This window comes from Lithobates pipiens, unplaced genomic scaffold (assembly GCF_037356315.1).
Source record: "Lithobates pipiens isolate NorthernLeopardFrog02 unplaced genomic scaffold, aLitPip1_a1.2 Scaffold_3, whole genome shotgun sequence".
Taxonomy (NCBI): Eukaryota; Metazoa; Chordata; class Amphibia; order Anura; family Ranidae; genus Lithobates; species Lithobates pipiens.
The window spans coordinates 104,935,800-105,079,978 of record NW_027507790.1 but is presented as its reverse complement, the minus strand read 5'-3'; the positions used below and the strand labels follow the sequence as shown (position 1 = coordinate 105,079,978).

General features: G+C 44.6%; 1 protein-coding gene across 6 annotated transcripts; it reads left to right on the top strand.

Moving 5' to 3' along the window:
- The first annotated feature begins 42,666 nt into the window (after nt 1–42,666).
- ISOC1 (isochorismatase domain containing 1) lies at nt 42,667–138,666 on the top strand. 6 transcript variants are annotated; one of them, XM_077462131.1, is made up of 6 exons: nt 42,667–42,945; nt 43,395–43,742; nt 93,153–93,272; nt 93,486–93,689; nt 99,110–99,226; nt 133,055–138,666. In XM_077462131.1, exons 1-6 carry the CDS (start codon nt 42,682–42,684, stop codon nt 133,199–133,201), a joined length of 1,200 nt encoding a protein of 399 aa, XP_077318257.1. In that variant the 5' UTR covers nt 42,667–42,681; the 3' UTR covers nt 133,202–138,666. The 6 variants fall into 6 exon arrangements, with proteins under 6 accessions (XP_077318257.1, XP_077318256.1, XP_077318258.1 ...); XM_077462130.1 differs by having other exon boundaries at nt 43,392–43,742; XM_077462132.1 differs by having other exon boundaries at nt 42,869–42,963; nt 43,392–43,742.
- Nucleotides 138,667–144,179: the final 5,513 nt, after the last annotated feature.

Here is a 144,179-nt window from a genome sequence, read left to right as displayed (position 1 = left end):
CATACAATTTACCAATGTAAATGGTTTGAAGAAGCACTGAGGTCAGTGTGAAACACATGCGTCACCTCCTGGGTTTGGACACTCTGTCTTTGTTGGCTGTCGTTTGCTATTTTTGGAATAAAATCGTTGGAACGTTCCTGTGGTGTGCAGCTGTTCTTTTCTTCCTATACAATTTACCAAACCAAGGAGGCAGAGACGTAAGCCATCGATCCATATTAGCTGCTTATGGAAGGAAGGATAATTCTTTTAGTAAATAGTTGACAGGGAAGGGGTCAGGTGGATGCCTAAATAGGGCAGAGAGTCAGATTGTCAGTTTTTCTACATAGTCTGGGATTTCGCATGATTCACCCTCAGTCCTTACACCACAGAGAATTGTGTTAAAAGAGCTTGCAGATTGGGAATAGTGACAATCTGTGAAGTTTTTAGCAGCACGATATTGTCAATCAGCTTCTATCTTTAATTTTTAAAGCTTAAACTGAACTAAACCCACTCATTTAACAGTTTCCCAACCTTTTCTACAAAATGTTAAATGCCCAGTTTAGACCCACCTAAAAGCAAAAGGAGGACACATCATATTCCTTAGGCTACTTTCACACTGAAGGTGTTTTTCAGGCATTTAAGCGCTGAAAATAGCGCCTATAAAGCGCCTGTAAACTGCCTCTCATGCCACCCCAATGTGAAAGCTTGAGTGCTTTCACATTGGGGCGGTGTGCTTGCTGGATGGGAAAAAAAGTCCTGCAAGCAGCATCTTTCGGGCGGTGTAGGAGTGCTGTATACAGCACTCCTACACCGTCCCTTTCCATTGGAATGCATGGGCAGCGCTTCCGAGTGCATTTCGATAGAGCCACAACACAGGCGGTTTTAACCCTTTCTTTGGACTCTAGTGGCGGTTATAAGTGCCCTGCTTGCGGCCGAAAAGTGCTGCTAAAGCAGTGGTAATGCGGCCCCAGTGTGGAAGTAGCCTTAGGCATGGCATCCCGTCCATGGTCAAATAATTGTATCTGAGGTATACAACCTCTCTGTGGAAATAAACCGTTAAGGGCCCCTCGTGCACACTGAAGTCACTCTGAGAAGCAAATTGAATGCATAGCTGGCAACAGTCCTGAATCACCCGGGACACTCACAAATTCTTAACAGCCATCATGATATTTCCTTATCCCAGGCTGAGTCCCAAATATTACCATCTGTTATGGACAGCTGTGAACTGTGCATTAAAATCATGAGGCAAAACGCAGGGCTGGCTGTACCGAGAACAAGGCTGAGATGATGCGGCACACACTAATGGGGACACAGATCGGATGCCTCCCCCAGCCCTACTTCCTCCCCCAGCACCAGAGTGGTTCAAGCGGCATGGTTATTCAGGACTCTCACTCACCAAAGTGAGCTCAGGTGGAGCTTGCTTCTCAGTGATTGGGTGGGACTCAGAGAGGGAGTGTGGCCAGCCCCAGAGAGGTGATGATGAATATGCAAGCCCGCCTTGAGCCCTGAAGTGCGACACATGTGTGAGGCTGGAGTGCCCCTGACCAGAGGTATGTTTAGTGCTGTAATTTGGACTCTCTCTGCATCTCCATCTCAGGGGAAGGGATGAGCTTGGTGTTCGAGTCGAACGCATGTTCGACTCAAACACAGGCTGTTCGCCCGTTCGGCGAAGCCAGAACTCTGTGGGCCATTCACGCCAAATTCATGTGGTGCTCACGGCCCACAATGCACTGCGCCATCGCAGTGCATTGCTGGCTCATGATTGGCCAAGTATGCACTGTGACCCCCCCATTCTTGGCCAATCACAGCGCCGGCAGCGAGGAGAGCCATAATTGGCCACAGGCAGGATGCCTGTGGCCAATTATAGCTCAGGCTGTTTAGTACACGCCCCACACTATATAAGACCGCCAGCGCGACAGCCTTGTGTAGTGTTCCGACGTCTGCAGAAGTTAGTGGGTGTTGTGTGCCTCCAGCACAGTATACACCTGTATCTACCCTTTATTGCTGTTCTCTAATTGAGCCATCTGCAGGAGTTAGTGGGTGTTGTGTGCCTCCAGTGCAGTATACACCTGTATCTACCCTTTATTGCTGGTGTTCTATAATAAAGGCATCTGCAGGAGTTAGTGGGTGTTTTGTGCCTCCAGCACAGCACAATATACACCTGTATCTACCCTTTATTGCTGGTGTTCTCTAATACAGCCATCTGCAGGAGTTAGTGGGTGTTGTGTGCCTCCAGCACAGCACAATATACACCTGTATCTACCCTTTATTGCTGGTGTTCTCTAATACAGCCATCTGCAGGAGTTAGTGGGTGTTGTGTGCCTCCAGCGCAGTATACACCTGTATCTACCCTTTATTGCTGTTCTCTAATAGAGCCATTTGCAGGAGTTAGTGGGTGTTGTGTGCTTCCAGCGCAGTATACACCTGTATTTACCCTTTATTGCTGTTCTCTAATAGAGCCATCTGCAGGATTTAGTGGGTGTTGTGTGCCTCCAGCACAGCACAGTATACACCTCTATCTACCCTTTATTGCTGGTGTCCTATAATAAAGGCATTTGCAGGAGTTAGTGGGTGTTGTGTGTCTGCAGCACAGCACAATATACACCTGTATCTACCCTTTATTGCTGTTCTCAATCAGAGCCATCTGCAGGAGTTAGTGGGTGTTGTGGGCCTCCAGCGCAGTATACACCTGTATATACCCTTTATTGCTGGTGTTCTATAATAAAGGCATCTGCAGGAGTTAGTGGGTGTTGTGTGCCTCCAGCACAGCACAATATACACCTGTATCTACCCTTTATTGCTGTTCTCAAATATAGCCATTTGCAGGAGTTAGTGGGTGTTGTGTGCCTCCGGCACAGCACAGTATACACCTGTATCTACCCTTTATTACTGGTGTTCTCTCATACAGGCATCTGCAGTAGTTAGTGGGTGTTGTGTGCCTCCAGCACAGTATACACCTGTTGTCACGTACCTTAAGGCAGAGCCCGGAGTGCAGGGAGTGGCTTCTCGTAGACCTCTGACTCGAGAGACCCTGGTAGTGATGACAGGGGCTCAGGAGCACAGAGGGGCACAAGTGCCTGACTGGATAGTAGGTGTAGGAAGCAGCAGACCGTTGATGGTGAAGGTGTATTGTAGTCCAGTATCGGAATGCAGGCAAAGGTGAGGTAGGGTTCAGCAGACAGCAGAAGGATTCCTGTAGTCCAGCAACGGGATGCAAGTGATCGCAGGGAACAGCGAACAACGGAGGGGTACTGTAGTCCGACAGCGGATGCAGGTGCAAACGGAATACTGTGGAAGTGGAAGAGTCCAGTAGTCTGCAGCAAGAGGTAGAAGGCTACAAACGCAGAGGGAGTAACAGCCGGGTATGGTGGAAGACTGGGAGGTGTCCTGTAGTACAACAGCGGTGAACAAGCAACTTACAGTTGACGGATGGTGTAACAGTCCAGGTCAGGCACAGGCGGGCAGATCAGGTACAGAAACGGAATCCAGAAGAGTAGTCGGGTACAAAGCCAAAGTCGGGGGGCAGGCAGCAAACAGCAGAGTCGGGAGCAAGCCGGGTTCAATACGGATCAGAATACGGATGCAGGTTCAGGTTCAGATACAGGTTACCAGGAAGCACGGGAACGCTGTTGATCAGGCAGCAAGGCAGTGAAGCATGGATCCAGTTTAAATAGCGCTATTGGTGCCAATTTGCGTCAAACAGCCGCACGCGCGCCGCTGAACGCGGTAATGCTCCTGAAACTGCGCAAAAGATCTCCTGCGACTTACGCCGCTCGGACGCCTGTGAGAAGGATCTTCCTGACATTGCCCCCCTCCAATGGGCAGCCTCCGGATGCCCAACTGGGACATCTTACCTGGGTGAGATCTTTTGAATGCCAGAACCAACCTCTTGGCGTGGATACCAGTCTCTGGTTCCCAGGAGTTCTCTTCTGGACCATACCCCTTCCACTTCACCAGATACTGGACCTGGTTGCGTCTCTTTCTGCAATCCAAAATTGCTTCTACTTCAAATTCCTCCTCACCATTAATAAGCACAGGTTCAGGAGGACCCACGTTCCGATCAGTGAAGGGATCCTGGATTGAAGGTTTTAAAAGGGACACATGAAACACTGGGTGAATATGCAGCGATTCTGGTAATTTTAGTTCATAAGCCACATTATTAATTTTCCTGGTGATTGGGAAGGGACCCACAAATTTTGGGCCCAGTTTTCTAGATGGACATGTTAATTTCAAATTCAGAGTAGATAACCAAACTAAATCTCCGGGTTTTAGATCGAGCTCCCCTCTCCTCTTTTTGTCAAAAAACGCTTTGTTGCGTTCTTGGGTCCTTGCCATCGTCTCTTGAAGCAACTTGTTATTAGTGCAGAAAAAGTTCAAAGTTTCTTGAGCTGTTGGAACTGTACATTCTGGGATGTTGGCTGATAAGAACTGAGGGTGAAAACCATAGTTCGCGAAGAAGGGAGACTGATTAGTTGCAGAATGAACAGAGTTATTGTAGGCGAACTCGGCAAGTGGTAAAAGGGATACCCAATCGTCTTGCGAAAAAGAAGAATAACAACGCAAATATTGCTCAAGGGTCTGGTTTGTTCGTTCGGTCTGGCCATTGGTCTGGGGATGGTAGGCAGAAGAGAACGAAAGATCAATTTTCAGGGACTTACACAAAGCTCTCCAAAATTTTGATGTAAATTGTACCCCACGATCGGAAACAATGTTCGCAGGTATACCGTGGAGCCCTACAATCTCCTTAATGAAGATCCTTGCGGTCTCAGGGGCAGAAGGTGCACCCTTCATGGGCAGAAAGTGAGCCATTTTGGAAAATCTGTCAACCACCACAAGGATAGTGGTAAAGCCTTCTGACGGTAGTAATTCTACAATAAAGTCTATGGAAATCATTCTCCAAGGTCTTTCCGGAATGGGGAGTGGCTTCAGCACCCCCAGGCTTTGGCCTTGCTACCCTTGTTCTGGGTACAGGTGATGCAAGATTCTACATAAAGTTTACAGTCTCTTAGCAGCTGAGGCCACCAGAAGGTGCGTTGGAGAAGTTCGGCGGTCTTGTGTACCCCAAAATGACCGGCCAGTTTGTGGTCGTGGCAAGAACAGCAACCCGTAGTTGTTGGGGCACGTAGATTTTATTTTCATGCCATAACAAATCATTGCTAGAGAGTAAGGTGATGTTTGATGGATGCGAAGCTGAAGATGAAGCTTGCTTGAGTTGGGATAAAAGATCTTCCTGGAGCATAAGGAAATTTCCGGGTGCAAGGATGGTATCTGTGGATTGAAAAACTTCGGGTTCGTTGAACATCCGAGATAGCGCGTCGGGTTTGGTGTTTTTCGATCCGGGCCTGTAGGTAATGTGGAAGGAAAATCTTGTAAAGAAAAGTGCCCATCTGGCTTGACGCGGCTTCAGCCTCTTAGCAGTCTTCAAATACTCTAAGTTCTTGTGGTCAGTGTATACCAGAATGGGATGAGCTGCTCCCTCCAGGAGATAGCGCCATTCCTCAAGTGCAGCTTTGATAGCGAGTAGCTCCCTGTCCCCGACATCATAATTCCTCTCCGCTTCAGACAACTTACGTGAGAAGAACGCCACCGGATGCAGTAAGGCCTTGGGGCCCTGTCTCTGAGAAAGGACTGCCCCCACTGCAATTTCGGATGAATCCACCTCGAGGATGTAGGGTAGCGCAGAATTAGGGTGCTTCAGGACAGATGCTGACACAAACTGTTCTTTAAGGGAAGAAAATGCAGCCTGTGCCTCCGGAGTCCACTGGAACTTGATACCTTGTCTAGTTAATCTGGTGATCGGGGCGATGATCGTAGAAAACCCCTTGATGAATTTTCGATAAAAATTCGCAAACCCCACAAAACGTTGAATTCCTCTCTTATCAGTAGGGGCTGGCCAGTCCAGGTTGGCCGAAACCTTTTGCGGGTCCATCTTGATTCCATCCACCGAAATAATCAGCCCCAAAAACTGAATGCTGCGACGTTCAAACTCGCACTTCTCAGGTTTCGCGTACAAGCCGCGTTGACGAAGCCGAGTGAGAACTTTTTTAACGTGTTCCCTGTGAGCGGGCAGAGAGGGGGAGAAAATCAAAATGTCGTCCAGGTACACTATGACAAACAGGTCGAGATAATCTCTAAAGATATCATTCACAAAATGCTGGAAAGTCACAGGAGCGTTGCATAGCCCAAAGGGCATTACGAGATATTCAAAGTGTCCGAAGCGGGTGCGGAAGGCAGTCTTCCATTCGTCCCCGCTTCGGATACGGACCAAATTATAGGCTCCGCGAAGATCCAGTTTTGTGAAGATAACGGCTGATCCAAGGCGCTGGAATAATTCGGGTACCTAAGGCAATGGGTACCGGTTTTTGATTGTAACCTAATTTAAGTCCCGATAGTCAACACAAGGGCGGAGAGAATGGTCCTTCTTTTCTACAAAAAAGATTCCTGCCCCTGCTGGGGAAGTAGAAGGACGTATGAACCCCTTTTTCAGATTGTCATCAATGTAAGTCCTGAGAGTCTCCAGTTCCACTTCCGTTAAGGGGAATATCCTCCCGAAAGGGATTTCGGCTCCGGGGAGGACCTCAATTGGGCAATCATAGGGTCTATGAGGGGGAAGTGTTTCTGCCCCCTTCTTGCTGAACACGTCCAAGAAGCCATGGTAGACCTCAGGAACGTACTGGCGAGTCTCAACATCGGTCTCCATACACATTAAATGGGGTGAGACCTTAATTGATTCTTGGAGGCAGTGCTGACGACAATAGGGAGAGAAAAAGCAAATGTTTCCGGTGGACCAGTCAATTTGCGGGTTGTGTGCCCGGAGCCAGGGCATACCCAGTATGATAGGAAAAAGGGGAGATTCAATAATGTCCAGGCAAAGTTGTTCCTGATGGTTACCGGAAATAGTGGCAGTCAAAGGAAGTGTCTCTTGTGTCACCGGCCCTGATTTGATAGCTGACCCATCGGCAAGGTATACAGACAATCCCTTCGCCCTGGGCCGTAAGGGCACTTGGAACTTTCGGGCAAACGATAAGTCCATAAATCCACTGCACGCTCTAGAATCAACTATCGCGGCGACTTGAATGTTCCCTCCGGGGAGCTGAAGAGAAACGGAAACAGCCAGGTGAGTAGCGTTACTAGGCACAACAGGTAGAACAGGAGAAGATACAGAAGAATGCTTACGGAATTTGGCAGGACAGGATCTCACGTAGTGTCCGGGTTCCCCACAATAAAGACACAGATTGTTGAGCTGCCGGCGTTGTCGTTCCTCGGTGGTGAGAGTTGGTCTAAGTAAGCCCAGTTGCATGGGTTCAGGAGTGTCAGCAGCAGGCTGTGCAGGGGGGTTTGGGACACGGGGTAACATCCAGACTGGTCGGGACGGCCCGGCAGTGCGTTCTGCTCTCCGTTCTCTCAGGCGTCTGTCTATCTGGATGGAGAGATTGATAAGGGCTTCAAGAGTTGCTGGGACACCAACCCGGGCCAGTTCATCCTTTAAAGGTTCAGAGAGTCCCATGCGAAACTGGTATCGCAGAGCGGCATCGTTCCAGGTAGTATCGGAACTCCAGCACCGGAATTCGGACGCATAGTCCTCTGCCGCTCTACGGCCTTGCTCAAGAGAATATAAGGCTGCTTCCGCAGTGGCCGCTTGTTGAGGATCCTCATAGAGCAAACCCATTGCTTGGAAAAAGGTATTCAGGTTGTTAAGGCATGTATCCTTTTGCTCCAAAAGACGGTGGGCCCATGCCTGGGGCTCACCCAGTAGGAGGGAGATGACAAAACCCACCTTAGTGGATTCAAGAGAGAAAGTTCTGGGTTGAAGTGCAAAAAATAGTTCACAGGCATTGCGAAAAGCTCTATACTTGCTGCGATTTCCCGAAAACCTCTCCGGAGTTGGGACCTTGGGTTCAGGGGGCATCATAACCACTGAGGGCGCAGAAGAAGTTCCCGGCACGGTAGGGCCTGTGGTAGATAAGACCTGGACACGCTCTTCCAAACGAGAATAGCCTTCTTGTAGAGATTTAACAGCCTGGGTAAGTCCAGCAAGATGACGGCATAAATCATCCATGGCCGAATCTCCCTGCGTGGGCTCAGACATGGCTGCCTGATACTGTCACGTACCTTAAGGCAGAGCCCGGAGTGCAGGGAGTGGCTTCTCGTAGACCTCTGACTCGAGAGACCCTGGTAGTGATGACAGGGGCTCAGGAGCACAGAGGGGCACAAGTGCCTGACTGGATAGTAGGTGTAAGAAGCAGCAGATCGTTGATGGTGGAGGTGTATTGTAGTCCAGTATCGGAATGCAGGCAAAGGTGAGGTAGGGTTCAGCAGACAGCAGAAGGATTCCTGTAGTCCAGCAACGGGATGCAAGTGATCACAGGGAACAGCGAACAACGGAGGGGTACTGTAGTCCGACAGCGGATGCAGGTGCAAACGGAATACTGTGGAAGTGGAAGAGTCCAGTAGTCTGCAGCAAGAGGTAGAAGGCTACAAACGCAGAGGGAGTAACAGCCGGGTATGGTGGAAGACTGGGAGGTGTCCTGTAGTACAACAGCGGTGAACAAGCAACTTACAGTTGACGGATGGTGTAACAGTCCAGTTCAGGCACAGGCGGGCAGATCAGGTACAGAAACGGAATCCAGAAGAGTAGTCGGGTACAAAGCCAAAGTCGGGGGGCAGGCAGCAAACAGCAGAGTCGGGAACAAGCCGGGTTCAATACGGATCAGGATACGGATGCAGGTTCAGGTTCAGATACAGGTTACCAGGAAGCACGGGAACGCTGTTGATCAGGCAGCAAGGCAGTGAAGCATGGATCCAGTTTAAATAGCGCTAGTGGCGCCAATTTGCATCAAACGGTCGCGCGCGCACCCGCGTGCACACGCACGCGCGCACCGCTGATCGCGGTAACGCTCCTGAAACTGCGCAAAAGATCTCCTGCAACTTACGCCGCTCGGACGCCTGTGAGAAGGATCTTCCTGACACCTGTTTCTACCCTTTATTGATGGTGTTCTATCATACAGGCATCTGCAGGAATTAGTGGGTGTTGTGTGCCTCCAGCACAATATACACTACTCAATTGCTGGTTTCCCCATTTCCCAGCAGGCCATTACCATGTCTGGAAGGCCAACAAGGAGAGGCAGACAGGCACTAGCCAATAAAAGAGGGCAAGCAGGCTCTGTGTCTAGACACAACAGTGCTGGTCGTGGACGCGGTGCATCGTCATCAGCACATGGCCATGGGACACGCTTGTCCTTCTTTTCAGCAGCTGGAGGCGTTGAGCTGAATCATGCCGAAGACTTGGTAGAGTGGATGACCAAGCCCTCTATATCCTCCTCATCCTCTCTCACCAGGGCTCAGGGTACTAGCAAAGCAGCTGTCAACTCATCCTCTTCCCTCGTCTCAATGTCATCATCAGTCACTCCTTCCCTAGACCCACCATGTCCTCCTGAGGAGTCCCCCAAAGTGTTGGGTACATGCTCCAGAAGGATGCCCAGTGTTTTGAAGGCTCTGATGATGATACTCAGCTAGAGGAAGGCAGTAGCGTGAGCGCAGAGAGAGGGGATGCTCAAGAAGGACAGTAATCTGTCAGTCATGTTCCACAAGCTGCAGCATACTGCCAGGTTTGCTCCAGTGATGAAGAGGGAGGGGATGATGAGGTCACTGACTCCATGTGGGTGCCTGGTAGGAGAGAGGAGGAGTAGAAGGAGGCAAATCTCCAACGAGGCAGGATGCCCTCCGGGGGTCAGCTTAGGGGAAGCACAGGGACTGAATCACACCGCAGAGCTCCGCCTGTGCAGGGCACTGCCTCTGCGCATTATTCCAAAAGTTCTTTGGTGTGGGCCTTTTTTGAGACGAGTGCATCAGATTGCACTGCTGCTATTTGCAACATATGTCTCAAGCGTATCTCGCGTGCCTAAAACATCAGCCGCTTGGGCACCACATGCTTGACCAGACATATGTTGATCTGCCATGCATCTCGTTGGCAAGCGTACCTTAAAGACCCACACCAAAGAACAAAGCGGACCTCTCCTTGCTCCTCATCAGCTGGGATCTCCAACCCCACTAGACCTTCACTCCTCTCTGAAACCTGCACTGAGAGGAATGAAGGTGTAGAATTAGGTGTGTCACAGCCAAGTGCTTGTGGGTACTCTGCTAGCAGTACACCCATGTCCGATTGTAGCAGGCAAATTTCCCTGCCCTAGCTGCTGGACCATAGAAAGAAGTTCACTCTCAGCCATCCACATGCCCAGCGGTTGAATGCTAGCTTGGCTAAACTGCTAGCACTTCAACTGCTGCCTTTTCAGTTGGTAGACTTGGCCCCCTTCCGTGAGTTTGTGCAATTCCTCAGTGGCATGTCCCCAAATGCCACTTTTTCTCATGGAAGGCGATTCCGGATCTCTACTGGCATGTGGAAGGCAATGTCCTTGCCTCGCTGGACAGGGCGGTCAGCGGTAAGGTGCATATTACCGCTGACTCATGGTCCAGCAGGCATGGACAGGGACGTTACCTGTCTTTCACGGCCCATTGGGTCACTCTTCTGCCAGCTGGGAAGGATGCAGGACAAGGTGCAGTAGTGTTGGAGGTTGTTCCGCCACCACGCCTCCAAAACGCTACTACTGATTGTGACACACCTCTCTCCTCCACACCCTCCTCTTCTTCTTCCTCCATGGCCTCTTCCAGTGCTCTATCCTCGGAACCAGCGGTGCTCCGTAGGCGTTCAAGGGGCTACGCAAGTACACAGGCAAAAAGAAGCCATGCCGTGCTTGTGCTGGTTTGTTTGGGGGATAGGAGCCACACTGGGTCAGATATTTTGTCAGCTCTGCAGGGGCAGGCCGAAAGGTGGTTGACGCCACGCCAGCTTAAGTCAGGAATGGTGGTTTGCGACAATGGCACCAACCTCCTCTCCACCCTCCAACAGGGACAACTGACCCATGTGCCCTGTGTGGCTCACGTCCTTAACCTGGTGGTGCACTGGTTCTTGGGCAGGTACCTGGGCTTACAGGATGTCCTGAAGCAGGCCAGCAAACTCTGTGTGCATTTCCACCGATCATTTAATGCTAGTGCTGGGCTGGCTGAGCTCCAAAAGGAGTTGAACTTGCCCAAGAACTGCCTTATATGTGACATGCCCACCAGGTGGAACTCAACATTGGCCATGCTGCAGCGGCTGCACACGCAGCAGTGGACTATCAATGAGTACCTGTGCGACTACGGCACTAGGACAAGGTCAGGGGAGCTCAGTTTTTTCTCACCACGCCAGTGGGGCATGATCAGGGATGCATGCACTGTTACCGTTTGAGGAGGACACAAGGATGGTGAGCAGTGACAGTGCATGCATCAGTGATACTGTACCTCTTGTCCACCTGTTGGAGCATACGCTGCGTGGAATAATAGACAGGGCACTTGAGGCAGAACAGAGGCAGGAAGAGGAGGACTTCCTTGCCTCTCAAGGTCCCCTTTATCCAGACAGTGTTCCTGCTGTCCCACCCATCACACAGGAAGAGGATGAGGAGGAGGAGGATTGTGTCAGCATGGAGGTGGAGCCTGGCACTCAGCATCAGCAGCAGCAGTCTTGTAGGGATGATTTACAGTCCCAAGAAACCCGTGGACTTCTATGTGGCTGGGAGGAGGTGGCTGCGGATCATGTTGTCCTTAGTGACCCAGAGGACTCCGGACCGAATGTCTCAGCTAACCTACGCTGCATGGCCTTCCTGATCCTGCAATTTTTTAGTCCGCAGCCCCAGGGTATGATCGGTTCCAACCATCAGCAACCATCGCCAGTCAGCAACCATCGCCAGCGTCTGATTTATATGGTGCAGGAATATCTAGGGGCAAGGTCAGACTTGGACACCTTTCCCACCGAAAATCCTCTGGCTCACTGTGTCTTGAGGATGGATCACTGGCCAGAGTTTGCACAGTATGCAATTGAGCAACTGGCCTGTCCTGCCTCCAGCGTACTTTTCGGAACACACCTTCATTGCTGCTGGTGGCTTTGTAACCGATCACAGGGTGCGCCTGTCCACCGACTCGGTTGATCGACTGACCTTCATCAAGATGAATCAGTCTTGGATCACCACCAGCTACCAAGCACCTGAAGCTGATTTAACCGAATAATTTTTTTTTGAAATATCACATCCCTTCAAGACTGCCTATGCTGATGCTGAGTGACTGTCCTGTTATGTTGACTGTCTATCTTCTTCCTCCTCTGATGATATCTGGGAAGAACATTTTTGGTTCTGGGTGATGCCACCAGCCGAATTTTTCAGCCCCTGTTAAACCAGTTACCGACCGGCGCACGCCGATGTACGTTGGCAGAATGGCACGGGCATGCACATTGGCGTACAGGTACGTCCATTTTTAAATGCCGCCCTACCATCGTGTACGCGCTGGCGGCGGCATGCTTGTGTGCCGGTTGGGACCCCCGTGAGTTCGGTCGCGGGTCCTGCGGACTAGATCGCCGCAGGGATGCCCGCGATCGTCTCACGGGGTTCTGCCTAGCAACAAGTGACGCTGATCTCTGCTCCATGTGATTGGAGCAGAGATCAGTGTTCACTAACACAAAACCCAGCCCCCCACAGTTAGTAACACGCCCCTAGGAACACTTAAACCCTACACTGCCACCCCCTGGTTAACCCCTTCACTGCCATTGTCATTTACACAGGAATCAATGCATTTGTATAGCATTGATTGCTGTATAAATGACAATGGTCCCAAAAATGTGTCAAAAATGTCCAATGTGTCCGCCACAATGTCGCAGTCACAATAAAAATCACTGATCGCCGCCATTACTAGTAAAAAAAAATGATTAATAAAAATGCCATAAAACTATCCCCTATTTTGTAAACGCTATAACTTTTGCGCAAACCAATAAATAATCGCTTATTGCGATTTTTTTACCAAAAATATGTATCGGCCTAAACTGAGGGAAAATTTATTTTTTTATATTTTTGGGGGATATATATTATAACAAAAAGTAAAAAATTATGAATTTTTTTCAAAATTGACGCTCTATTTTTGTTTATAGCGCAAAAAAGAAAAAACGCAAGGGTGATCAAATACCACCAAAAGAAAGCTCTATTTGTGGGAAAAAAAGTCGTCAATTTTGTTTCGGAGCCACGTCGCATGACCACGCAATTGTCAGTTAAAGCGACACAGTGCCGAATCTCAATAGGTGGTCTGGTCTTAAGCCAGCAAAATGGTCCGGTCTGAAAGTGGTTAACAGGGGCGTGTAATCATAATTTTTGATGCAATGCTTTGCAGCAGGGCTCATTCCTGCACTACAAATAGAGTATATGGGAGAGGTTGCAGTGTCGTGGCACCAGCACCAGTGCCTAAGGCCCAATTTTTCAGCCCCTGTTTAACAGGGGCATGTAATTACAATTTTTGATGCAATGCTTTGCAGCAGGCTCATTCCTGCACTACAAATAGAGTATATGGGAAAGGTTGCAGTGTCGTGGCACCCAGTGTCGTGGCACCAGCACCAGTGCCCAAGGCCCAATTTTTCAGCCCCTGTTTAACAGAGGAATGTAATTACAATTGTTGATGCAATGCTTTGCAGCAGGGCTCATTCCTGCACTACAAATAGAGTATATGGGAGAGGTTGCAGTGTCGTGGCACCAGCACCAGTGCCTAAGGCCCAATTTTTCAGCCCCTTTTAACAGGGGCATGTAATTAAAATTCTTGATATAATATTTCACAGCGGGGCCCGTTCCTGTGCCCACCAAGAGTAACTGTGAGGACTTATAGTGTTGTGGCACCAGCAGCACCACCACCACAACCACCAAAGGCAATTGTTTCTACCACTGTTCAACAATGGCATGTAATTACAATTCTTGATATAATCGTTCACAGCAGGGCGCGCCAGTGCCCACCAAGAGTCACTTTGAGGGCTTACAGTATTGTGGCAACACCAACACCTTAGGCCCAAATTTTTGCAGAGCATACAGGGCAGGCCCCTACTTTCAAACATCCAACTCTCAAACGTCTCATACTTGCAAACGGAAGGAGACAAGAGAAAGTGAGATGAAAAAAGACGGACGGCAAAAAAAAAACCCTTCCCTATGTTTTCCTAAAAGCTTAAAAATAGATTTTTTGACTGGAGCTACACTTTAAAAATGTACCAGTTCAAAATTACAAACAGATTCTACTTAACACAACAAACCAACACAGCCCCTGTCTTGTTTGCACCGCCTGTATACTCCTGTTCAGAGTATACAGGGCCCCGCGCTTTTCCTTTTTTTAAATATAAGTATGGGGTTCCCCTTAATATCCCTACAAGACCCAAAGGGGATGGTAATGGGCAGGGGGGGCTACCTATGCCATTTTGCAAGAAGTTTTAAATGACTTTTTTTCCGTTAAATGTAATTTTAATTTTGTGCAGGGACTGTTCTAAACACAGGAAACACATGCCACTTCACAGGCATACTATAGACACCCCCCAGGCACGATATTTAACCACTTGCCGACCGCCGCACGACGATATACGTCGGCAGAATGGCACGGGCAGGCATAAGGGCGTATATATAAGTCCCTGCCTTCCCGCGGGAGGGGGGCCCGATCGGGCCCCCCCCCCCCCCGGTGCCTGCGGCGGTCGGCATTCGTTCGGGAGCGATCCCGGACGAGGGGACGGCCATTCATTCATGGCCACCCCCTCGCGATCGCTCCCGACGAATGGAAATCCTTCGTGACATCACTTCCTCTCCTGTAATGTAAACACAGGAGAGGAAGTGATGTATTCTCTCCTCCGTGTCGGTATTTTTCGTTTCGGCACCGAGGAGAGAGCATTGGTGAGTTGCACCAACACACCACACATACAGTAGAACATGCCAGGCACACTCACACCCCCCCTTTACCCCCCGATCACCCCCCCAATTACCCCTGCCCCCCCAGTCACAGTGACACCAATTGCATTTTTTTTTTTTTGCATTGGTGTCATTTGTGACTGTAATAACTGTTAGGGCAGTTAGGGTTAGCCCCCTTTAGTTCTAATGTACCCCCCTAACCCCCCCAATAAAGGTTTAACCCCGTGATCACCCCCCGTCGCCAGTGTCACTAAGGCTGGGTTCACATTGCAGCGGTTTATGAGAACGGATGTGATTCGCACCGCACTGCAGTGCAAATCACATCCGATCTCTGTGCGATTCGAGTTCAGCCATACAGATAGTATGGCTGAATTCGCATCACACCCGCCGCAAATTCGCACGGGACCCTTTTTTTGGTCCGCAGCAGAATCGGATCGCATGGGTGTTCACACCATGCGATCCGAGTTTGCAGATTGCACTGCGATATGCGAACTGATCTGGGGGTGTCATTAACATTTCACTGACACTCCCAGCAGTTCGCATAGGGCAGTGTGAACTGCCGCCGGGAGGCATGCGATGCGGGAACCCGCCGCGGATTCGTGGCGTTCCCGCATCGCTCCAGTGTGAACCCAGCCTAATAAGCGGTCATTTTTCTGATCGCTGTATTAGTGTCACAGGTGACGCTAGTTAGGCAGGTAGGTATTTAGGTTCGCCGCAACTTTTTATAGCGCCAGGGACCCCCATATACTACTACCCCTGATTGCCCCCTAGTTAACCCTTTCACCAGTGATCACCATATAACTGTTACAGGTGACGCTGGTTGGTTAGTTATTTTTTTATAGTTTCAGGGCACCCGCCATTTATTACCTAATAAAGGTTTAACCCCCTGATCACCCGGCGGGTGTCATTTGTGACTGTAATAACTGTTAGGGCAGTTAGGGTTAGCCCCCTTTAGTTCTAAGGTACCCCCCTAACCCCCCCAATAAAGGTTTAACCCCGTGATCACCCCCCGTCGCCAGTGTCACTAAGGCTGGGTTCACATTGCAGCGGTTTGAGAACGGATGTGATTCGCACCGCACTGCAGTGCAAATCACATCCGATCTCTGTGCGATTCGAGTTCAGCCATACAGATAGTATGGCTGAATTCGTGTCGCACCCGCCGCACCCGCCTCAAACTCGCACGGGACCCTTTTTTTGGTCCGCAGCAGAATCGGATCGCATGGGTGTTCACAACATGCGATCCGAGTTTGCAGATCGCACTGCGATATGCGAACTGATCTGGGGGTGTCATTAACATTTCACTGACACTCCCAGCAGTTCGCATAGGGCAGTGTGAACTGCCGCCGGGAGGCATGCGATGCGGGAACCCGCCGCGGATTCGTGGCGTTCCTGCATCGCTCCAGTGTGAACCCAGCCTAATAAGCGATCATTTTTCTGATCGCTGTATTAGTGTCACAGGTGACGCTAGTTAGGCAGGTAGGTATTTAGGTTCGCCGCAGCTTTTTATAGCGCCAGGGACCCCCATATACTACCGCATAAAGCCCCCTGATTGCCCCCTAGTTAAACCTTTCACCAGTGATCACCATATAACGGTTACAGGTGACGCTGGTTGGTTAGTTATTTTTTTATAGTTTCAGGGCACCCGCCATTTATTACCTAGTCTCACTAGTGTACCCCTAAATTTAGGGGTGTCTACTTTCCAAAATGGGGTCATTTGGGGGGGGGTTTGTGCCATCTTGGCATTTTATGGCCTTCAAAACTGTAACGCCCTTAGAAAGCCTGAAGGCGGTGCTTGGTTTTCGGGGCCCCGTATGCGGCTAGGCTCCCAAAAAGTCCCACATATGTGGTATCCCCATACTCAGGAGAAGCATCAGAATTTATTTTGGGGTGTCATTTCACATATGCCCATGGCATGCGTGAGAAATATATCATTTAGTGACAACTTTGTGAAAAAAATAAATAAAAAAAAAAGTTTGTAATTTTCCCGCAACTTGTGGCAAAATATAAAATATTCCATGGACTCAACATGCCTCTCAGCAAATAGCTTGGGGTGTCTACTTTCTAAAATGGGGTCATTTGTGGGGGTTTTGTGCCATCTTGGCATTTTATGGCCTTCAAAACTGTAATAGGTAGTGAGGAGTGAAGTCAAATATTTACGCCCTTAGAAAACCTGAAGGCGGTTCTTGGCTTTCGGGGCCCCGTACGCGGCTAGGCTCCCAAAAAATCCCACACATGTGGTATCCCCGTACTCAGGAGAAGCAGCAGAATTTATTTTGGGGTGTCATTTCACATATGCCCATGGCATGTGTGAGCAATATATCATTTAGTGACAACTTTGTGAAAAAAAAATAAAAAAAAATTAAAGTTTGTAATTTTCCCGCAACTTGTGGCAAAATATAAAATATTCCATGGACTCAACATGCCTCTCAGCAAATAGCTTGGGGTGTCTACTTTCTAAAATGGGGTCATTTGTGGGGGTTTTGTGCCATCTTGGCATTTTATGGCCTTCAAAACTGTTATAGGTAGTGAGGAGTGAAGTCAAATATTTACGCCCTTAGAAAACCTGAAGGCGGTTCTTGGCTTTCGGGGCCCCGTACGCGGCTAGGCTCCCAAAAAATCCCACACGTGTGGTATCTCCGTACTCAGGAGAAGCAGCAGAATTTATTTTGGGGTGTCATTTCACATATGCCCATAGCATGTGTGAGCAATATATCATTTAGTGACAACTTTGTGTAAAAAAAAAAAAAAAATTTTTTTTTGTCATTATTCAATCGCTTGAGGCAAAAAAATAAAATATTCAATGGGCTCAACATGCCACTTATCAATTTCCTTAGGGGGTCTACTTTCCAAAATGGGGTCATTTGGGGGGGTTTTGTACTGCCCTGCCATTTTAGCACCTCAAGAAATGAGATAGGCAGTCGTAAACTAAAAGCTGCGTAAATTCCAGAAAACGTACCTTAGTTTGTAGATGTGACAACTTTTGCGCAAACCAATAAATATACAGTTATTGACTTTTTTTTTACCAAAGACATGTGGCTGAATACATTTTGGCCTAAATGTATGACTAAAATTGAGTTTATTGGATTTTTCTAATAACAAAAAGTAGAAAATATCATTTTTTTTCAAAATTTGCGGTCTTTTTCCATTTATATCGCAAAAAATAAAAATCGCAGAGGCAATCAAATACCATCAAAAGAAAGCTCTATTTGTGGGAAGAAAAGGACGCAAATTTTGTTTGGGTACAACATTGCATGACCGCGCAATTACCAGTTAAAGCAGCACAGTGTCAAATTGTAAAAAGACCTCTGGTCATTTACCAGCAAAATGGTCCAGTCTGAAAGTGGTTAAGGAATATTTCACTTTTTTTCCCACTTTAATCATTATTAAAATCAGTGCTCCCGAAAAATCTGCCATTTTTAAAAACATTTTAGGCACTGACCCATGTCCCCTGGGGCAGGAGCCAGGTCCCCAAAACCTTTTTAGGACAATATCTTGCATATTAGCCATTAAAATTAGCAGTTTTTATTTTGAATGTTCGAGTCCCATAGACTTCAATGGGGTTCTAAAGTTCGCGCAAATTTTCGGTCCGTTCGAAAGTTCTGGTGCGAACTGAACCAGGGGGTGTTAGGCTCATCCCTAATCAGGGGGAAGATCACAATGGCTGGGGCCTCTCTGTGTTTTTCTGGTGGGTGAAAGCGAGCAGATCCCACCCTACCAAACTCATGGGGATTGCTGTCAGTCTCATAGTGGGGATGGTTGTGCAATTTAAATTACACAGAGCTGCCAAAAACCTTCTTCTCAGGTCCCCGTGCTGGCACTCCTGACCCCTCCTTTCTGTGCAGTGCCTCCATGGGAAGCCGCTTTCCATGGGGGCACTCATGCATGCTCGCTCCCAAGTCCTGCTGTCTGTGTCTCTGGCTTTGATTGACAGCACTGGCAGCCAATGCCTCCCAGTAGTCCTGCAAAGACAGCGAGACCTGGATGTGGGGAGAAAAAAGAGCTGCAGACGTGTACAGCGTTGGATAAAATGAGGGCTTAGGTAAGTAAAAAGGTGGGAGGGGAGATGCTGATGCCTTAACATTTTTTACTTTACTACAAGGAATGCATTAAGGCAAAAAATGTTTAGGCTTTAGAACCACTTTAAAATGTTGTTTAAAAATGAATTGAATGCACGAGATAAGCCATTTGCAATGTTGCAATATTAAGTATTGCTCAATTCAGGGGCGGTTCCAACCAAATGCATTTCAGTGGGATTTTTTTCTGCATCAAAAACACATAGACTGTAGATTCTAAGGCCGCGTACACACGCGGGGACTGTTCGCTCAACTTTGTCCGTCAAACAGTTTCAGCGGACAGTCCGCTCAAAATTAGCATGGACGGACTTGCCCACACACGACGAACGAACAGTCCGCTGAAACCGTGCGCGATGACGTGAACGGCACGTACGACAGGACGAAAAATACGACGTCCTATACACTGCAATGCAAACTTCGGCGTGTAAATCCTTTCTGAGCAGGCGCGGAACTTAGTTTGACGAACAAGCCTACACACGAGGGGACTGTTCGCTGAAACAGAGTTTCAGCGGACAGTTTTTCGGAATTTCCGAAAAACTTTGTTCAGCAGACTGTCCGCTGAAACTGTCCGCTGAAAGCCCACACACGAGCGGACTGTCCGCCGAAACACTGTTCAGCGGACAAAGTTGAGCGAACAGTCCCCGCGTGTGTACGCGGCCTAAGGGTTCCAATGGCCTAGTTCACACCAGTGCAGTCAGTTCCAGTGCGTTAAAGTGCAGAAAAAAAGTAGAACATGCTGCATTTTTTCTGCACAGAACTGTACTGGAACAAAACGCATTAAAAAACGCCCCAGAACACATCAAAGCCGCACAACAGCAAAAAAATAAAAATAAAAGTCTTACATAAAAAAAAACAAAAAAAAAAAACAGGCCACTTTAGAAAAAAAAAACACATTGAAAATGTGCATTCGGACTGCGTTTCTATGGTGTGAACTAGCCCATAGCATAGGCTTAGCTAGTCAAACTTTACTAAGTGTTCAAAATACTAGGAAGATATTTGTGCACTGGGCTTTATCACTTGCGTCATTTTAAATTGAATCTACACGTGCAGAGTTTTCATCAGAAATAATAAAAGGACTACAATTGGTTGTTCTCCATAAGGCAGAATATTTGATTTTCTGATTAAATAATTCTGAATGGTTTGCACAGCTATTCTTCAATATTCTAGGACATTGCTGATTCATATGCTATGAAGGATTATAGAAACAAAATATAAAGAAGAATTATAGCAAATAGAAAGGATTACGTAACCTGAATGTAAAGAAGATTATATTAAAGAGACATGGGGGTTATTTACGAAAAGGCAGATCCACTTTGCACTGAAAGTGCACTTGGAAGTGCCGGGGTAGATCTGAAATGAGGGGAAGCTCTGCTGATTTTGATCAATCATGTGCAAGCTAAAATGCTGTTTTTTATTTTCCTTGCATGTCCCCCTCGGATCTACAGCGACTGCACTTCCAAGTGCACTTGCAGTGCAAAGTGGAGTTTCCTTTAGTAAATAATCCCCATAGAGTTTATGCAGTTGAAACCCTTAACCCCTTGAACTATGTGGTAGGGAAATAAATACCAAGAGGCACTGGGAACTAAAAGATCTGTTGGTCTCTCTAAACTCCTACTGGCTAGTGTACTACTAATTGTTGGAGCCCACAGTTGCGGCATTAGAGCACTCAGACTTGAGTAGATCCCACAATACCAGGCATGTTACCCAAGCTGTATTCTAAAAAGACACTGTCCCTTTTAAGAGATGCTTACAGGAAGCCCAATCATGGGTGGATGTCCATATATGCCCTCCCGGCAATGTGAGCCCACACTGTAGCCAGCTATAGTGTGGGCGGGAGGTGGTTACAGTGATTGTAAACTCTTACATGTAAACAGTGAAGTGACTGGCCCCATGTGATAAACAGAGATTAAACAAATCTTCCTTCATAACTTGCACTTGTTTATCTGCAGTTTTCACTTTACTACATCCATTGAAAGTCCTGAGATGGGAATGAGGGACACCTATCAGCAAAAGTATGCAGGCATATGACACACCCCTTGCCACACCCCCTTAAAGGGGAATTGTACAATAAACAAGATTGGTTAAACCCACAAGTGCTTTTTTTTACCACTACTATTCCTTTATATTGGCTTTTGGAATTTACAAATGCAGCAATTTAGAAATGAGATGAAAGGTTTAACACTGGAAAACCATTTTTTATAGATAACAAGTGCATTTTATATACTTCTATATAGATCAGAATAAAATGAGGGGCAAATGAGGAGGAATGAGGGACCGAGGGACATTGCTCCAAATCAGAGACAGTCCCTCAAAATCAGGGACAGTTGGGAGCTATGCACCCCCATTCACACAGCACACAGGAGCAGAGCTGAGGCTATCATTCTGCTGGAGATGCCTCCTCTGTCACCATTTTCCTCCTGGTCTCAGGAAAATTTGTCTGAAAAAAAAAAATGTAATTCATGCTGATAGCAGAGAAACAAAGCAGCAGATAGAAATTACTCTAATCCCGCGTACACACACGATCGGAATTCTCGTCGGAAAAAGCTCTGATGGTTTTCCCGATGAAATGCGGCTCAAGCTATCTTGCCTACACACGGTCACACCAAATTCCGATCGTTTATAATGCAGTGATGTACAACACATACAACGGGACTAGAAAAAGGAAGTTCAATAGCCAGTAGCCAATAGCTTCTGTCTCATAGTTGAATCTGAGCATGCGTGATTTTTGGCGTGTCGGAATTGCATACACACGATCGGAATTTCCGATAGAAAGTTTTTCCGTTGGGAAAATTGAGAACATGCTATCAATTTTTGGCTGGCAGAAATTCGGACAGCTAAATTCCGATGGAGCATACACATGGTCGCATTTTCCGATGAAAAGCTCTCATCGGTCTTTTTCTGGCCGGAATTCCGATCGTGTGTACACGGCATTAGAGCTCTGGATAGAGACAAATACACAGTATAGAGGGATGCTTTGTTCAAGATAGAGAGCACTGACACCACACCAGCACCAAGATAGAGAGCACTGACACCACACCAGCACCGAGATAGAGAGCACTGACACCACACCAGCACCGAGATAGAGGGCACTGAGACCACACCAGCACCGAGATAGAGAGCACTGACACCAGCACCGTGATAGAGAGAGCACTGACACCAGCACCGAGATAGAGAGCACTGACAGCAGCACTGATACCAGCAACTCGCTACGGGACCCAAAAATATGACACTGTTCAACCTCTTCAAACAGGAGGGCATATAGTACGGTGTGCTTTTTTTGTACAAAGAAGTGAGCCAAAAAAATCCTTTTCTCTGTAATTCACCGACCGACACAGCTCCTCTCTTAGCCATTGGGTTGTTATGCCCATTACGAGGAGAATACTAGGCATTAGTTGTAATTAGGGATGAGCCGAACACCCCCCGGTTCGGTTCGCACCAGAACTTGCGAACGACCCCCGCGTTCGGTACGAACGTTAGAACCCCATTGAAGTCTATGGGACTCGAACGTTCGAATTGGAAAGTGCTAATTTTAATGGCTAATATGCAAGATAGTGTCCTAAAAAGGGTTTGGCGACCTGCCTCCTGCCTCAGGGGACATGGGTCACTGCAAAAAAAAGTTTTAAAAACTACCGTTTTGGCGGGAGCACTGATTTTAATGACCATTAAAGTGAAAAAAAAAGTGAAATATTCCTTTAAATATGGTGCCTGCGGGGTGTCTGTAGTATGCCTGTGAAGTGCCACGTGTTTCCCGTGTTTAGAACAGTCCCTGCACAAAATGACATTAAGCGGAAATAACACCATTTAAAACTGCTTGCGGTTTTAATGTTATATCTGGTTCCTGCAATATGGTTGAAAATCATTGAGAAACATGGCATGGGTAGCCCTCCCTGCCCATTACCAGCCTATTTGGGTCTTGTACGCATATTAAGGGGAACCCCGTACCCATATTAAAAAAAGGAAATGCGTGTGGCCCCCAGGCCCTATATACTCAGAACAGCAGTATACAGGCGGTGCAAACAAGACAGGGACTGTGTAGGTTTGTTGTGTTAAGTTGAATCTGTTTGTCATTTTCAACCGGTACATTTTTAAAGTGTAGCTCCAGTCAAAAAAACTATCTTTAAGCTTTTTGGAAAACATAGGGAAGGGTTATCACCCCTGTATAATTTGTTTTGTCGTCCATCTTTTTTCATCTCACTTGCTGCTGTCTCCTTGCGTTTGCAAGTAGGAGATGTTTGTAAGTTGGATGTTTGAAAGTAGGGGCCTGCCCTATATTATAGCGGTATGTACTGGGTACAGAGCACGCAGACAGCACGCACTATCTCCTAACACTACTGACTGCAAGCTCTATTATTAACCACTTGTTAGCCCAATGTTTGCATAAAGTGAAAGATGAAGTTATGCTGAGTAAATAGATATCAAACATGTCACTCTTCAAAATTGCACATGCCCGTGGAATGGCGCCAAACGTCGCTACTTAAAAAATCCCCATAGGCGACGCTTTAAATATTTTTTTACTGGTTACATGTTTTGAGTTGCAGAGGAGGTCTAGGACTAGAATTATTGCTCTCGCTCTAACATTCTCGGCGATGCCTCACATGTGTGGCACATGCGAGCACATGGGGACATGGGCGCTTTAATTTTTATTTTATTTTTTTATTGTTCATTTTACTTTATTTATTTTAGTTTGACATTTTTTTTCCCAAAAATATATTTTTGATCACTTTTATTCCTATTACAAGAAATGTAAACATCCCTTGTAATAGGAATATGGGGTGACAGGTCCTCTTTACAGTGAAATCTGGGGGGTCAATATGACCCCACATCTCACCTCTAGGCTGGGAAGCCTGAAATAAAAAATAAAAAAAAGATTCTGGCTTTGATCGTACTGGCGAGTTGGTAGAAGCACCGGAGGGCGGTGAGGGGTGGGGGGCGTCTATGGCTGGGTATTTCAGGGTATCACCGAGTATGGCTGGGTATCTCTGAGTATAGCTGGGTATGGCAATTTATGGCAGGGTATTACAGAGTATTGGCGGGGTATTGGCGGGGTACTACAGAGTAATAGCAGGGTACTGCAGAGTATTGGGGGTACTGCAGAGTAATGGCGGGTACTGCAGAGTATTGGGGGGTACTGCAGAGTAATGGGGGTTACTGCAGAGTAATGGGGGGTACTGCAGAGTAATGGCAGGGTACTGCACTGCAGAGTAATGGCGGGGTACTGCACTGCAGAGTAATGGCGGGGTACTGCAGAGTAATGGCAGGGTACTGCAGAGTATGCACTGGTATTGCAGAGTATTGGCAGGGAATTGAGGGGTTAAATTCGGTGAGCAGCGATGTGGGCACTGCAGATGCAGCCCACATCGCTGCTGACACCGATCTCTTTCCCCTCCGCTGTACCGATCGGTACAGAAAGGGGAGGGAGGAACAGGCGTCATAACATGACGCCGGTTTGTTTCCAAGTGATCACTCCGTCATTTGACGGAGCAATCACGTGGTAAACGGCCGCTATGAGCTATGGACCTATCCTATGGACCCGGCGGTCACGGATGCTCTAGAGTGCGCACACCTCGGGGCACGCGAGAGCAGAATTCTGGGAGGCCGTTAATTAACGGCCTCTCTGAGTTAAACAACCGCCCTGAAGCCGTTAATCGGCAATGGGCAGTTGTTAAGTGGTTAAAGCTAGATCACTAGCTATATAGGTGAGGTGAATATAGTGGTGTATACTGCAGTCAGGGCACAGACAACAACCACTACACAGCAGCAAGATAGGAAATCAGCCAAAAACGATTGGTGTGTACTGTGTTGAAGGTACACAGAACACCCACTGCTTCAGATGCAAAGTAACACACTACAGGAGGCCGCCTTAAAGGCGGCCTTATATAGTGTGGGGCGTGCACTACACAGCCTGAGCTATGATTGGCCACAGGCAGGATGCCTGTGGCCAATCATGGCTCTCCTCGCTGCCGGCGCTGCGATTGGCCAAGCATGCGGGGTCACAGTGCATGCTTGGCCAATCATCGGGCAGCAATGCACTGCGCCAACGCAGTGCATTGTGGTCCGCGCGCGCGTCACTCGAATTTTGACGCGAACGGCCAAAACGTTCGGAATTCGCCGAACGCACGAACAGCCAATGTTCGAGTCGAACGTACGTTCGACTCGAACACGAAGCTCATCCCTAGTTGTAATACAACAGTCAGAACTCACCTGTTTTAGTTCTGCCCAGGGGGCGGTCCTTTGGGCAACAACCCTCCCGCCTGCCATGCAGTCATCAGTTTTATTTTAAGCGTTTTTTTATTAAGTCAACAAGCAGTATAACGTAAAGAGTAAAAGGAGGGGCGGGTGCTGTGTCGGTCGGTGAATTGCAGAGAAAAGGATTTTACGGTGAGTACAAAAATTCCTATTTTCTCTTATATTCACCGACCGACACAGTTCCTCTCTTAGCCATCGGGATGTCCCCAAGCAGTGCCAAACGAGGGGTGGGAAAACAACATAGAAACTTCATCCATCATGGCAAGTGGGAACTAGTGAAACTTTACCCACAAAAAACAAGAGTGCGTGGAGAAATCCACCACAAAACCAAGGTAACCTCAACAGGAGTGACTACCCACAACCGCACCAAAAACTGCGGAATGTAATGCAACAGCGTATTAACTTAATGGTACTGCGTTTTTATCGAAAAACCAGGAAAATAGAAAATATATTGCATATTCAATTGCAACTATATGGCCGCCTGCAAAACTTTGCAGCCAAAACAGGCATCAGCCAATGCACTGACGTCTACCCTGTAGAACTTGGTAAACGTGTGGACAGACGACCAGGTCGACGCTTTACACACCTGCGCGACAGACGATTGGTGTCGGAAAGTCCAAGACATTCCAATTGCCCTTGTGGAATGGGACGTGACCGGAAAGGGGGCACCTGCCCCTTCAAGGCGTAGGCTTGAACTACAATCTGTCTGATCCACCTGGAAATGGTGCCCGACGAGACCGCCATGCCTTTCTTTGGACCAGCCACTGAAATAAACAATGAGTCTGACTTCCGTAAGGGAGTAGCGGCAGACAAATACACCTTAAGGGCCCGAACCACGTCCAGAGCGTGAAGGGCTACCTCCTTAGGGTGTTTCTGCTTAGGACACAGAGATGGTAACACAATGCCCTCATTGATATGAAAAGCCAAGACCACTTTCGTCAGAAAAGACGGTTGCGGACGCAACACCACCTTATCCTTGTGGATAACCAGATAAGGCGACTTGCAGGACAAAGCTGCCAGTTCCGAGTCAACAGGGGAACCTCCCTGATATTTTCCAAGGGCGGTTTTTGAAGCGCCGATAACACCAGGTTCAAATCCCATGGGGGTAATGGTGGACGCACCCGAGGGACTACATGTCGCACCCCCTGAACAAAGGTACTCGCTAATGAGTGAGATGCCAGGGATCGCTGAAAAAAGACAGACAAGGCTGAAATTTGCCCCTTAATGGTGCTTAACTCCAATTTCTGGTCTACTCCTTGCTGAAGAAGCAGCAGGATCCTGTATATGGAAAAGGAGCGCGGATGCCATCTACTACTACTGAGCGAACTGATTCCATTCTGAACCTCTGCACTTTCACAAAGTGATTGAGGGCTTTTAGGTCCAAGATTGGACGCACCCCTTCCTTCTTGGGAACTACAAACAGATTTGAGTAGAATACCTGGAAACGTTCCGATTCTGGAACGGGTACAACCACCCCGCGACTCAGCAGGTCCCTTACTGCCCCCAAGAGGGCCTCCTGGCGAGCTGGGGATATGGGTATGCTGGAGGGGAAGAATCTGTTTGGCAGCCAAGAGAGAAACTCTATCTTGTAGCCGGAGGAAATCAGATCTCAGACCATTGGTCAGATAGCCGAGAGGACCACCAGGCTGCAAACTCCCGAAGGCGACTCCTCAACCGAGACATGGATGGGGGCAAACCTTCATGCAGTAGCACTTTTGTTCGCAGGCTTGCGGTTCCAGGGACGTTTTATTTTTTTTATTTTTTATTTATAGCAGGAAATGGGTCCACAAAGACCAACAGTTTACATACTTTCCACATGCCTTACAGATAAAGAGGCAGTACAGGTAATACAACATTAATTCCCTGCTAGCATGAACGTCAGGAATAATAAACAGCAGCATGTGGATTTAGAAATTCTCCCAGGGACGTTTTTGTCCTTCCGTGGTCGTCCTGTCGGGCTGGGGACATTTAGCCGAAGCTCCGGGCAGACGAAAAAGCCGTTTGTGAGCGGAAAAAGAGGGCCCTTGCCTACAGTGTAGCTCCTTAGCCTTCCTGGCCTGTGGGAGTAGGGTACTCTTACCACCAGTGGCATTTTTAATAATGTAATCCAAAGAGGCTCCAAAGAGCCGATCGCCAAGGAAGGGAAGATCCATCAGGGCTTTTTTTGGATTGCTGGTCTGCTGACCAGCATTTTAACCAAATCAGGCGCCTCAACACCACTGCTGACACTGAAGCCCTGGATAACAGAGGAAGAGTATCTAGGGCCGCATCACAAATGTACTTAAGGCCTTGCACTAGTTGGTCTGCTAGTTCCACGCAGACAGGAGAAGCCTGTTTCTCTCTCAATTCGTGGTGCAACAGCTTTGCCCCCTCAGTTAGTGTCTGCGACACAAGTGCGGATGCCAGTACTGGTCGCACGGCTGACCCCACAACCATAAACAAGGAACGAGCCACTGCCTCGGCCTTCCTGTCTGTGGGATCCTTAAATGCAGGAGTCCCCTCTACCGGGATCGTGGTTTCTTTATTTAAACTGGATACTAGGGGGTCCATGACCGGAGGAGCCGACCATTTCTTGAGAAGGCTTTCCTCAAAAGGGTAATGCACCACCATGGATTTGGGGGCCGAAACGTCCGTTGCGGGCGACCCCATTCCTTGTAAATGAACTTGTCAAAATAAGACAGATACGAGAACACCTTAGGTGACCCAATGGGGACCGCTACATTAGCAGAGGGATCTGCTGGCTCCTGAATCTTCAGGGTATCATGCACAGCTGTGATAAGTGCTCCAACAAGCGCTTTGTCGCACACGGACCCGGACGGGGACTCATCATCACTGTCCGAATGGTCCTGATCAGCGTCATCTGACAAGACAGAGCAGGGGTCCCCAGCCTCAGCAGGACCCGAGTCTGCAGCAGAGCTCTCCTCAAGAGGACGGGGGAGGGGGGGCAGGGGCCGATTTTTTTCACCCTCTGTCTTGGCAACAAACGAATTGAGGACCGCCGTCAGGGTGTCCATGGGCACTGCGCAGTCCGCAGACGACCCGGTTGCAATTGCCTGGATTTCGGGGGAAGAAACACTAGTTTCTGAAGCCATGCTGACCCTACCCTGTCTGCCCCCCAAAGGAGACTTAGGACAGTGACAGTCCCACCCTCCTTACTGCCGCTGGCTGAGGGGCTCTTTCCTGCTGGACTCAACACCTTGAGGAGTTCTGTACTATTCAGCAGGTAGTGCCTGTAGTCCCTGTTGGCTCCCAGGTGCAGAGAAAACAGTGCTGTGTCGGTGGAAGCAGCTATAAATGGTGCTAAAACCGCTCTGAAGTATGCTCAGGCTTCAAGAAAATGGCCGACCAGCATCCAGCACAAGGACATAAAACACAGGGAAATGGCTGTGAGAGCACAGGAGCACATGCTGCTGCTAGAGAACACTAAAAAACGTGTTCAGGCTTCAAGAAAATGGCCACCGGTGTCCTGTATAGGAAACACCAGGAAAATGGCTGCTGAAGCCCAGGAGAGCATGCTGCCCTTGCCCACACCGCCAAAAGCAGCTTCATGAGGTACAGGGAGAAATCAATGGCGGTGGGCACAGCGCTGCGTAGGACATCAGCATGGCCTTACAGACACCTTCCAGGGGCATGAAGAACAGGACCCAGGACACAGCTAGCCAGCCAACCCCCCCCCCCCCCCCAGGTGAGAGCCCCCCTAGAGAGCCCCTGCATAGACACACACATACCGCTCAGCAGCCACATGCAGCATCCCCCACAGGGAGAGGGAGGGAAGATAGGGACAGGGAGAGAAGAGAGGGAGGTGAGGGACCCCTGAATCAACCTCTCAGGGAATGCCCAGCTGCTCAGCCCCGCCGAGGCAGGGAGAGCTGAACTTACCAGTCCTGAAGAGCTGACCCACTCACTGATCAGTACAGGGTGGCTGTTGGCCCGGCATACTGAGACGCAGACATCAGTAGCTCGGTCATATGTATGCTCCGGAGCATAAAAGCTCACCGACCACCTCTGGAGCTGAGGTTTCGTCATGGCCTGCACATGCTCGATGGCCGGACTGGGGAGACTACAAGGATAAGAGTATCCAGCCTGTCACCCAGCCGTTGTTGATAGTAGATCACAGGATCAATCATCTTGTCACGCTTCTGTAGAAAAAAAAGCACGGACTGCCTTCACTAGGCAAAATAAAACTGATGACTGCATGGCAGGCTGGAGGGTTGTTGCCCAAGGGACCGCCCCCTGGGCAGAACTAAAAAGGTCTGAGTGTTGTATTACAACTAATGCCAAGTATTCTCCTGGTAATGGGCATAACAACCCAATGGCTAAGAGAGGAGCTGTGTCGGTCGGTGAATATAAGAGAAAAGTGGTCGCCACGGCGGAAGCGCAAGATCACTTTTATCGGGGGCAGGATAGGTGCCCCCCCCCCATCGCGCTCCGGTAGTCTCCGCCACTTACTGGACCTGCCGGTAGCTGACTGCTGTCTGAGGGGAAGATGGTCGCCGCTCAGCTCCATAGCATGGGAGGGCAGAAGCAACGCCAAACGTCCCTTCCGCCCATAGCTCTTAACCACTTCAATACAGGGCACTTTCACCCCCTTCCTTCCCAGCCCAATTTTCAGCTTTCAGCGCTCTAGCGCTTTCAGTGACAATTGCGCGGTCATGCTACACTGTACCCAAATGAAATTGTTATCATTTTGTTCGCACAAATAGAGCTTTATTTTGGTGTTATTTATTCACGACTCCGTTTTTTTTTTTTGCGATATAAGCGCAAAAAAAGCGGAAATTTGGGAAAAAAACAATATTTTCTTTTTTCTATTTGAAAAGAAATCCAATAAAATCAAATTTTGTCATAAATTTAAGCCAAAATGTATTCTGCTACATGTTTTTGGTAAAAAAAATTCCGTTAAGTGTATAATAATTGGTTTGTGTGATCACGGACATATGTACGCAAATGATCATGTACATATGTGTGCAGGTGATCACGTACATATGTGTGCAGATAATCATTGGGACATGTGATTTTAGTGGGACATATGTGGGGGACATGTTTTTATTATTAGGGACATGTGTTTTTATTATTTGGGGACATGTATGTTTTGGGGACATGTGTGTTTTGGGGACATATGTGGGGACTGTGTTTTCACTGTGTGGTGTGTTGTGTGTTTACACTACACTGATGATCAGTGAGTAAAAAGCTGTGAAAAGCAGCCCATACTCACTGATCATCAGCCGGCTGCAGCGTTCTGCTCTCCTCTTCTCAGCGGTGACTTCCGTGTGAGGAGAGGAGAGCCGATTGCCTAGCAACCGGCTGTTTGTTTACATCACATGACGGCCGTGATTGGACACGGCCGTCATGTGATCAGGAGGGCCAATCACAGAGCCCTCCTGCCGATCTGAGATGTGCCGTGTCCGGGTGACACGAGCACATCGGGATCGCGCCGCTGCGCGGGCGCGCGCGCGCGCGATCCCGCTGCTCCTGAATGACGTTCCTGAACGTCCTATCAGGAGCAGGCGGCTCCCACCCGGCCGTATATATACATTGGCCGGGTGGGAAGTGGTTAAAGGAGAATTTTTTTTTTTATTGCATTTCAGGGTAAATATGAGATCTGAGGTCTTTTTGAACCCAGATCTCATATTTAAGAGGTCCTGTCATGCTTTTTTTTCTATTACGAGGGATGTTCACATTCCTTGTAATAGGAATAAAAGTGACCCAAAATGTTTTTTTTTTTAAACTGTGTCAAAATAAAAAACTAAAAGTAAAATAGGAAAAAAATATATCATTTTTTTTTAAAGTGCCCCTGTCCTGACGAGCTCACGTGCAGAAGCGAACGCATATGTGAGTAGCACCTGCCTATGAAAATGGTGTTCAAGCCACACACGTGAGGTATCACCGTGATCGGTAGAGCGAGAACAATAATTCTAGCTCTGGACCCCTCTATTTTAACATCACCTTTGGAGATTTTTAAGGGGAAAAGTTTGTCGCCATTCCACGAGTGGGCACAATTTTGAAGCGTGACATGTCGGGTATCAATTTACTCGGCGTAACATTATCTTTCACAATATAAAAAAAATTGGGCTAACTTTACTGTTGTCTTATTTTTCAATTTAATGTAATTTTCTCGTAAGACTGTTGAGTAAATACTGTGTGACAGAAAGTATTGCAATGACCGCCATTTTAGTCTCTAAGGTGTTAGAAAAAAATAAAAATAAAAAATAAATAAATATATATATATATATATATAAATATATATATATAGATATGTTTGGGGGTTCTAAATAATTTTCTAGCAAAAAAAAATGGTTAACTTGTAAGCAAGTGTAAAAAAAGAGGCTCTGGGCTGAAGTGGTTAAACAAGACTTTATTATCACAATAGCTGCTTGCTGACCAGCCGCCGCAGTTATACTGCAGCAGAACGGGTCGGCTGCGTAAATCGCCATACCGATACCGGGGTCCCTTTAAAGACTATAGCAGGCACGCACATGCGACATGTTGCTGAAGCTGATGTGCGTGGCTGGTGGCTGTCTGCGATTGCTCCAGAGAGAGTCAGAACGGAATCTGTGTGTAATGTAACCAAACAGATTCCCATTCTGCCGGGGAAGTAGAAAGAGATCTGCTGTTCCTAGTGATCAGGAACAGCAATCTCTCTGTACTCCCAGTCAGTACACTGCCCCCACAGTTAGAAACACCTCCTCCCAGGGAACAAATTTAACCCTTTAATCGCCCCCTAGTGTTAACTCCTTTCTTGTCAGTGTCATTTATACAGTAATCAGTGACTATTTTTAGCACTGATCGCTGTATGTCAATGGGCCCAAAAAAGTGTCAAAAGTGTCCGATCTGTCCTCTGCAATGTCGTAGTCCTGCTAAAAATAGCTGATCAACGCCATTACTAGTAAAAAAAAAAAAATGTATAATAAAAATGCCATAAATATATCACCTAATTTTGTAGACGCTATAACTTTTGTGCAAACCAATCAATATACACTTACTGCAATTTTTTTTACCAAAAATATGTAGAATACATATTGGCCTAAACTGATGAAGACATTCGTTTTTTTTTATTTATTTATGTGCAAATTTATTATAGAAAAAAGTAAAATATATTGTTTTTTTTCAAAATTGACGCTTTTTTTTGTTGATAGCGCAAAAAATAAAGACTGCAGAGGCAATCAAATACCATCAAAAGAAAGCTATACTGGGCAGAAAAAATAGGATTTTTGTACTCACCGTAAAATCCTTTTCTCTGAAGTTCATTGACGGACACAGCAGCTCTTCTTGACCTTAGTGTTATATCGCCCCTTTAGAAGAGGACTAGGCAGAAATTGTTAAAAACAGCAACACTTGCAAAGTACCGCCCAGGGGACAGTCCTACTGGCTATAACCCCTCACACTATATCCAGCAGCTCAGTTCGTCAAAAGCAGTACAAACATAAATGGGAGGGGTGGATGCTGTGTCCGTCAATGAACTTCAGAGAAAAGGATTTTACGGTGAGTTCAAAAATCCTATTTTCTCTATCGTTCATTGAGGGACACAGCAGCACTTCTTGACCTTAGGGACGTCCCCAAGCAGTGTCAAAGAAACAAGGGGTGGGAACAGCAAACAACAATAACTCCACCTATAACAACCAGAGCTCCTCAACGGAGGAGTTGCAACCTTAAACAGCCACCTGCAAAACCTTGCGGCCGGAGCAAGCATCCGAAGATGCGGTCACATCAACCTTGTAAAATTTAGCAAAAGTGCGAATGGACGACCAGCTCGCCATCTTACCCACCTGTGAAACGGACGCTTGATGTCGGAAATCTCAAGAGGCACCAATTGTCCTGGTAGAATGCACTGTGACAGGAAAGGGAGGCGCCTGTCCCCTTATGGCCTAAGCCTAAGCCTGAACTACAATCTGTCTGATCCACCGAGAGATGGGGGCCGATGAGACCGTCAGTCCCTTCTTCGGACCAGCCACTGATACAAACAGCGAGTCCGACCTCCGAAAAGGAGCGGTAGCAGACAGATACACCCGCAGAGCCCGGACCACATCCAGGGAATGCAAAGCCACCTCTTTGGGGTGTGACGGCCGAGGACATAAGGACGGAAGCACAAGGTCCTCATTTAGATGAAAGGCCGAAACAACCTTTGGAACAAACGAAAGCTGCGGACGTAGCACCGCCTTATACTTGTGGAGGATCAAGTAGGTAGACGTGCAAGACAAGGCTGTCAACTCAGAAACCCTCCTGTCAGATGTAATGGCCACTAGAAAGACTACTTTCTGACAGAGTATCAATAAGGGAATCTCCCTAATGTTTTCAAACAGTGGTTTCTAAAGCACCGAGAGCACCAGATTCAAATCCCACAGAGGTAGCAGTGGTCGAACCAGAGGGGTCACATGTCGAACCCCCTGAACAAACGTACTCACCAATGAATGAGTCGCCAAGGGACGCTGAAAAAAGACAGCCAAAGCTAATATCTGCACTTTAATGGTGCTTAATGCAAGTTTCTGATCCACTCCTCGCTGCAAAAACAGCAGGATCCTGGAAACTGAACACATGCAGATGTAGGCCTTCCACGTACGATGATAAATCTTCCGAGAAGATGACTTCCGTGCCCTCAACATAGTGGATATTACAAAATCCGACAGTCCCTTAGCACCTGGCTTTCAACAGCCATGCCGTTAAAGCCAGTGACGGTAAAGCAGGATGAAGTATTGGACCTTGCGACAGAAGGTCCTTGCACATCGGCAGTCGCCAAGGAACATACGCCACCATTCACACTATGTCGGCGTACCAAGGACGTCGAGGCCAATCTGGGGCAATCATATTTACCGGAATCCCCTCGGCCTCCACTCTGCGAAGAAGTCTGAGTGGAAGGAAAGCATAAATAAGACGATAATGCCCCCTTGGAGCCACCAACACGTCTGCCGCATCCGCCCAGGGATCCTTTGACCTGGCCACAAATCTCTGTACCTTCTGATTGAGTCAAGAAGCCAGGAGATCCACAATTGGTGTGCCCCACCTTAGGCAAAGGAGCCGAAATACATCTGGATGTAGAAACCATACCCCTTGGTCCAGCATCTGAGGACTTAGGTAATCTGCTTGCCAGTTTTCTATGCCGGAATGTACACGGCCGACAGGGTCGGCACGAGCCGATCTGCCCACTGCAGGATGTGAGCGACCTCCAGTGCTGCAGCCAAGCTCCTTGTTCCTCCTTGATGGTTGACATATGCCACCGCCATGGCATTGTCCAACTAGATCCTGACCGGATGCCCCTGCAGCCTCTGTGACCATGTAGAGCGGCACCGCCTAATTGCCCGAAGTTCCAGCACGTTGATCGGCAGGTGGGATTCTTCCTGACTCTTGCCTCTGAGGAGTCCAGAAGCAGGCCCATGTACTCCAGGCGTTGAGTCGGCACCAACACCGCCTTCTGTAGGTTCAGTATCCAACCAAACTCCCTAAGCCCACGTACACACGGTCGGAGATTTTGCCAACCAAATCCGTCGGATTTTGCCCGTTGGATTTAGTCCGACGGATTGTGTCCGAAACTGTTGCATACACATGGTCGGGCCAAGTTGACGAAAAATCCGATCTTTCAGAACGTGATGACGTAATTTCGTTACGATGGGACTACATTCAGGCTAGTAGCCAATAGCTTTGATGTAGGAATTTGATCCGAGCATGCGTGGCACTTGGTCCGATGAAATTGCTCTACACATGATCGGATTAGGTCCGTCCGGCCCAGTTGGTCGGGAAATATTTCCAACATGTTGGAAAATTGGGTCGTCTGGAAATTCGGACGGAATCAGTCCGATGCATACCACACACAGTCGGATTATCTGACGACATGGTCCAATAAGACTCATTCCAACAGATTCTAAGACCGCGTGTACAAGGGCTAAGAGTTTGCACGGTGATTGCCACATCCTCCCTTTCTGAGGCGGAAGTTGCCTTCAGAAGGAGGTTGTCCAGGTAACCCACGGTTGTGATCCCTCGCTGCCTTAGCAAAGCCAAAATTGGGAATAGCACCTTGGTGAAGACCCTTGGTGCCGACGCCAGGCCAAAAGAGGAGCTACAAATTGGTGTTGCTCGTCCCCGACCGCAAATCGCAGAAACTTCTGATGCTTGATGCATATGGGGAGATGCAAGTATGCGTCCTTGATGTACAGGCATGCCAGAAAATCCCCCTGATGGAGTGCAGTGACCACTGAGCAAACTGATTCTTTCACTGTACTTTCACAAAACTGTTGAGGGCCTTGAGGTCCAGGACTGGACGGACCCCTTCCTTCTTTGGGACTACAAACATATTGGAGTAGAATCCCTGAAACCTTTCCGGCGTCGGTACAGGTACTATCACCCCATGCAGCAGCAGGTCCTGTACTGCCCAAAATAGGGCCTCCCGACGAGTAAGGATGAGTCAAACTCCTTCCCGGTTCGGTTCACACCAGAACCTGCGAACAGACCTAAACTTCGTGGGAACTTTAAAACCTTATTAAAGTCTATGGGACTCGAACGTTCAACATCAAAAATGCTAATTTTAAAGGCTTATATGCAAGTTATTGCCAGAAAAAGTGTTGGGGGACCTGGGTCCTGCCCCAGGGGACATGTCCCCCCCTCTTTTCCTGCAGCCTGCCAGGTTGCGTGCTCGGATAAAGGGTCTGGTATGGATTTTTGGGGAGAACTTCACGCCATTTTTTTTTAAAATTTGGCGTGGAGTTTCCCTTAAAATCCATACTAGACCTGAAGGGTCTGGTATGAATATTTGGGGGGGGGGGGGAACCCCACTCTTTTTTTTTATCAATGACTTTCAATGACTGTTATCTGTATTACGTTGAGTCGACAATTCATTATAGCCGCGAGTGCTTTTAAATTACTTTTTTTCCTGCAGAAATTACACTTTGTGCAGGGACAGTTCTAAGCATAGGAAACATGTGCCCCTTTACAGGCATACTATACACACCCCCCAGGTACAAAATTTAAAGGAATATTACACTTTTATTGTTTCACTTTAAGCATTGTAAAATCACTGCTCCCGAAAAAACTGACGTTTTTAAAACTTTTTTTTTGCATTGATACATGTCCCCTGGGGCAGGACCCAGGTCCCCCAACACTTTTTATGACAATAACTTGCATATAAGCCTTTAAAATTAGCACTTTAGATTTCTCCCATAGACTTGTACAGGGTGTTCCGCGGATTTTCGAATTTGCCGCAAACACCCCAAATTGTTCGCTGTTCGGTGAACAGGCAATGTTCAAGTCGAACATGAGTTTGAACTCGAAACTCATCCCTACCGACGAGCCAGAAGATGAAGGTTGAAGGGAAAAATCTTTTTGGCGGACAAGAAACAAACTCCATCTTGTACCCTGAGGAAACCAGTTTGCAGGCCCACTGGTCAGAAAATAGGGAGGTCCAATGGGGCTGCAAACTCCCGAAGATGACCCCCCCACCCGAGAGTCGGGCGGGGGCAAACCTTCATGCGGTAACAGATTTGTTTGCAGGCTTATTTGGCTTGCGAAACCAGGGACGCTTTTGTCCTTTAGTAGGCACCTTGTCGTACTGGGAACGATTATCTGCAGACCGGGCGGGCGAGAAATCAGCTTCTGAGCGGAAAAGGAGGGCCCTTGCCTATGGCGAGGTTGCTTCCCTTTTCTGGACTGTGGGAGTAATATATTCTTACCCCCAGTAACATTCTTAATAATGTCATCCAGCGAGGCTCCAAATAGCCTCTGTCACATACCTTACAGCGGAGTCCGAAATGACAAGGGCGGCCTCTTGCACGGTCCAGGTCCTAGCACCCCTGGAGGTGGAGACAGGAACTGCTGGGGCAGCGGAAGGGTGCAGGTGCCTGTAGGCAGGTAAATAGCAGGTCAAGAACAAGCAGGAGATGGCAACGGGCTGGCAGAGAAGTATACAAATGGCAGGCAGACTCGTGGTCGGGGACAGGCAGAGGTCAGCAACAGGCTAGGCAGCGAAGTACAAAATCAGAAGACAGAGCCGTAGCCAGTAGGTCAAGCCGGGGTCGGTGCAGGTAAACAGAGGCAGACAAGGTTGCAGGGGTAATCCAAGAGAGTTGTCAGGGAGAGCCGGGTGTTCAGGATCAGGAGAAATCAAACAAGGTAACAGCAGGTATACAGATATACAGAAACAAGCTGAGACAATCCAGCACTGACGCTAAGTGGCTCCTCGTTTAAATAGGGCGCCGTGCACCTTGATTCGTTGGCGTGCACACCAGTGCAAAGGATGTGCCTAGTGCGCATATCAGTTCCAACGGATGCGCTGATGTGCATATCTATTCCAATGGATGCGCCGATGTGCATATCTGTACAGGTGGATGCACTAGTGTGCGGATTGGATCCAGGACTCGCTTGCGACGGAGGGACGAAGGTTGGTGATTAGTACACGGGAACGGGCGTTTGCTGTGGAGGTTCCCTGACAGCCTCTCTCCCTGGAAGGGCAAGTCCGCCAGTGCTTTCTTAGATGCCTGGTCCGCAGACCAGCATTTCAGCCAAATCAGGTGACGTAGCACTACTGCTAATACTGAGGCTTTAGAGAGAAAGGGGGCCATATCTAAGGCTGCATCACAGACATACTTAAAGAGGAAGTAAACCCTGATGGGTTTACTTCCTCTTTCATTCCCTGCAAAGGCAAAGCATAATGGACTACTATGCATCGCATAGTAGCCCATTATGTGTCACTTACCTGACACAGGAGCCAGCGATGTCACCGCTGTCCCCTGTAGTCCGGCGCATCCATCTTTTCGGTGGGGTCTCGCAGCTCCGCCGCTGTCATTCGGCGGAGCCGCGATGACGTCACTCCCGCGCATGCGCACGGGAGCCGACACGCGCGGCAGCTCCGTTGTTGGAAATGCCGCGCTCAGTGCGCCTGCGCGCGGCTGTCTAATGCTCCGTTGTTGGAAATGCCGCGGCAGTGCGCCGTAGACAGCGGTGCCTGTCTTCGGGCAAATATATTCGGAGAAATATCTCCTAAACCGTATAGGTTTAGGAGATATTTCTTGGACCTACAGGTAAGCCTTAATCTAGGCTTACCTGTAGGTCAAAGTGGTTTGTAAGGGTTTACAACCACTTTAAGGCCCTGCACCAACTGGTCTGCCAGATCCACGCAGACCGGGGAAGTCTGTTGCTTCTCCAACTCACGGTGCAACAATTTAGCCCATTCAGTAAGCATCTGCGACACTACGGCCCTGGCTAACACTGGCTGCAATGCTGACCCCAAAATGGTAAACATGGACCGGGCAACCGCCTTGGCCCTTCTGTCGACAGGGTCCTTGAAAGCAGAAGTCCCTTCCATCGGAATCGTAGTTACCTTATTTAACCTGGATACCGGGGGGTCAACAATCAGAGGTGATGTACATTTTTTCAGGAGACTCTCCTCAAAGGGGTAACGCACCGCCATGCGTTTTGGGACTGAAAAGGCCCGCTGCGGTTTTCCCCACTCCTTGTAAATAAACTTTTCAAAATAAGTTGGGTAAGGAAACACCTTAGCCGTGCGGGCCGGCTTGTGGGACCTGAAGGGGACTGACACCTCTCTAGATGCCCCCGCCATAGCCTCAATTTTTAGGGTATCCCACACCGCTGTAATAAGTGTCTACAAGCGCCTTTTCCTGCGCTGACCCAGACATGGAATCATCCTCACTGTCCGAACAGTCCTGGTCCGCATCCTCTGATACATCAGAACAGGGGCCGACTGTCTGAATCAGAGCTTTCCCCTGAAGATGGTGGGGGGAGGGGGCATTTTTTACCCCCCTTGCACCCACACACCTCTTCCACCCTGGCAACAAAGGCTTCCAGGACTGCCGACAAAGCGTCCATAGGCACTGCAGGTGCAGGGAAACCAGTTGCAATAACAGGGATGTCTGGGGAAGAAGCGCCAGTTTCTGATGCCATGCTGATCCACACTCGCTTGTCACCACTTAGGGACCTAAGGCAAGTCACACAAAAAGTCCACCCTCCTAACTACCACAGACTGAGGGACCCCTCCACAGGACTCACCACCCTGACCCAGGTACTGCTCTGTACTGCTGCTGTCTGCTCTCCCGTGTGTCATCCACGAGGTGTCTGTGTGGAAAGTGCACTGTTCTAGAAGGAAACAAGCACCCAGCGCTAGAGGCAAAACTACCCAAGGGCGCCAAGAAAATGGCTGCCAAACTACTAGAAAATGGCTGAAAGGCAAAAAACTGGCTATGGCTACAAAAAAATGGCCGCGGCCCCAGGAAAATGGCCGCGGAGTGTGTGGCGGCCTCCTCACACAGCACAAACACCCCACCATGGCCCAGAAACAGGGAAGAAGACGAGCGAACCCCCAATGCAGCCCCCTGCCAGGACCCAGAGCCCCCCACGGCCAGGTACGTGCACTGCACCCCTATGTGCCCAGTCAAACAGTGGCCCATAGCATAGGAAGGAGGGAAGGGACAGGGAGAGAAGAAAGGGAGAGTGATAGACCCCCTAGTCCACCTCCCAGGGATTGCCCAGCTTCTCCATCCTGCCGAGACAGGTGGAACCATACTTACCCTTCCTGCAGGGACTGCTGGACGCATTCCACAGACAGAACCATCACCCGAGCAGTACGGGATGGCTGCCGGCCACGGCACACTGTGACACGGACAGCAGTAGCCTGGTCATATGTGTGCCCCGGAGCATATAGCTCACCGGCCGCCCCTGGATTAGACGGGGCATGTCGTGGTCGACCCAGCGTGTAGCTAGGGCCTGCTCAGGCTTGATGGCCAGGCTGGGGAGACTACAAGGATCTATATTATCCAGCCTGTCACCCAGCCCGGCTGTGATTGTAGATTACAGGAATCGAAAATGCAGAAAAAATAAGAAAATGGTCCCACCAGGAGCCATGTCCTTCTCCTACACTAGGCAGAAAAAAAACTGAGCTGCCCACCCAGGGATACCACCAGGAGCACCAAGCACGGCATTCCTGGTGGCCATGTGTGCCCACACAAGATGGCAATGTGTGTCCACACATAATGTCAATCAGTGCCCAAGTGCAATACCTGTCAGTGCCTCCTAATCAGTGATGCCCATCAGTGCCATCAATCAGCGTCACTCAGTGCTACCCATAAGTACCCATCGGTGCAGCCTTTCAGTGCCCATCTTTGCCGCCTATGAGTGCCCACCAGTGCTTCATATCTGTGCCACCTTATCAGTGCCCATCAGTGCATCATAAGTTTGTACTTATTTACAAAATTTTATAACAGAAACTAAGAAAAACTTTTTATTTTTCAAAATTTTCGCTTTTTTTATTTGTTTAGCAAAAAATAAAAAACACAAAGGTGTAGGGCTGAAACAACTAATCGATTAATCGACAACTAATCGATTATGAAATTAATCGATTACTATTTTCATAATCAATTAATCGGCCAGTAACATAATGGGGTTAAAAAAAAAACTAAAATGAGCCCTTTATAGTACAAAAATAGCAAATAATCGCTACTCTAAATACCACTTTCACAGTTCTACAGTTTAAAAAAATGAACCCCTTACAGTATTGATTATCTGCTTTTTGTTGTAGCATAAAGGGCTACTTTTAGTTTTTTTTTAACCCCATTATGTTACTAAACGTCTTAGACCTGGTTCACATCTATGTGTTTTTTGGTGCTTTTTGCAGAAACGCACTACAGTTAATTTCCATGGTTTCCTATGGGACACATTCATTCACATCTATGCTTTTTTTCAGCCGCTGTGTATTTGGAAACGGTCAGGGACTTTTTTTTTTTAACCACTTCCCACCCGGCCAATGCATATATACAGCTGGGTGGGAGCCGTCTACTTCTGATAGGACGTTCAGGAACATCCTTCAGAAGGAGCGGGATCGCACGTGCGCGTGCCCGCGCAGCTGCGCGATCCCGATGTGCTCGTGTCACCCGGACACGGCGCATCTCAGATCGGCAGGAGGGCTCTGTGATTGGCCCTCCTGATCACATGATGGCCGTGTCCAATCACGGCCATCATGTGATGTAAACAAACAGCCGGTTGCTAGGCAATCGGCTCTCCTCACACAGAAGTCATTGCTGAGGAGAGGTGAGCAGATCGCTGCAGCCGGCTGATGATCAGTGAGTATGAGCTGCTTTTTACAGCTTTTTACTCACTGATCACCAGTCTAGTGTAAACACACAACACACCACACAGTATAAACACAGTCCCCACATATGTCCCCAAAACATACATGTCCCCAAATAATAAAAACACATGTCCCTAATAATAAAAACATGTCCCCCACATATGTCCTACTAAAATCACATGTCCCAATGATTATCTGCACACATATGTGCATGATCATTTGCGTACATATGTCCGTGATCACACAAACCAATTATTATACACTTAACGGATTTTTTTTTTACCAAAAACATGTAGCAGAATACATTTTGGCTTAAATTTATGACAAAATTTGATTTTATTGGATTTCTTTTAAAATAGAAAAAAGAAAATATTGTTTTTTTTTCCAAATTTCCGCTTTTTTTGCGCTTATATCGGAAAAAATAAAAAACGGAGTCGTGAATAAATAACACCAAAATAAAGCTCTATTTGTGCGAACAAAATTATAAAAATTTCATTTGGGTACAGTGTAGCATGACCGCGCAATTGTCACTGAAAGCGCTAGAGCGATGAAAGCTGAAAATTGGGCTGGGAAGGAAGGGGGTGAAAGTGCCCTGTATTGAAGTGGTTAAAGCAAAACAATGCTTTTTTGGTTCAATGTACTTCAATGGACAAGTTGCAGAAAAGCATGTAATGGGTTTTGCAGCAAATTGTGTTTTTTAATCTGCCCAACAACTAATTGGCCAAAAAAATGCAAAAACTCAAATCACAGCAAAATCACGTGCGCAAAAATCAAAACGCACAGCAAAAAGCACTGCAGAAACAGATCAAAAGCAAACTGCATACCGAGCCTTATGCTGACCACACGGATCAATTTTCAGACGAAAAATCTTTGTACATTCGCTGAATCAAAGAATGTTGTTTTGAAATTTTCACTTGTTTTTAACATTGTTTTTAAAATGAATGTAACTTCTGAATGAAAACCACATACACAGTCTGAAAATTTCTTTCACCAAGACGTTTTCTATTTCCAAATTTTCCCATCACTCTGGTTAAAAATGAACATCGATTTGACCCCACTAACGATTAGAAAATCGAACAAACGTTCTTACATTTTTTTTTTTTTTGAGGGAAGATCACCTCTAATAGTATATACAGTATATCTCTTCTGTCTGTTGTTCTCAGAGTGGATTAGAGATTTTGCTCTCTAACCATATAGTTGGTTATTTATATTTACCACTGCACAGAGATATTTAAGAATAAATAGCTTTTTTTTTTTTTTAACGTTAAATATTAACTAAATTATACACCACTTTTTTTCTTTTCTTTTAAGGTCATTAACCGATTAATCGAAACAATAATCGGAAAACTAATCGATTATGAAAATAATCGTTAGTTGCAGCCCTACAAAGGTGATCAAATACCACCAAAATAACGCGCTATTTGTGGGAACAAAATGATAAAAATTCTGTTTGGGTACAGTGTTACGCAATTGTCATTTAAACAGCGACATCGCTGAAAATGGGCCTAGGCAGGAAGGGGGTAAAGTGCCCGGTACTGAAATGGTTAAGGGGACAAAACATTCCGGAGTTGAAGCGGTTAATGCCAAGGAGATACTTTTTCTAGCCACTGTATATCAGCACTTCCTCCAGCTATGTCCCCAAAGCTTCCTCTACATATATTTGCGTCCCCAACGTATCCTTCTCTCTCAACAACGAACTAGCTGTTGCGGCCACGCCCCCTCAGGAGACGCCGGGCCAGCTGACGTCAGCACGTGTTCGGTGTGTGTTTTTCTCCCAGAAGTGTGCGGTGGGGATTGGCGGGAGGTCAGTGAATAAGGTGAAGTAAGTTGCTGTGTGGTATTGCATAGTCTGCGCGGGGGGGTGTCATTGCTGGGACGTAGAGGTGCGCTCCAGCTGGGCAGCCACAGGTTGGTGGGATGTGGGCGCACACAGTGCAATGCACAGAGCTGGGTGTCAGTGTGAGGCAGCCTCCAATCACAGAGCGTTGCTCACTTCCTAATCACAGACACGCCGCCTCGTCCAATGTAGTGCAGGCACAGGAGGAGGAGGGGGTGGGTGAGGGAGGCGGGAAGGCAATCACAGAAGGAGGAAGGAGTGCGAGTGTCCATCACCTAGGCTGTCCCCTCCACCCACTGCCTGCACCCTCCCCTCTCCTCCTCCTCCCTCCTCTGGGTTGGCACTGTCACTTGGTGTGAGGGGCTGGCCAGAGCACTTGGTATAATCCCCTTTTTTTGTGTCTTTGTCCACAGCAGCAGGTGACCATGGCAGAGCAGCCAGTGTGTGCAGCACAGGTGAATAGCTGCCCCGGTATCCAGAACAACAGCTGCAGCGCTGCCCTGGGAGGTTGTGGTGGCAACAGCAGCAGCGTGCCCGTCCTCTTCTGCTTCTCAGTGTTCGCCCGGCCTTCTTCTGTGCCCCACGGCGTGGGTTATGAAGTCCTAATCCAGAAGTTCCTCAGTCTGTACGGGGATCAGATCGACATGCATCGGAAGTTTGTGGTGCAGCTCTTCGCTGAAGAATGGGGACAGTACATTGACCTACCTAAGGGCTTTGTGGTCAGTGACCGGTGTAAAGTCCGCCTGGTGCCCCTACAAATTCAGGTCAGTGCCAACATCATCCGTTCAACATTGGAAGCATGTGCAAATAGTTCTCATTCACCATAGTGGAAGAAATAGAATGCCGAATAGCCACACTTTTTTTGGAGCACGGCTATCCAGCGTTCTATTTCTTCCATTATCTCTGTTGCAAACATCGCCAGAACCCTGCCTGATTGCGGAGACAGCTGTTCTTAGGAGAGGTGATTACTTTGGAGCGTTGCACTCCCATGTCTCATCCATCATAGATATTGCTTTAGGATGGACTCACCGTCCATCTGAAACTGATATTTCAGTTATGGGTGGGTGCTGGTAGGTTCAATTGTCGGGAGACTTCAACAAGAAGATCCCCCTCACCGTCCCTGTTTCTACCTGCCTGCCATAAGGAGGGGGGTTTCATGCTCCCCTGTTTTTTTGGTTATGCTTGCTCTTTATATAATATGGTGACTATATAATATGGTGACTATAGTAGGGATGGTGAGAGGCCATCCACAGCAGCAGGATACATGGGAATCTGATGTCGGCAAGAGCACAATCATCAACTCCCATATGGACGTCTTCTTTTTTCCTCTGAAGATCTCAAGGGATGGAACTGAAGCAACAAGGTTATTCACTCCCCTGGGGTCCATCCATAGCTAACTCATCAGTGTTTGGTGGAAGGAATGACTACAAGGTAGCTCAGATCCCCAGAGTCCATTCATTACTAGCTCATCAGTTTTGGGTGGAATGAATGACTACAAGGTTATTTATTCCCCCAGGTCCGTCCATAACTAACTGCTCAGTTTTGGGTCGAATGAATGACTACAGGGCTATTTATTCCCCCTGGTCCATCCATAACAAGCTCATCAGTTTTGGGTGGAATGAATGACTACAGGGCTATTTATTCCCCCTGGTCCATCCATAACTAACTCATCGGTTTTGGGTGGAACGAATGACTACAAGGTTATTTATTCCCCCAGAGTCCATCCATTACTAACACTTTTTATTTTTTTTGGTAGAATGACTACAACGAGCAGCCTAAGTCATTCAATGTTTAGGCAGTTAATGTGCCAATATTCGCTTTCTTTAGCAGTGTTGTCATTGAGGTCTTTCATGTTTGGGACTAAAATACAGGATGCATCAATATAGTGTAAAAGTAGCCCAGCTTGTTTCCTTGGTAGCTAAGGCACCAATGATTAATGCTCTTTCAGAACTGCCTGCTTAAAAAAAAAATCTGGATGCTGCTGCCCTGAATAATTCTCAGTGGCTGTCTCCAGAAGGTAATAAGACAGAGCTGCTTCAATGATGGAATAGGTAGAAGGGATCATCAGGAAATGACTGTCTCAAATGATACTGTGGATCTGTACATGATTTACTGTAATTTAATAAATGGATTGTGCAGAGGAGTTCTGCAACCTGTGGTGTATTTAAAACCACAAAAGAGCTATTAAACCCTCTTTAACATTGCATGCATTAAGCTGTTGTTTTCCTTTTGGATGAGTTTATTAGGATGAGAGCTTTTCAAATAGTGAAAAATGAGCAGCAATCATTCAAAGAAATCTGGTTATGGGTTTTGGAACTTTTTAGCTTTTCTTCACTTCTACTTTTCTACACAAAACAGCACATTTCCCCCAATCTGTCAAATTTCTTCTGCTGATCACTTTGAAAGAACAAACTCCTTGGATGAAAGTGGAACATTTTTGCTTTGACATATTGCATAAAAAAAATAAAGAATAAAAAGATAATAGGATAGAACGAGTCCAGAGATGTGCAGCAAACATGGTAAAAGGTCTGAGGGATAAAACCCTGAAAAAACAGGAGAGACTTCAGGAACTTAATATGTACAGTCTGGAGGAAAGTAGGGAAGGGGGAGACACAATGCAAACTTTTTATATACATCAAGGTGGTGAATAAGGTTCAGGAGGGCAGTATTTTCAATATGAAATCTAGAACGCTGGGACAAGACTTCGAACTAGCAGGAAGAAAGTTCAAAAATTATCTTAAAGTATTTTACTGATGCTTGGAATAAACTTCAAGCAGAGGTAGGGAGTCAGTCAAAGGTAAGTGGATTCAAACATAGATCTAGACTCCAAAAAACATGAGATGGAGATAGATAGATATATTAATCCCCTTTTTTTTTTTTTTTTTTTTAACACTACTGTGCAAAAGTTTTTTTTTTTTAAGCAGGTATGAAAAGCTGTAAGTTAATAATGCAATAATGCTTTCAGAAATAGAAGTGTTAATAGTTTATTTTAATCAATTGACAAAATGGAAAGTAAATGAACAGAAGAGAAATCCAAATCAAATCGGTATTTGGTGTGGCTCTTTTGAAACTGCATCACTTTTTCTAGGTACATTTTGCACACAGCTTTTGAAGGAACTCTACAAGTAGGTTGTTTCAAACATCGTGGAGAACTAAGCAAAGATCTTCTGTGGATGTAGGCTGCCTCAAATCCTTCTGTCTCCATGTAATCACAGACAGACTCGATAAGGGGACCAAGACATCAATTCCAGGACTCCTTGTTCTTTACACTGAAGATAGTTCTTATTGACATTGGCTGTATGTTTGGGAGTCATTGTTCTGCAGGATAAATTTAGGGAAAATGACATGCCTCCTTGATGGTATGGCATGATGGATAAGTATCCACCTTTATTAGCATTGAGGACACAATTCACCCTGACCAAATCTCGTATGCCATTTGCAGAAATGCAGCCCCAAACTTGCAAGGAACCTCCAACATACTTCACTGTTGCCTGAGGGCACTTATTATTGTACCACTCAAACTGCCTCCTGCTACAGCCAAATATTTCAGATTTTGAGTCGTCAGTCCAGAGCACCTGCTACCATTTTTCTGCACCCCAGTTCCTATGTTTTTGTGCAGCTTAACCTTGTTGCTACATCCTGTGCATGATAATGTAATAACTGGGATGCAGAAAAATGGCAACTGGTGCTCTGGACAGAGTTAGGAGTTAATACCTTCAGAGTGCCCCCTTACATCCTCTTGTAGAATGCCCCCTTATGTTCTGCTCCTCTGGGGTGCCCTATTTAACTACTTGCCTACTGGGCACTTTTACCCTCTTCTTGCCCAGCTCAACTGTCAGCTTTCAGTGCTGTCACACTTTGACAATTGCGCGGTTATGCAAACAGTTAATTTTTCTACTTCACTGAGGCAGCAATGGTAGGTGGCACAGATAGACAGCACTGGTTGCTGCAGATTGCCAGCACTAGTGGTACTGATTATCAGTGTAGATGTCCTTTTTTACAGAACCTGGTTATCGGTCCTCTTCTCTCCTCACGCTGTCAACATGAGGAAAAAGCTGAAAACTGGGTTCTGTTTACATCATGATCAGCTGTGATTGGACTGCCCATTGACTCTTAACCTCAATCTGTGATTAGTAGTATCCGGAGGCTACTGTGATCACAGAGCCTGGTGGGTGCGATCATGGTAGGACGTCATATGATGGCCTCCCAGAACTGGCCATTCGCACTGTAGTTGTCATTTTGCTATAGTGCGGTTGGCAAGTGGTTTATTACCTCCTGGCCTGGTCACAACTCATGAGTAAGGATGAGCTCAGGCGTGTTTGCAATCCGCACAAGCAGAGCCTGCCAGAAAGTCATAACTGCACAGCACTAATTGGAAGCGGTGAGACATTTCTCGATCTCTACAACTGCTGATCAGGAAAATGTCTCACTGCCTGCAATTAGCGCTGTGCAGTGCCGACTTCCTGGCGGGCTCTGCACGTGAGTGTTGCGAACACAACTGAGCTCATCCTTACTTATTAGTGGCTGCTGATGAAACACTTTAGAAAAACAAAACAATCGATGTGGCTAGTGACATTCCGCATCTGGTGACAGGCAGCGTGGCAAGTGACTCTACACATCTGGTAGCAGGCGACATGGCAGGTAAAACACTCAGGGCTTCCAATGATTCTACATTATGGTGAGTGAGCTATTTAATTTATTACCACAATGTAATAATACAAAGAACGTGCTTCAATCCCGGTCCTTGGCACAATTCAATTTTCTTCCACGTAGCCGGTCCCCGGTGCCAAAAAGGTTGGTGACCACTGCTCTAAAGGACTGGCTCCAGACTGCACATGTACAGTTCAGAGTCACCGATTTTTTTTTCTAGTCTTTTACTTCCAGCAACCTGTGAGTTTTGGGCCGCCAAGGGAGTCGGATGTACCTGCCGATTGCTTCCCCTTTGTTTTGCCCGCAGAAATCGCAGGTGCAGGTAGCAGGGCCATAAATTGTTGACCCACTCCCAATGTGATTGGCTCTTGCTGTGGCCATGATGGCCGCCGGGACCTTCCGATCGTTCGGAGAGGTAGAGCGGTGGTCTATGTAAACAAGGCAGACCGTTGTTCTGTCAGAGTAAGAGGGGGATCTTGTGTGCCTGCTAATCATGAACACAGATTTCTCTCTTCCTCCAGTCGGTCCATCTCCCCCCGCCCCCCCACAGTTAGAAGTCACTCCCTAGGAGCACACTAAACTCTTTGAACACCCCTGGTTTTAACCCCTTCCCTGCCAGTGACATTTATACAGTGACATTGCATTCTTTTAGTACTGGTCACTGTATTGATGTCGGTGTCCAATTTGTCTGCCGCAATGTCTGTCCCACTAAAATCCCGCTAAAAATCAGATCGCCGCCATTACTAGTAAAGAAGAAATAATGCCATAAAGCTATCCCACAGTTTGTAGACAGGATAACTTTTGTGCAAACGAATCAATATAAGCTTATTATTTTTGGTAAAAAAACAAAATGTAGCTGAATACATATTGGCCTTAACTTGTTGGTCGTTTTTTGTTGATAGAGCAAATAATAAAAAAAGCAAAAGAAAGCGATTTGTGGGTAAAAAAAATGTATTCAGGTATGGCGTTGCATGACCGCACAATTGTCAGTTAAAGCAACACTGCTGTATCGCAAAAAATGGTCTGGTCATTAAGGGGGTGAAACCTTCAGGGCCTGAAGTGGTTAATGTGCCTCCTCCTATTGTAGTGTTTTGAGGGAGCTTAGGAAAATTCACAGCACAAGGCAAGCATAGAATGCAGGGCGCGAGGTTTACTGGCTGGAATACTGAGAAGGAGCCAGTGTAGTGACCTCTGTTATCAAGCCTGAGAAGAGGAGGAGGAGGAGGAGAGCACGGGCAGGATCAGAGAGGCACTGTGCAGTGGCTGGGAGACCAGAAGAGACAGTACCTGGACGGCGCGGACTTCACCTCCATCACCAAGCACAGGGAGAGGAGTGGGAGCATGGGAGGGATGACAGGCATCTGTGCTGCGGCTACAGGGCTAAAAGAGACGATGACAGACTGGATCACTGTGAGAGCAGGTGTACTCATGGTTTTACTACTTGTTCTGCCAAATTAGTGCTGGAGGGAGAGCAGTGTGCAGCTGCCTGGGAAACCTTCAGATTGGGTGTTATATGCTGACAAACAGCCAAGCTCTCACCTTGTGTCTGCTCTGGATGTTTGGCAACAGTCAGGGGCTGACATCCTACTGTCCCCGGGCCATCGGGCAGCGCCTGATATGCCCTTATGGTCATTTGTTAGGGCAGAGCAGAAAAGGCAAGTAAAGGCGAAAATAGATGTTGTGGGCATCAGATATCCTTACTGAAATGTATGGTATTTCACAATGCAAATTTCTATTTACTTTAAAAAGAAACAATTTGGTAATTTGAATCACCAATTGTTATAATGGGGCAGTCTTGCCTGCAAAGCTTGCTCTTAGTTTCATTTTACCAATATCAGGACAGCTGCTGCTTAAAGGTACATGCTTCACAGTTGTCTGCCTTATTCTTCCTCACTACTCGAAGTCATTGACCTAGCATGTGTGGACAAAAGTATTTCAAGTACAAGTTCACTTTTTAACTAAACATTTGAGTGAGGGTTTCCCAACAGCACTCTTATTATACCCATATACAGATCTCAGATGCAACATAAATCTTGTTTCTCACTCCCTGTACTTCCATTACACTGGTCAATATTATATCTATTTTCCCATTGGTCACCTGTGCTGCAGGCATGACAGCTAGTTCTGTAGAGATGAATGAGAAATCTGTCACAGCTCTCCCATTGATTTCTTTAGCACTTGTAGTGTCTGCAGCACAAGTGCCTGGTGAAAAAATAGAGGCTAACCTTGTTCTGCTTGAGGATTGGAAAGCTGGGAGGGGGGTCTGCCATAGATCTGCCTGTGATAGATAAAAGTGTGGGGAAATAAATGCAGGGTTTTTAGTTCAAAAGGAACACTGTCTAATTTTAAATGACGTATAACACGCACCCCAAGTTTAGGAGGGAATTTTAAGGAAAAAAACTTTTAGGAGGGAAATTTAAGGAAAAAAAACTTACATTTAAATGCCCATCAATGTAGCCTTCTTAGTGTCCATCTGCAGCCTTGTCAGTGTCATTTGCAGCCTGTCCGTCATTGCAGCCTTGTGCATCATTGTCTCCTCAGTGATGTCAGTTTTTATTTTTAAAAATAGCGCCGCCGAGATGTCCTGTGTATCTCGGCAGCGCCCGGTAGTTCTCGTCGGCTTTTGGCCGCCTTCGGCCGAACTCGGCGGCTTTCGGCCGCTCTCGGCCCTTCTTAGCGACCGTAAGCCGCCGAGAGGGGCCGAAGGTGGCTGAAAGCCGCCCAGAGCCCAGAAATCGCGGAGGATCAGCGTATAACATGCACCCTTGATTTTTCTCCTGATTTTAAGGGGAAAAGAGTGCGTGTTATATGCCGATATAAATACGGTAGGTTGGCAACAATGTTCCAGCCAGGTCAGTAACATATTCACTTGGAAAGGTAAACCATGGCAGCCTTGAAGTTTCTATTAAATAACTTTCAATTAGGTTACATGCCATAGGTTTCCTTCTCAAGGCAGTGCATTATAGGCTTAGTGTGTAGCTGTACATCCTCTATAGATCCTGCCTCTGTCCAGTGCTGAAGAAAGGCCTTCTCTCCAAGCTGCATAGAAGATTAAGCCTGACAGTTAAAGAGGATTTCTGCCCACCCCTGTAAACATGTAAAGGCCAGCAGCTACACATTCTGCAGCTGCTGAATTTTCATAGGACACTTACCTGTCCTGGAGTCCAGCTATGTCTGCACCGCAGTTGATGTTTCTATCAGCTGTTGGGTGCTCCCGCCGCCATTACGGGTAAGGGAACCTGGCAGTGTAGCATTACGGCTTCACACCGGGTCCCTACTGTGCATGCAAGAAGCATCGCTGCGCTCTCCTACTGGCTCGGTGGTGAGGGAAGGAGGAGGAGGGAGCCGAGCTGCTGGTGTAATTCGCTGGGGCCTGGACTCTCAGAAGTGGGGACAGGGTACCTGTAAAAGACAAGTAAGGGCTCCTTCACTCAATGTGCTTTGCTGTTTGTTCTCAGAATCCATGTGATAGTTTTTGAAAGCCTTCATTCGATTAACTTGCACCACATGGTAATCTGCCTTCTATTTCCACCACAGACAGGCACATAGCATTGTTAGAAGAAAACCATCAAATGGTAACCTACACTGCCTTACAAAAGTCTTTACCCCCCCCCCCCCCCCCCCCCCCTTGCCATTTTTCCTGTATTGCCTCACAACCTGGAATTAACATGGATTGTTTGAGGATTTTCATTATTTAATTTACAAAACATATCCACAACTTTGAAGATGATGAAGGTTTTTTATTTTTTATTTTTTATTGTGAAGCATAACTATTCACCCCCCTAAAGTCAATACTTTGTAGAGTCACCTTTTGTGGCTATCGCAGCTCCAAGTTGCTTTGGATAAGTCTCTATGAGCTTGCCACATCTTACCTCCTTTCAAAACTGCTCCATCTCCTTCAAGTTGGATGGTTTGGGTTGTGAACACTAATCTTTATTCTGACCACAGATTTTTCTATTGGATTGATGTCTGGATTTTGACTAAGCCATTCCAACAATTTTTTTATTTTTAATATGTTTCCCCTTAAACCACTCAAGTGTGACCCTCCATCCTAGCCTCAAATCGCACACACAGAGTGGTACAAGTTTTGCTCAAGAATATCCCTGTATTTAGCACCATCCTCCCCTCAACTCTGACCAGTTTCTCAGTCCGGACTGCTGAAAAATCCCCTCAGCATGTTGCCACCACCATGCTTAACTGTGGGGATGGTGTTCATTGGGTGATGTGTTGGGTTTGCGTTTTCTTTGTTGGCCAAAAAGTTAAATTTTAGTCTCATAAGACCAGAGCATCTTCCTCCCTACATTTTGGGAGTCTCCCACATGCTTTTTTGACAAACTCAAAACGTGCCATTTTGTGTTTTGCTGAAAGTAGTGGCTTTCTTCAGGCCATTCTGCCATAAAGTCCGATACTATGGAGCGTACGGCTTATTGTCATCCTATATACAGATACTCTAGGCTCTGCAGCTCCTCCAGGGTTACCTTAGGTCTCTGTGCTGCCTCTCTGATTAATGCCCTCCTTGCCCGGTCCGCGAGTTTTCGTGTGCGGCCGTCTCTTGGCAGGTTTGCTGTTGTGCCCTGTTCTTTTCATTTGGTTATGATAGATTTGATGGTGCTCCTAGGGATCATCAAAGATTTGTGTGTTTTTTATATATATATATATATATATATATATATATATATATATATATATATATATATATATATATATATATATATATATATATATATATATATATATATATATATATATATATATATATTTATTTTTTTGTTTATCACCTACACAGTGCCTTGCGAAAGTATTCGGCCCCCTTGAACTTTTCAACCTTTTGCCACATTTCAGGCTTCAAACGTAGATATCAAATTTTTATTTTTTGTGAAGAATCAACAAGTGGGACACAATTGTGAAGTGGAACGAAATCTATTGGATTTTTGAAACTTTTTTAACTAATAAAAAAATTAAAAGTGGGGCGTGCAAAATTATTCGGCCCCCTTGCGTTAATACTTTGTAGAGCCACCTTTTGCTGCGATTACAGCTGCAAGTCGCTTGGGGTATGTCTCTATCAGTTTTGCACATCGAGAGACTGAAATTCTTGCCCATTCTTCCTTGCAAAACAGCTCGAGCTCAGTGAGGTTGGATTGAGAGCGTTTGTGAACAGCAGTTTTCAGCTCTTTCCACAGATTCTCGATTGGATTCAGGTCTGGACTTTGACTTGGCCATTCTAACACCTGGATACGTTTATTTGTGTACCATTCCTTTGTAGATTGCTGCATGTTTGGGATCATTGCCTTGTTGGAAGATAAATCTCCGTCCCCAGTTTCAGGTTTTTTGCAGACTCCAACAGGTTTTCATCCAGAATGGTCCTGTATTTGGCTGCATCCATCTTCCCCTCAATTTTAACCATCTTCCCTGTCCCTGCTGAAGAAAAGCAGGCCCAAACCATGATGCTGCCACCACCATGTTTGACAGTGGGGATGGTGTGTTGAGGGTGATGAGCTGTGTTGATTTTACGCCAAACATATCGTTTTGCATTGTGGGCAAAAAGTTCGATTTTGGTTTCATCTGACCAGAGCACCTTCTTCCACATGTTTGGTGTGTCTCCCAGGTGGCTTGTGGCAAACTTTAGACGAGACTTTTTATGGATATCTTTGAGAAATGGCTTTCTTCTTGCCACTCTTCCATAAAGGCCAGATTTGTGCAGTGTACGACTGATTGTTGTCCTATGGACAGACTCTCCCACCTCAGCTGTAGTTCTCTGCAGTTCATCCAGAGTGATCATGGGCCTCTTAGCTGCATCTCTGATCAGTCTTCTCCTTGTCTGAGCTGAAAGTTTAGAGGGACGGCCAGGTCTTGGTAGATTTGCAGTGGTCTGATACTCCCATTTCAAAATGATGGCTTGCACAGTGCTCCTTGGGATGTTTAAAGCTTGGGAAATCTTTTTGTATCCAAATCCGGCTTTAAACTTCTCCACAACAGTATTACGGACCTGCCTGTTGTGTTCCTTGGTCTTCATGATGCTCTCTGCGCTTTCAACAGAACCCTGAGACTATCACAGAGCAGGTGCATTTATACAGAGACTTGATTACACACAGGTGGATTCTATTTATCACCATCAGTCATTTAGGACAACATTGGATCATTCAGAGATCCTCGCTGAACTTCTGGAGTGAGTTTGCTGCACTGAAAGTAAAGGGGCCGAATAATTTTGCACGCACCACTTTTCAGTTTTTTATTTGCTAAAAAAGTTAAAATTTTTCCAATAGATTTCGTTCCACTTCACAATTGTGTCCCACTTGTGATTCTTCACAAAAAATTAAAATTTTATATCTTTGTTTGAAGTGTGAAATGTGGCAAAAGGTTGAAAAGTTCAAGGGGGCCGAATACTTTCGCAAGGCACTGTGTAGGATATATATATATATATATATATATATATATATATATATATATATATATATAATTTCTGTAAAATTGTTTTATGTATATATTTTTCGAATTTTATTTCACCAACTTAGACTATTGTGTTCTGATCCATCACATATAATTCAGATAAACATTGAACTAAAAGCTGTAATGTAAAAAGCCAAAAGGGGGGGGGGGGGTGAATACTTTTGCAAGGCACTGTATGTGTTTGTCTAAATATAGGTATCCTTTGGAATACCAAACGTGAGGTCAGCAAAATACAGCATGCAGCAATTTTCCACAAACCTTGCAATGTAGCAAATTGGTTAAATCAGGTAATGTTGGAAACAATGTATTTTCTGATGCCCTTGCATGAAAACACAGCAAAGTTAATGAGACTGCATCCAGTCCTGATGCCTATAGTGAGAAATATGGGAGGTGGCCCTTGTGTACTTATTCCAATTGATGACCGCCTAGCTTTCTTTGGCTTTTATTCCTTTAAGAGCGAAGTGTGGATTTAGAAATGAAATGGTATCTCTCTTACCAGATCTACACCATTTTTGATTTCTCAGTTTTTAGTCTTCAGCTCATGAGCTGGTGACTGTCAATCACTAGCTGTCTGCTCTGCCCCTCCAGGGGTCACTGGAGCTTCGGGATGGGAGCGATTTGGCTTAGGATCTCAGCAGCGTGTGGAGAAGCTGAGCCAGCTGTGGGTGGGGCATCTCCCGATGTTATATTAGGATCCCTGCAGAGCCTGGACCAGGTCTGTGATGTCAACCAACAGCGGATTTTATTAATAATTATTATTACAGGTACTTCTATAGCGAGATCGATTTTATGCGGAGCTTTAATCCCTGCTTGGAAACTAAGGTCCCTAACTCCCATTCATACGTACTGCCAGGGGCAGTTTAGACAGGTGCCAATTAACCTGCCAGCATGTCTTTGGAGTACCCTGGGGAAACCAGCACAGGTAGAACATGCAAACTCCAGTCAGATAGTGCCGTGGTTGGGATTCAAACTAACTTTCCTAGTACTGCTAGGTGGAAGTGCAAACCATGTTGCCACTGCACTGCTTTTAATGTGCTGTCGGCTGAATCTAGGACACTGGACTGCAGAACTGAGTGCACTCCAGTGATCCCCAAGAAAAGTATGGCCAAAAAAGCTTTGGCCATACTTATTAAAGGAAACCGAAAACTATATATGCAAAAAGAGAGATGTGGAACTCCCGCTTGAATTAACTAGTAGTTCTCACTGATTGTATATCGGGGTGTGTAATCACAGCAAAAGAATCCCGCTTATCCCCTGTATATAGAACAAAGAGGAGTTGCAACAATTCTCCAATGTTCTATACTTCCCTACATCAATACGAACAGATGACCCATGTAGTAAAATAACTATCTCCCAAAATTGAGGAGAGAAAATTGGTAAATACAGCAATCCACAGACCCCTCCCTCCCCTAAAGTAAGGCGCACCCCCCCCTAGAATACCTATAGAAATCCCCCAAACCTCCTGTAAATTAACGAACCACATATATTTCCTAAGAGTGACAGTGTGTCTCTGAGAAATCCAGATATTAATTGCACTGTTCCATAATGGAAATGATGCCTAATCCATGCTAGTCTGATACACTCATAATTAGGCAGTATCACTAGTCAGTCAATGGGCCAAAAAAACACAGATTTTATAATCGCAGTAAAGGATAAAGCCTAGCCAAAAAAATGGTAAAAAAAAAAGCTCTCTCACAGGTAGCTGTATTCTCCAGAATCAATAAGTCCTCATGGTTCTCATCCTGATGTTGAAGACAAAGATGTATATAAGTCCCTAGACACTGCAATTCCAAGTAATGTTATTTCAAAGCAAAAGATTTATTCACAGGTATATTGACTGTAACCACATGCTAGGTTTCCCGGAACGTGCAGGTAAACTCCCATAGGAAGTTGATACTATGATACGATTTCTCAATCAATGGTGGTTACTCACAGACCCAGCTGGCAACTCGGAGATCCCCACTAATCTTGTGTGGAGATCAATATGTCAGTGTAAGTGCAAGTACATACATTTCCTCAGCAATCTGTCACTGTATGTATGACTGCATGCAATTCCTCAGCAAGGAGTTCCTTATCTGTGATTTCTCTGTAGATTTTCAATTTATGCAGTATTTCAATACAATCAAAGCAAGCCGATGGTAGTCCAACAAACAATAAGATCAATGTCCAGGGAATCTGTTACACGGATAAATCTCGGGTGAGGCGTTCAGATCAGTTGTTTCAGATAGTTTTGAAGGTAAATGATGCATTATGTCCCCATGGGACCAGGGTGTAGGTGGGGGTCGGTATAAAACTGGGGTGCTGTCCCAGTGTAAAAGTTTACATGTTTCGTTCCTGTGAGTGAAGTCAGAATTGCTGATTTACAGTATGTATATAAATGTTGAGGTCAATGATTTAGAAAATATGGAAACCACTAGTTTAGTATGACAGCCACAGAACTAGTGTTTTCACAAGTAGAAGTTGGCATTGGTAGTCTCCTTGTGTTTTCAATACATGTTTCCTTTAAAAAAAAACCTTGTGGGGTCATATCCAGAGAAGAGATCTTGTACTTTTACCTCTCTGGCAGCCTAGGTCTCCCCTTTTCCATCCATTCCAGCACTACAGCCTCCATGAGACTATGTGCACCCCACTGTGTGCTGTGGTTCCTTTTGCCAACATTTCCATTACTACAGGATTCGGCAATGACATTGTGGTTCTGTCCTCCATTCCCTGTGTGCAGTGGGGGATAAAGGCATCTGATATTCATTGAAGTGTTGAATGCCAAAGAGACTTGGAGCTTGCAGAGCTTGAACAGATGATGGGAGACATGGACCACCAGAGAGGGGAGTAGAACAATTAGTTTGCTATGAATTTTCATTGGGATGTTTTGCAACCAGGGTTGTTTTTACCTGTGCTTTGCCTATGTCTTGTGCTATTCTTTTTACTGTCGGTCAGGAAGCAGCAGGTGAAAAAAGTATCCTCCCTCCAACATATTGTTTGTTTTTTTCCTGTCCCTAGTAGAAAGTACTTGGGGCATGCAGTACTGTAGCTACTGTTTGTTTTTTCGTTTCGATACTGGTGATCTTTTTAGCTATCTGGGCTCTGTCTGATGCCTATTCTAAACTGAGGAAAGTGGTGTTGTGCTTGGGTGAGAGTCTACACACACACACACACGCACACATTCATGCAGTCTCTGGTTAAATTTGAATAGAAAGAGAGATCGTTTTGAAATGGTGGATGGGTTGTCAGAATTACTCGGTTATTGATCCTCCTTTTTGGAGGTACAGAAATATAAAATCTCAGTGTACAAAAATATTGAGTGTTCTGTGACATGCTTGATGTACAGTAGGAATCTGCAGGTTTTAAAAAACCCAGCAGACACTACGCAAGTCTTCAGAGTTCAGAAACCTTTTCCACCTTATGCACAGTAGCCCATTCAGCATGTCTGCAGAAGCCTTCTGGGTATCAGCAGGGGATTTAGATCTCTGATCTTGCAAAAAAAAAAGCCATGGTATGGAAGTTTTGGACTCTTCAGTTCCTGTGAAATGCGGTCACCTGGATAAATGTTTACTTCCCTGGGGTCAGATCAGAGCATCCCTAGATTAAGAGGGGAGAGAGCATCCCTAGATTGATGGATGTCTGATCACAATTTAACAAAGGAAGCTTTCTGATTTAAGGATAATATTGTGGTCACCATGGACACAAGTGGAGTTGTGGGGCTCAAATGGATAAAACATCCAGTGGTCCTAATCTGAATGCACTTTCTATGATTTATCAAGGACTTCTGCTTTCAAGCAGCAAATGACCACCTGCAAGGATAAGATTTGGAACTCTTTATCTGGCATCAAAGTGGAACAGTTGAATTATTGTTAAGGGGCTATGCCATTAGTTTATCAGCGTGTATCTCCAGGTGGGGAGTGATTCCTCTTCTCTCATCATTCAACATCTGAAGAGATCTCTAGACAAGAGAATAGATTTTCTATAAGAAAGAAGGGCCACCCAGTAGATGGGCTGAAGGCAAAAGAGAACTACAAACCAGCATTAAAGGGGTTTTAAACCATTGTGTGTGTTTTTTTTTTTTTTTTTTTCTGTTCTGAGCCTGATCGCTCTCTTGGCGGAGAGGCGCTCTACTTCTCTGGCCAAGGTTCTCGGCTCTTGATTGGATAGATTGATAGCAGAGCAGCCATTGGCTCCTGCTGTTGTCAATCAAATCCAATCACATGGGGAGGCGGGGCTGAGTCCGGCATTCTGTGTCTGTGGACACAAATGCTGGACTCGGGAGTGTGCCTGCACAGTAACCCCTTGGGAGAGTACTTCTAGAGGTTTTCCAGATGCCAGGAGGAGCCGCGAGCGCCACCTGGGGACCCCAGAAGACGAGGGTCAGAGCCACTCTCTGCAAAATGAACTGCACAGTGGAGGTAAGTATATGTTTAAAAAAAAAAAAAGGTTTAGTAACCCTTCAATGTGTGGCTATATTTGTTTACTGCTGAGGGTTTAATACTTAATAATAATAATAATAATACTGTTGAGGGTTTAATAATTCCACACCCACCTAACTGTCCCTGAGCCACCCTCATCAAATCATTCTCTGCAGCTATTTACCTTTTTGTACCACCACCCCCTCCCTTTAGAATGTAAGCTCTACGAGCAGGGCCCTCCTGTACCTTTTGTATTGTACTATAATTGTGTTGTCCCCCCTCGACATTATAAAGCGCTGCGTAAACTGTTGGCGCTATATAAATCGATAATAATACTTTAACCACTTGACAACTGGGCACTTAAACCCCCCCCCCCCCCCACCCCTCTTGACCAGACCAATTTTCAGTTTTCGGTGCTCACACTTTTGATTGACAGTTATTCGTATAAGCCCTTGTACACACGGTCGGAGATTCCGACGGAATGTGTCCTATCGGACCGTTTTGTCGGATATTCTGACTGTGTGTGGTCTCCATCGGACTGTTTCCATCGGAATATCCGACGGACCAACTTTTCCAACTTGCCGGTAAAATTTTCCGACAAAATGCTCCGATCGGACATACTCCGATCATGTGTAGCCTACTCCGACGGACAAAGTGCCACGCATGCTCAGATCAAATTCCTAGACCAAAGCTATTGGCTACTAGCCTGAATGTAGTAATAACGTCATCACGTTATGTACAATCGGATTTTATGACAACTTTGTCCGACTGTGTGTACGCAACAGTTTCAGACAAAATCCAGCGGATTTGGTTGTCAGAATGTCCGACCTTGTGTACAAGGGCTAATGCTGTACACAAATGTGTGTGCTTTGTTTTTTGTCTTCATACATTTTATTTCTTTTGGTGGTATTTGATCACCTCCTGGGTTTTATTTTTTTTGCGCTATAAATGAAAAAAGACCAAAAATTTTGAAAAAACAAACAAACACATTTTTCTTAATTTCTGTGATAAAACTTGGCAAATTTATAATTTTTTTTTCTTCATAAATTTTGGCCACAATTTATACTGCTACATATATTTGGTAAAAATAACCCAAATTAGTGGATATTATTTGATATTTGTGAAAGTTAGAGAGTCTACAAGCTGTGGTGCAAATCATAGAAAATTGATCACACCTGATGTACTCGTGGTCTATCTCATTCCTTGCGACCCAAACAAGCCAGGAAAGTACACATACTCCCCCCAAATGACCCCTTTTTTTTTTTTTTAAAGTAGACATTCCAAGGTATTTAGTAAGAGGCATGGTGAGCTTTTTGATGATGTAATTTTTTCCAACAATTCTTTGCAAAATTAAGATTTTTTTTTTTTCCCCACAAAATTGTCATTGTTTTTTTCTTTCACATGGCATGTATATACCACAAATGATGCCCCAAAATACATTCTGCTACTCCTGAGTGTTACGATACCACATGTGTGGGACTTTTTCACAGCCTAGCCACTTAGAGAGGCCCAACATGCAGGGAGTGCCATCATGTGTTATAGGAGCATAAATTACACATCTAACTTGTTGACTACCTATTACACTTTTGAAGGCCCTGGCGCACCAGAACAATGAGGCGCGGATGACGGGTGGCATGGATGATGGGTGGCACTGACATGTACTGTGGGCACCTTATTTTCTATTTTTTAACTCACGCTGCAGCCGTTGGTCTCTCCCTCCTCACAAATGTGTGAGGAGGGAAAGCCGGCGATGAGAGCTGATCTCGTATGTTTACATATGAGATAATTTCTCCTTGGACACTCAGATCGCGATGTAAATGGCCGCTGTGATTGGCCATTTATAGTGATCTGTGACTGGCTGTGTCCAAGGGACACGGCCAGCACAGAATTTCCCTGATGCGCACTCGAGGGAGCGCGCATCCTGGAAGTAAACAGGAGGACGTCCAGGGACAGCCTCTTGGCAATTGGTGTGCGTGCTGTAGCCGTCTTTCGGCTATAGCGTGAGAGCCTAGTGGTTAAATTAGAATTATGCCCTTCCTTTTACAAATATATGCTTCAGCATTTAATAAGTGTATCTGCACCTAGTTTTCTTTTATTCCCTCTGCAAAGTCTCACAAATAACTGTTGATCCTGCTAGTAAATCCACCACGGTCATGTAGTCTGTACCTGCATGCACAACCGAAGGATAAAGAAAAATTAGACAGTTGTTGTGGCACCTGGTGTTCAGCACCTGGCTACACTTAGCCCTGCCCACTGCTTTCTTGCTTTCTGGGTTGACAGCACTGCCCCTGTTGGTGCACCCTCCCACTATGAGCTGTAGTCTCTGGGAGGTGGAGCATGTGAGCCAAAAGTGGAAAATTTGGATCATTCAACAAGGTAAATTCTTTTTTTGTATTACTTTAAGGCAGGGGTGCCCAACCTTTTTGAAGAGCGAGGGCCACTTAAGTGACTTAATAACCAGTCGTGGGCCACAATGAGCAGATGCCAGTTCTGCATATGCAAAGCAGACACAGCCTACTCTACTCTATGGGCCCTCTCATCTGATCAAATGGAAGGGGACATATCCACTTTTCGTTTTTTCAGCAGATCGGATTGGAAGGAGGCAGGGGTAAACGGACACAAGTCTGTTTACATCTACCGCTCCATAGAGGGGAATGGAGGGTCTGATTGGGTCAGACAGATCATGTTAAAGGGGCCTAAGGCTACTTTTACACTGATGGCCTGCGGTCTACCCCTACCTGTGGCTTTCCTGCAGGTTAGCTGTACTTTGCCTTAGAATTCTATCATCCTGCAGGTGTAGTGCACTAAACCCACAGGTATGACCAGAAGTCTATGGCTCAGTGCAAGTAAGCCACAGGTACACTGCGCTACACCTGTGGATCAGTTTAAAAGCAGCCCAGTAACCACTGCAGAACAGATATGCCTATATATACACTGTGATTTTAGTAATAAACTTGCTGTTCCAGGCAGAGGACATTTGGTATTACTCCACCTATGACAGGAGCCGGTGCTATACTGTAAGCATTGGCTTATTCGGCTCTGCTCTGCAACTGCTTGCTTTCTCTACTGCTGGCTTCATTCACAACACTAATGCTCTGGCATGGCGGGGTAGGCAACCTGCACTCTGGGCTTGCTAACCCGCCATCCCAGAGCAGGAGGTCCCGGGCCACATCAGAGGGCGCCGCAGGCCACTAGTTGGACACCCCTGCTTTAAGGCTTGGGCTTGTGTACATAGTGGCTAGATTTAGAACTTTAGACTGTCCTACATGAACTGTTGTACTTTAATCAACAAGGATTACCGAATTACAAGCTGTTGAGCGGCCTTTGACTGTTCTTGAGCATCTAATTATTCTGAGCTCTTTTGCAGCCTATCATCTGAAGGTGGTTTAAGTTTTTCATAAAACCTGGTGGGCAGTTGAACTTTATTGAAATGTCAGACAATTCATAATGTGTAACAACTAAAATCAGCACGACAGAGCATTTATTTGTTTTTTTTCTACAGCAAGCTGTACCTGTACCTTCACTTTGCTGTATGGGTTGCCTCCATATTATAATTTGTGGCATTGGGACCCCATGTTATCTGAAAGATTGCTGGTTTACGCCAGTTTTTAGAGAGACAGAAACTGATTGCACAGCTGTGTGCTGGGCTATTTAGTTGTGACCTGATTATGGCTCACCCCACAGACAGGAAGTCTGTGCATTGGAGTCAGGTGGACTCCCATTCCTCTGCAGGAGTCAGAGGCTGCATGGGTGCAGCCAGAGCATGCATGTCTGCAGGAGGCAGATTTACTTTGTGACAGAGCAGCAAGGCGCTGATCAGGAGTAAGCAAGGAGAGCGCTTAACTCTAGGAAACTTTTGTTCTAAGGAGCAGACTTAAGGCCTAGGCTTCAGGCCTGAAGCAGCTGTGTGGCAATAACGTAAGCCAGGAGGCTGAAGCATTTGGAGTCTGTAAGATACAGTAATGATGGCATTGGGCTACTGATGTTTTTGTGAACATTTCTTCTTTTAAATAAAAGTGGGCTACCATGCCCTTAAAATGGCTTTGGATTGGCGTACTCGCTGGAAATGCACCTACCACTTCAGTCTGATCACCCCAATCTTACTACAGTGCCTTGCGAAAGTATTTCGGCCCCCTTGAACTTTTCAACCTTTTGCCAGATTTCAGGCTTCAAACATAAAGATATAAAATGTTTATCTTTTGTGAAGAATCGCCAACAAGTGGGACACAATTGTGAAGTGGAACGAAATCTATTGGATTTTTGAAACTTTTTTTAACTAATAAAAAAATAAAGTGGGGCGTGCAAAATTATTCGGCCCCCTTGCGTTAATACTTTGTAGAGCCACCTTTTGCTGCGATTACAGCTGCATTTTGCTTGGGGTATGTCTCTATCAGTTTTACACATCGAGAGACTGAAATTCTTGCCCATTCTTCCTTGCAAAACAGCTCCAGCTCAGTGAGGTTGGATGGAGAGCGTTTGTGAACAGCAGTTTTCAGCTCTTTCCACAGATTCTTGATTGGATTCAGGTCTGGACTTTGACTTGGCCATTCTAACACCTGGATACGTTTATTTGTGAACCATTCCTTTGTAGATTTTGCTGTATGTTTGGGATCATTGTCTTGTTGGAAGATAAATCTCCGTCCCAGTTTCAGGTCTTTTGCAGACTCCAACAGGTTTTCATCCAGAATGGTCCTGTATTTGGCTGCATCCATCTTCCCCCTCAATTTTAACCATCTTCCCTGTCCCTGCTGAAGAAAAGCAGGCCCAAACCATGATGCTGCCACCACCATGTTTGACAGTGGGGATGGTGTGTTGAGGGTGATGAGCTGTGTTGATTTTACGCCAAACATATCGTTTTGCATTGTGGGCAAAAAGTTCGATTTTGGTTTCATCTGACCAGAGCACCTACCACATGTTTGGTGTGTGTCCCAGGTGGCTTGTGGCAAACTTTAGACGAGACTTTTTTTATGGATATCTTTGAGAAATGGCTTTCTTCTTGCCACTCTTCCATAAAGGCCAGATTTGTGCAGTGTACGACTGATTGTTGTCCTATGGACAGACTCTCCCACCTCAGCTGTAGTTCTCTGCAGTTCATCCAGAGTGATCATGGGCCTCTTGGCTGCATCTCTGATCAGTCTTCTACTTGTCTGAGCTGAAAGTTTAGAGGGACGGTCAGGTCTTGGTAGATTTGCAGTGGTCTGATACTCCTTCCATTTCAAAATGATGGCTTGCACAGTGCTCCTTGGGATGTTTAAAGCTTGGGAAATCTTTTTGTATCCAAATCTGGCTTTAAACTTCTCCAACAGTATTACGGACCTGCCTGGTGTGTTCCTTGGTCTTCATGATGCTCTCCGCGCTTTCAACAGAACCCTGAGACTATCACAGAGCAGGTGCATTTATACAGAGACTTCATTACACACAGGTGGGTTCTATTTATCACCATCAGTCATTTAGGACAACATTGGATCATTCAGAGATCCTCGCTGAACTTCTGGAGTAAATTTGCTGCACTGAAAGTAAAGGGGCCGAATAATTTTGCACGCACCACTTTTCAGTTTTTTATTTGCTAAAAAAGTTTAAATTATCCAATAGATTTTGTTCCACTTCACAATTGTGTCCCACTTGTTGCCGATTCTTCACAAAAAATAAAAATGTTATATCTTTATGTTTTGAAGCCTGAAATGTGGCAAAAGGTTGAAAAGTTCAAGGGAGCCGAATACTTTCGCAAGGCACTGTGTATATGTATATATATAATACCTACGTACAGACACACGAATAAAGGTGATTTCATTGAAGTGTGGCCATCCAGACTTATTTTACTACATGTCTTCTGATGCATACAAGGCTAGCACCTTCTTCATATGCAGTGGTGGTGAAAATTCGGGGATTATTACATTGAGTGGTATACTATTTATGAATTGTCTGTTTATTGAAATGTCAAAGTATATGTAATGAATAAAAATGCACTACTCTTCCGCTCGGGGGTGTGTGTGTGTTTTTTTTTTATATATATTATTACTTGTGAGCGAGATTTGATCCCATACGAGTGTGTGGTGTTCCAGAGTCCCTAGCCTCTCTATTTCAGGGGTAGCAATGGCTCGCAGGAGGTGTCTGTGTCCGCACGAGTGGCCCAGGTGGTCAGGCAGCTGCTGCTACCGCTCGGTGGTCTCCCCGCATGTCGATGTCGGGTGAAGTCACCAGTGGTTCTTGCCATCAATGACGTCGGGACCGGGTAATTTTTTCTCAGTACCCTGCTGCGCTCTCTGCTATGGACAAGACCAACAGCCACGGCGTAGGCAGGCGCCTCAGGCACCAGCCAGGCCCAGGTAAGAGGGGGACAGTGATGCCTTTCAATCTTCTCCATATGGGCTTATGTTGAGTATATCTTGTACCTCCCTGACAGGGAGCCTGCAGGTGCAGTGTTAGAGGTAACTTCTCTTGGACCCGGCAGCCTTAACAGGTGGTTTCTATGCTTGGGTCTGGCACTGCTCAGGGCGCTGTTCCTTGTCTGGAGGTCTGTTCTCACGAGGGGCGTTGTAGGGCTGTGGGGACTTTTAGGTGAGTGTTGTCTGTTTTCTTGCAGGTCAAAATCTAAACATTCAAATCCACCAGCTCAAAGGAAATGCCCATCTTGCAAAAATCCCCTTCATGGCAAAAAGCAATGTGTAGAACCTGTATAGCAGAACTTGTTGAAGAGGAAACATCCCAACAATACAAGGATCTGTTTTCTTCTGTACCAAAAATTACAAAGTCTTTGAGCTTGGTCAAATCTATGCTGGACAAAAGCTCTGCAAGCCAGGTTGAACTCCAACAGCCACGGTCTAGCCCTTGTGCATCCACCTCTAAAACAGCAGAGGTTGGTGACTCAAGAGATGGACAAGTACTCTTCCTTCCCTTAGGGATTCGGATGAGGAGGAAGATGATAGCTGGGCATCTAGGTACAAGCTATCACTGGAGGAGGTAGATGATCTCTTGAAAGCAATCCACATGTCTCTAAAAATCCAGGAGGAAAAAGTAAAACTATCGGTAAATTACAAAATGTACCATGCTTTAGATGACACTAAATGCAGTGTTTCCAATCCAAAGGATCCTCTTGGATGCAGTTAAGAGTGGAAAGACCCAGAGAGAGGTCCTTTATTTTCCAAAACCCTCAAAGGAAGGTTTCCCTTTGAAGAGGAGACCAAGGTTTGGAACAAGAAGCCCTGAGTGGACGCCCCCCGTTCTCACAAGTGTCCCGTCGCACGAATCTAGTATTCAAAGACGTGGGGATACTAAATGACGTGATGGATAAGAGGGCAGACTCCCTCCTGAAAAAAGCTTGTCTGCCAGTCTCAAACCTGCTATGGCTTCCACGGTAGTATTAAAGAACCTGGAATGCTGGATGAAAAAGCTTAAGAGCCACGCAGAGACGGGCACATCTCGGAAAGAATTACTGGAGTCCTTTCCACTGATGCTGAAAGCGGTAAAGTACATGGCTGATGCATCAGCAGAATATGTAAAGATGTTGGCAAGATCTTCAGCACTGGTGAACTCCACTAGACGTGCTATCTGGTTGAAAACTTGGGCATCCAAGATTAAGTTATGCGGGCTACCTTTCTCGGGTGACCTTTTTGGTCCAGACCTTCAAATGGTCCTGGACAGAACAGCCGACCAAGAAAAATGTTTCCTTCTAAAAAGAAACAACCACTCTAAAGATTTTTCATGCTGTTCAATAGCCCCACAAAAATAAAGACCAGGACCAGATGAACTGCTGGGGTCTCCCCAGAGGGTCAAGGCAAGAGGGGGAGTTCTCTTCAGAACCTCATCCGACCAGCCCCTTAAGAATAAGTGACAATCTCATCCCAGTGGGGGGAAGGTTGTCTTCCTTTCACCCTCATTGGGGGAAAAAAACGAAGAATGCATTAAGGTGAAAAAACACAAGCCTTTACAACCCCTTTACGGACTCTGTCCAAAGAGGTGTTAAATTTGAGATTATTTTAGAACACTTGCACAAAATTGTCCGGTAGCACTTAAAGTTTTTCCCAGTTGGGATCTGTCTATTGTTCTGCAGGGTCTCACGGAAACCTCAGTTTTAACCCCTGCAGGAAGCATCCTTAAAAAAAAAAAAAAATTAGTTCTTACAACAATTTTTCTTCTAGCCATCGCGTCAGCCAGAAGGGTCAGTGAGCTTCAGGCCTTGGCAGTCACAGAATCCGCTCTAAAGATTTTTATTTTTTTTTTCTGATGTGGTAATCCTTCTGACAGACCCGACTTTTCTACCCAAGGTTTCCACAACCTTTCACTGTTAACAAGAAATAGTTTTACCCACTTTTTCCTCGGCTCCTGCCAATCCAGGACAAGAAGCTTTCCATACACTTGACGTAAGGAGGTACCTGCTACATTTCCCAAACTCTTTGGTGACTGTCAGGTAATCAAATGCTCTTTGTAATCTTCTCAGGACCTTGTAAAGGGGAGAAAACTTCCAAGAACACTCTGGGTAGGTGGCTTAAATGGGCAATCAGAGGTCTACAAAGTTAAGGGGGAATTACCCCCCTCAGGTATTGCTGCTCGCTCTACGAGATAAACTGCAGTTTCCTGAGTTGAAAGGGCCGGTGTTACTCCTGAACAAATATGCAAGGCTGCCACCTGGTCCAACTTCTCTACATTTCTCCGACACTATAGGTTGGACCTTCTGCCCCCCTCTGCAGATCAAGCCTTCGGTAGATAGGTGCTGCAGGCAATAGTCACATCCCTAAGGTAAGTTTCTTGGTTTTCCTCTCCAAGGTTGTACTGAAAGGCGATTTGCGAAAGGCTTGGTTAGACTTACCGGTGACTGTATTTCAGAGAGCCTTTCAGGACAACCGTTACTACTCTCCCTGTTATCTTAAAAGTGGTTTAAGTATCTGTCATATGTGGAACAGTCTGTTCCAGTGCGCGATACTACGCGTCGCTGGGCCGGCTCTTCCCAGCTCACCTCGTGTTTGCGAGTCTGTTCGTTCGTTTACACGTCTTGCAGTGGTTTCCGCTCTCTGTTGCAGAATCTGCAAATTAAGGACTTGGAGCAGCAAGTGATATTTCAGGACCCTTTGCAGAGGAACAACAAGATCACGCAGTGTCTGAAGGCAAGAATTTTTTCAATGGCTCCATGAAGAACTGCAAAAGGAAAGACAGATAATGAATGTATAAAAAAGTGATATGAAAAAAAAGTATTCACTGTGATTAACACCAACAACTAATTATACAGGAGCCACGCAAGGATTCCTATACCTGTTTCATGCTTTGAGAGAGCCTGCTCCAGGGTACTGATTGGGAGGAATTGCTGACCTGAACTGGTGTTGTTACATGCGCATTATCTATACGTTGATGATAAGGGTCTGTCTTATCGGGTGAAGGTGATGGGACCCTGCTATCTGATCTGTTCGATGTGGTGGAAGCTTTTCTCCATATTGGGACTTTTTATTTAATCTTTCTACATATATGTTCTTTGATTATTTTTTTTTTGGATTGTGTTAATTCTTCCTGTGTGCGCCACATTTTATTATTTATATTTTTGCATATTGTTTCCAGCAATATAGTGTGTGCAGCCATTTATATTTTGTTTGTCAATTGAGCGCAACAAATCTGTTTGTTTCTTTTTTGGACTGTAAGCTGAGCTGAGATCCCAGAGCACTTCCAGCTACACTGACAGTTCACCGTTTAGTTTTATTTTTTAATGCATTGTAGTGTGTTTTGTTCCCAAAAAATTGCGTTTTGAAACACCACCGCGCAAATACAGCATGACCTAAAATATTGCAACAACCACCATTTTATTCTCTAGGGTCTCTGCTAAAGTGTGTGTGTGTGTGTGTGTGTGTGTGTGTGTGTGTGTGTGTGTGTGTTTGAGGGTTCCAAGTAATTTTCGAGCAAAAAATACTGATTTGGTTATTTATTTTTAACTTTTTTAAGCGACAAGTGTCAGAAAAAGGTTTAGTCTTTAAAGCGGTTGTATAGTAAATTTTTTTTACTTTTACCTACAGGAAAGCCTATAATAAGGCTTACCTGTAGGTAAAAAAAAAAAAAAAAAATCTCCTAAACCTATACGGTTTAGGAGATATTCCCCTCGCAATGCGCCGATGACTGCAGCGGGGCATGCGCACAAGGGGATTCTCGGCTGAAAGCCCGGCAGATGCCGGACCCTGCCGGGATGAAACGCAGCGCCAGAGCCGCGATACCCGGAAGAAACGCTGAGGGAACATGTCAGCTCCCTCGGAGTGGATCGGGCCAGATGTCGGGGCCTCGTTCTAAGGTAAGTATTTCATAATGAGAGCTAGTATGCGGTGCATACTAGCTCATTATGCCTTTTCCTTTGCAGGTGGCAAAAAAAACACATTAGCGGGTATACAACCGCTTTAAGTGGTTAAAATAAATTATACTTTGTTTATAGCACTGACAATGTTGATAAACATTTGCCAGCTTTTTTTTTTTTGCAGAGAATGCACTTCACTTGTTACATGAATGAATCATGGCAATGCTGTATTAAAGTGGTTGTAAAACCTTACAACCAACTTTGACCTACAGGTAAGCCTAGATTAAGGCTTACCTGTAGGTCCAAGAAATATCTCCTAAACCTACACCGTTTAGAAGATATTTGCTGAAAGACAGGCACCGCTGTCTACGGCGCATGCGCGGGAGTGACGTCATCGCAGCTTCGCCGAATGACAGCGGCGGAGCAGCGAGACCCACCGACAACATGGATGCTCCAGACTACAGGGGACAGCGGTGACTTCGCTGGCTCCTGTGTCAGGTAAGTGACACATAATAGACTACTATGTGATGCATAGTAGTCCATTGTGCTTTACCTTTGCAGGGAATCGGGGAACGTAAACTCATCAGGGTTTACTTCCTCTTTAAGATTGTGATGGAGTTGAATCAATCACCTTTATTATTTATTATTATTATTATTATTATTATTATTATATTTTTTTTTTTTTAAATGATTGATCGTGCAGTGTTCGCTAGACCTAAGCGATGTCACATGAGGTTATATTTCTCCCCCCTCCCCAATACCCAGAAGAGCTGGGTATTGTTGCTGGCTGCAACAGAGGCATGCTTGTCAAATGGCATATTAGTGGAGCTTGTGGTTAGACGGGCACTTTGATGGCTTGCTATGCATGAGCAAGGTGACAGTGTCAGTTTAATCTTCGTCACACATAAGTGAATATGTGCTCTGTCCCAGTTATGTTCTGTGATAGGCAGTATTAATGAGCTGTAAATTTGTTGCGTGTGGGCATTAGCCACAGGGCATAGCTGATCTTTATTTGTAATGCTTTGTGTTGGAGCCCAGTTTCCCATTGTGTTTTTTTTTTTTTTTTTTTCATTCCTCAGGCCTTTGGAGTTTATTTCTAAAAATTCCCATGGCCAGGTTCCATGAATCATCATTGTTTATAGCTGTTCAAAAAACATTGCAATATTTTTCATGCTGTTTAAGATCATAGTTGAGTTTGGAATGTGTTCTCCTAACAAAGCTTGCTCTGTTCATATTTGAGATGAAACATGCAATATGATACATTTTACCCCTTGGTGACAGGACATGTACAATATGGATAGATATATATCTATCATTATATTTCTCTTCATTTTTGGGGGATTTTATACAACCTGCATGCATTGATCTGAAGGTCTGTTCAGCCATATTGTTGTCAGAGCTGTTGTTTGGGTTCTGATATGACACCTTGTTTAGGGCAAAGCTGAACAAATTTAGGATCCAGGAATCAAAATGTATACAAGCTAGCAGATTCTTAAAGGCCTAAGGAAACCTTTCTAATACTGTGTATCCAGGCTACATATTCAGTAATAAATATGGGGCTCTTTTCTCTCTCACACAAAGGGGTGTCCGGCTCTGTGGTGGGCTGACATGCCACTCCCAAACACTGTTCCAGTCAACAGCACTCTAGCTCCCCGAGCACTGGTGTTGATTGTAGCAGTGTCGGGAGGGTGGGGGGAACATGTCGGACCGCTGCTTTTTGTCAAAAAGAGCCAACGCTTCTATGTGCTGCCAGCACAGGGTTTTTAACCCTTTCTGCAGTACTTACTAGTGCAAAAAAAAAAAACTGTAAAGCTGCCCATACACTGTAAGTTTTTTTTGTCTTGTTCATCCCCGCAGGCTGAACAAGAAAACAAAAGAAATCTAATCTCCACTGCAGGCTATTGTATTCTAACAGACCCCATCCACAGTTGTTCTGAATACCCAAGTATGGGATGCAGCTGCTGTTCGTTCCACATTTTCCCCCCCACATCTTGGTTTTAGATGATAAAAATTGCCACTATATACCTTTTTTGGCTGATCTGCATACCACAGTCAGTGATAAACTGCACAGTTTCTCCAGTGCTGAGAGTTTGGGTAGGAGGAGATTTCCAATGCAGCCTGTATTCAAGCCCACGTGTGTGATGCCAATATCGTGACCTGGCTAGCCCTGAGAAAAAGGAAATGTTCTGTCCAGCATAAGACACAACTGAGCATGTGCAGGTTGGCTACCCTGCCTATGTTAGATGGCTTTCCCCAGGTACAGTGCAGGAGGGGGAGGATCTATGCATACAGGATAAAACTGCCTTTTTACACAATGCAGAAGATTAACCCCTTAAGTTCCACAGTGAGTATAACAAGCATGGTATGCCACATTTACAGACAGATTTTACTGTTGTGGGTTTAGTAACACTTTACACAAATCTGTAGGTAGATGATTTATGTAGACCTCGAAGGCTAACATTTGATCTTTGCTTGGCCAGTTGTATTATATACTATCATCTCATATGGGGACTTGCAGTAGCAAGATACTCAGAATTGACAGTTCTGTAGAATTGCAGTTGCCATTACAAAGCCAATTCACTATTATGCTGAATAAACACATCTTGAGGGAATTCAGCAGAAATAAAGTAACGCCTACCTCCTGGAAAATTTTAGGACTGAAATCGGGGCAAAGTCAGACTTTTTTTAGTTATGAGCAGTTATTACAAAAAAGTACACAAACAGTTATGTTTAAACATATTTTTAAATTGAAACTCCAGCCATACGGTTGCCCACAAATCTTCCATCGCCCAATACATTTTAGGAGCAAGGTTTCAAGATTTTACTTCAAACATTTTTTTATTTTGAGGAATAGTGCCACGTACACAGGACCGGACTTTTCGACAGCAAAGGTCTGACAAAGCGAATCCGTCGAACAATTCGTTCGCGTGTGGGCTCCATCGGATCTTTGCTGTCCAAAAATCGGACGTACTTTAGAAATAGAACATGTTTCAAATTTTTTCACCGGAACTCCACCGGACCCAGTTCCTATCGAGAAATCCGCTCGTGTGTATGCTAGTCCGACAGATGAAAACTGACGCTAGGGCAGCTATTGGCTACTAGCTATGAACTTCCTTATTCTAGTCCGGTCGTACGTCACCGCGTTTGAATCCGTCGGACTTTGGTGTGATTGTGGGTGGCCAAGTCCATTCATTCGGAAAAGTCCACCGGAGCTCCGCCGAAAGTCAGTCGGGAAGACCATCTGTACTAGTCCGTCAAAGTCCGGTCGTGTGTACGTGGCATTAGTCATATACAAGATGAATATAAAAGGAACAAGAGAGATACAATGGGACATAATTGCGTAACTCGGTGTGGGCAAATATGAAATTGAAGAGCCTTACCAAGATCATTTCAGAAAGATGACCAAAAATAAGCATAACAACAAAACAATTAATGGAGCCCTATAAACCGACTACTAACAACCTGTGGGCTATTTTGGACCTCTGGATTACGTCAAAACAGATATTGTCCTAGTAAAATCAGGCATGGGGAGACTCTCTCTTCACCCGGCACCCCGAAAGGGGATTAAGCTGTCCCAGGAAAGGGTTATTTACCCTTGACTCCAACCCCCATCCCACCATGGAAAAGCATTTTATATATTGAGAATAATGGCTATTCACATAAGCATAAGATTACTGTAACTTCGATTATTTATTTTCTCCAGAAAGGGTGTAGTCTGTGATGTTCCCACCAAATGTGGGTCATTGTGCCTGAATGTTGGCAGCCTCTAAAGCATAGAGGCTCTGTCGAGGGATAAATAGAGGCCAGGGGGGTGTAAAATACCATCTATAAATTACTTTCGTACTGGCTTCTGTGAGGGATGTAGTTAGAATGCCCTTGAAGGAATTAAAACAAGCTGTCTGCCAGCTCTCCAGTTCCCCCCTTTTCTTATGAAAATACAAGGTACATTGAGGAATTCTATATCTACCATTTCCATAGGTGAATTTCAGTAACTTGTGAAATGGATATTTTGATGATAGGCAACTCCTATCCTCATATTGATTAGTGGTTCCTAATTAATAACTACTACAGTAGGGAACAGACGCAAAAGATACGCTCAGCATCTTTACAAATAACCGTTCTCCTTATGACGCATGTGAAGGTTTTTATACACATGATTACGTAGGTATCACATTAATATTACAATTGTACGTTTATGGTAACAAGGGGCGTTACATAGACATGCTAATTCTAATCAGTTCTTGAAAGAATGCAAAACATGTACTGAAAACATTGTTAGTGCCGTGTGCACAGTGAGGGCATCGTGCAATACATATAAAATAAAATACAATTCTATACAGAACCTACAAATTTCCATTACACTTGCTATAAAAGGTCCCTTTTTATTTAGGATGGTGAGGAAGCGGAGCAGTTAGAGCAGTGTCCCCTTTTTCTTTTCTTTTTTTTTTTTTTTTTTAAAGAGTTTATCCGTCCTAGTCAGGATAAGTTATGTTTGGACCAAGTCTTAATGTCTGATTCGAGTTTATGGAACATGGGGGGATAATTACTAACATAGAAGGACTCTATCTTAGCTGTCAAGTTGATTCCAAGGCATTTATTGTAAGACTCACTCCATTCAAATTTGAAGGATTTCTGCAATAGGGTAACTGAGTCTGGCTGTAGAGATACGTTCAGCGCTTGGGACTTGGAATAGGACCAACCTGGAGGCCTGATATCTTGGAGAATTGAGTTTGGGGGCCACATGATACCCCTATTATGTTTTGGGCTTTGACAGATTGCGATGGCAAGGGTTTCAATTGCCAAGGCAGTAATTCGCAATGAGAGTGGACATCATCCTTGTCTGGTTTCTTTTGCAATATGTATTGGTTTAGAGTAGTATCCCTGGAGGCGAACATGTGCCTTTTGGTTGAGAATAGAGAACTTGTATCACTATCAAGCCTATCGTTTGCTGAAACCCTATCGCTCTAGAAGGGTAAATATATAGGGGCAGGTAACCGAATCAAAGGCTTTTTGTAGGTCTAGAGAGTAGAATTCCCTATTGTTTAGGGCCCCCTTCCCATTTAGTCTGGCGTATGGATGCTATGTCAATTGCTCTCCTAATTTGGTCAGGGCCCTGTCTGCCTGGGATGAATCCAACTTTATCTTTGTGAATGTAAGTGTTAATGAAGGCTGTGAATCGGGTGGCTAAGATTTTGGTCAGTATTTTCAGATCATTGAGGGATATCGGGTGATAGTTGCTGACTTCTTCCTCCGGAGTTTTGTCCAGCTTGGGTATTGCAGCAATGTATGCTGCATTGAGTTGTGTGTCCATTGGGTCGCCTCGGGTCTTGGTATTTAAATTTTTTGCTAGCTGAGGAGCCAAGATGTTAGTGAATGCCTTGTAATATGGGGTGGAGAAGCTGTCTGACCCAGAGGCAGATCCTCTTTTAAGGTCCCTGATGAGTCCTAGTACCTCCTCCTCGGTAAAGGGTGCTTCGAGGAAGTCAGTCTGACTTAATGGGGCATGGGCCCTATACAGTTTGGCATAGAAATCCTGAATAGCCTCTAAAATTTTTGATGGGTTGGCTGTAGGACCTTGTCTGGGAATTCTGATCTTTGGCATTACGCAAAACTGTATTCAGGGTGACAATTTGGGCATGGTACCCATCTTGTCTTTCTGCGTGTGCTATGAGAGCCAAGTTAATTACAGTTGGACTAGTGTAGTGGCTGAGGGTTTCGTTTTTGTTGGGGCTCAAAGCGATTGTATTTTTCTAATCTGTTCCATTTAATTTGTATGGTCAAATTTATTTTCCTCCCCGATGAAGGCCTTGTGGGCTGCCCACAAGGTTTCTGCCGAGGTTCCATCAATATTGTTGAATTTAAAGTATTCCTGTAATGATGTCCTGATCATGGTGACTCTGATTTGGATCAGAGAGGAGGGACTTATTCAGTCTCCAGTGCCTCTGTCCAGACTTTGGGGCGAGAAGGTGGATAGTCATTATTACTAAGGAGTGGTCAGACAGTACTGTGTCTCTAACGTGGGAGTTTAAGACAAGTGGGATAGTGTGTGTGTGTATCAGAATATGGTCAATTCTGGCACATGTGTTGTGTGGACCAGAGTAGTGCTTGAAGTCACTCTTGTTTTAGGGGTTTAGTTCTCTCCAAACATCAGGTAGGCTCTGCTCTTGTATTTAGCTATTTTGTAGCTTACTTTGGGTGGGCGGGATCAGTTGGGCTCCGAGTGGCTTAGATTTATCTATACCTTGATGAAAAGCGACATTGGAGTCACCCCCCCCCCCCCCAGGATGACTGTGCCCTCCAACATGGGGTTACCAGTGTTGAAGAGACATGTAAAGAATGCCGCTTGTCTCTTGTTAGGAGTAGCATAGGACTCCAGGAAGTACATTTTGACCCTCAATCATGTCCTTAACTAAAATGAACCTTTAATGTCTGAGATCCAGTTGAACTTGCACGATTTTGAGAAAATTATGGCTACCCCTTTGGTTTTATTTTCTGCATTGGCTAGGAAAAAATGAGGGAAGTGGGAATGTAGGACTGTACTGAACCAGAAAATTAGTTTCCTAAAGCATAACTACATCCAGGTTCAAAGATTTATAGGAAGCAAAAATTTTCCTGCGTTTGAAAGGAGTTTATGCCCTGCAGATTGTGGTAGGCGACCCTTGGACCCCTTTCACACTGAGCCGCCCCAGGCGTCAGCTGTAAAGCAGCCCTATTTTTGACCTTGGGATCCCCCCCCCCCCCCCCCCCCCCCATGGAGAGAAATATAGAGTGTGTGTGTGTGTGTCTACAGTGTGAACAACATTAGCCAGTTCTGCGAGGTGATCCTTTCTTCCAAGTAGCGAAGAGTTGACTGTGAAGATTCCAGCTGCAGGAAGCACAAGACAAACTGACCAGCATATTTTAACTTGTCCTAGGAACATAGAAGGAACAAAGGGACGATGACCTCCAATGGGGGAGGTCAACCAAGCCCAAATGTTTGTAGATCTTCATGCCTTCGTCTTGTTCTGGGGGGGGGGGGGGGGGGTCAATGGACTTGCCGGTGGTGGTCTCTTGGTGAATCCTGACGTGGAGGAGGAAGTTTCCATAGCTGATTCTTGGGATATTTTCAGGCTCACTAGTAGGGTTTCTCCTGTTGGAAAGGCCTGATTTTGGCCTTTGTAGGAGAACTTTGCCACAAAAGGGAAAGACCATTTGATGCCTTCTGGGCTAGAGCCGACAGTAATTGTTTCGGGGCTCGTCTGCGTTGGATGATGGAAGGTGGTCCATGGAAAATCTGTATTGGGCATGTCACCTGGGGCATGGTGCGGGTTTACGTCATGACCGCCTTTACTACATAATAGTGGGTTTCGGCTATGATGTCTCTGGGGGAGCCATCCTTCCTGGGGGATCCTGGGCTCTATGGGCTCTGTCCAGCTCAAGACTGTTCTGGGGTGTACAATATCAGTGTTTTTGCTGCTGTGACATCTGTGATTCTCTGGTAGGCCTCTGATCTTGAAATTGTACATTCTTAGTCTGTTTTGTAGGTCATCTTTGTGCGATTAAGGCAGTGTTCAGTTGTTCATGGAGTGTTTGGATTAGGTCAGCGTTTTTGTTAGCTACCGCCACAGTCTGCTCCAGTTTGTTTTCAATTGTTTCCATCTGGGAGCCTATGTTTTGTAGAGCCAATTTTATGTCCCCTGTGATTTTGGCCGCTGTTGTAGATAATCCCCTTTCCAGGAGGGCTGACAATTTGTGATATAGATCAGCTGCATTAAAGCTGTGATCCTGGGCCAGAAGGCCTGGGGTGGGAAAGTCGGTGAAGTAAGGTACAGTAGGTCCCACCGGGGAGAAGGCATGGTCACTGAGCATATGTCCAATGAGGGATTCTGTGGAAGTGGGTGAGGGTGTCAGGGCCTGCTGGCATGTCCCATGAATGACTGGGGTGTAGTTCAAAGTGGCCAGGGCTAGTACTTGCATGTGTTCTTTGGCTCCTTCCATGCTGGTAGTATGTGTTGCAGCAGCTGATGCGGCGGCCATCTTGGTACACCCGGCCCAGGTGGAGGCTTCAAAATGCGGCCCTATGTCTCACCTGACGGGCCGATTTAATCATCCGTGGGTGTTCTCTGGCCATCTTGGATCTCTCGTACATGCGCACTCGGGTTTCAAGTTTTTATACCATTGGTATTAGGTCCCAATAACTTGCCATAGAATCTTTCCACTAGTATCTCCCCTCAGTTGATGTTGTGGTCAAGAGCAAGGCTCTTAATTGTACGTCTTTTGGTACTGTTGTCAATATGGGGGGGTTACACCTTGGCACCTGATGGGTGGGTGACCAGGCTTTCGCAGATCTGCGGCGGCCCTCCACTAATTTAGGCCACGACTTTGTGGCCTACCGAGCCCTCGCAGCGGGTAGCTTTTGCTATCTACCAACCGGGCGATGTGCGAGGCAGAGGTCGCTGCTTTCTGTTGCGGGCATCTGCCCTCCTCCTTCCTTGTCCCCCCGCGGACCTGTGCACTCGCTGCGGGCGGCTGAAAATTGAGGCCGCGGCCTGCTAGTCACACAGCCACACTGGACTCCTTCTTCCAGAGGGACAATGCTTTGAGGGAGACCCCCTTTTGGGAAGGTTGTTTAAGTGGGCCCTCCATAGGTGCCCCCTTTGAAGGGCCTTGGTGGTGTACCCTGTGCAAAGCATCCGTAGACACCCCCTCTGCGGGCCCTCAGCCAGTGCCCCCTTTGAAGGGCCCAGTGGTGTCCCCTGTGCAGGGCATCCATAGGCACCACCTTTGCGGAGTCTCTGCCAGTGCCCCCTGTGAGGAGTCCAGTGGTGCCCCCTGTGCAGGTATCAGTAGGCGCCAAAGTGTTGGGTCTTGGCCGTTGCTCCTTGTGAGCAGCCTGGGTCAGATCCCCTTGTACGAGACCTTGATTAACGTCCCCCGTGTGGGGCCTAGGGTGGTGGTCTGTCAGCGGAAACTTTAAAGATGGAGGATGCAGCTGTGGCTGCAGCGGAGGTGCCGGTCCCCTTGGCAACCATAAACTGTCTCGCATGGCAAACGTGTTCCCTTCTCCCTCCTATTTTGGGATATTTGTTCGTAAAGACTGAGAGTGTCCAAAGCGTCCCTTTTTGTGGTTCCAAAGACTCTTTGCTGTGAGGTACCCCTTTGTGGGGTCCTTCCTTAGGGAGTGGACTGTTCCACCAGTAGTGGATCTCCCAGTCTCTAGGGTGCGCAAAGTAACCATCATTCTGGGAGGAGCCTCCCGATTTTAATGATCTGGCTGACATACCTGGTGGGGGAGCAGATTCCCTCTGCTTTCGCTGAGTTGGTGGATCAGTTGGTCTGGGGGCTGCAGTTTGTATGCAATGCCTCCTTGGACGCAGTTCCCTTGGTTGCTAAGCTTTGTTTCTGCAGTGGTGCATAGACATGTATTGGGGCTTAAGTGTTGGTCTGCGGACTGGGCTTCTAAAAAAAAAAAAAAAGCTCTGGCTGGGTTACCATTTCAAGGCAATTGTCTGTTTGGGGCTTCCCTGGGTAAATCTCACAGGAGGGAGGTGTAAATGTCTTCCACAGTCTGAAATGGGGGGGGGGGGGGGGGGGGAGGAGCCTCGTAGCAGATGCGGTCCTTCTCGGCACGCAATGGACCTGGCTTTAGTGAACCGAGAGCGAGGCTTCCTAGACCCACGGACAAGGCCCCTTCAGCATGAAGGCACGCCCTCACCTATGTCCTAGTGTTCTGACTCTGGTTTCATCTCTGGCCAGTGTGTTTCTTCCTCTGGACAAACTCCAGAAGTTGCATCCTGCATTTCAACTACAGTTAATCTCGCAGATGGGCCTCCCTGTGGTTCTGCAGGTGGATGTTGGGCCTAATGATATCTACCTTCAAGGCAGTTCCAAACAAGCTCCTTTCAAGTGAGATCCTGGTATAAAGTGCCAGAGGTCTCTGGGCTATCAGATCTGGCTGAACCAGAAAACCAGGGGTCCCTGGTCTGGTGGCTTCGCTCTCTGGGATTTTGGCAGGGCACTTCCTTTCTCCCCTTGTATTGGACAGTGGTTACCACCAATGCCAATCTGTCCAGGGTGGGGAGGTGTCCTGGGACTGGGTTCTGCTTAGGGTTGTTGGACACTGGAGGAATCTGGACTGCCGAACGATATACTGGGACTTCAAGCGATGGATCATGGGGGTTGACTTTGGGGGCTCCAGCTCCAGTTCTACGATGCCACGGCGGTGGTCTGTCATTTACCAGGGTGGAACGAAGAGTGTGTTGGCAGCCCTGACAGTAGCTAGCATGCTCCAGTGGGCAGAACGCTTTGTTTTGGCCCTCTCTGCCGTATGCATTCTAGGAGTGGAAAAATTGCAAAAATAGCAGGCGGTTGCCTCAGTTGACTAGTGTTGGTCCACAGGGTTGTCCCTTCATGAGGACATATTTCGACAAATATGTCTTAATGGAACGGTACTGAGATTTCTGGCAAGGTTACGAGCTCCTCCTCCTCCTCTATGCCTATCCTCCTCCTCTCAAGATTCTGCCGCAGCTTTTGCGCAGGATCAAGGCTGAAGGGATTACGGGCATTCTAGTGGGCACGGATGGTCTAGGTATGCCGATCTGGGGGTGCTTGATCGCTAACGTCCCTTGGCGACTGCCTCTCAGGGAGGGTCTACTGTCCTGAGGGCCAATCTTCTTCCATTCTGCTTCAGTCGCTGGTTTTTGAAGGCCTGGCTGTTATGAGCCAGGCGCTGAAGTTACGACACTGCTGAAGGCTAGGAAGCCTTCCTCTGGGAAGATTTACCACCGGACATGGATAGCATACATATCCTGGTGTGAGACGCTTGCCATTCACCCTCGTTCTTTCTTGGTTCCTTGGATTTCGACCTTCCTTCGTGGGGGTGGGGGGGATTGAGCAGAACTTGGCCTTGAGTACCATCAAGGGCCAGGTATCGGCCTTGGCGGTTTTCATCGGCTTCCACTGGTATCTCACTCCCTGGTACATATTCTTATTCAGGGGGTTTGACATCTGCCTCCGCTGGTGCTGTCCCTTCTACCGCCGTCGGATCTACTCTTGGTGTGCTCGGTTCCACAGGAGCCTCACTTTGAAAATATTTGTGAGGTTCTTCTACTTGCTCTGTCCCCAGAAAGTGGCTTTTTTGGTTGCTATCACCTCTGCTCGCAGAGTGTCGGAACTGTAGGCGTTACCATGTCATACGTCTTACCTGGTGATCCGCAAAGATTAAGTGGTTCTTTGCCCTTGTCCATGGTTCCCTCCTCTGATTCCTTTTGGTTAAGGGCATTGTATTGCCTTTCCTGTGTCCCGGGTCAAAATGTCCTAAGGGATTTACCTTGCATGCCCTGGCTGATCACAGGGCCTTTTTGGAGATCAGACTCGCTGTTTGTGATCATGGATAGGCCAGAAAGGGGGCTGTCTGCTTCTGTGACCTTTCTAGATGGCTCAGACAGACGGTGAATCTGGTCTATTCTATCAGGGGTTGGGTTCCTCCTTTCCCTGTTACGGCGCATTCTACTTGGCTGCTTATTGCTTCTGGGGCCTTCCATTATCAGGCGTTGGCTGCGCTGATTTGCAAGCTGGCCACTTGGTTGTTGGTGTACACTTTTACAAAATTCTACAATGTGGCTGTGCTGGCATCTGAGGATGCTACTTTTGGCCACAAGGTGTTGCATGCTGCTGTTCAGAGGGTCTATTCCCTCTTGAGGGGGTATTGTTCAAGTTGGGCTCCAGTTTGTTTCTGCGTTGAGCTCCTGTTACCTGGTTGGCTCTTGTTAGCCTTGGGATTTTTCATTGTCCCACCCCTCACGTTTGGCACTGCTTTGGGATGTCCCTATGGTTCAGAATAAGGAAGCGCTGTGTCTGTTAATGAACCAATGAGAAAATAGGATAGCTTAAAGGATGTGGAGTCAGTACAGGAATTAGCTTGCAGGTGGCAAGGTACCATGGAATATGTTGTTCTTAGAAATGGAAAGTAAATAGCAGAGCATGCAGGGAATCCAGGATTTTTTTTTTTTTTTTGAGATGGCAGACCTTACAACATGAAAGATTTTTCAAGTAAGATTATATTGGATTGTTATAACTATTGTTTGTATTGTGATGACAATGCTGATGTTATACAGTTAAATGAAAGTGTACATGAGCATAGATTTTTCTTTCAAACCCTATTCTGGCCAAATAAAAATGTATTTGTTGCAGTGGGGCTGTGCCCTCATTGCAAGGCTTAATTGCTTATGTCTAGGGGAACAAAAGTATATTTACTTACTGGATCCTCCACTCCTCCCCCCACAGCTAGACCGGTCCCACCGGTATCTGCAACCCGGTGGTCCACAGTCCTGCCGTCATCAAGATCAGAGCAGGGTCAGTCCACTGCTTGACACTGGGGGCTCCCTATCTGCCAGGGAGCAGAGGATTGGGTAAGTAAAACAGTTTCTCCTTTCCCTGGGACAAAACAAGCTATTAACCTTTGCACGCATATATGCAGCCTCTTGGTGAGTATACCTTAATTCAGAGTGGCTGCATATATGCATACCAGAATGTAAGCAAAGCTGTGCTTAGAGTGCAAATGAGTTGAACACGCTATCCCAATATGTGTAATGTGAATGGGGTCTGGAGACAGCTTTCTTTCTCTCTTTCTCTCTCTCTCTCTTTCTTTCTCTCTTTTTCTCTTCTCTTTCTCTCTTTTTTCTCTTTCTTCTTAGAAGTGTACCTGGAGTACCTGTCAGCTTTTATTGCTGTCTGTGACCCTGTTGAGATTTAATCTCGTTGTCCTGTTTAACATTATCAAAAGACAATTCCACATTTTGAGTTGTCACCAGAACAGTAATAGGTAAATATTCCATTGGGGACACTAGTTCTGGTGACACCCCAGGATTTCTTCTCAATTTTAGTCACTTTAACACACAATGCAAATGCCCAGCTTCTAAATCTTTAACCCTTGTTAGGACGAATCCAGTTTTACAGGTGATAAAATCTGTCAGCACAGGAGAGACTAGGTGTTAAAACATTAAAGTGATATTGAAGGGATTTAAATTATATAATCTAAAACAAAAAAAACGCCTTCATGGAGTCTGGTGTCAGCCTGCCGACATCCCCAGTTTAGTAAAGAAAAACAGAAATGACCCCCTGTGGGAATTGGTATTATAAAGGCAGGCAGTAAGTGTCTCTCTCTTCAACCCAATGCGTTTTCAGGTGGGTACCATTCTTTTTTTTTTTTTTTATTTATTCTTTATTTTCCAAATTTTTCAAACTTTACAAATATAAGCTATTCAGCATAATAATAAAAACAACAATATTTCTTTACAAATACTCATCCTTATACCTCACCCACCCCCCTCCCCCCCTCACTCGGTCCTTACCCAGAGAGTTTTCCTAACATTCAAGCAGGTTCAAATAACTTTCAGATTTTCGAAATTGTATCCAGGGTCGCCATTTATTCTGATATCTCTCTTCTGAATTATCCAATTTAAACATTGTCTCTTCAATCTTTCGTATACTTTCTAATCTTTCTACCCACTCTTTCATAAATGGAGGGTCGGGATTCCTCCACCTTCTCGGGATCAGAGCCTTAGCAGAGTTCAATAAGCCAGGGACCAGAGAATGCGCATACTCTCTCTCTCCTTTTTCCGGGTCGTGAAATAGACACACCCAGGGGTCTCTCCTAATCCCTTCTCCTGTTATTTCAAAAATCGCTTTTATGATTTTCTCCCAGAATAGCTGGATCTTGGGGCACTCCCACCATAAATGAGCAAAAGTACCCACCACTGGACAGCCTCTCCAACACGTTGAGGGGGTCTCACTCCTAATTTTATTTCCTTGCTGTGGGGTTATGTACCACCTTGTTAAGAGTTTGTATGACATCTCTCTAGTTTGCGAGTCTTTAGCTACCGAGTAGGTCCGTCTAATGATCCTATTTCTCTGGAGGTCGTTATCTAGAGATCCAATTTCCCTTTCCCACTTCTCCAAATATGGGGGGTACTTTTGCTCTCCTACATCTGTTAGGATTTCATATATTTTTGAGATCCTTTTTACCAGGCAATGACAGTTCTCTACCAACTTCTCTAGTGGCCTAAGTTGCTCCTTCCCCCGTAGTGGTTGTGTTAAAGACTGAGTAAAATAGTGTAACTGTGAATATCTCCATTTGTCTAGTGGCTTGTGTCCCCACTTCCCTATAATTTCCTCATATGTGCACAACCTATTCCCTTCCATAACATCCTGTAGCTTAATATTGTCTTTTTTAGCCCAGCTACTATAATATACGTGTTCCTCTTGACCTGGTAAAAAAAATTTAGTGTCCAATAGTGGGATTAGTGGTGAGTTGTGTTCCCAGTTATATCTCTTATTTATTGTGTCCCAAATTCGGAATAAACCTTTTGTCAGTAAATTTGTGCTATTCCCTAATTCTCTATACTTTGCAGGTATCCATATTATCCCCCCTAATTCCCTTCTACTTAGCTTTATTTCTAGTTCCACCCAATCCTTCCCCTTTTTATTATGTATCCAATCTGTGATTCGAGAAATTGCTATAGCCTCATAGTATCTTTTAAAATCGGACATTGCTAACCCTCCTCTATCTTTGCTTCTTGTCAGGATATTAAGAGCCACCCTCGCCGCTTTTTTTTTCCATATGAATCTTTTAATCATAGTTCTTAATTTATTTAAATAGCCCTGCGGTAGCAGTATGGGGACCATTTGACATGTGTATATAAACATTGGTAGAATAAACATTTTAACTACGTTTATTCTCCCTATCCATGATAGCGCTTTATATTGGATCTTATCCAAATGCTGTTTAATTTTATTTAATAAGGGGATATAATTGACCTCAAACAGATCGCCCATCACTGCCGTCAGCCTTATTCCCAAATAGACTAACTCCCTCCTACACCACCTAAAAGGGAATTTAGCTTGGAGAGTTCTCTGCTCTTCTGCTGGTATATTTAGGTTTAAGATTTCAGATTTAGTTGCATTAACCTTAAAGTTTGAGACTTTCCCAAATTTTAACAGTTCTTCCATAATCGCCGGTATGGAGGTTTCAGGGCTAGAAATATAAAGCAGGAGATCATCTGCAAAAGCAGCGACCTTGTATTCCCTCCCTTCAACTCGTATTCCCTGGATGTTTTGATTCTTCCTAATTGCCGACAAGAGGGGCTGTAGTGACAATATGAATAATAGTGGGGAAAGCGGACAGCCCTGTCTTGTCCCATTACAAAATTCCAGGGGGCAGGACAGGGCCCCGTTTATTCTAATTTTCGCTTTAGGTTGAGTATACAACGCTTCTATCCAGCCTCTCATCCTCTCCCCTATTCCATATCGTTCCAACACTTCAAATAGGAACCCCCAGCTAACCCTGTCGAATGCCTTTTCAGCATCTATAGACATGAGTATCGTGGGGGTGCCCTGTCTTATGGTTTCCTGGCTTAACATAATGGTCTTTAATACGTTGTCTCGCCCTTCTCTCCCCTGAATAAATCCAACCTGGTCCTGCTGTATCCACTCTGGCACATGAGGTCCTAATCGTTCAGATATAATTTTTGCAAAAAGTTTAATATCTGAATTTAGCAAGGAAATTGGTCTATAACTTTCCACCGCTAACGGGTCCTTTGCCTCTTTCAATATCAGGACCACATGTGCCAGTAATGTCTCATCTCGAAATTTTCCATCTCTCCCCACTGCATTAAAGTAGTCGCATAATTTTGGGATCAGCTGTTTTTGAAATTGCTTATAATATGAGATCGGGAAGCCATCTGGTCCAGGGCAGCCTCCCTTAGCTGTATTTTTAATCGCCCACTCAATTTCCGCCTTTGATATTGGGGCCTCTAGTGCTTCCATTTCTATGTGTTTAGCCCTGGGAATGTCTATCCCTTTCAAATAATCCTTTATGGTTTCCCGTCCGCTGTTCCCTATGTTATCTTGTTGTTGAATATTATAAAGGGCCCTATAGTATGTATAGAACGTGTTCACTATATCCTCAGGCATATTTTGTATATCTCCCATATCATTTCTCACTTTTGGGATAAAGGTTTTTTTTTTTTTTTCCTTCACCCTCCTGGCCAGCCATTTGCCTGATTTATTTCCCCATTGATATTTCTCTGTTCCCAGGATGTGGTAAGCGGCCTCCCTGTCCTGCTCTAGGCAATCTTCTAATTCTCTTTTTTTTATTACTAAGTCCTGAGTATCTTGAAGTCCCCTTGGTCTACTACTCAATTCCAGTCTCTGGATTTCTTTGTACAGAAGGGTTTTCCTCCTCTCTCTCTCACGCTTTTTCCCCGCTCCAATCCCTATTAATATTCCTCTTATAACTGTTTTATGCGTTTCCCATAATATAGGGCTGGAGATTCCTGGTGTGTCATTTAATCTAAAAAATTGTTCCAATTCTCTCTCAATCTTACTTAGAGTCCTTGTCCTGTAACAGTGATTCATTCAATCTCCAGTTCATCCTCGGTCCCTGGTCCTCCCCTACCTCCAACTGGATCTTAACTGGCGCATGATCAGACACTGTTCTTATTTTTATTTCCGCTTTCTTAAGGGCCGTCAAAAATGAGTGTTCCAAAAAAATATAATCTATGCGAGAGTAGGAACCATGGACCGAGAAGCATGTGTAATCTCTGTCCTTTGGGTGCAATACTCTCCAGGTATCCTGTAGTTGAAATACAGCTAGGGCCCTTAAAAACATTCTCTGCTTATATTCAGATGTCCTGGAACCCCCTGCTGTAGTATCCATTTTAGGGTTCATACTCCAGTTGAAATCCCCAGCCAGAATTAATTTCCCCTCTTTAAAATCTTCTATTTTGTTCAATACTTTTTTCAAGAATGTACCAGCATTTTCATTTGGAGCATAAATATTGACAATTGTACATTTGAGATTAAACAGCATTCCTTTTAAACACAAGTATCGTCCCTCCGGGTCCACTAGTCGGTCCTCTAAATTAAACCTTGTTGTTTTACTAAAGCCTATAGCAACCCCTCTAGAGTATGAGGATGGGGAATCCCCATAAATCCATACCGGAAAATTAACCGAATTCAGTCTAATCCTTGAGGTGCATGTTATATGCGTCTCTTGGAGACATACAATGTTTGCTTCCATATGGTCTAACTCATCATTTATCCTGTATCTTTTCCTTTTTGTGTTTAGGCCCCTTACATTATAGGTAATAACATTAACTATCACCATATCTCTTTTTCCATGACCATTCTCTCCTCCGTTTTGGGGCGTCTAGTGAACCCGGTAGAAACTACCCTTGCTAACCCTATGGGAGGACCGAGTGAGAGCCCAAAAAAGAAAAAGCAACGAAAAAACAAACCTCCCTCCCTCCCCCCTCCCCCCTCCCCCCCTTGTCCTATAACAGAACGTCTCGTAAGACTGGGAAGGACTCCCCCTTTCCTGTTAAGCCTATGGGTCTGGTAGACCATTATTTGTGGTCTCCTCTCCCCCATAGTATCCCTGGGGCTCACCCCCATGTCCGTCCAAACCTCCCTCCACCCCCCTCCCCCAAACCCCCCTTCTCCCTGGACATCCTCCTAGCCATCTTAGCTTCAAATAATTGGATTCTTTCGTCTCCAAAGGCTCGGTCCTTTCTGCCTCATACTCCTTTGAGTCCTACTTCTCCCATCCCCTAGCTCTTCTTCATTATCCCATTCTATCTGTGGGGCAGGTTGAATACCTAACTGCTCACAAAATTCTTGGAGATCTTCCGGGAAACGTAGAACCGCAGATCGTCCCTCTTTCTTCCCTATGAGACATGCCGGAAATCCCCATTGATATGGGATATCGGCTGCTCTGAATAGTTCCGTTAGCGGTTTCAATCGTCTCCTTCTACCCAACGTTTCTCCCGATAAATCGGAGTAAATCTGCAGTTCCACGTCCCCGTAGCTCACCCCTGGCTGTGTTCTAACTTTCCTCATTATCTGCATCCTCTCTGCTACATGATGAAATCTCACTATGACATCTCGTGGTGCTTCTGATCTGACTCCAAAAGAACGTGTCATCCTGTGTATTCTGTCTATCTTCAGTGGGATTGTAACTTCCCTATCTAGTAAGGGGTTGAAAATGTGTTGGGCTATCTCTCCAAGAGCAGATCCGCTATGTAACTCAGGGAGGCCTTTTATTCGTAGGTTCTTCTTTCTGCTTCTATTCTCCTGGTCTTCTATTTTATATCTAATTGTTCTGTTTCCCCTGCGAAGAGCTGTTACCTGCTCTAGGATTTCACCTATTCTATGCTCGTGGGTCTCTACTCTGTTTTCTATCTCCTCCACTCTCCCCCACCAATATCCCCCCTTATAGTTGCGATATCTGCCCTTAGAGAGACCTCCATTCTTGTGAACATCTCCGATAACATCTCCCTAATTTGTGAGGGGTGGGAGATTTCGCCTTGTGCATCCAAACCCCCCTCTCCTACCTCCAGATGTACTAACCCCCCCTTTCCTTGAAGTTCATTCTGGCTTATATCACTATTTTGTAAGTTTGCACCATTTTTTTTTTTTTTGCCTCAGTTGATTTAGTAGCTAGGTTTTTTGCCCCCCTACTCTCTTCCCCCTTCTGTCTACTTGGGCCTAAGCGGAGTGGTTTCTCTATCCTAGGGCTGCAACCCTCTTCCTCTACCCTTATACTGGTGTTCGCGGCCATATACTTTTGAATTCCAACTGGGCTTACAACAGGGGTTAAGGGCTTATTTGTTTTACCTGCTTTCCCCCTCATCCTAACCAAACTGATCTCCCTTCTCTCTATTCAAAAAAAAAGACCGCCTACCCCTAAAGCATCCACCACACTGTTATTACAATTAGTTAGAAGTAATCAATACCAACCGATTAAATTTCATAAACACAAATATCAAGAAAAAAAAAAAAAAAGGGGGGGGGGTGGGTAGGGGAGAGAGGGAAATAACAAATAAGTCCTCTGTCTTGATTCCTCAGGCGTTTATTTGCTTCCAGATAACCATATATCATCTTAATAAAAAAATAATGCAAATTATGAAAAGTAATAAGAAAATGTTATTTGTTGCCTTACGGCCACCTTTCTATATTGGTCCACTGTTAATTAGTAACATCTGTAAGATATTTCAATTGTGGACACTCTTTAGGCCATTGAAGATGTTCCCCAGTGATCTCCAGATATAAGGGGAGCTCAAATCTAGCTGTCAGGAGCCAGCAGCCTGGGCTCTTACCACAATATAAATGTTCCTTCTGCGTCTACTGTTATGAGCATAGCAGACTTCCTCCTGCAGCTATTGTTTAGATATATGTATGTCAATGAAACTGTCCCTTATAGTTAGGGGGAGGGGAGCAGGTGGGGGCAAAATTCAGATAGTAATTCCTTTTTCCTTTTCTATTTCTTTTCCTTTATTCCCTTTTATTCTCTTCTGATGGCATAGGACACAGCACCAGTTCTAGCAGCGTTTTCAAGAAGAAATACTGTTCTTAGGGAAACTTGCTTTAAATCAATTTGCTCGTTTAGGAAAAGAGGAGGTGAGTTGGAGTCCAGTTTATTTAGAGGGAATATACCCCCTAATCAAGCCTACTGTCCGTGAGCCCGTCCAATCAGCCAAGAGGACCCCCTGCACCCCCGTCAAAACTTCTTGTCTTACCACTTTCGTGGCTCACTAGGGCAGCAAGCTTCTCACTGTGATCCGGTGTGCTCCGGCAGGAATCTTTGCTTCCAGAAGGGAGGATGCAGCCTGGGTCTCGTCCTGGCATATCACAGCGTACCGAAGCGATCGACCGCTGCTCTCCAAGGCAGCCACGCCGCCGACGAATGCTGAGGCTGGGACGGGAAGCCCGCTGTCCTGTGTTGAAGCCGCGTTGGTCGAGAGGATCAGCCCGGGTCGGAGCAGGTCAGTGCAGCAGTGCTGAGCCACACGGCGAGCTGCTCAGGATGGCCCGCAGCCCGGCCGTGGATGTACGGAGGAGCATGGAGGAGGGGAGAGACAGAGCGGGGCACTCAGGAGGTCCGGACGAACGCCTGTCTCCTACGTCATAGCTCCGCCCCCCAACTCGCCAGTCTGTTGTCTATGGCGAGGAACACCACAGGAAGGCCCCGGGTACCATTCTTTAGGGGGGTGTGATGCAGGAGATATATGCTTTTATAACAGATATAAGACATTGTAGAGACAATATAATACAAGGCATACATATATGGGACATAGGCAGGCAATTAGATTACCTACCGCGTTAGGATGTATAAATTAGAAGTTGTGCTACTGTTGCAGAGGATATAGTGATGAGAGGCCCAGATGGTTCAAAAAGAGCCAGAATGCCAGGGGCAGGTCTTGTCCCTCTAAACTTGGAGCCTGCCACCTGCAAACATTAGGTTATGTGATGGACCGTCCAGGTAAAAGTGCACACTGTTGATTAACAAAGGGGGGAGCCTTAAATATGACCCCCTCCCCTCGGCAAAGAGTCAGATCTTCTCCCTGCACTCACTGTCACCATTCAAAGAGTTTGTGGCCATGTGGGATTCTGCCCACACAGCAGATCCCTGCGAATCATTGAACTACAGGTATCGGCAGCCTTTGAGGCTGGGAGCTTGTAGTTCTTAAGAAATTTCCAGGGGGCTGATGAGTGCTCTAGGTAGTTCATTGAGCTTCCTGTCAGTTAGAGGCCAGGTTCACACTATTGCGAATTGAATGTGGAATTTCCGCATCCAATTTGAAATGGCAGGAGAAGCCAGTTCACATATCTCAGAATCTGCGAATTTACACTGGAGCCCTGTGCGACTTTTGGTCCGTTTCAGGTCCCAATTCAGCTCAAAATTCTGGCTGAAATCTGACTTGAACCAGGACGCACATGACCCCTGCTGGGTGCCGCATTGGGTATGAACTGAGCCTAAATGCAGCACGTATCAAAGGTACGAGGAATGTTCTGTGCAAAACCACTGCACAGAGCAGGTAAGTATGCCATGTTTGTTATTTTTAAACAAACAAAAAAATTCTGTAATTGCTTGTATATGTCTAAGGGACTTGGAAAAGCTTTTTCACTTACTTTTTCTGCAGACTCTTGCCTACTCTCCAGCAGTGGAAGGCACACCATATGCATTACACTCTGACTGTATCCAATTAGGCAGACCCTTGCACTACATGTAGGTTGGTAGATTTAAAGTAGATTGTAATGTGTTAAATGAGATTAGGGTCCTGATCGTCAAGACTGATGTAGAGACCATAGACCTGTATTGGCCTTTAGTCCAGGCGCTCGGGCTTTCACACTGTGGAGGGAGGCAGTTTTCAGGAGTTTAGCTCTAAAAATAGTGTCTGAAAACTGCCTCCTCAGTGTGAAAGGGGTCTAAAGCCTCATACACGCGATCAGACTTTGTATAAACTTTCCTGTGGACCTTGGTACAAAGGGCATTGGCCGTAAATTTGTATTGCATACACACGATCTGACTTTTTAGGCAACAAACGCAAATGTAGTGACGTTTTTCAACGTACTGACGACACTTCAAAAGAGGACGTTCAATTACTCTGGCGCCACCCTTTGGGCAACTTCTGTATTGTTGTCTGATCTTTTGCATTGGTTCTGAGCATGCGTGCTTGTACTTTATACAAAGTCCGATGGTTTTGTGTACACACGATCAGACTTTGCTCCATCGGACTTATGTTGTCAAAGTTTGTCCGTTCACACAACCAACAAAAGTCCGATTGAAAACTAAAGTTTGTCCGATGGAGCGTACACACAGTCAGATGTTGCCTTTAAAACAGATAATTTGCATGTTTGCTGTCAAAAAGTTAGATCATTGTACCTGTCTTTAGTCTGGTGGATTGGATGACTGTCTGATGGCAACGTTTCCATCTGATCACCCCATAGAGAACAGTGGGGTTGTCTCCGCACAGTGAGCAGAACACGAACCTGTCATCCACCTGCTCAGCGGGGATCAGCTGAGAGATCCCCTGCTGAGCAGGCAGATGCACATTATGGAGTCTGAAAGGTGCCTTAGGCATCAGTAATTTTATATAGAAATGACTATAATGCATTTAATCTTATTTGGGACTTGTCACCTTTGCAGCAGTAACGAATATGAATGATGAGAAATAACAGTAGACATGGGAGCTACTTTTTTCCTTTTGTAGTTTATAAAAAAAAAAAAAAGATTTCCTCTGCAGCTAAAGTGGTAAACCCAATCATATGCTTGTTAAACATTACATCAGCTGTGGAATGGTTTACTAACATTGATTTTTAGATTTACAGCAATGAATCTTTAATTACTTCCACATCATTGCTGGCATATAGGTGAAGCTATTTATAATGTAGAGGAAATTCTTATGCTTATCATTTCCTGGACCAGAAAATGTCAGCAAGTTTTATCTGAAAAAAAAAAGGTAACAATACTAGAATACAAAGTGCAACACACATTTTACTAAGGGTTTAGTTCCCAGAGTTTATATTTGACAATCTGATTTATATGTCCAACTTTCCGTTGTAATTTATATATTGCAATGTGACCAAACATATGTCTCAATTTAAAGTTAACCTGTTGTGCTTTGCTCATTTACAGCTGCTTACCTCCCCAGAGGCTTTGTTCACTCATTCGTGGATACTAAGTGAGATACTTGGTACTTCTGGGTATGGGGGAGCATTAAACTCCCATCACCCCCACGTGACTGCAGCACTGTTTGGCAATTTGGTCACTCGGGTACAAAGGTCTGTCACATGGGTCAGAGTTCTCTGCCCTGTGTTTGTTCCAGGTCCCAATATGTGCAGGTTTATTTTAAAATACAAGGAAAAAACTGAATTTTTTTTTTTTTTTTTTTTTTTTTTTTATCGTATTTTTTGTTTTGCTAGGTTAGTTTTGGTCATTCTGAGCTGCTCTCTTTTGATGCCCTTAAAGTGGTAGTAAAACCCACCTTGTGATTTTTATTTTTTTTTTACCTAAAATGTAGGTAAAATGAATATCTCCTAAACATGCACCGTTTAGGAGCTATTCACCCTGGATGCAGCTGGAGACATCACTGGCGCGTGCGCTCTGAAGGTCCAGCATACCTTGCTGGAACCGAGTGACTTAATCGTGGCTCCAGCCAATCACACACCCGGAGCGTGCGAGCCCAGAAAATAGACCAGGGCAAGATGTCAGCCCTCTCAGCGGTGACAGCCTGCCAATTGAGGGCTTCATTCTAAGGTAAGTATTTCATAATGTGCTAGTATGCGATGCATACTAGCACATTATGCAATTGCCTTACATGTTGTGTTTTTTTTTTTAAACAAGCTACGGTTTACAACTGCTTTAAAAACATCTGCAAAATGCAGTGAGTGCTGTCCAGAAGCGCCAGCTATTGCCACAGGGTCAGTATGGCTGAACATTTAGGTGTGTTTACACACACTGTGCGCATTGGGCTTTTTCTTCCTGCCCAAATGTTTCTCTCTTGAATGTGCAAGTGATGGTTTTTTATTATTATTATTATAATAATAATTTATTATTTATTTATTTGAATCACTGCCTTTTTAAGGATACATAGGCTAACATAGAGGGGCAGGGGGTAATTGGAGGCAGACAAAAAAGGCAAACTCCTCTAAATGCCCAGTGTGCATGAGGCCTAGTTCTGTTTTCCCCCAGGGCTAATTTCTCTCATGAATAAAATCACTATATAAAATTCTGTATTCAAGGATTTTATACAATTTGGTGAACACCAACCGTTCGTTCGTTCTAGCAGTCCTTGCACATATATTTTGTAAAGAAAACACATGTATCGGTAGTAATAAAACCTGATTCAGGTTTTAGAACTTGGTAACTAATAAAATGATGGTGTTCCTTTTTAAATGACAGATGTCTGGTACTCAATTATTCAGGTAATCTATGCGTGGAGTACTAAGGGCAAACTAAAGCTGGGTAATTTGTCCGGTTCAGCAGGAGGCAGACACATTTTAGTACATGTATACCCCTGTCTGTTCAACAGAAGTTGTCCTAACGACCACCTTCTGTTGAACAGTCCTGACCTAACACCAGCATTTCATCAGCACATGCAGCCAAATGCTGCAGTGCTGATCTGTGTATTCAGACAGGGTGAGGAGAAGGTCTCAGTTGTCGTAATACTATAGCACATCTGGGATCCCTGCATTTACATTGTTTGTGTTGATGCCGGGATCTTTGAGGTTTTTTTTCTTTGTTCAACCTGCTGAACGAAGAAACTGCTTAAAACTGACTATTGGTGATATGTTTTTATTTTTTGTTTAGCCAGAAGGCTGAGCAAAAAAGTGAACAGATTTCTCAATTTACACAAGGGGTAGATGAATGGCTACACATGGATTAACATTAGTCTGGTCCATCTATTGCTGCTTTAAAATGACATGGAGTTTGCACTAAAACAAACTGGCAATGGCAGCTTCTACTCTATATTCCTCCATAGGCAGCTGCCTTGTGCATATCGGGAACAATCTGTATAATAATGTTTGTATTTCTTTTTTTTTTTTGTCCCTGACAAGTTTTCATTTTGGTAATTTGTGTATTGTCTGTCTTGCAGCTGACAACACTTGGGAACCTTACTCCTGCTAGTACCGTGTTTTTCTGCTGTGACATGCAGGAGAGATTCCGTCCTGCCATCAAGTATTTTGGAGATATTATAAGTGTGGGCCAGAGATTAGTAAGTTACTCAAAGGACGTGTGTGTGTGTGTGTGTGTGTGTGTGTGTGTATATATATATAATATATATATATATATATATATATATATATATATATATATATATATATATATATATATATATATATATATATATATATATAATATAATTTTTTTTTTTTTTTTTTATTCTTTCATATTTGTATTATAATGGTGTTGCCCTATCTTGTTTCAGTTTCAAGGTGCACGCATTTTAGGGATTCCTGTTATTGTCACAGAACAGTACCCTAAAGGTCTTGGAAGCACAGTACAAGAACTTGATCTAACTGGTGTGAAACTTGTAGTCCCAAAAACAAAGTTCTCTATGGTCTTGCCTGAAGTTGAGGCAGCGTTGGCTGAGATTCCTGGAGTTCGTAGTGTTGTATTATTTGGAGTTGAGGTAAGTGTTTAAATTTGATGTATTTATTTGGGATTCTATCATGCATGGGAATGAGCATACAGTATATTTTATATGTGTTTGAAAGGCCACTGCTCCTTTTTTCTTTCTACTTTTTGCCTCTAGCTTTAATTGCAGACAGCACACAGTATACTACTTCAACTTAACCTCCCTGGCGGTATGATTAGTTCTGGTTTTAGGTGCTGAAAGTATTATTTTGCATGGAAATTTTGGCGTTTTATATTGTAGTCCTGTAATTCTTAGGAATAACTCTCTTAAATCTGTTTAAATCAGAGTCTAGCAGACATCCCGGGTATGATAAAGTTTATAATATACCGTATATACTCGAGTATAAGCCGAGATTTTCAGCCTCTTTTTTGAGGCTGAAAGTGCCCCCTCGGCTTATACTCGAGTCACCGCTGTCTGACTGCTCGATCAGCGTATCGAGCAGACAGACGGCGGACATTAAAATTCAAAAGCCGCGCCTCCTTCTCCGCCTCCGCCTGTGATAGGCGGAACACTGAATTTCCCAGCAGTCAGTGTTCCGCCTATCACGGACATCCGTTCATTCTCATACTACGGACGAGTATGAGAGGATGTCCGTGATAGGCGGAACACAGGCTGCTGGGAAATTGAGTGTTCCGCCTATCACAGGCGGAGGACGGAGGCGCGGCTTTTGAATTGTAGAATGGCCGCCGAGAAGAGCGGCGATCCATCGGCACGACACGGGACGGAGGAGGCACGGGACGGAGGAGGCTCGCGACGGCGGCTCGGGACGGAGGCTTGGGACACAGGTAGGCTGGACACACACACAAGGCTGCACGGACACACACACACACACACACACACACACACACACACACACACACACACACACACACACACACACACACACACACACACACACACACACACACACACACACACGGATGGATGGATACACACACACACACACACACACACACACACAGGGATGGATGGATGGATGGATACACACACACACACACACACACACACACACACAGGGATGGATGGATGGATACACACACAGGGATGGATGGACGGACACACACACAGGGATGGATGGATGGATGGACACACACACAGGGATGGATGGACGGACACACACACAGGGATGGACGGACACACAGGGATGGACAGCCATGTCTCACCCTCGGCTTATACACGAGTCAATAAGTTTTCCAGTTTTTTGGGGGTAAATTGGGGGCCTCGGCTTATATTCGGGTCGGCCTATACTCGAGTATATACGGTAATGAATAATAATACAAATTATTCAATAATGTAATCAAATCATAAAACACTGAAAAAGGGACACTTTCTGGTTGCTATGGACAATCTCCAAATTTCAGGCAGAAAAAAACAGTATTTATAATATAAGTGCATGCTGGGCACTGGACAGACCACTAGGGACAAAGGGTGTGTAAATGTCGCAGGGAACGGAGCTCGGCGGCACTCGGCGCTGTGTGAATCGATCGGAGGACAGCTCGATCACACAGCGCGGAGGACATCGCTGGATCCAGGGGACAAGGTAAGTAACTCTCCCTGTGTCCTCCCTGTATCCAGCGATGCGATCCCGACGAGTCTGGCTCGGGGTTACCGCTCGTGGAACTAAAATCCCAACCCGAGCCAGACTCGGGATTACCGCTAGGGAGGTTAAAGAATAAGTTCACCTTTGGGAGCACATTGCACCCATATTTAAGGTGTAACCTGCTCCAGCAGCAGTTCTTCTGCCAACTCCTACGTCACTACAGGGTGTACTAGCCTATGGGGGGGATAAATGTATTCAACTCGTACAGGCTTTTTTACAGCAGTGTCTTACTCTTCTTCTTTTGTAAAAATATGCAATTATGCCTTTGCTGATTTCTTAAAAATTCTACCCGATTGCCTACTGAAGCCTCTGGAAGAACAAAACAGACAGACAAGTATTCTCGAAAAGGAGAGCTCTGCAAATGGCAGTCTGCATATTTCTCATAAAGGGTTAGGCATCATAATGGCAAATAAAGTTATTTTTTTTTAATTTTTTTTCGCTTTTCTTTTCTTTTTGAGACCTGTGATGAGGCTGATTTTCCTGCTGTGCAATTCAAAGGGGACTTGTCTGGATAAAAGTTTGGCTGCTGCCATTGCTAGCCTTTTATTTATTTATTTATTTATTTATTTTTTTATATTATAAAGGTACATGTTTGGAGAGGTTGTCCTTTTACTACTTAAGTTGCTGACTTGGACTTAGGTATGCAGATCAGGAATTTTGATTTCCTGTTTATCACAGGGCTGTGGCTCATCCAGAAAACCAGCATGCAACAAGTTAGAGTTTCTAATGGTAATACGTTTAAAATGGTTCTAAAGTCTGAAGTGTTTTTTTTTTTTTTACAATGAAAGTAAAAAATAAACCTTCGGTGTGCTATAGAAAAGCCACTTGCTGTGGGGGCCCTTGTGCATGTTGGGAGGGGCACAGAGTGCCTGCGGGGGACCCAGGAAGAGGATAATTGTGTTGCTCTGTGCAAAACTATTGTACAGAGCAGGTAAGTATGAAATGTTTTGTGCTTTACAAGCCCTTAAGTCAGAATTCCTAATTTGAATACTTGTTTCTGGTCAGTGATTCAAAATGTTGAAGCCAGAAGCATAGTCTGACAGCCGGGCGACTAGTATTTTTATATAAACGTCAGCAGTTGCATCCCACTTATTACTCTTTATATTTTCTTTAGTAGTAAAGCATATGACTGCTCCAGAGTATGCTCCCTTTAAAGAAGAATTTGGCAATGGCACCTCCCCTAAGACAGGTTCACTTTTAACGGGAGATTTAAAAGTAGATAAATCCAGAAATCCATCTTTTATAGGTTCTGTAGACTGCTCTTTGTTTTGTCAGCCTGCGTAATAGCATCTCTAAATTTAACATTTTGCAGTTCAAGTCTCAGCTATTTATCATATCTTTACCTGAAAAGATGTAAACTTCTTTGTGTATAGCTTTTCCTGTTGCTTTTACGTTGCGTAATCCTGTCATATTTGAGCTAGGCCTGTATAAAATAGCAAAGCTATTAATACAAAAGGGCAAGAAGTTTTCAGAAGGAAAATTTTAACTCTTCACTAAGTTGAACACAGTGTAAAGCATAGTCTTTGAACCTCTATCTTTTTTTTTTTTTTTTTTTTTTTTTTTTTTTTTTTTTTCCTGCACAGGTACTTACAAATAAAAAATTAAGGTAACCTCCCATATGTAGCTACCTCCTGCTCCTAAAATAACTTCATAATCCTTTTTCACTACCATAGCTTGTGAGTTTCACATCCCGGCAGCGGGAGTTCAGCTAAATCCAGAATGTAAATATAAAGCACTATAGCCAAAGAACATTTCTGAACTTTTCATTTTATACAAACATGCATATATTAGCTTACCCTTTACAATCTTTAGCAAGAGAGTTGTAGTCCCTGCGACTTTCTATCTTTTATGTCCAGATAGTAAAAGCTAAATCTTTAAAGCACAACTCTAATGTCCACTACTGCCAGTATTTATTTTTTATATATTTACCATTTATAGTTTTTCAGCCTGATCACATGAACTGCAGGTTCTCCTACCTATTCATATCTTGTCTGAGAGGTCCTTTGGTAGAAAGCGGCACCGGCTGCTATCTGTAGTATTGTATGTTTATGATGCCCTGCAGTCACAAGATGTCCTCAGTCTTCCAGTTTGAATGACATTGGGCATCACTTAACCTGGAAGACTGAGGACATCTAGTGGCAGAAAGGAATTGCTTCAGGGGACCGTGCTGAAGAGGAGTTGAGTACTGCAGCTAATGCAACTTTTTTTTTATTTAAAAAGTGCCCATAGTTGGGCTTTAAGCTGGCCACACAGTACAGCCTGGTTGTACCAATCGCTCTGACGTGTGAGGGCCTAATGACTGGATGACGTGAATTGAATGGATTGCTTACATAGATCCTCACACTGCATACTGTTGGTACATTATCGCATTGTAGTTTGTGCTGCCAACATATATCGATGTCAGTTGGAAGCTTTGAATGTGAGTTTTCAAACCTCAGTCTACAGTATACATATTTGACACCTCTGCAAGAGGGGACACTGTAGCGTGCATCACTAAATGGCGGCCCGCGATCTGTGTCTGGCCCGAGCTTCTCCTCTTTCTGGAACGCAGCAATCGCACCATTTAGTTGCCGCTTTGGTCTCCAGCCTGTCATTAGAGCGGGCAGGAGAATTTTGGACTGGGGTGGGACCAGCACTACATGAAGAGAGGTGATTGGCTGCTAGGAGGCGGTCCTAGCGGTCAATCACCAGTTCGCTAATATGAAAAGTTAACCCGGCAGCTCCCGCGCCCCACCTAGTGCTGCTGTGCCTTCAGTTTAGGATTGTCCCGCCTCCTGCTCTCCGATCTGTGAAAGGTAGGAGAGTGAAGGCAGGAGGGAGTAGGGTGGCTGTGCTGTGTGGCGGGGTCATGTACTGTGGGGGGTGTATGTGAAGGGGCAATGCTGTGGGGGGGTGGGTTATGGAAGGGGGCAGTGCAGTTGGGGATATGTAAACGAGGACAAGCAGCTGCACACAAAATGAGGTGTTGCACAGAAAACGTGCAGGGGTCCCATTGACTCTTAAATGCACTGAAATACAAGGTGCAATTTCCTGCACATGGAAATCGCCTGGTACAAAGGTACCAGGCAGTTTCCATGTGGCTGCATTTTTAAAAAGGTGCCAGGACCATTTCCCAGCAGAAACCGCAGGCACAGCAGCCCATTCAAATGAACTCTCCTGACTGCAGACCTGGGCTGTGATGTAAAGAATCTGATTCATCGGCCAAAGCTGCGTTTCGAACTGGAAGACAATTTTACTAATTGGACCTATGAATTTTAGTTTGCTTCAATTTTTTTTATTTTGGAACGAAAAATGTATATGCATATGACAATATCATGTACACAGAAGGAAGAGAAAGACGCATAACAGTTGCAGATATAACAATGACAAATACCAGTGATCCTGTCCGGATCACCTTACTATACCGTCCGCCAAAGTGTAAAGAAATATATGCAATCAGACGGGAGGAGGATCCCACATCCTCCGGCACCCCAAACGGGAGCAGTCTGTGCCGGAAGGGGGATCTCCGTCCTCCTCCATCAACCTAGACCCCTCCTTCAAAGATGGAGATAACACCGGGGCTTGAGTAACCAAACAAAACTAGGCTGGGAGTAACTGTTCATCTGGGGCTCATGGGCCCAGCACGTTGGTCTTAACTTTGGTCGTGTCTAGCAATATACTGGATAGCTTTTCCTGTGACATTATCCAGGAGATTTTCCTTAGTGGCCCCAGAGGGGTACTTTCGGTTGTTTCCAGGCTTTAATGAATTTTAATTTAATAACCCTGCTGTATAGTGTTGCAAATTTGTTCAACTTGTACCTTTTTTTCTTTTTAGACTCACGTTTGTATTCAACAAACAGCATTGGACTTAATTGGACGAGGAGTAGAGGTTCACATTGTAGCAGATGCCTCCTCCTCACGAAGCATGATGGATAGGATGTTTGCTTTGGAGGTATGAATAAATGTGATTGATTTTAAAATTGTAAAGTCAAACATCTTTTTATCATATGGCTAAATATGCACTCCGGTTATACATGAAATGTTGCATTTAGGTGTTTTTCACACCTCACTGCCCAACCAGCTAATCCATGTAATTACAGGTGCAAAATGTAGCAAGACTTGAAAACTAGCTTGAAACTATTTTTTATTTTATTTTTTTATATCTTTCTTATGACCAGAATTAAATAAAATGGGTCTTTTATACAAGACAGCGGAAAACATTGTGCATTTACCTGTACTAGCTGCCATCTACGTTTTACTGTTCTTGTTAGCAAATGCAATACACCCATATGAATATGTCTCCTGGGATGTTTCAGGATCTCCTTTGAGAAAAAAAGTTATTCTTGGTAACACTGGCTGGTAATGAGTGTGTAGATATAGGCCTGGTAGTGTGTAGAATCTGTTCAATTTAAGTCCTCTTTAGGCTCACTTTCTTAATATTGGGAATTTGTCACTATTTGTTGGAGGAGAGGAGCATACTTTCCTATAATATTGAACAATCTCTGATGGGCAATTTTATATTTGTTTAATTTAATAACCAAGCAAAGCAATATAAAAACCTAAGTTGTCTTGAATTCCTCTACAATGTGTCTTCCTTGTTTCCTCTGGTGTGGACACATAGAAAATGGTATACTGCCTGCTTTTTGGGATGCAGCTGCAAATATGCTGTACTGATCATATTATATGTATAATCTTCATTTAAGTGCAGTTTACCCCAATAATCAGTATTCCTTCCTGTCGCAGGAGCTAAACAAAACTAGGAGGCAGAGTCCAGGGCGGTGGGGATCTGAATCCTGCTAGTTTCCATCCCTGTAGACCCTCTCTGTTGAGGAGAGGGTATGCCCTTCCACCTAGTTGTCTTTCCCCTGGTGAGGTGCCTGTACTCTAGCAAGGTTAGTCCCCTGTGGGGTCCTACCCACCTCACCCAGTTCCCTGCCCCCAACATTGGGGTTGTTTCTGGACCCTGGACCTCTGCTTTGGGCACAAGGTGATGGGAGGTAAGAGCACCTTGGGCAGGGAGCTGCAGTGCCTAGTCAAGGCTCTTCTGTAAACTGCAGTCCTCACTTGTTTTCGAGAGTCTCCAAGTTGGCGCATATATAGCGGTGGATAAATTAACCACTTCCAGTCTGTGGATCGTAAGTATACGACCTCGGTTTGAAGCAGTTATACTGGGAACTGTATAATTATTTATCTAGCCTGAATATAGTATTAAAAGATAATGGTAGTAATTGTGTAGTTGGTATCCTCATCCTCACAAAATCATATAGGAAAAACAAGGCATAGGGAAGGGGCGTATACATGGATTACTCTAACCATGAAACAGCCATACATCCCCCAATGGAATTAAGGACTATCTTGATACCCAGAGATGTACAACATGTATATAAAAAAAATATAATTTTTATTGAAAACAAGTAATTCGATCTAAAATTTAGAGAAGACACACTTGTTGAAAAACAGCATGTTACATAGTTACACAGTTAATTAGTGCCTGGCCTTCTACGGTAAGTAAGTGCAGGGTACAGTGACTGTTATCCAAGTTGATCATATATTTCAACTAGTTTCGCGACTTAGTCGCTTCTTCAGGAAAGAATCTTGGTACAGATCTATAATAGAATACATGATGTCAACATTATTAATATATAAAAAAAACTATTAAATTTGATTTTGTAATGTTTACTATATTATAAGTAAATACATTTTATGTATATAAACACCTTTAGTATTGCTGAGCATGCAGCCTGCCTCCAGGAGCTCCAAAAAATGGACCAAAAGTAGAGCATGGGTGGTCCCCACCGTAGGGGTTTGCCACCCTCAGGGCGGACACGGGGGATTAAATAGACAGGGCCAACTAAAATAAAAGTATAAAAAGTAAAAAAAATATAGTAGTGATAATAATGGTAATGCCATCATTCTGGTTATATAGGTTAGTTGGGATGCTATGGATAGACAGTTGGTATACCCACATGATCAAGCTGGTATCTACGTTGGCAACAGGTAGTTTTAGTGGAGGTGTTTGTTTACACCGTAATGGTGTGCAAGTCCCCTATGCAAGATCCTCAGTATCAAGGGTGTACACCGGCTTGGTCAATTCTGGCCTCCGTTGTATTCCTATTAGGACAGATACAAATTGTATTAGTCAATAGGAATTATAATTAACCCAAGGGGGATGCCAGATATAATTGAGCACCATGTCAAGAGCTAAGGTACCTGTATTTGTAGCGTCTATGTATACTCCGCAGTGTCTGTTGCCATCTGTAGCCTCATCTATTGCCTCGTGGGTTCCGAGAATAGCCTGCTCTCACGGAGCCACTAAAACGGTGGCTCCCTTTTTAAATCCCCAACCCGGTGAATTCATCAAGCGGTGTCAGACGCCGAGTGATGACGTCGCCGGGTCCGCTACTACGTGGCGCACGCACTAGCTCCCAATCACCATGGAGACCTCCATGTGATCGGGAGCAACAGACCGGGCCCCTCCTTGTACGGGGGAGGGATCCGATTCTGCTGGAGAGGCGCATGCCCGCCCCCAGGAGATTCCTCCTTATGCTCACGGTCCAAACAAGGAGATCCATGGCCGCCTGCCGCACTGCTCCGCAATAAAGATGGGTAAAGATAAAAGGAAAAACAAAAGAACAAGATAATTAAGTAAACATATTAACAATATTTTCGTCTGGTCTCACCAAATATCTGTATGGAATCTTGAAAAAGATATTTTTCTACAGATATAGAATATAATAAGAAACAAAGAACATTTAGAATTAATAATTAATATATACAAATAACAGGGCTCCATTAGGTAAGTGAAAAGCCTGCATTAGCAGCGAGAAAAATGGAATGGAAAACCAGGAGGAATCAAGTGAAGGGAACAGGGAGGAAGAAAAAGAGAGAGAACCCCAAAGGGGGATAAAAGGAAAAGGGACAAAAATGAAAGAAAACAAGAAAAAAGGGAGGGAGGGGTAAGAAAAGGAAAGGGGAAATGGGAAAGAAGGGGAGGGAAACGGGCAAGATTTGGAATGTTTTCATCATTTAAGAAAGTATTTATAAGTTTTTGTTTCATTCAATCCAGGGGGTACTAGGGGCGTCTAAGCGTTCTATCCAGTAGGTTTCACGTCTTAGGATTTCTCTATCCCAGTCACCTCCACCTTTTATCTTCAGGGACCACTTCAAGAACGAAGAACTTAAACACCTCAGGTTGGTAGCGGTGGTGAATGCCAATATGGTGACCCACCGCAGTTAGTTTACCACCGGAGGAATAGTAAAGGTGTGCGGTTGCTCTATAGTGGCTTCTAGTCAATTTGTCCCCTAAGGTTGTGGCCCTTCTAAAAAAAAAGTTCAGGGATCGGTTTTTCTCTAAGGTGTGGTGGTCCGATAGAAGATGCCAATGATCTGACAATATCTTTCTGAGTATATTGTGATGCATTGAGTATTTTGTGATAATTTTAACCGTGGAGGGATGATCAGGTCTAGGGGGGCGTATAGTAGAGATTCTCGTGTACGGTTACAAGCCTTGTTAAAGGCTTTTCTTAGGTTAGACCGTGTGTAACCTCGACTCAGTAAGCGTTCACGTAAGGCTCCAGCTTGGGTTAAAAAATTCTGGTGTGTGATACAGTTCCGTCTCATTCTTAAGTATTGGGCGTAGGGTATGCTGCGCACTAAGGGGCGGGGATGTGAGCTTGTGGCGTGTAGCAACGTATTTCCTGCCGTTGATTTCCGGTAGAGATTGGTAGTCAATCCACCGGAATCATCTTTGATGATATTCAAGTCCAGGAAGGCTATGTTTTTTGGATGGCAAGTATAGGTAAACGTTAAATTAACCACTTGCTTACTGGGCACTTAAACCCCCCTCAGTCCCAGACCAATTTTCAGCTTTCAGCGCTGATGCACTTTGAGTGACAATTGCGCGGGCATACAACACTGTACCCAAATGAAATTTTTATCATTTTTTTCCCACAAATAGAGCTTTCTTTTGGTGGTATTTAGTTACAGCTCGGAGTTTTATTTTTTGCTAAACAAACAAAAAAAGATGCAAAAAAAAAATAAAAAAAAATCATGTTTTAATAGTTTGTTATAAAATTTTGCAAACGGGTCATTTTTCTCCTTCATTGAAGTGCGCTGATTAGGCGGCACTGATAGGCTGCATTGGTGGGCACTGATGGGCTGCATTGGTGGGCACTGATGGGCTGCATTGGTGGGCACTGATGGGCTGCACTGGTGGGCACTGATGGGCTGCACTGGTGGGCACTGATAGGCATAGTTAAGGCGGCACTAATAGGCACAGATAAGGCGGCACTGATGGGCAAAGATGGGCACAGATAAGATGGCACGGATGGGTGGCACGGATAAGTGGCACGGATGGGTGGCACGGATGGGCACTGATAGGTACCACAGATAGATGGCACTGATAGGTGGCACTGATAGGTGGCACTGATGGGCGGCACTGCTGGGCACTGATGGGCGGCACTGCTGGGCACTGATGGGCGGCACTGGGGTGCAGCACCTTTGAGGCAGATTGGGTGGCACTGTGGGGTGGCACTGTGGGGTGGCACTGTGGGTGGCACTGTGGGTGGCACTATGGGCACTGACAGGGGGCACTGACGGGGGGCACTTACTTTTTCTTTTATTTTACTTCAGGATGGCACTGCGGGAGGCAGGTGGTCCCTTGTATTGATGGCCGTGATCGGGACTGATGTCCCGATCACGGCCGCCGGTGATCGGCTTTTTTTTTCTCTCCTCGCGCTGTCAGCGCGAGGAGGAATAATAGCCGATTACCGGCTCCGTTCTATCACATGATCAGCTGTCATTGGCTGACAGCTGATCACGTGATAAGGGGTCGGGATCGACCCCTTACACGGATCGGTGATCAGGCGAGTCTCACGGACTCGCCGATCACAGAGCGCGCCGCGCGCGCCCCTCAGGGGGCGCGCAGGCCGCTCGTAACCAGGACGACGTCAATAGACGTTGTCCTGAAAATGTAGGTCCGCGCTAATGCCGTCATTTGGCAATAGCGCGGATCTGAAGTGGTTAAATGAATTTATGTTAAGGATCTTAACAAAATTATCAAGGTCCTGGACAGTACCTGTCCAGATAATGAAGAGATTGTCTATAAATCTGTACCAACAGAGTATACAATCAACACTGGGAACTGTATTCTTTAGGTCTGGTGTTTTTTTTCTTTTATGTAAAAGCCTGTTGAAGAGGGTTACCCCACCCACGCCACCTTGCCACCTGTCGGATTGCATTCCCTAGGAAGAGTGGAAGGAACGGGTGGAAGTTCCCACCCCTCTTCTGTGACATCAGAAACCGGTAGTGATGGGGATTTCATCACTTCCAGTTTCGGTTTATTTACAATTATTACTGGCTTCTACAGCATCTGTTTAAACCAATATTGGTTTGATCTGCTGCTTCGGGGGTCAGAGGAGAGGGCTGAGGTCTAATATATATACCCTAGATCTCTTGATATAGAGGACCTTTCATGGTCTACGATATCAAAAGGGATGATGTTCATTCCTTGTGATAGTAATAAAGTTGAATAAAAAAAATGTAAAGGTACAGTGGAATTTTTTTCTCCCTTTCTTTCAGGACAGCACCTGGAGAGAGAGCGCAGCTCCACCCATTTTCCCAGGAAACGCTGCAGATTTTCTTTAAAGACCAGTCACTTCCACCATGGCCTCAGTCGTAGTGTTTCCTCCGGCCATGGTGGAAGCGCTGCAGGGAACCAGGGGGTGCTGCGCTTTATCCAGGTGGGGAGAGCTGGAAGCATACCAGGTGTCGGTTTTGTTTTTAGACCAGCCCAGCCTCCTCCCTTACATGTGGGGGTCGCTCCTGTGTCCCTTCTTCTTCAAGCCCAGGGGGGTCTTTGGCTGCCGGAGGTCCCGCTCTCTTTACTAAGACCGGCGGCAGAGGCTGGGGTGTTTTTCGACCTGTGCCGTTCTTCCCAGCCTCATGCCTTCCAGGTTCGGATGGCGAGCGCGTCATTCCGGGCGGGGGCAGGACTTCCGGCGGCACGACGCGGATTCCGGTTCCGGCCACTAGAACGCAGGAAGAGGGGGCGGTCTCGGCTGACATCACTTCTGGTCTTCGCAGCAGCGAAAGACTGCGAAAATTAAAAAAAAATGAAAGCGCCTGATGCCTTGCGGACAATGGGGGAGGATCAAGTGACGGTGGCAGGGGCAGGAGCCACACTTGTCAGCCAGGCCCAGGTAAGCAGGGACATTGGTCTCTGGCTTTACTCTATGGGCTTTGTGAATGTCTCCCTTACTTGGTCTAATTGATTGGGAACCTGCTACATTCCTTTCCTGTGTATTGACTGTTCAGGGTGAATGTATGTTCATGTTGTAAGTGAGTCTGTGGGGGGATTCACTGGCAGCAAAGCAGGGCTAAAGTGTTAGTCCTTTCTGCTTTTTTTTTGTCAGCATGTTATATCTCTGTAAATGGTTTGTGTATTAAACTGAGAAATTATTATTTTTTTTTTTTTTGGTGTATTTCAGAAAGTGAAAGAGAAAACTAAACATGCCTCCCCCTTGCAAAAGAAAATGTCCGTCATGCAAAAATGTGCTCAGATTCCTGGACCAAAGTCCTGTGCAAATCTTGCATTAGTGATTTGGTTAAGGAAGAAACCACTCCTATCGCTCCTGCGTCGCAGCAAGGAGAACTGTTCTCTTCCTTTAGGAAGGAGTTGGCGGACACTTTTGAGACCTTTTAGGTCCTATTTGGACAGACGCCCGGAAGCGGGTAGTAATGTATCCCGTTCTCATTCCTCTGCTTCGGTATCCAGAGGGGGTAGTGACTCAGAGAAAGAGGGGCGTAGTGTGTCCTCAGGTTCCCGAGGAAGAAGCATGATAAATAAAAATCTTCTCTGTACAAACTATCCTTAGCCCTTGTACACAAGGTCAGAGATTCTGTCGGTTATTCCAACTGTGTGGTCTCCATCGGACTGTTTCCGTCGGAGTATCCGACGGACCAAGTTTTCCAACTTGTTGGTAAAATTTTCAGACAAAATGCTCCGATCGGACATACTCTGATAATGTGTAGAGAATTCCGATCGGACAAAGTGCCACGCATGCTCAGATCAAATTCCTACATCAAAGCTATTGGCTACTAGCCTGATGGTAGTCCCGTTGTAACGAAATAACGTCATCCCGTTCTGAACGATCGGATTTTCCGACAACTTCGTCCGACCGTGTGTATGCAACAGTTTCGGACAAAATCCGACGGATTTGGTTGTCGGAATGTCCGACCGTGTGTACAAGGGTTTGGAGGTGGATGATCTTTTGAAAACTATCCATACAACTCTAAACATCACAGAGGATAAAACCCAATTATCGTTACACGATAGGATGTTTCAGGGCATGGGGTGTTTCTGGTGCATAAGTTTATTTCGGAAACTATCAAACGGGAATGGAAGGACCCAGAGAGGGCTCCTTTCTTTTCCAGATCCCTCAAACGCAGGTTTCCTTTTGAAGAGGATAGCTCTCAGGTCTGGAACAAAAAACCTAAACTTGACGCAGCGTTCTCTCAAGTTTTTAGGAACACAGACCTAGTGTTTGAGGACATGGGCAGCTTAAAAGATGCCATGGACAAGAGGGGTGACTCCCTCTTAAAGATAGCTTGGGATTCAACCTTAGCAAATTTTAAAACCAGCGATGGCATCAACAGTGGTAGCCAGAAATCTGGAACACTGGTTGGAACAGTTAAAAACCCACATTGCGCAGGAACTTCCCGTAAAGGTCTGTTGGATACCCTGCTGGTTCTTCTGAAAGCTGTAGGATATATGGCAGAAGCTTCGGCCGAATCTATAAAGATGTCCGCTAGATCTTCAGCACTGATAACCTCAGCACGTAGGGCCCTTTGGGTTAAAACATATACCGGGGATACGGCCTCAAAAACAAAACTATGTGGTCTGCCGTTTGAAGGGGACCTGGTTTTTGTTCCGGACCTAGAAGCCATACTTGACAGAACGGCCGATCAGAAAAAGGCCTCTCCAGTAAAGAAAGGCCAATCCTCAGGGTAGCAAGAATTTTCGTGCTTTTCGGAAAACCCCAGAAACAAAGGAGGGAGTGTGTGTGTGTATATATATATATATATATGTATGTATGTGTGTGTATATATATATATATATATATATATATATATATATATATATATATATATATATATATATATATATATATATATATATATATATAAAAAACAAACAAACCCAGAGACCTCAGAGAGGCAGGGGTAAGTCAGGGGTGTTCCGCTCCCCGGCCCCAAACGCAAAGAGCCAGTGATGGTCTTCCAGCTGTAGGAGCGAGGCTACAGGCTTTCCTTCCACAGTGGAAGTTGACCACAACCAGTCCGTTTATCCTAAAAACAATAAGAGGGTTACAGACTAGAATTTTCTCAACCCCCACCTGTTCGGTTTTAGGTTACTCAGGCTCCTCAAGACCTAGAGAAATCGGTGACCATGACTGCAAATCCTACAGGAATTGCTCCAACAAAGGGTGATCATATATGTCCCCCCCCCCCCCCAAAAAAAAGTAGGACAGGGGTGTTGTTCGCACATATTTCTTGTAAGGAAGCCGTCGGCCAAATTCAGATTGATTCTGAATTTGAAAATATTAAACAGATCACTCAGGTACAAGAAATTCAGAATGGATACTATTTTCCCAGTAAAGAGTCTCCTGACCCCAGGCTGTTTCATGGCATCTATAGACCTGAGGGATTCCTACCTTTATGTGCCTATAGCCATAACGTCTCAAAAACACCTAAGGTTTGCGGTCAGAAGGGGAAGCTCAGTCCTACATCTGCAGTTCAGAGCTCTTCCTTTCGGACTGTCTTCGTCCCCAAGGATATTTACAAAATTGTGGCAGAAGCCCTAGCTCCCCTCAGGGTAGAGGGAGTATCGATCGTCCCATATCTAGACTACCTTCTCTTATTTGCCAGAACAGGGGACCTACTAGAAAAGGACCTGCTGCGGACAAAGGGGCACTTGGAAGGCCTCGGATGGATAATAAACAGGGAAAAATCAAACCTGATTCCATCTCAGCCAATAAGATTCCTGGGGTATACCATCAACTCCATACAGGAGAGAATTCTTCTCCCGGAGGAGAAGATAATAAAAGTCCAAGACGCAGTAAAAAAGACCCAGACAAACCTGCCAATTTCCATCAGGGCAGCAATGTCAGTGTTAGGTCTTCTCACTGCGTCTATTCCAGCAGTTCAATGGGCGCGCCTTCACGCAAGGGATCTCCAGCAGGCAATATTGAGAAATTGGTCCCATGGAGAGTCCCTGGAGAAGCTATTCAGAATACCTACTCGAGTTCGGAGGAAGCTCTGGTGGTGGATGAGTCGATCAAACCTAGACATGGGTCTGTTTTGGTGTTTCCCGGTAGACAGGAGGTTGACAACGGATGCAAGCTCCTGGGGATGGGGGGGTCAGATGGCTCAGGGGGGACTGGACAAACAAGGTAGCCAGGAGATCATCCAACTGGAAGGAACTAAGGGCTATCCTGCTGGGACTTTGGGCCTTCAAGAATCTGGTTCAGGATCTCCATATCCAGGTCCTGTCAGACAACGCCACAGCAGTGTCTTGTATAACAAGACAGGGTGACACAAGAAGCAGGGTGTTGCTATCATTGGCAGGTCAGATCCTGTCCTGGGCAGAAAGCAACCTGAGGTCCCTGACAGCTGTATATCTAAAGGGCAACCTGAATTCCGTAGCAGACTTCCTGAGCAGGGAAAGGGTCCTAGAATCAGAGTGGAGTCTGAACCCCGTAGTTTTCCAAAAGTTAATAGAAAGACGGGGATGTCCGCAGATAGATCTGTTCGCATCCCAGAACAACACAAAGGTGAAAACCTTCTTTTCTCTAAACGGGCAGGACCGGTCAAGGGGCCTGGACGTGCTGGCACAACCATGGAACTTCCATTTGTGCTATGCCTTTCCTCCCTTCCAGATGATTCCCCTGGTCCTGAAGAAGTTGCAAAGTATGATTCTAGTGGCTCCCTTTTGGCCCAAAAGAGCATTGTTTGCAACCATACAGAAAATGGTTGTGGAGCCCCATTGGGTTCTTCCCCCCCGAGGAAAGACCTCCTAACCCAGGGACCTCTTCAGCATCCAAATATCGAGCACCTCAGTCTAACAGGGTGGTTACTGAGGAGCGGATCCTAAAAAGATTGGGATTATCTGACAAGTTGGTCTCAACCCTCTTAGGTAGTCGGAAAAAGACTACTAGAACAATTTATTTTAAAACATGGAAACATTTTAATTCCTAGTGCTTATCAAAAGAATTTTCACCCCAGGAAATATCTTCAGTTTTAGAATTTCTTCATGATGGAATGGAGTTGGGGTTGGCAGCCAGTACACTGAAGGCTCAGGTGGCTGCTTTGTTTTTTCTTGAGAGACAGTTATTGCAGGAGCCGCGTATCATTCGATTTATTTATTTATTTATTTTTTAAGGCATTGACCAGAGCTAGGCCAATAACTTAAGTTTTTTTGCAAGATGGGACTTCTCTTTGGTTTTACAAAGTTTAACTAAAAAACCTTTTAAACCCCCAGAAGAAACAACGATCAAGTTATGGTCGCTTAAGCTGATTCTTTTAGTTGCAGTCACATCAGCTAGACCGGTGAGCGAGTTGCAAGCCCTTTCTATAGCTGTTATATATTTCCGGACCGGGTAGTGCTGAAAACTGACCCGGGTTCTTTGCCAAAAGTATCAACAGCTTTTCATAGGGCACAAGAAATAATTCTCCCTACCTTCTGTCCTACACCATCCAGCCCCAGGGAAAGATCTTTCCATAACCTGGATGTGAGAAGATGCCTGCTGCACTATTTAGAGATTAAATAGGGGTGTGTATCTATCACAGGGTGGTGTCTGTGGATACACTAAACAAACAAACAATTGCCACGTCCTAATCGTAACTTTGAAAAAAAAATTTTTAGAGAAAGGGAGAGGGGAAAAAGGGAAAACCTACACACAAGAGACCTCAAAGAAAAGTGTTGGTTCCGCTTGGACTTTTTAGGCAAAAATAAAAAACAATATATTCAAAACTGTTATTTATTTTAAGAAAAAATTATTTAAATTTTTTTTTGAATGAAGACAGAAAAAAGGGGAATTTATAAAAACACATCAAGTCTTACTTAATATCCTGTCCAAGATTTGTACACTGTACACAAAGTTTATATTCATTTCCATATAAGTATCCAAAAAACTTTTTTAACAGTTTATACATTCAGAAAGTAAATGAGATAGGATATCAAGTATAAAACTAAAACTTAGATATGTTGTGGCGCTCTACATGTTTCGCATTTTTGAACGCTTCTTCAGGAGCTTTAACAATTTTCTAAAATATAAAAAATATATATCAATCATAACATATATAACATAAGGCATTACTCATATTTATTTATACAGTCTACTTTGGACTTTTTAGGCAAAAATGAAAACGGAACCAACACTTTTCTTTGAGGTCTCTTGTGTGTAGGTTTTCCCTTTTTTTTTTTTTTTTTTTTTTTTTTTTTTTTTTCCCCTCTCCCTTTCCCTAGAAAATCTGCAGTGTCTCCTGGGAAAATGGGTGGAGCTGCGCGCTCTCCAGGTGCTTTCCTGAAAGACTCGTAGAAATACTGTTACTGGTAAGTCTAACTAGGGTTTTTTTTTTTTTTTTGTGTTTACGCCCTCTTTCCCCCATTTTCATGCACGCATATGTGCCACATGTGAGATATCGCTGTGAATGACCGAGCAAGAGCAATAGTTCTAGCACCGGACCTCCTGTGTAACTCTAAACAGGTAACCTGTAAAGGCTTTTAAAGCCTTGCCTACGGATAATTTTTGTTCCCATTCCCCAGGCGTGCACAATTTTAAAGCTTCACATGTTTGGTATCTATTTACTTGTCATAACATCCTCTTTTATCCAAAATTTGGGCATTATAATGTGTTTGTGTTCACTAAAAAAATGTTTAAAGTGTATTTTTTTCCAAAAAATTGCAACGGCCATCTTTTGTTTACTCTAGAGGCCTCTTCTTAAATATATAATGTTTGGGGATTCTAAATAAATTTTCTAGCAAAAAATGCTGATTTATTTATTTATTTATTTATTTTACATGTATGAGAGAGAATTTCAGAATTGGCCTGGGGGTCAAGTAGTTGAGGGAAGGTATGTCTGGAGGGAGCACACTCCTCAGAGCTGCTTCACACTGTTCCTCTGCACTCCTACTGTGCTTTGGCAAACGTGCAGCTAACCCACAGTTTTCATGCAGGTTAGCTGTGCTTTCCCATAAACTGTGTCACGCAGTTTTGGTGTGCTTTCAGAAAGTTTATGAAAAACTCCTGCATGCAAACTCTAATATTTGAGTCACAACTGATCCTCCTGCCCATCTTCCCTGTTCCTTCTTCTTCTGTCTGCTTTCCCCTCACATAAATGTGCACTGCACCTCTGGTCGGTCTCGGCTCTTGACATGCCACAACAGGAGTCCACTCACTCTTAATACCCTTTCCCTCCCATCTTACTTTGTAACTCTTACAATTGTTCTGTCACCATAATTCAGCCTAGCACATTCTCTGCAGTCCTTCACTCTGCTCTTCATTAACTCATACTCTTACTAACCTGAACCCCCAACCCCGCCTAGTCACCTTTTGCATGTTGGGAATGCACACAATCATGCGCTTTCCAGACAAGTACAGAAACGTGCTACCCTTTAGCAGACATGCAGCAGTTCTAGTAATTGATAATGGAAAGTGGATGCATAGAAGCGGCCAATGTCAACTTGATGTGCGTTTTTAAAAAGACATTTAATTTAGGGTAGCAACAATAAAAATCAAGCCTAATGTGTTTCAGGGGACAAGGACTCCCCCTTCTTCAAGGCTGCTGTTGCGGGTTATTGGAGAAGAATCCTAATTGGGTCTGCTTGGGGCTGCACACTGGGCACTCCATAACATTTACTTTTCTAGAATACATGTGGAATTGACCAGTAGGCCATACCCTGAGGCTCCAATAGGGCCCAGGCTCCGATAGGGCCCACCTTCTTTCAAGCCAGGCACTAATCTCTGGAAAATCTTCCTACCCACCCATACTTTCACCTATGTGCAAGCAGTGACCGAGTCAGTCCAGCACAATCTCCACCCCCAAAGAGCGATTCATTGATAATGACACCCTTACGCATCTGCTTACATGTGCATTTTCATACACCTCAAACCACATGGTGTCAGTTCGGTGCAGAGTCGTTTTGGAAAACTTTTAGGGAATTTTCTGCGTTTTTTGGGCATGAGGCAGCCTATTGAAATGCATCCCAATGCATTGGCATGCGTGCCTCACTGATTTTGCAATTTATTTATTTTTTTCTAATTAAGATTGTCACCCACAGTCTCTATCAAGTTTTAACATAGATCTTGTAGTGCATTCTGTCAGGGTTCCATTAACATCGACTCCTCAGTGGATCATGTTCTGCCTTTGTAGCCTAAGGTGGGGGGGTGAGCCATAGTAAAAATTGTGGCTCACCCACCTGTTTAATCCCCTAAATGAAAATGTAAACAAAGCCCTAGGGCTCATTCATGTGGGTGGGTAGGTGATGCGTGGTAAAAGCAGGTGGTTGAGCCATGGTTTTACTGCCCCAACCACCCACCTTAACAAGGTGATGCAGCCGCTCAGGGCATTTTGCTATTAATGTGGGCCATGCAGCACCGTCCTGTGCAATAAACACAGTAGTAAAATAGTAGGTTGGCATCTTTAGGGTTAAAGTAGATGGTGAGAATTTGAACTATTACCCACTAACCTGTCAAACACCAGCAAGAACATTTTATTCTTCCAATGACACAGATGCAAGGACATTTTCATTTAGGGACAACAGTGACTTGGGGACATTTTTCCTTCCAGTAACACCACATCTAGAAACTGCACATCTACTGCACATTTTTTTTCCTTGCACAGATGCATGCATTTGATGTGCAGTTTACATGCTGTTGATGGGCATGTTGATTCATGTTTTTCTATTTGCATTTGTCCTGTGAGGTCACTTCCTTCCTCCTTTCCTAGGGCTTCTATGTGTACTGTGATGCTTTGCAATGCATTTGCATGGGTTTGTGTGCTTTTCGCACACTTGTAGTGCAAAAAAATGCAGTATGCTCTACTCCTTTTTTTTTTTTTTTTCACTGCAGCAATGTGAACTGTGCCCATAGGATCACCTTGATTTTAGCTTGTCCTGTGTAGTTGGGGTTTAGTCCAAAATGCATCAAACTACATTCCACTGAAAGGGCCCTAAGGGGTCAAAATGGTCTTCCTGGGTTATGTTGACAATTCTCAACAGGAGATTAACCCTTTCATGACTAAGCCCATTTCTGACATTTGGTGTTTACAAGGTAAAATCCGTATTTTTTGCTAGAAAATAGCCCCCAAACATTTTTTTTTTTTTTTAGCAGAGAATCTAGAGAATAAAATGGCAATTGTTGCAATATTTTATTTCACACGGTATTTGTGCAGCAGTGTTTTTAAACGCAACTTTTTGGGAAAAGGGGCACATTCATGGATTTAAAAAAAACAAAACCGTAAAGTTAGCCCAATTTTTTTTGTATAATGTGAAAGATGTTACGCCGCGTAAATGGATACTAAACATGTCACACTTTATAACTGCACGCACTCGTGAAATGGCGACAAACTACGGTACCGAAAAATCTCCATAGGCGACGCCTTAAATTTTTAATTATTTTTTGAGGTTACCAGGTTAGAGTTACAGGGATGTCTAGTGGTAGAATTATCGCTCTCGCTCTGACGATCGCGGCGATACCTCACATGTGTGATTTGAACACCGTTTATATATGAGGACGCAACTTCCGTATGCGTTTTCTTTGCTGCGCGAGCTTGCGGGGATGGGGGCGCTTTAAAAAATAAAAAATAAATATATATATATATATATATATATATATATATATATATATATATATTTTATATTAAATTGTGTTAAAAAAAAAATTGAATCACTTTTATTGCTGTCACAAGGAATGTAAATATCCCTTGTCGCAGTAATAGGTGGTGACAGGTACTCTTTATGGAGGGATCGGGGGTCTAAAACACCCCAAATCCCTCCTTTGCGCTTCCTAGTATTCAGAGCGCCGTTTTTCGCTGATTCTGAATACTGTATATTGTTTTAAAACTGGCGTCATTGGTAGCCGTGTATACAGGAAGTGACGTTGTGACGTTGCTTCCGTGTTTACAATCAGGAGGCTGGAACAAAGCCGTTCCCGGCTTCGTTCCAGTCTGTCACTAGCTTCCGGAAGCGGCGGATTGTTGATTGAAGAAGAGCGACTAAAGGGGGGGGGGGGGGGGACGTCCCCTTCCACTCCTCCAGGATAATCGAGTGGTTTTAGCCGCATCGGTTGTTATCCTTGGATAGCCAATCGCCTGCTCTAAACAACGGTACCAGGATGATGCCTGCAGCTGTGGGCATCATCCCGGTATAACCCCCGAAAACAAGACAAGCAGGATTCAAGCCTCTGGCGTGGGCAGTACCACATTTGACCGCGGTGGCGCCCCCACCTCTGGCCACATGCGGTACCGCATAGACAAGCAGTGGCTGTCGAACAAATTATCCATTCCATTGATTCCTATGGGGGAAACTCGCTTTGGTATACAAGTGCTTTGGATTACAAGCATTCTTCTGGAACAGATTATGCTTGTAATCCAAGGTACTGCTGTATAGAGAATTCACAGCAGAAGCCGATCTGCAGGCGCTAGGCACTCTATGTCCTCCGGCACCTGCCAATCATTGGTAAGCTACATAGTACGGGGATCTGTTGATGTAAACAAGGTAGATTGTTCTGACAGGGGAAGAGATGGATTGTGGGTTCCTGCAAAGCAGCACACAAAGTACACACAAATACTGGCTAGGTACAGTGACCTGCATATTTTTTTAGCACTGATCACTGTATTGGTGTCACTGGTTCCTGTAAAGTGTCAGTGTCCAATTGTCCACTGCAATAGTGCAGTCCCGCTATAAGTCACTGATTTGCCGCCATTACTAGTATAAAAATTCCATAAATATATCCCATAGTTTGTAGACGCTATAACGTTTGTATAAACCAATCAATATATTTTATTATTATTGGAATTCTTATTTTTATGAAAAACATGTAACAGAATGACTATTGTCCTAAATTTATGAAGAAATTCGATTTTCTTTATACATTTTAACCAGTTGCCGACCGCCGCACGCCGATGTACGTCGGTAGAATGGCACGGGCAGGCATAAGGACATACATGTACGTCCCTTGCCTCCCGCGGGTCGGGGGCCCGATCGGGCCCCCGCCCGGTGCCTGCGGTGGTCGGTTTTTGTCCGGGAGCGATCCGGGACGAGGGGGCGGCCATTCATTCATGGCCACCCCCTCGCGATCGCTCCCGACGAATAGAAATCCCCGGTGACATCACTTCCTCTCCTGTAATGTAAACACAGGAGAGGAAGTGATGTATTCTCTCCTCCGTGTCGGTATTTTTCGTTCCGACACGGAGGAGAGCGGATCGGTGAGTTGCACCAACACTCTACACACACACAGTAGAACATGCCAGGCACACTCACACCCCCCCTTTACCCCCCGATCACCCCCCCAATTACCCCTGCCCCCCAGTCACAGTGACACCAATGTCATTTTTTTTTTTTTTTTTTGCATTGGTGTCATTTGTGACTGTAATAACTGTTAGGGCAGTTAGGGTTAGCCCCCTTTAGTTCTAAGGTACCCCCCTAACCCCCCCAATAAAGGTTTAACCCCGTGATCACCCCCCGTCGCCAGTGTCACTAAGGCTGGGTTCACATTGCAGCGGTTTATGAGAACGGATGTGATTCGCACCGCACTGCAGTGCAAATCACATCCGATCTCTGTGCGATTCGAGTTCAGCCATTCGCCGCACCCGCCGCAAATTCGCACGGGACCCTTTTTTTGGCCCGCAGCAGAATCGGATCGCATGGGTGTTCACACCATGCGATCCGAGTTTGCAGATCGCACTGCGATATGCGAACTGATCTGGGGGTGTCAGTAACATTTCACTGACACTCCCAGCAGTTCGCATAGGGCAGTGTGAACTGCCGCCGGGAGGCATGCGATGCGGGAACCCGCCGCGGATTCGCGGCGTTTCCGCATCGCTCCAGTGTGAACCCAGCCTAATAAGCGATCATTTTTCTGATCGCTGTATTAGTGTCACAGGTGACGCTAGTTAGGCAGGTAGGTATTTAGGTTCACCGCAGCTTTTTATAGCGCCAGGGACCCCCATATACTACCGCATAAAGCCCCCTGATTGCCCCCTAGTTAACCCTTTCACCAGTGATCACCATATAACTGTTACAGGTGACGCTGGTTGGTTAGTTATTTTTTTATAGTTTCAGGGCACCCGCCATTTATTACCTAATAAAGGTTTAACCCCCTGATCACCCGGCGGGTGTCATTTGTGACTAATAACTGTTAGGGCAGTTAGGGTTAGCCCCCTTTAGTTCTAAGGTACCCCCCTAACCCCCCCAATAAAGGTTTAACCCCGTGATCACCCCCCATCGCCAGTGTCACTAAGGCTGGGTTCACATTGCAGCGGTTTATGAGAACGGATGTGATTCGCACCGCACTGCAGTGCAAATCACATCCGATCTCTGTGCGATTCGAGTTCAGCCATTCGCCGCACCCGCCGCAAATTCGCACGGGACCCTTTTTTTGGCCCGCAGCAGAATCGGATCGCATGGGTGTTCACACCATGCGATCCGAGTTTGCAGATCGCACTGCGATATGCGAACTGATCTGGGGGTGTCAGTAACATTTCACTGACACTCCCAGCAGTTCGCATAGGGCAGTGTGAACTGCCGCCGGGAGGCATGCGATGCGGGAACCCGCCGCGCATTCGTGGCGTTCCCGCATCGCTCCAGTGTGAACCCAGCCTAATAAGCGATCGTTTTTCTGATCGCTGTATTAGTGTCACAGGTGACGCTAGTTAGGCAGGTAGGTATTTAGGTTCGCTGCAGCTTTTTATAGCGCCAGGGACCCCCATATACTACCGCATAAAGCCCCCTAATTGCCCCCTAGTTAACCCTTTCACCAGTGATCACCATATAACTGTTACAGGTGACGCTGGTTGGTTAGTTATTTTTTTATAGTTTCAGGGCACCCGCCATTTATTACCTAGTCTCACTAGTGTACCCCTAAATTTAGGGGTGTCTACTTTCCAAAATGGGGTCATTTGGGGGGGGTTTGTGCCATCTTGGCATTTTATGGCCTTCAAAACTGTAACGCCCTTAGAAAGCCTGAAGGCGGTGCTTGGTTTTCGGGGCCCCGTACGCGGCTAGGCTCCCAAAAAGTCCCACATATGTGGTATCCCCGTACTCAGGAGAAGCAGCAGAATTTATTTTGGGGTGTCATTTCACATATGCCCATGGCATGCATGAGCAATATATCATTTAGTGACAACTTTGTTAAAAAAATAAAAAAATAAAAAAAAAAGTTTGTAATTTTCCCGCAACTTGTGGCAAAATATAAAATATTCCATGAACTCAACATGCCTCTCAGCAAATAGCTTGGGGTGTCTACTTTCTAAAATGGGGTCATTTGTGGGGGTTTTGTGCCATCTTGGCATTTTATGGCCTTCAAAACTGTAATAGGTAGTGAGAAGTGAACTCAAAAATTTACGCCCTTAGAAAGCCTGAAGGCGGTGCTTGGTTTTCGGGGCCCCGTACGCGGCTCGGCTCCCAAAAAGTCCCACATATGTGGTATCCCCGTACTCAGGAGAAGCAGCAGAATTTATTTTGGGGTGTCATTTCACATACGCCCATAGCATGTGTGAGCAATATATCATTTAGTGACAACTTTGTGTAAAAAAAAAAAAAAACATTTTTTTTTTGTCATTATTCAATCGCTTGAGGCAAAAAAATAAAATATTCAATGGGCTCAACATGCCTCTTATCAATTTCCTTAGGGGGTCTACTTTCCAAAATGGGGTCATTTGGGGGGGTTTTGTACTGCCCTGCCATTTTAGCACCTCAAGAAATGAGATAGGCAGTCGTAAACTAAAAGCTGCGTAAATTCCAGAAAACGTACCTTAGTTTGTAGATGTGACAACTTTTGCGCAAACCAATAAATATACAATTATTGACTTTTTTTTTACCAAAGACATGTGGCTGAATACATTTTGGCCTAAATGTATGACTAAAATTGAGTTTATTGGATTTTTCTAATAACAAAAAGTAGAAAATATCATTTTTTTTCAAAATTTGCGGTCTTTTTACGTTTATATCGCAAAAAATAAAAATCGCAGAGGCAATCAAATACCATCAAAAGAAAGCTCTATTTGTGGGAAGAAAAGGACGCAAATTTTGTTTGGGTACAACATTGCATGACCGCGCAATTACCAGTTAAAGCAGCGCAGTGCCAAAGTGTAAAAAGACCTCTGGTCATTTACCAGCAAAATGGTCCGGTCTGAAAGTGGTTAAAATTGTCAGTCTTTTTTGATTATACAGCAAAAAATGAAAACCAGTGGTGGTCAAATCCCACCAAAAGAAAGCTCCAATTTGTGTGTGGGGGGTAGGACATAAATGTAATTTGGGTACAGTGTCACATGATCACGCAGTTGTCAATTAAAGTAACGCAGGGCCGTATCAAAAATGGCCTGGTCATGAAGAGGGTAAATTTTTCGGAGGTCAAGTGGTTAATGTAACAGTTATAAAAAAAAAAAAAAAACTTTTGCCCAGTAAGAAAGCTAGAATACCCAATAGCGAAGTGTGCCCATTTAGGTAGAATTCCCTTTGTCCCTCCAAGGTCCAAAAGCCAAGCTCATGTTTTGCTCCCTATCCCTCCCCGATTTTATGCCTTCCAACCTTTTTTTTTATTTTTTTATTTTTTTATTTCACGCACGTTTAGAAAATCATTTTAGGCCTAAGATTTCTTAATACCCCTAAAACATTATATATTTTCTGTCTAATCAAAAAGTTTAATCTGAGCAGCTAAAATACCACTAAAACTATATATAAACATCCCTGTTCCTTTTAGGTTGCTGCTGTAACACTGTAAGATTAGATTCACAACACTCCTTAATCTTAGATCTAACACCACAAAGTGTAGTGCAGCCATGTAAGCTTCAAGATGTATCATACTCTCAAACGTCAGCAAAAATGAAAAATTATAGGATTAATAATTCTAAATACGGACAGTCCAACATCCCAATTGCCTCCCTCACTTCCACAGGAAAGGTGCATATTTATTGCTTCCAGTCTTCACTGCTCACTTGTGCTCAATCCATCATGTGATAAATATTAACTGCTCACCTCAGTGATTTGACCCTTATAACAATTTTGAGGTCAAATTAAGTTTGTGATTCTTGCTTCCCCTTTTAAGAATCACCTTGGCCACAGTGGTCAGGCAAAGTGACAGCAGAAGCCAGAAGTGAGGTTGTACACTAGTCCAGGTTCATACTAGGTGGGGGGAGGAAATCGGCAGACGAACATACTGTTGTCTTCCTCGCCTCTGCCTGCCAGCACCTGTCAAAACAACCCCTGGTCCGTAGTTGGATTCATAAAGCCCAGGAAACATTGGTGGGGGGGATATTCCAGGAGTGTGTGGAAGCGATCGGTCTGAAAAATGAGTCAGATTCATACACATTACCGGCTGCTACATTGTGTTCAAGGCCCCCTGTTGCTGACGTATGGCATACATCGGTGGCAGCAAAGGGATTCTATGAGCCTGTGTCTTGTACTGTACTCCAAGAAAAGGATTTTACAGAGGAGTAGAAAAATGCTTATGTTTTGGAACCCTTCTAGTTTCAGAAATGTTTTAGCTTATATTTCAAGGCTTAAACAAAAAGCTTGTTTATTCAAGGGTTCTTCATTAAGCTGCTGTTCTGGTCTATGCAGAGCTGATGTTTGGAACACATTGGGGTTAATTTACTAAAATTGGAGCACACAAAATCTGGTGCACCTCCTACATAGAAACCAATCAGCTTTCCAGGTTTTATTGGCAAAGCTTAATTAAACAAGCTGAAGTTTGAATCTGGTGCAGCTGTGCATTGTAGCCAATCGGCTTCTGAGTTCATCAGTTTTAGTAAATCCTCCCATATTGTCTTTTGCACTTTATGCGTTTGACTGGCCTTAATTGTTATCTGATGTATTGCAGCCATGAAATTTAAGAATGGGTGAAGTAGGAAGGCAGATTTGGGCATTGACCCAGCTAAATGGCAGTAAGGCATTGCTTTCTGTGCCCCCAGCTAGTGTGTGCTGAGCCACTAAATAATTGTAGCATAAGGGCAAATTGAATTTTCATACTAAACGCACTGCTGACATTTACTGTTTTGAAAGGCAGTCACCGCAGGCACAATCCATGCATCATTTGCTGTGCACTCAGAACATCGCACACAACTTACTCCTTATACCGGCTAAACATCAGTGGACTTCAATTAAATGTTGTTCTATGCGGTGTTGAGCCAAGGTTTTTACTTTGCTGCTGTGTTCTGATTTGCTATGGCAGTGTATTGATGGATGTCTTATCGAACTGCTAAAGGAACAGGCAGCTAATATTTTTTTTTTCATTTTGTAAGTCCAGCTAAAAACATTTTACTCATCAATTAAGGGACACAGGAAGTTTTAATCCTGGTTATACTGCTGCTTACAGGAGAATTGAACACTGGCAAGAAAAAACAACTGTAGGCCAGTCCTGGGTATAACTCCTTTCTCTACCAGTATGCCTTAAAGCGGAGTTCCACTGGTTTTTGAGTTTATTAAAAGTCAGCAGCTATACTTCTTGTAGCTGCTGACTTTTAATAAACACCTGTCCAGCGATGCGGCCGCCCGAAGCCTTCCTTCACTCCCCCTCCTCTTCGCGACGCCGATATTGAATGTGGGTGCCCGGCTGTAACTGTTTGCGGCTTCACAACCGGGCACGCACCGTGCATGCGCGAGCTGCACTGCACTTCGTCAATGGCCAGGCAATGGTCTGGGACCTGTGACGTGTCCCAGAACATTGCCGGGAGGGAGGGGCCACCTAGGAGTCATCTAGGCGGCCAGAAGTTGGAAGGAGGAAGTGACAAAAAAAGACCTGCCAATTGTGGCATGTCAGGGGGCCAGGAGTACTTAAAGCTGAAGTTCCACTTATGGGTGGTACACCGCTTTAAGCAGGCCATACATGGGTCAATTTTTTTTATTTTATTTTTTTTGCCATTCAATGAGCTGGTTGAATGAATAAAACCGTCCCAAAATGAACTCCGACTCATCCTTAATCCAAGATCTGACCCCATTTGAGAGTCTCTGTTCTCAAACCCCACCGCAACAACACTTAATCTCAGGCACTTACTCAATGCTCTTTTCATCAACCTCGCCAAATGAAGGGAAAGCATGTGGGGCTTGGGAAAGAGATCTACAAATAGAACTCTGAGGAAAATTGGGAAAGAATCTTCACAATAGCACACAAAGGCTCCCTCAACGTAGCAACGCAAGAAAATAATTACAAAACACTATCTCGCTGGTATAGAAACCCAGAATTACTACATAAAATCAATGACACGTCAGACAAATGCTGGAGGTGTAACACTGACATAGGCTCTTTCCTACACATCTGGTGGTCCTGCCCCAGCTTACAGAATTTCTGGACCCAAGTCCATGAGATCACCTCCCAAGAGACAACAAGCCCCATAGAATTTACTGCAGCCCGACTTAAGCTTCACCACTCCTCTACCCCTGCCCACACATACAGAAAAACCCTAGGAATACAGATGCTCAATGCAGCTAAACTTTGCATTCCAGCCCATTGGAGCGCCAGACGCCCCATCACTGCCTGAATGGTTGACTTGAATTGGAAAAATTGCAGAAATGGAGGAATTAATCCATATAGCGCTAGACACTCCCCACAGATTTGCTCAAATATGGACGGGCTGGACTCGCGTCCACTCAACGGATAGATACAGATCAATCATCGGGCCAAACGGATGACTCGCAACCCCCAGTTTACCCTCACATGGTGAAATCTTAAGCTGGACAAACAAGCGGAAAACCACAACCTTGGGTATCTCCTCACTCACGAAACAGATGCGATGAAACCAGAAGCACCTCACTGCTCTGTACAAAGATAGGCCTACCCCAACCCACCCCTAGTGTGCGGTGGGGACCCGAGGGGAGATCCCCCCCCCCCCCCTTTCTCCCTCCCACTCTCTCCCTTTACCCACTTGAAGACCTAATGTCGACATAAACATGCCATTCTCTATCCTGACACAGACATTCCTACCCACCTCCGCGACTTGGGGTTCTAAGTAAGAAGTACCCCCAGGCGAGACCTCACCTTACCTCATGGGTGACATAACACAACACTCACCTGAGGGGCAACACCCAGACTAACGCACATAAGCCCATCAGCCCGACCTAACTATGGATACACCCAGAGACATAGTTCAAATAGGGCTAGCCAACAGACTCTGGCAACAGTTCTCCGAACAGGGTAGATCTCTCACGAGAATATTCTTAAGTGAATAACCTACCAAAGAATATTAGTAAAAGTAGAAAAACCGCGCTATTCACCACCGGGAGTAGCTTAAGCCAGATAAATAAAAATAAAACCTCTGTATAGATATAGTATACCTGTATGTAAAACACTACATAGGCTGCTGCCACCCGGAAAAAAGGAGGATCCCTTAATAAGATTCCTTTTAAGAGTGGATTTACTGAAATAGTGTCGGGTTAAATGGCGCCACCTAAACACAGGTTTCCATTCCAAAGTGGACTCATGGAGTATAAATGGGTAAAAATAAAAATCAAGGTCTTTTTTCAAAGAGCCCAATAGTGTCCCTTGATCTACTGAGGCTCTATGTTAACCAGAGGAAACCTCAACTTCACCCTGAAAAGGTTATATCAAACATTGGGTGTAGTAAATCTATAGGCCACCAGGGACAGTGGACGCGAAACCTAGAATCCTAGTATTGGGGACTAGTAATCACACCCATTGCATATTAAATCTCCAAAACGGCGGGAATACAGGAACTGACGAAGTTGGAACAGGCTAGAGTATTTCCTTACAAGGGATAAACAAACCCTCAATCTCAAATAAATTATACCTTTAGGCCAAAAAACCTGAAAGTCACGTGTACCAAACTACATGTGCAACCTAATGCGATTTTATAAATCAAGTCGCAACAGTGCGAAAAAAGTGTCACTCAATGGTAAACCTACTAACAACAATACCATAAGTACACCAAACCTGTGTATAGTGATAGAGGTATCTGTGTATGTTTAGTATGACATTCATTAATAATCAACCTAAAATCACATATGTATACTCAAAGTGTGTTAAGTGACAAAAAAATATATATATATATATATATATATATATATATATATATATATATATATATATATATATATATATATATAACCTAAACCAGTGTCTATGTAAAGCCTGTGTAGCGTGACAAAAATATATATATATATATATAGGCCTAATAATTAAATATAGGGAATATATAAACACTTCATATACCAGAAATCAGACAATTGTAAATAAGAAGTGTGTGTGTATTAGTGCACACAAAAGGTGAAAAAATATACCAAAACCTTTTAGTGATAAAAGCTAAAAAATGCTCTAAACCATAAGATATATGTATGTGAAAGGTGCATATGCACGTAAAAAAGTGAAAAAATAAAATAAAAAATAATAAAATAAAAAATAATAATAAAAAATAAATAAAAATATAAAAATAAAATGCAAAAAAATATGCAAAAAATATATATACGTGAAGTATACAAGACAAAATATATATATGTGGAATAAGTCCCAAATCAATGTTCAATGGTGCTAATTCAAAAAAGTCCTTAGAAAATCTTTAAAGTGACTTTGGTGCTTCCTATGCAGTCTTCACTGTGACTTCTGTGCTCCCCCACCAGGAATCCTACTCACCAGAAGTAAGTACCCCTGCAGGGGTTGTACGCCTTAAAGATCAATCTCCAGATGTCCCGTTCTTTACTTTGTGATAGATGACTGAACATGTATCAGCATGGATTCCATAAGTCCTCATGAGAAAAAAATGGAAGCCTCCATAGTGTAATCCGTAAAAAATGATTTATTGGCACAATAAATATAAAAAATTTATATATAAAAAACAAACCATAAAAGGCAAAAAACAGCACAACAAAAAAAGGAAAAAAACAAAAAAATTATACTAAAAAAAATGGCCACAACTCTCGTAAAGTGAGTTATACTGCGAGACCACAGTTCATCAGGGGGTTGGTATGATAATCCCCCCAAAAAAGAATTCCGGGTTGACCCCAGAAGATACCATAAAAAGTATATACTAATGCTAAGAACACAGCGTGAAATAGAGGCACTATCTATGGGAACCGAAACGGACCTCCCTATAGGGTTGATAGATCTCAGCTGTGTCCCCCCTAGGATAGAGCCATTCCCGTAGTGTTCAAAGCCAAAAAGCACAATTCTTCCTCGGGATCCGTATGATGGATACGCGGTTTGCGCTCCACCTGCGTGCCAGATACCAGCGGCGACCCGGAAGTGACGTAAAAGCGTAGCTCCGTCACTTTTACGTCACTTCCGGGTCGCCGCTGGTATCTGGCACGCAGGTGGAGCGCAAACCGCGTATCCATCATACGGATCCCGAGGAAGAATTGTGCTTTTTGGCTTTGAACACTACGGGAATGGCTCTATCCTAGGGGGGACACAGCTGAGATCTATCAACCCTATAGGGAGGTCTGTTTCGGTTCCCATAGATAGTGCCTCTATTTCACGCTGTGTTCTTAGCATTAGTATATACTTTTTATGGTATCTTCTGGGGTCAACCCGGAATTCTTTTTTGGGGGGATTATCATACCAACCCCCTGATGAACTGTGGTCTCGCAGTATAACTCACTTTACGAGAGTTGTGGCCATTTTTTTAGTATAATTTTTTTGTTTTTTTCCTTTTTTTTTGTTGTGCTGTTTTTTGCCTTTTATGGTTTGTTTTTTATATATAAATTTTTTATATTTATTGTGCCAATAAATCATTTTTTACGGATTACACTATGGAGGCTTCCATTTTTTTCTCATGAGGACTTATGGAATCCATGCTGATACATGTTCAGTCATCTATCACAAAGTAAAGAACGGGACATCTGGAGATTGATCTTTAAGGCGTACAACCCCTGCAGGGGTACTTACTTCTGGTGAGTAGGATTCCTGGTGGGGGAGCACAGAAGTCACAGTGAAGACTGCATAGGAAGCACCAAAGTCACTTTAAAGATTTTCTAAGGACTTTTTTGAATTGGCACCATTGAACATTGATTTGGGACTTATTCCACATATATATATTTTGTCTTGTATACTTCACGTATATATATTTTTTGCATATTTTTTTGCATTTTATTTTTATATTTTTATTTATTATTTATTATTTTTTATTTTATTTTTTCACTTTTTTACGTGCATATGCACCTTTCACATACATATATCTTATGGTTTAGAGCATTTTTTAGCTTTTATCACTAAAAGGTTTGGGTATATTTTTTCACCTTTTGTGTGCACTAATACACACACACTTCTTATTTACAATTGTCTGATTTCTGGTATATGAAGTGTTTATATATTCCCTATATTTAATTATTAGGCCTATATATATATTTTTGTCACGCTACACAGGCTTTACATAGACACTGGTTTAGGTTATATATATATATATTTTTGTCACTTAACACTCTTTGAGTATACATATGTGATTTTAGGTTGATTATTAATGAATGTCATACTAAACATACACAGATACCTCTATCACTATACACTGGTTTGGTGTACTTATGGTATTGTTGTTAGTAGGTTTACCATTGAGTGACACTTTTTTCGCACTGTTGCGACTTGATTTATAATCGCATTAGGTTGCACATGTAGTTTGGTACACGTGACTTTCAGGTTTTTTGGCCTAAAGGTATCATTTATTTGAGATTGAGGGTTTGTTTATCCCTTGTAAGGAAATACTCTAGCCTGTTCCAACTTCGTCAGTTCCTGTATTCCCGCCGTTTTGGAGATTTAATATGCAATGGGTGTGATTACTAGTCCCCAATACTAGGATTCTAGGTTTCGCGTCCACTGTCCCTGGTGGCCTATAGATTTACTACACCCAATGTTTGATATAACCTTTTCAGGGTGAAGTTGAGGTTTCCTCTGGTTAACATAGAGCCTCAGTAGATCAAGGGACACTATTGGGCTCTTTGAAAAAAGACCTTGATTTTTATTTTTACCCATTTATACTCCATGAGTCCACTTTGGAATGGAAACCTGTGTTTAGGTGGCGCCATTTAACCCGACACTATTTCAGTAAATCCACTACCAAAGAATATTGTCTTTAAGTAAGTGTAAATTACATTGGCAAATGACTATATTGTTCATATGTAAACTGTCTGTATGAACTCATGTAATCCTTTTTTTCTTTACAACAAAAACTTTGTTATGGGGGAAAAAAAAAAAAACTGAACCCAATTCCTACGTCCACACATTTGAGGTGGATGGGGGAATACTCCTAGCTATGCTATTGCATTCTGACAGTGGGTAGACTTCCCATGCTGTCAGAATATGCAGATCAGCACCACAGCCAAAGGCAATCTGTTTCAAGCATTAGACTGATTATTGGCTCAAGGTATGATCATACAGATCCCCACAGAAGAGAGCAGGGTTTGTGGTTTTATTCAAATCTGTTTACGGTACCAAAACCAAATGGAGATATCGGACCCATTCTAGATCTAAGGAATCTAAATCAATTCCTGAAAATCCATGCCAACATCCAGAGCTATATATTGTAGCATCTGGAAGGCTTATGTTTCCTGGTGTGAATCCAAGGGTTGGCACCCTTAGAGATGTATCATAGGCAGAATTCATGCCTTTCTACAATTGGGCATAGAGATGAAATTGACCTTGAATACTATTAAGGGCCAAATCTCAGCCTTATCGATCTTATTTCAAAGACCGCTTGCTGCGCATTCTTTAGTCCGGGGTTTTATGCAAGGGGTGATGTGGATTAATCCACCAGTTAAATCACCTTTTGAGCCCTTGGGACTTGGCTGTTTTTGTAACACTGACAAAACTAAATTCATTTGAACCGCTACAGCATATTCCCTTAGTCCTTCTGATAAGGAAGCTGGTGTTCTTGGTTGCTATAGCCTCAGCAAGGAGGGTTTTGGAATTGGCTGCTCTTTCCTGTAAAGAGTCATATTTGATTATTCATGAGGACAGGGTGGTGTTATGCCCTCGTCCAAAATTTTTGCCAAAAGTGGTCTCGGGTTTTCACCTGAACCAAGCTATTGTCATGCCATGGTTTTTCCAAAACCATGTTCCAGGGAAGAGAAGTCACTACATTGTCTTGATGTGGTGAGAGCAGTGAAAATCTAATTAAAGGCAATGGCTCAGATTCCTAAGACTGCTGTCTTATTTATTCTACCAGAGGGTTCTAAAGGCAGGCAGCGTCAAAATCCACTGTCGCTAAGTGTATTCATCAAGTTATAATTCAAACTTATGAAACTTATGATTTAAGGGGTAAGATTCCCCCTTTTCAAGTTAAGGTGCACTCTACCAGGTAGGTCAGTGCTTCATGGGCAGTGCATTACCAGGCCTCTATAGCTGAGATCTGTAAGGCCGCCCTCAAATAACATTGCTATGGGATGTCCCATTGTTATTGTTTGGGCTCTGTATCCCATGATGTACAATAAAGAAAATAGGATTTTTATAACAACTTACCTGTAAAATCCTTTTCTTGGAATACATCATGGGATACAGAGATCCCGCCCCTCTTTTTATGGGGTTTAAGTATATTGCTTTGCTACAAAAACTGGGGTACTTCTGGAAGGTAGAAGGGTTATATAGGGGAGTGAACTTCCTGTATTGGGTATACCAGTGTCCAATCGCCTGAAAGTGGATTTTACAGTAAGCTGTTATACACAATAGAAAATAGTTATTCACAAGAAAAGGATTTTACAGTAAGCTGTTATAAAAATATTTTTCTACACAATAGAAAATAGAAAACCTATCAATTGTTTAACCTGAGAAGATGTACCATTTTAAGGTCATTTTGAAATTGATGGCAGCAACACATCTGTTTTGACTGGGTAACAGAAAGCTGGCAAAGGGGTACTAACCAGGAAGGGCTAGAAGAATATTTTGCAACTAATTGTTTAATTGGCAACAGGTCAATTAACATGATTGGGTAAAGTACATGAAGTAAAGATGGGCAGAGGGTCACCAATCTGTGAAAAAATCTGCATCAAAAAATTGTCAAACAGTTCAGAATAATGGCCCTCAACGTAAAATTGCAAAGATTTTGAATATCATGAGCTACAGTTCATAATATCAATAAATTCAGAGAATCCAGGAAAAATCTCTATGTGCAAGGAACAATATGGCAGAATGCACTGCGTTAAAAACAGACATGATTCTGTGATGGACATCACTGCATGGGCTCAGAAATGCTTCCAAAAATCACTATCTGTGAACACAGTTCACTTTGTCAACCAAAAATGCACGTTAAAGCTCTGTCATGCAAAGATGCCATATCTTAACATGATCCATAAACGCTGCCTCTTCTCTGGGCCAAAGCTTGTATAAAATGGTCTGTTGTAAAATGGAAAATTGTTCTGTGGTCAGACAAATCAAAAATGTGACATTTTGTTTTTGGCAGCCATAGGTGCCACATCCCCCAAACTAAAGAGAGAGAGAAAAAAAATAAAGTAAGGCGCTGGCACGCATACAGTCTACATATAAGCAATATGTGAACTACAATCCAGTATTCATGAAACATTCAAATAAAAGACAAAAACTGCACAGAACATAAAACAAAAATAGTCCGTGCTGTAAAACTACAACCACCGTGCTTTGTGGTGTTAAAGTGCCTCAAAGCACACCGCCAGTAGTTTTTTCTTCGTTCCATCTATTAAATCTTCTGCCCTTGTTTTAACTATGGATAGTAAAACATATATTTTTTTTTTTTTCTGCCAGTAAATGCCTTCTACAGCCCACTTCCTGTTTCTTGTCTGGTAAAAAGCCTAGGCTTATGACATGCACAGCTGTCTCTCACTCTTGTGACAGTTTGCCAGGAAGGGAGGGGGGATGAGTCATAAGAGGGCCAACTAGGGCTGTGTAGAGCTGGAGGCGTGCCTCTGTATGTCTGTGTAAATCCAGGAAGTGAACAGGCAGCTGCTTCAACTGCCCACAGTTAAAATGGATGCAGCCAGACTTTGTGGATGGAGATTTCTGAGGCATATTTGCAAGTACAGAATTACAGTATATATAACATAGTATGCAAGTAGTTGGAGGGAAGCTTCAGAATGGCAAAGATGTTTTTATTTCAAATTATGTGAGCAGACTGCAGTTCCTCTTGAAAGGGGTTGTAAAGGCAGAAGTTTTTTATTTTAATGCATTCTATGTTTTTAGATAAAAATCCTTCTGTGTGCAGCACCCCCTTAACCGCTTTGCGCCCACCCTATAGCCGAAAGACGGCTACAGAGCGGACGCTAATTGCCAGGAGGCCATCCTCCCCAGTACCACATGCCCCCAGTGCCACCTGCTAGTGCCATCTGTCACCAGTGCCACCTGCTAGTGCCATCTGTCACCAGTGCCACATAGTGCCATCTGTCACCAGTGCCACATAGTGCCATCTGTCATTAGTGCCATCTGCCATCAGTGCCGTATTAGTGCCATCTGCCATCAGTGCCGTATTAGTGCAATCTGCCATCAGTGCCACGCATTAGTGTCGCGTGTCATCAATGCCATCTGTCATCGGTGCCACGTATAAGTGCCATCTGTCATCAGTGTCACGTGTCATTGTCCTGGTGCTCCAGGGCCTTCAAAAGTGTAATAGGTAGTCAACAAGTTAGATGTGTAATTTATGGTCCTAGAACACGTGATGGTGCTCCCTACATGTTGGGCCTCTGTGTGGCCAGGCTGTGAAAAAGTCCCACACATGTGGTATCGTAATACTCAGGAGGAGTAGCAGAATTTTTTTGGGGGTGTCATTTGTGGTATACACATGCCATGTGAGAGAAATAACCTATTACAATGACAATTTTGTGGGAAAAAAAATAAAAATAAACTTAATTTTGCAAAGAATTGTGGGGAAAAAATGACAACATCAAAAAGCTCACCATGCCTCTTACTAAATACCTTGGAATGTCTATTTTCCAAAAAGGGGTCATTTGGGGGGTATTTGCACTTTCCTGACTTGTTCGGGTCGCAAGAAGTGAGATAGACCACCAGTACATCAGATGTGATCAATTTTTTCGCACCACAGCTTGTAGACTCTCTAACTTTCACAAAGACCAAATAATATCCACTAATTTGGGTTATTTTTACCAAAGATATGTAGCAGTATAAATTGTGGCCAAAATTTTATGAAGAAAAACTAATAATTTGCATAATTTTGGCACGGAAACAAAGAAATATGCGTGTTTTTTTTAAAATCGTTCTTTTTTCATTTATAGCGCAAAAAATAACCCCAGAAGGGATCAAATACCACCAAAAGAAAGCTCTATTTGTGGAAAAAAAAGGACAAAAAATTAATTTGGGTGCAGTGTTGCATGACTGAGTAATTGTCATTCAAAATGTAAGAGCACCGGAAGCTGAAAATTGGTCTGGGCAGGAAGGGTGTTTAAGTGCCCAGTAAGCAAGTGGTTAACATTTGCCCGAGGCCCCTCTCTGTCTAGCCATATCCACAAATGTCTCAGGGGAGAGAGAGGGGGTGTGTTTGAGGCACAGTGTCTGAATGGACATGCGGCGCTGTGGCTCGGCTCAGGTGCCCCCATAGAAAGCTTCTTGCTGTCAGGGTACTGAACAGGAGGGAGTGGACAGGATCACAGAAGAGGGACTCGAGATGATGAGGATCCGAGCTGCTCTGTGCAAATCCACTGCAACAGAGCGGGTAAGACATTTGGGAAAAATTAGCCTTTACCATCACGTTACATATTCCTCAGCTAGAACTAATACCAGGATGTTTGTGTTGGTGCTGACTATAGCACCTTTAAATGTAAAATTTGTATTTTATCTCTTTTTTCGCATTTATAATAAACTTTATGGTATCCTGGACCATAATAATTTTTCTGCATCTCGGCTACTGGGGCATGAGGATGACCATCTGAGAGGACAGCGGCTGACCTATTCCTATTCATTTTAAATGTGGAACATCATGAATATAACTGGAAAAAGGGTGGTACCCTAAGTTACTAAAGGCTCATTTGATAAATATGGTTGGCAAGTGTGCAATTCGTACACACTGTGGTGGAGCAGTAATCAAAGGAGAACTTTAAAGTGATTGTAAAGATAAATTTTAAAAAATAAAATAACAAACCTATCATACTTGCCTCCAGAGGGGATGTTACACAGTGGTAAACATGGCCCTAGCCCAACTTTGAGACATGTTGCCCTGAAAACTTGTGGTAAAATTTTAATACAAAACAAAAAAAGGGGAAATGGACCTGCTGGTGAAGATATCCAATACTATGTGAAAGAAATGGGAAATAGGATGTTTCAAAGGCCATAGAGAAGAACTCTAAGAGTGAATTGTTTATAAAAGATATCCAGGTGAGCCATATTTCATGGTAATAAGAATGTTGATCATGTAGCTGTGCTGATAGCTCTTCCATTCTCATAAGATTATTCAATTCCGTTAACTATTCTGCTATAAAGGGTATAGACTGGGACTTTCAATGTCTCGGAAATGTATATATTTTCTTGTGACTGTGTGTATATATAATAAATTATATATTTTTTTTTATATTAACATGTTATAGAAACACTTTAATGCTCTTGTTCTGTATTGTGTTTTTTATATATATGTGTGTATGTGTGTTATTATATGTATATATATTTTTTTTGTGTGTGTGTATATACAGGGTTTCTGCTTCCTTTTTAGTAATAATGTAACTGTTCATAGGCCTAGCATAAGCTAGGATTACCTGACCTCTGGCTACAGAAAGTATTGGTGTGTCAGACTGTAGTGAATGTAAAGCTGGTTATACACTAGTAGCTTTTTGAATGAAAATTGACAATTTTGTCAAACGGAAACCTTATATACTGTTAGCAAAACGTCTGAGAAAAAATTTCCATCCTGCTCCTTCTAATTTTCTTGTTACTGCAGTCAAAAACAAACGACTGTTCTTACAATGTTGTAATGAAAATGTTCCACTAGTGTATGCCCAGCTTAAAGAGGAGTTTCCATTTGGGAAAAAAAAAAATTAAGTCAGCAGCTACAAATACTGCAGCTGCTGACTTTTAATAATCGGACACTTGCCTGTTCCAGGGTCCAGCGATGAGGGGGGGGGGGGTCGAAGCTCCTCTCGGCGGCGCCGGCATTGCAACTGTGGGCACCCGGCTGTGGCTTCACAGGCGGGCACCTACTGCGCGAATTGCGCCGTGATTGGCCACGCAGTCATCTGGGACCTGCCACGTGTCCCAGATAACTGACAGGAGGGAGGGGGCAGAGCTGAGCCCTTCCTGCGCCGAGGGAAAGTGATGTCACCAGCCCAGGCACTGAAGGAGGCAGACTACGAGGGACCCCCTAGCAACAGGCATTTAAAGGCAAGTTTAAAAAAAATCCAAATGTGTTTTGTTTTTTTTGTGCAACACCACTTTAAGGTCTAATGGATTGATTTTCTGGGAGATTGGATTGCCACCAATGAATGACTATTATGGTGGCTTCTTGTACCTAAATAAATACAGACTGAAGATATTTAAAGAATTACATGTGATTTTATATTAGCTGGTTCTTTCTAATGTAGAATGAAATTAAAAGACTGAGGTTTTCCTTTCATATATATGTGCTTCACTGATTTTTTTTTAATGTGCTTTATTTGCAGCGCCTAGCAAGAAATGGAATTATAATCACCACAAGTGAAGCTGTACTTCTGCAGCTGGTAGCGGATAAGGACCATCCTAAATTCAAGGAAATTCAAAACCTTATCAAAGCAAGTGCCCCCGAGTCTGGACTCCTTTCTAAAGTGTAACTGGAAACAAAGTGACCATGCAATTGGAATCCACTTTCTTGTGGGCTTCATTTCCATTTAAATGCAGTTCTGCATGAGATTTCTTTGCAGCAAACTAATGCTGACTTCAATATCTACATGGACTCATCCATTAATGAAAAGATTGTTTGCCTGTATGTAAAATGAAGTGAATATTTTGTATGTGTAGCTTCTTTAGGGCATCTTTTTCTCTTTGTAAAGAGATTCAGGGTGTTTGATAAAGGTGGTGTGATGTGTAAGCCTCAAGGCTTATGTTGTGCTCTGTTGTCAAAAGAAAGAGGCTGATTGACAAACATGGGTGCAATGAAAACGTAAGCTAAAAATGGGCTTGTTAAGCCAAAAAGTCAAAAATGAGTTTGGTTAATTAGGGCAACAGTAACATTTTCACTAGCTACTGCTCAAGTAGTTCAGCTCCTAGTGGATATATACTATTCTCTCACAGATTTAAGGCTTACTTTTTAAGGCAATTGTGAAACGCAAAAAGCCACCTGCAATCAAATATAAAGTATGTCTAAACAGATGTAGATTTTATTGGCAAAATAATATAATATAAAACATCAAGCATGCAGAATGTAAGGAGTTGGGGATTGTAGTTTTTTGGTATATCTAGTCCACCAATCTCTAAGATTTTCCACTGGATTGTAATTGCAATTTTGGTGCCTGGGATTCATCTTTATTAGGCAAAGAGCATTGTGCAGCAACCCCTTAGCAAGTAATATTCACCCTGATTATGCTAAATTGGTGAAAGGTGTAATCTGGTTGGTTTCATGTTAAGTGTAGGATTCACATTTCTGCTGCAGTGCCTTTTTAAATAATAAGGCTCATTAAACTGAGATCATACCATTTCACATTGGTACAAGTACACAGCATGTTAACTCACTACTGAGCAGGGAAGTCAGGTTCACATTTTACATGTCACATATTAGTATTGTGTTCCTTTTCAGTGAACTTGCACATGGGGAGGATTTCTGTATCACTGATAGTTGGCTGCCCACACAAAGCCAAAAAATCTGATCATCTCTAGTAAAAACTGGAGCATGAAGAATTGCAATAACAAGCACTTGTGATTATTACCACACAGATTTTCCTATATATTAAAAAATGTGTTTCTAACATACACTTGGCCATAACCTTTTTTGTGTTGAAGAAAAAGATTGCAAACCTTTTACTAAGCATGCACTGCATGCATCCGCCAGATTAGGAAAATGCTGGATCCTAATGGCACACAGTTCCAAGGTGGGAAGCTGTTATGTGGCTCATTGGCCATCTGCCTAAATATGATCAGCCTTTTACAGAGTTAAAGCAAATGCTTTACACAGACATTAGACTATTGGAATGTTTGCTGTCAAATCATCCTTTAGCCACCAACCAGGGATGAGAAAAATCTTGCTTTTTCAGATATTGGCTAGAACTGCTCTATATTCTATGTAGTCACACTGTTTTTCATTGTGCTAACAAATATCAAAAAATGGAACTGGTTGCTTGTTCATTGACTTATTTCAATGTATATTTCCTAAAAGGCAACAGTACTAAGGCAGGCCATAGATGTTGCAAATAAATTTTCTTGCACGTTACCCCATAGGCGTGCACACGCGGTATGTATCCAACACACCCTAGGACTTTCTTGCCAGCAGGATCTCTATTTCGGCGCATCTGCTAATGAACAATGGCAGCGCTGCTACTCTGCTAGTGGAATTATTATTTAGTTGGGTAACTTGTGAATGCAGCCACTGATCACGGAGTAAAAGCGGGCACCTTTTCCAATGCTACTGCTATAGTTCTGGCTACAGCATCCCTGAAGGCTGAATATCACTCCGCTGCCTGCTTTCAGGGATGCTATAGCCGGAACTATAGAAGTAACACCAGGGCAGGATTAACCCCACTGATTTTGTCATCAAGTCCTGCCAGCTGCCACTGCGGGCTTTCCGCAGCCCACCACTGCCCTTTGTCCGCCCTCGAGAAAACCATTGGTTGCCAGGACCGTCCCAGCCAGAGGAGGCAGCTGTAACTTTCTCCTCCCTGCTCAACCTCCTGGCTTCCGCCCTGTAGTGAGTGCCGACAATGGAATAAACTGAGGTGAAGGGGACCCGTCGGGATTTGGGACTCAGGAGATGTCACTGGTAAGGAGAGAGTGGGGGCATAAACTCTGGCAGTATGTGTGTACGGCAATACAGCAGGCAAGGAGAGAGGGTGTACTCTCCTGCAGTGCAAGTCACACTGTATGTGGGGCACCAGGGAGCAGCTGAGAAATGGGAGTTTGGCCTGCTATGCTGGGATTTGTAGTTTCATGGAGGGGAGGGAGCACACACGCATACTGGGAAACGGGCTGGTCATATAAAGTTAAATAATCTGTGTTGTGAGGGGGCTGCTATGGCTGACCTGACCCTCTTCTAGAAATATTTGTCTGGTTTAAAGGGGAACTCTGATGTAAGTGAGATCTCAGTGGACGCTGTGGTAACCAGAGACCCCCTCACATCAGAGGTCCCCCTTACATCACAGTCTGAAGAGATCCCCTTTGTGTTAGAGCCCCCCTTACAGTGTATATAAAGAGGGACGTTGATGAAATTGGGAACCCTGATATAAGAGCAAATGCTGGAGACTCTAGTGACCAAAGCACCCCTTATATGAAAGTTCCCCTTTACACCAGAGTCCACAGCATTCTTTACATCAAATTATCCAGTGTAAAGGGGAACTCTGGGGACTCTGATATAAGTGGGGGGCTGTGATATAAGATTTAACACTGACTGATGTAAAGGAGGACTCAGATTTGAGGGGAGCACTGTGGCAGTTGTAGGGGCACGTTCACAAATGCTTTGATTTCTGAAGAGCGATCTGCATACAAATCACTCTTCATAGAGCATTTTAGAGGTGACGAAGAGGCTTGTTATTGCTTCCACACCACCTGCTTTAACCTGAACTGCACACAGTTGTGGGGTACTTGCAGGGTGCTGCCATTCACTTGAATGGGTCACAGTCAGCAGGTGCTACACCTGCTGAAAGCAAAAAGGGATATAATTGTAGCTTTGGCATGGTAGTGGTTAAGAGGTGGTAAAATGGCTCAGCTGCAGAGTTTTCCTGCCCCTCACCCACTAGTGTAAACAATTTTAAATGTTTTAATAAGTAAAAATAAAAAGCATTTTTTTAATTTTATGGGTCTTAAAAAAAAAAAAATGTTTTAATACATTTTAAAATGTTCACATTTATTTATAAGAGTGTGTGTGTGTGAATATAATATAATCTCACACACACACGTGCTTTGGGGTGCACACCCTAATGCAATAGGCTGCGCACACCTATGCGTTACCCCCATCAACACAGACAGTGCTCATAGGTTAATCCCTCCTGCTGAGTATTTGCTTCCGGTGGGTGGGGGAAGCTGTCGCCGCTGAGACAAGACAGTGATTATTGCTAGTGGCTATAGCAGCAGCTAGTGATATTATCTAGTGAATCTGTCATGCTGGTTGTACCCAAGTTGATTGATCAATCAACTTGGTGCATTAAACCTACCCACACATGGTTTGAATTTGGGGGAATTGATTAATTTTCTTTTCTTCAACCTATTGGTTGAATGAAAGATAATGAATCGTATAAGACCCATCTTAGGCCCCTTTCACACATGCGGACATTAGGTCCGTATTTCATCCATCCGTTTGCGGATGAAATACGGACATACATGCATTCCTATGGGATAGCGGGTGTCTGCAGATGAACATCCGCAGACACACGATATCGTCCGCCTCCGCAATTGTCCGATTCGGCAGATGGAGGAAAATCCTATTTTTCTATCTGTCTGCAGATCGGATGAACACAGACAGACGGTCCGTGCTTATCCGATCGCCCATAGAGGAGAGCTGACAGGGCGGTCCCTGCACAGTGTGCCGGGACCGCCCTGTTTTCCGCCGGCTCAGCGGGGACAACGGAGCGATCCCCGCTGAGAAGGCAGATCATCACGGGGTGGATCATTACCGATCCGTCCCGTGTGAAAGGGGCCTTACTCTCGCTGTTTAACTTTACATTTATTTGGCTTTCGGGAAAACGGCAGTAAGAATACCTCTTAGCGTAATTACAGCCCACAATAGGGGGCCTAACTGGGAATGCATGTGAATAATCTTATCACAGAGGTTCCTATGAAAAGCAACCACGATATTGAACCTGGGGTGTCGCTTGAAAACCAAATGATCACTTGGTGACATGACAGAATGCAGATGTCGGGTTACTGATCTCAATCCTAAGATGTTTTATTTGAGGAAAACGTGTTTGTGTTCTTGTCTAGAGTGGTTTCAACACTTTTTATGTTTGGTACTTTGTGCTGCTTTCATACTTCTAATTTATGTTGATGATGTTATGTCTAATTATGTTGTATTTGAATTGCTAACATTGGTAGGTCCAACTTATGTTTACAGGTTCTTTGTCAGCACATCTCAGCATGAATGTGGAAACAAAGTACTAACAAGTGCCCAGCCCATGTTTGAATCCCACTACATTTTCTGCCTCATATGTATATTATAGCAATGCAGCACTTTCCAGCTGCTGAGACATGGCTTTCAAAAAAAGGCATAGTTTTCCTAGGGTGGTAGAGAGTTTTGTAAAACCTCACTGTCTGCACATTGATGAATAGAAAGGTGTGTCTTGTGTCTCCCTCCAGTAAGCCTTGGCTGTCCTAATGGAGCAGTGGTGAAAAATATGCCATAGGACTATTTTTATACATTTAACCCATAATGATTAGCAGTTCATAAACATGACATAAAAAGCTCCATTTAAACGTCCCTTATACTGAAGCCAGATTACCTATGCCCATTTGCTTGTTAGCGATTAAGGAGGCACTATACTAATAAATATATATATTATTTGTTCTATTGATCAGACAACAAGAAGGGTCTCGGAGGGGAAAACTGCACCTTGATCATTAGTGTTTAAGATTGCCATCTGATTGTTATTGGTTTCAATAACCAAGCCCATAGTAGCACTGTGTAGAATGTGACCAATTTTTTAAAAGGAAGATCTATCTTGCCTCTATTACATTTAGTCTATCAGGCATTCATGTTTAATAAGTAGGTTTTCGTAACCAATGTACGAGACTGATTAGTGCTTTACCTGTTTCTGAGTAGGAACAGGCCTTCTGTTACCTGGCAGCATTAAAATGAGTCTCCATTTGATTTCTGAGAATGTGGTGTTGTCACATACAGTAGGCTCCAGTGGCTTTAATACTGTTCATTTGAACTCTCAGTACTATTAGTATACCAGAAAGTTTGTATGTCCAATGTTTTATTCTGTAACTACAGTGACTTCAACTATGGTGCCTGCGTGTTCTGTACAGTACCTCTGTTCAAATACAGCTATAAAAGTGCAGTTTTTTTTAGTGTGGAGAGCCTTCTAGACTGTACTCTTTGTATGTTTTCATTTTTGGCCAATCCTTGTTAAATAAAATGTGACCTTTTTTTTTTTTCCCCCTTTGTGTTCTGTCATTTTTTATTAGTGCACATGCTAGATAGGTTAAGGCATAAAAATGTAAACGCAAATAGCATGGTATTTAAAAAAATAAATAAAAAATGTAATCTTGACAGAATTTATGCAGCAGAGCTCTTCAGCTTCCATACGTTTCTTGTTCTGTTGCTGGGAGTTGTAGTGACACCATTTAGCGGTTGTCTGCATTTTGCAAATGTTAACCTATAAACCTAGCATGTCTTTCAAGGTAGAAGGGTGCGCATTAACCATCCCTTATGCCAGGCATGTCCAAAGTCCAGCCTGTGTGCCAATTGTGGCCTGCATTCCAGTTTATTACGGCCCCCTGGTAACGTGGATATATACCATATTTTTTGGTGCTGCCTTGGAGGGGACAGGGAGGAGGCAGGACAAGTGCCATCAGATTACATATAGGAGAATCTCCCATTTACTTGGCGGCATCTGTAATAGGAAGTCCCTTCACCTGTGCTGCCATTGGACGACTGTTCTGCCTATCATAGGAGGCAGGACTTTATATTAATGAGGCAGCCGAGTTAACAGGAATTTCTCCTATATGTAATTTGTCGGCGCTCGTGCCACCCCCCCGCCCCCTCCCCCTGTCCCCTCCAAGGCTGCAGTTGGGCATCGATCAGGCTGCACTGGTGAGGCTGCATTCATGGCAATTGTGAGGCTGCAGATGGGCTCTGACCCTTGTTTTGCTTCAGTTCCTTATTTAAAATGTAATTTTTTTTTCCTGAAACTTCCCTCTTAAAATGAAGGTGCATGTTATATGCCAGTGATGGCGAACCTTGGCACCCCAGATGTTTTGGAACTACATTTCCCATGATGCTCCAGTACACTGCAGAGTGCATGAGCATCATGGGAAATGTAGTTCCAAAACATCTGGAGTGCCAAGGTTCGCCATCACTGTTATATGCTGATAAATACTGTATATCCAAATAAGCCCAAGCTCATCCTTTGTCCTGAGCAGCACTTGGGGATTCCTTGGGGGCCACAAAAAGAGATAGAGATAGCTATATCTATCTCCAAATAACATGCTCAAGCTCATCTCTTCGCTGCACACAGCCACAAAGACAAGAGAATTCTTGTTGAGCAGTGTATTAGTGCTCAGACCCCATACACATTATTAGATTTTCTGCAGATTTACCAAAACCATATAATACGAGGTCAAACCTTAAGAGTTTAAATTTGTAAGTGATCAGGCAGGCCCTTGCACTACATGGTTTTGGTAAATCTGAAGACAAAAATCTGCAAAAAAATCTATTAGTGTGTATGGGGGCCATAGACCAAATTTTAATGGTTCAAAGAATGTTACGCAAAATTATTGGCTCTCACCCATGTTTACTTCATCAAATCTGGCCCTCTTTGAAAAAAGTTTGGACACCCCTGCTTTATGGAATTAAAGCACCTCACTCCGATATTTTTTTTTTTTTTTTTTTATAGTTTTGGATAGCATGTGGCTTAATTAACCACTAGGGATCCGCGCTATAGCCGAATGACGGCTACAGCACGGACCTGCTTTGCCGGGACTACGTCTATTGACGTCGTCCTGTGCACGAGCGGACTGCGCGCCCTGTGATCAGCGAGTCTATGAGACTCGCCTGATCACGGATCGAAGCAAGGGGTCGATCCTGACCCCTTACCACGTGCTCAGCTGTCAGCCAATGACAGCTGATCATGTGATCACAACAGAGCCGGCAATCGGCTATTTTCCTCCTCGCGCTGACAGCGCGAGGAGAAAAAAAAAAGCCGTTCACCGGCGGCCATGAGAGGGACTTCAGTCCCGATCACGGCCAAGTCATCAGTGCCCACCTGCCCCCTGCCAGTGCAACATACATATAGTAAAAGTGCCACCCATCAGTGCCACCTATCAGTGCCCACAATCTGCCTCAACAACAGTGCTGCACCTCATATGCCACATATCAGTGCCATCTTATCCGTGCCCATCAGTGCTGCCTTATCTGTGCCTATAGGTGCCACCTTAACCGTGCCTATCAGTGCCCTCCAGTGCCGCCTCATCAGCACATTTCAATGAAGGAGAAAAATGACCTGTTTGCAAAATTTTATAACAAACTATTAAACGTGATTTTTTATTTTGCATCTTTTTTTGTTTGTTTAGCAAAAAATAAAACTCCCAGCTGTAATTAAATACCACCAAAAGAAAGCTCTATTTGTGGGAAAGAAAAATGATAAAAATTTAATTTGGGTACGGTGTTGTATGACCGCGCAATTGTCATTCAAAGTGCATTAGCGCTGAAAGCTAAAAATTGGTCTGGGCAGGAGGGGGGTTTAAGTGCCCAGTAAGCAAGTGGTTAAAAAATATCACAAAAAAAAAAAATCTGAGCAGCCTTTTCTGCAAAGCCTATAATAAGGCTTTCCTGTAGGTAAAATTAATATCTGCTAAAACCTGTACAGTTTAGGAGATATTCACTTTGCATGCAGCTGCTGCAGTCAGCGGCGCATGCGCTGTGCATGCTCGCCAGGTGCTGCCAGACCTTGCCAGGAAGCAGATGCCTGTGCGGCTCCGGACACTCACAACGCTGGAGCCGTGAACACTGAAGAAATGCAGAGGGCAAAATGTCAGCTCCCTCAGTGTGGACCGGGCTGCAATATGGGGACCTCATTCTAAGGTAAGTATTTCTTAATGAGCTAGTATGCGGTGCATACTACGGTAGCTCTTTATGCCTTTGCAGGGTTTTTTTTGTTTGTTTTTTTGACGTGTGCGGGTATACAGCCGCTGTAAGATTGGCTGCTTTATTTAAAGATTTAAGGCCTGGTTCACACCTATGCAGGTTGCAGTTTGCATTTTTCATTACAAGTTTTTGATACATTGAAGTCTATGGAACTAAAAAGTAGAAAAAAAAAGGTCCCTGGCCTTTTCCATAAAATGCACAGATGTGAATTACATCCATAGGAAACCATGTTATGTGGACTGTAGTGTGTTTCTGAAAAACTGAAAATACACCCAAAAAAAAAATGCACAGTTGTAAACCAGGCCTGTCATATGATTTGTAAATAGTATTTTGACCTTTTAAAATGAATAAAAAGGAAAAATAGTGGCGCTTAAATATAAATTATAACTATCTCTCAACCACTTCAGCCCCAGACCATTTTGCTGGCCAAAGACCAGACCACTTTTTGCGATTCGGCACTGCGTCACTTTAACTGACAATTGCACGGTCGTGCGACGAGGCTCCCAAACAAAATTGGCGTCCTTTTTTTCCCACAAATAGAGCTTTCTTTTGGTGGTATTTGATCACCCCTGCGGTTTTTATTTTTTGCGCTATAAACAAAAATAGAGTGCCAATTTTGAAAAAAAACGCATTATTTTTTTACTTTTTGTTATAATAAATATCCCCCAAAAATATATAAAAAAACATTTTTTTCCTTAGTTTAGGCCAATACGTTTTCTTCTACATATTTTTGGTAAAAAAAATCGCAATAAGCGATTGATTGGTTTGCGCAAAAGTTATAGCATTTACAAAATAGGGGATAGTTTTATGGCATTTTTTATTAATAATTTTTTTTTTTTTACTAGTAATGGCGGCGATCAGTGATTTTTATTGTGACTGTGACATTATGGCGGACAGGTCGGACATTTTTTGACACATTTTTGGGACCATTGTCATTTATACAGCAATCACTGCTATACAAATGCAGTGATTCCTGTGTAAATGACACTGGCAGTGAAGGGGTTAAGTGTTTCTAGGGGTGTGTTACTAACTGTTGGGGGCTGGGCTTTCATTTAGTGAACACTGATTTCTGCTCCAATCACATGGAGCAGAGATCAGTGTCACTTGTTGCTAGGCAGAACGGGGAGTTGCTGTTTACAACGGCATCTCTCCGTTCAGCCGCCCCATAAGACGATCGTGGGTATGCCCGCGGCGATCGAGTCCGTGGGACCCGCGACCGGACTCACGGGGTCCCGACCAGTGGCGCGCTTGCGATGGTAGGGCGGCATTAAAGATTAGACGTATCTGTACGCCAATATGCCTGCCCGTGCCATTCTGCCTACATCGGCGTGCGCTGGTCATTAACTGGTTAAATTAAGTGACACCAAATTATATAATGTAATAAACGTGTATGGCTAAACAATTGTATCACCCTGTGACAAGTGAACCAAATAAGTGTGCCGAACAATTGTGTACAAAAAAAATTTAAAATCAAAGTTCATAAAGTGTCCAAAATATCCTTTGAAGTAATGTGTCTTATTCCATCCACCACACCAAAGTGACAAGTGACTCCTCTCCCTTAAGCAATGCACTCACCGACTCCTAATGCCTGCACATTCGTGTCAGGCTCAAGCTCTTTAAACCACACAGCAAGTAATGAGTCGATAATCCAATCATCCACTGTGTAAATTCAGATCATTCCACATGTAAAATAATAAAGGTGCTCCAATAGTGTAAAAAGTATGTACCAATTTATTAAAAGCACAAAAAAACGTTTACACTCACATTTCAAAACTCAATAGCCAGCACAATAATTCAAAATCACAGCAAGCCTCTCTCCTGAATAGCACAATGTGTGACTGTGGCCACGGCGGACCCGAGGTGTGCGAGTGTATTAGTGTTAATCTCACCCCCTCCTCGGCGCCCGGACACGGATTCGAACACTACACGTTACTGGTGATGATTGCCACACAGCCACGCCCCGACAAGTTTCGTCATACACTGACTTCCTCAGTCAGTGATTCGAATCTGTGTCTGGGCACCGAGGAGGGGGTGAGATTAACTCTAATATGCACATGATCTCTGCAAGTGTTCTGTGATCACAAAGGTCTCACTCATTCTCCATTTATTTTCAGTGCAACATAAGAAGTGAGATTCTACTATGATTATTGATGGTTTCTGCAATGAGTTGCTGTCACTGTACATTTCAAACATATAATAAACAAGGGTTAATTCAGCACACTAGTATCTGCCTGGAAAGCAAGTTTCTCTTTTGCATGGCTTTTGAGTTGTATCTGCTAACAAAGACCAGAGGAATGCAGATGAAGGTAAGTGTATGACCAGTAGTGTATTTAGGTTTTGTGCTGCCCTAGGCCTGACTAAACTCGTGCACCCCCTAATTTAAATATAACCCACCCCTTGCTGTTTAAGACCTGCCCTGAAATTTTTAGATTTCCCTTTCACTTACTATTTGGTTATGGGCAGGAAGTGAAGGGAAATCTCTGCAATAGCAGAGGGATGGTAAAAATGATGGTAAATAAACGGACAGGGGCTATAACCCTCCCTTACTCCAAACTGAAAAAGAAAAGTGTTGCCTATAGTTCCTTAAGCACAAATTTCTGATAATTTTATGGAGAGGACTAAGAAGATATAACCATGCTAATGGTGCAGCTACAACATATAGCACAGTGAGGAAGGTTTGTGGTCCAGGATGATAGGACAGTCAAAATTAGAAGCGCAGCCCACCCCCATACCGGAAGTAGTGCGGCCACTTTATGGGGCGCTAGACTAATTTGCCTCTCAGCCCAGTCTGCCCCATAAGACTG

Bases quoted from the DNA above. Each gene is read 5' to 3' on its own strand.
- ISOC1 (XM_077462130.1), top strand. From the start codon at position 42,682: ATGGTTAAGGGGACAAAACATTCCGGAGTTGAAGCGGTTAATGCCAAG. The intron at 93,690-99,109 runs GTAAGTGTTTAA...TTTTCTTTTTAG, and splicing joins TTGTATTATTTGGAGTTGAG to ACTCACGTTTGTATTCAACA. The intron at 99,227-133,054 runs GTATGAATAAAT...CTTTATTTGCAG, and splicing joins ATAGGATGTTTGCTTTGGAG to CGCCTAGCAAGAAATGGAAT.